This window comes from Panicum virgatum, chromosome 6K (genome assembly GCF_016808335.1).
Source record: "Panicum virgatum strain AP13 chromosome 6K, P.virgatum_v5, whole genome shotgun sequence".
NCBI classification, from domain to species: domain Eukaryota; kingdom Viridiplantae; phylum Streptophyta; class Magnoliopsida; order Poales; family Poaceae; genus Panicum; species Panicum virgatum.
In genome coordinates, this window is record NC_053141.1 from 39,979,351 (window position 1) to 40,123,529 (window position 144,179).

Consider the following 144,179-nt stretch of genomic DNA (forward strand, 5'->3'; position numbering starts at 1 on the left):
TCCGCCTGATGAACGGCTCCATCTGCAGGACATCCAAGCCAATCATGCACGTGCGGGTCTCCATGTTACTATTTAGCTGGCTACTTGCATGATTGATTAAGCAGCCGCCGCCGGCGAGCGGACGGACCTGGCGGAGGAGCGGGTCGCGGCGGCCGCCGACCTCGTAGAGGAAGCCGACCACGGCGGCCTTGCCCTCGGCGCTCTCGTGCACCATGTGCAGCTCCAGGTCGTAGCGGCGGCCGTCGACGGTGTGCTCGGTGGGCGAGTGCCAGTGCAGCTGCTTCAGCCGGTACGCCGTGCCGTTGATCACCAGGTCGCCGGCGTCGCCCTCGAACCTCACCTGCGACGGCGACCAGCAGCGTCAGAGAAGCCTAGTACAGTGGAGTGGTACCTGCTGCTGTTTCCTACTAGTAGTAATAAATGGACGGGGGAGTTTATGCTAATTAAAGGGGAGGGCGACCGTTAATGCTCCCGGCGGCGCGCGGCCGGCTGCTAGCCGCCTGCCTGCTGCGCGCTAACCGCCGGCGGCGGCGTCACGTCGCGTACCATGATGTCGTGGCCGCGGTTGACGATGGAGGCCTCGGCGGGGCGGTAGCCGTGGTCGAGGTAGCCGAGGGCGCGCACCAGCGAGACGCGCTCGTGGGCAAGGTCGATGGGCGACTGCATCCGCCCCGCGCCGCACGCCGCCCACTCCGGCTTGATCTCGCCCCAGTGCTCCGGCCCGTGCGCGTCGCCGCCGGCGTAGCTGAACTCCTCCTCGTGCTCCGTCTCCTCCTGTGCCCTGGCTGCCGGCGCGGCGGCGACAAGCAGGAGGGCGGCGGCGGCGAGGAGCGCGGCCGCCGCGAGGCCGAGGTGGCGAGCTGCTACTGGACGCATGGTTGGTGCGCCGCGCGGTGTCGGTCTCCTTTGCGAGCGCGGGCGGCGGGCGGCTAGTCTCTGTTCGGTCGTTGAGCTGATTTGGGAAGAGGGGGGGCGGAATGGTGGGGTATTTATACAGCGGGGGGTCGGAGGGCGTGCGAGAGGCAGGCTGGAACGCGTCAAACCTGCCACCGGCGGCGGCGACCGGAGCAGGTGCGCACGCCGCCGGCGGAAGCAAAAGTATATGTGAAAGTGATCGGGTGCTCTAATCGAGGGATGGGGTGAATTAGGCACTCTAAAAACTTAGACATATAGCTCCAACTAGTTTGCACAAAACTTAAACTAAAACATGCTATCTAGATGTGCAAATAGGTTGTTCTAGTGTGAAAACTCTATCCCAAAAGAGTTTAGCAACCTATATTCTTTTCTATCAAGAAACTATTCTATAAAAATAAAGGCACACAAAATGCTAGTATGAAATGCGGAAGCTTAAAGAGTGGGATAGGAGATAACAAACTCTTGACGCGTGTGTTTATCCCGTGGTTCGGTTAGCCACAAAGGCACACCTACATCCACGTTGTTGTAGCACTCACTAAGAGTATTGCTACTCGGCCACCAAGTCTCTTCCGTGAACACAATCACGGTCACCTTGGCCCCGGGTTCCACTAAGGAGCTTCTCCACAAATGATGGGGTCTCCACGTCCCCCGCACAAAGATGTCGTCGCCGCTCCACACCAAATCGGAGGGTCGATGACGTTGCCGGCGAACTTCACGCTCCAAGGTGCCGGCGCACCAAGCTCTTGTTTTGGTTCGCTAAAGAACCACAGCACAAAGGTTTGAAGCCTTGCAATCTCACTCACTAAGAGCTAATCCTATACACAACACTCTCAAAGTGTGCTAAAGGCTAAGGATATGATCTTGATGCTTTTGTATGGCTTGGAGATGTTCTTGGGTGTGTGTGGGATGTCCAGCAACTCCAGCAAACTTCAAATGGCCGGGGTGAGGCGTATATATAGGCCACCAAGTCTTGTAGCCGTTGCTCCAACGGTTAGCTGAAAATCTGCGTACCACCAGAAGAACCGATGCCTCTGGCAGGGGTAGCGTCGGTTCTTCCGGTCACTCATAAACCGAAGTAGCCGTTGAAGTCCTGACAGCTGACGCAGTGACCACCGGTTGAACCGATGCTTTGTTCCGATGCATCACCGGTTCATCCGGTGCTTAAGAATCTTCTCCTGACAGCTGACGTCATTACACCGATGGTATGTACCGATGCTTCACCGGTTCAACCGGTGCTGAAGAATCTTCTCCTAGGCTCTTGACATCGTCTCTGGAACATAGGACGCCCAATGCACCGATGCCCTCTTTTTGATCCGTCGGTTCAACCGGTGCCTATAGGCTGACTTGGCTTCGATTCCCTTCTGCACCAAACTTCATAGCGCCGGTTCTTCCGACAAGCGTCGGATGCACCGATGCTTAGGCATCGGTTCTTCCGGTGCTCCTGATCCGAAGAGCTTTCAGGGCGCTGCCCTGAGACCCGCGAAGGACGGTTCCCCCTCGACCCCCGTCCGCTAACCGGGTTGTATATGCCATCACACCGCGCATCTATACGATCTAGTAATGGTTTTTTTTAGGAATGAGCTAGTAAGTTGCAACTGACATGTTGTATTAGATTTGTGAAAAACTTTTAAAAATAGCATAATTGGATATGCAAATTTAGGGTGTCATTTCCATTATTTTTATAAAGGCATAGGTAAGTAATTTACAAGAAGATTAGGGGGTTAATTTTTTATAATAGGAGAGGTGGATAATTTAGATACATGTTTAGGGGATTATTTTATTATATTTTTATAATGGTAGAGGTGTGTGATTTATTAGGAAAGATAACAGATCCAATGACTATTATGAGTAGAGTTGTCGGATTGATGGCCGGATGTTTCTGATTTTTGTGAGAATTTATTTATTTTTTTAAGATGTCACTTAGGATGCTTGGTAGCTTCACGTGGAGGCTTAAAAGGAGCCTCCAATTAGTAATAGTAAGATATTGATAAATCGCCCTGTTCAAGACAGTTGGCTGGAGCAGCCGCGCTGGGGCTGGCTTTTTTACCACCCGAACAAGCTGGCTCTCTGGAGTCTAGAAATCGAATGTTTAAAGTTTTAGGACAAATGAATTGTTATATATGCTCTAAGCAGAGGTCGAAAGAAGAGGCGAGTTTTGTCTACCAGAGTGAGGCGCTTGTTCGGGAGGATCATGCCTCCACAACCTATATACCCCATCCATCCTCTTTTATTGGACGTAGCTTAGCTTAAATTTGAGCCAACCGTGCAATTATTGCTGTTCACTCACGATCGACTAATAGATCAATATAATAGATCATAAGTTCATCCTATCGTACGTTTAAACTCACACATTCTTGATTCTCAACAATCTATAGTAGGGGGTGCAAATGGGTGATTTTTAGGTGCACATCTAACTCTCTTTAGTTCAATATTTTGTATTAATTTTTTAAAATAAAATATCATTTTGAATAGTATAAAATTTTGAACTAAAAAGAGATTAGAGGTGCACCTAAGAGTCACTCATTTGCATCCCTCTATAGTACTTTTTTTAAGTGCAGCTGCTTGCAAGAGGCCGGCAGAATGCGACAACCGAGTTGACAAAGCGCATCTTTTAACTCGGTTGACCAAACGGCATGCTACGGTTCTCGCGTGGATGCATGAATCTTACGGTGGCTGCATTGCTTTCGTTCGCGTATGAATACTTTTGGACGTGTCCGGTTGGAACTTGAACGTTTCTTCAGAAACCACACCTGCTACGGACGAGTACGGACGGGTGTACGCACGCACGCACGCTGCAGAAACTAACTGCTCCCACGCACGCGTCGTCACGGAGTGCGTACGATAGGACGTACCTTCTGTCTGCAGCACTGCTTTCAGACTGATCGAGTCATATTTGAAATAAAAAAAAAACAATGCTTTCAGACCATTTCGTATTTGGAATTTGGATAGATGCACGCAAGTGCAACACACTGATCGAGTCAGAGAGATGCACACGGTCTAGTGAGCTGCAGATCTGCAGCTAGCTAGCTCTATCGCCTTCGTCTCGGAAGCGATGTGATCAGAGCGCCCAATTGGGCACACGCGATCCCTGCTGGCCTGCTCCTTGAACTGATCCTTTCTTCCCCACGAGGTTCCTTGGTGTCCAGGGTTGAAGAACGCGCGCTGCTTGAACCTGTCTCAAACTCCTTGCTGCGGCTTCAGTCCTGCTAGATCATGAGGACGAGAGTACTCTATCCTACTTGTGATGAGTGAATTGTCAACCGTGCGGTGTGATCGTGCGCTTGGTCTTTGGATTGCAGGTACACGGGCGTCAAGTGTCGACGGGGAGCTGCCGTGGAGGTGCTGTGGCCGATGGACCGTGCGGTGGACGGCGGTGAAGGACAGTCGGGACCGGAGCTCGGACCGGGCGGCAGCTGTGGCGTCCACTCCTGGATCGAGAGCGCAAGCGGCGACGGAAGGCGGGTTTCTTGGTTTGCGCCACAAAACCAAGGAGGCGGACGGCGGTTGAAGACGCCAAGTCGTGGAGGGACGGGCGTCGGTCTCGGGACTGACGGAGGCGACGGGCGTCGACGGCCTCGCTGCGGGCGAGGAGGTGACGGGCGTCGGGCGGCGTCTAGGGCCGTCAGAAGGCCGAGGCGGGAACGGCGTCTAGGGCCACGGCGCGGAGGCGGGAATCTTCCCGCGCGTGAGGTTTTGGCGGTTTTCTCAAAACCGGCCACCTACCCGGGTTTCGCGGACCCTCCAAAACCGCGGACTGGATCTTCATCAAGACGGCGGCATCGCGGAGAAGACTTCGTTCCGAAGAAAGAATCTCGGCCGTCGGATGAGATCATGTACAGGGGGTGCTGCAGGCCAACCGGTCTGACCGGTCCCTGGCACCGGTCTGACCGGTCTGACCGGTCCAGCATACCGGTCTGACCGGTCCCGCGGGTATAAATATCCCTTCACTTGTGTTAGGTCAAGTGCGGCTTTTGTATTGCGTCCGTGAATTGTTCTGTTCCCCAGGCCGCCGCCCCTGCGTCTCTCTCTCCCTGTTCATCTCTTTAGGGTAGATTTGAATGTTGTTTGTGTGAGAACTCTTGTGGATTTGATTGGGAAAGGAGGCCCTAACCTCCTCGTGCCCTCTGGGCTGTTGGAATCAATCCATCTCCTCGTTTTGTGCCTTGTTTGATGAAATTTCGATTTCATTTTTGGTGCACTTGATTGCGAGGAGGTTATGAGTTCTTTGCTGTGATTCCCGTGCTTCTAACTCAGTCTTAAACCCTCTGGAATCACTGGCTGGTTCGTATTCGAGTTCTTGAGTTTTTGAGAAAACCCCAATCCCTTTTGATCTCCCCCATAATTTTCAAGATTCATTGATCTTTAGGCCAAGATCTCTTGGGGATATGTTCACGGGATAGGGGCGAAGCTATCCCCCAAGTTTCACCGATTTTCGTGGTCGTTTGCTCGAGATTCACCGTTTGAATCCAATTTCTCGGAGGTTTTCTGGGTGCTACCGGTCAGACCGGTAGGCACGACCGGTCAGACCGGTCCAGCGCACCGGTCAGACCGGTCCAGGCAGTTCAGTTCTGCAGTTTTTCGGTTTTGCTTCCGATTTGCGTCGTGGTTTCGCTCGCTCGTTCGAGGCCTGTTGTGTTGGTTTAGCTTTTCAATAGCTACTCCAAACTTTGTTCAGAACGCTTGAGGGTGTGGGCGATTTTGGGACATAGGCCGACGATTCGAATTTCGAAGAAATTTTGATCGGCTCCCATTCACCCCCCCTCTGGTCGCCGGCTTTGGTCCCACAATTGGTATCAGAGCTTGGTTGCGGTTTTCAGTACCTTAACCGGTTCGAAAACCACTCGGCGACCATGGCGAGTCTTGGTAAGATCCCGGTATTTTCCGGCGAGGACTATGCCTACTGGAAGGTTCGCATGAGAGCCTTCCTGCAGAGCATGGGAGCCGATGTCTAGGAGATTACCACGAACCAGCTTTACGAGGTGCTGACTGTTCGGACCACGCCTCTTCAGGTGACCCAGCACGAGGCTAACGCCAAGGCCGTCAATGCCTTGTTCGCTGGCGTTTCTCGTGCGGAGTTCTCACGCGTCCAGCGTTTTCAGGAAGCCCACAAAATTTGGACGTGCCTTGAGAACTACCACGAGGGTACACCTCAGGTGAAGGCCAGACTGTTCGAGACTCACCGGCGTGTGTACGAGAACTTCACACAGGAGCCGGGTGAGAGCATTGACCTGATGTTCAGTCGTTTTCAGTCGATTGTGAACAAGGTCAATGCGAACAGATCTGCTGGTGCCCTTGAGTTCACAAAGCACGAGAAGGCTCTCAAGTTGCTCTACGTACTTGACCGCTCTGTGTGGGATCTCAAGGTGAACACGATCATTGAGTCTGCAGGCTATGAGACTCTGACCGTGAACGAGCTTTTCAGCAAGCTCAAGGCCACGGAGGTGGATAACCAGACACGAGCCAAGCTCAATGGTGTCCCTCCTTCCAAGAGCGTCGCTCTTGTGACTGGCCCAGGTGGATCGAGCTCTAACGCTAACTCTGCTCTTGGCTTTTCTCTTGCCTCTTTGCCTTCTGTTTCAGATGAGCAGCTGGAGACGCTGGGCGACGACGACTTGTGCCTTCTGATCAGCAAGTTCCAGCGCATCGACCACAACAGGCAGAGGAAGAAGAACCCCGGGTGCTACAACTGCGGCGATCTGAACCACTTCATCGCCGATTGCCCCAAGAAGTCCGGCGGTGGCCAGAACAACTCAGCCGTGACCGGGGAGGACGCTTCGACAAGGAGTTGCTCAAGAAGCGCTTCCAGTACAAGGCCAAGAAGCGGGAAAAGGCCTTCCTGGCGCAGCTCAGCGACCTTGACAAGAGCTCCGACACCGACCACTCTTCTTCACTAACCTCCGACGACGACGACAAGAAGAAGAAGAAGAAGCGGGACAAGGAAGCCACCGGCTTCATCGGCCTTTGCTTGGCGGCTGGTCGGCGCAAGAGCTTCTGCACCATGGCTGGTGAAGCCAATGGTGCTCGTGCGTCTTCGGGTGGACATGCTGCACCGACGCACTCCGGCTCTTCTCCTGGATCCGAGAGCGATTCAGAGGTAAACTCCACGATCGACCTGCTTGATACAGAAGTTAGGGAGTTGTACGCCGCTCTCGACAACCAGGAGAGGCTGCTTAAGGAAGCAGCTAGAGAGCGTAGAAAGCTTCGGGCTGAGCTGGCTTGTGTTAGGGAGAAATCTAGTGAGGATGAGTGCGCTGGTTGCATATCTCACATGAACGATCTTGTTGCTCTCTGTGCCAAGCATGATGAGAACGTCGCGAACTTAGATGTTGCTAAGATTTCGCTTGCTGACGTGTCTCATGAGCTCGCGAAGGCCAAGCATGAACTAGAACTGGTTAAGGATGCTCCTATTATTAGCGATGTGCTTGAATGCGAGGAGTGTCCTATCTTTAAGTCTGATCTAGCTTCGTTGCAGTCTAAGTTTGCTACTGTTGTGTGTGAGCTAGAGGAGATGAAGTCTAGGCCAGTTTTGCTTGGTGATTGTAAGCTTTGTCCCACGCTTAGGTCGGAGCTACAGGAGAAGAACGCTTTGATCAAGTCTTTTGGAAAGACTAAGGTCATAGAGTCTAGCCCACCTATTGACTGCTCTATTTTCCCTGGTTTGATCTCTGATTTGGATAATCTTGCGGTAGAGAAAGGCAACCTGGAGAATGAGAATACCTATATTAGGGCGATTCTTAGTTGGGTTTCTGCTAGTGAGCCGCAGTTGGGCATGATGATCAAGCAGTTCAAGCGTGGTGATGGGTTTGGGGTCGGTTACACATACACGAAGTCAGACTTTGACAGGGTGTATGGTAAGATCGGCAAGGCTGCTGGAAACACTGGTAGCACGAGCACGCAGCCTTCGCTTGTTGACCCCGCGGATGGTGTGCTTAAAGAACCACCGAAAGCACCTCCGCAGAAGCAGGTTTGGGTTCCAAAGCCCAGTGAGCTGAGGAATTCCCTCGACACGCTCCCTGCTGCCACAGCCCAGGTTGCCCAGAAGAAGAGGGCTGCTCCTCCCCGTCCGCAGGCTAGGCCTCCACCTCCCAAGCGTGAGGTGAGGTACCACTGCGAGTTTTGTGACAGGGAAGGTCACCTGGAGGAGTTTTGCTTCAGGAGGAAGCGGGCTGTGAGGAGAGAGCAGGAGAGACGGAACGCGGACATGTACTCTGCTCGGGTGCATGGTCCTTCTCGGCGTGGTGATAGGCGAGATGCTAGGGCGCGCCGTGTAGGTGGAGGTCAGGGAGACGGTGGTGGTTACCGTGCTCTAGCAGGTGGTCGCTTTGCCGGCCGTGCTCCTGGTCGTTTTCAGTACGGCTATGGACCACGAGACCGAGGCTTTGGAGGAGGTTTTGAGGCTCCACGCTTTCCTCGCGGTGGTGTTCGTCAGTCACGCGGTAGACGGGACAGGGGATACGCTTTGCCTGACTTTGCTTACCCTTCTGTAGAGCAAATGGCTCGTCACTGGTTTGCTTCTCACTTTGCTAACCCCAGTGTCGAGACGTTTGCTCCTCCTTTGTCTCGATGGTGATGCAGGTTGGAGGCCTGGAGAACAAGTACTCCATGGATCTTGGTCTTATGCAGGTTTGATCAAGACTTGATGGTTCTCCAAGACTGATGGATAGCTCATGGTGGCTGTTGTATCCTATGTACATTTGAGTTTGTCTTTTGAGTTCTTTGTACATTTTCTGCGTGTGAGATGTTGTAGATTCTACATCTCTACTTGTTTTGCTTGCTAGGTCTGTGCTTGTGCTTTGGGGGACTAGCCACTCTGTATACTAGTTTTTGTGATTTTCATTTTGTCTTGACTCTTGCTAGCTTAGGGTGTGAGCTTTGTCCAGTTCCCTTATGCTTGTGAAGCTTTTGCTCATTAGTTCTGGTTGCTAGCTCAAGTATCTTCTTCATATAGTCTTGCTGTCTTGGTTCTTGTTGTTGACTGCCTTTAGATTATTCTAGGGAAATCTTCTGTCTTGATATGTTCTAGAGTGTCTTTTGGTATACCCGTGCATGTAGCTTGATTAACACCTAATCGTTTGCATGAGTTTTGCTCTGGATCTTTGGTGTTTGCTATTTTTTGTGTCCTAGCTTTTCTTGTGCTAGGTATCACTTGTTGAGGGGGAGCTCTACCTCAGGTGCCGATGATGATCCGGAGTTACTGCGCCGGCTGCAGGCTCTAGCCCCTTCTGCTTCGACTACCTCAGCTCAGGAGGACGATCTAGTACCACTACTTCCACTTCGATCGTTCACCTCTACAAGAACCTGTTCGAGCAGAAGGTGGATCCGCTGAGGACGCAGGGGAGGTGACCTCGAGCTTGCTATGCTCTAGGTCCAGCGGGATCTTCATCGAGGTATGTGAGCGTTCGGCTTGTACGTTTTCCTCTCAGGATGGACTTGTGGTTTTCTGATTGTTGCCTTTTCCTTGGTACTCAGTTGGATCCATTTGGTCAAGTCCTGTGTGTATTTGAGCCGTTGTATTTGCTGAGTGCTTCGTTTGCCTAGCTTTTGGCTTGTCTTTGTCTTTCTCTTTGTTTTAGCTTGGTTAGTTGCATTGTGCATATGCATTGTACATGTCTGCATTTTGCATTGTCTCACTTGCACTAGCATTCTTGTATACATTGCTATGATCTTCTAGTGCCTGCTAGTGTGAGTTGATAAATTTGATCATGTATAGTTTGCTCCATTGTGTATATGACATCATCAGAGTTAAGCTATTTTGATTTGAAAATCTGAAAACATGATCACCCTGTCTTGGCTACTAGCATGTTAGGGCGTGTTGATATGCTTTGCTATCTTATTCATGCTAGTGTGGCTTTTCGTTCAGCAATTCATACTTGAAATGATCTAAATCTGATAAAATTACTTGAACTGTTCTTGAAATAAATTGAAAAGATCCAAGTGGGATTGCTTGTCGCACTGATCGAGCTTTCGGGACGGCTCACTTTGCACTTGTGAGAACCCGGGCAAGGCTGTGCATGACTGAAATGAGGGCTTTAAGCTTCTGATTGTCTTTGACATAGGCTTGGCCTCGTTGCTAAGTAAAGCATGACAAGCTTTCAACCCCTGGCATTAAGAATTGCTTGATATGAAATTGATTGAAAAATGAATGTTAACAACTTGTTTTTGGCTGAGTTTGGATCACCTGTATGAGTATGATTAGCACTGCTTTCCATTCCCTACTTGCTAGTGCTAGATCATGGGTGATGTTTTTATTTCTCCTAAACTGAACTTGTCTAGCTCTAGACTGATTTGATATACCTCGTTGAGCTAGATGCAGGTCTTGTTTATGGATGCACACGTGCTTGTGACTAGATGTTGCTCATATCATTGTATCCCTGAATGCTTACACTTACACCTCCTGCATTGCATTCATTGCATAGCATCTGTTCAGGGGGAGTCTCAGCTTCAGGGGGAGCTTTAGGTCTATTTAGGCTTGATGTGTGCATATGCCAACAAGGGGGAGAATTTTGAGAGAAGTGATCGAACAAGGGGGAGACTTGTTTGATTTTTGAAATACTTGTTGTGCACAGGGCTTTGAGAGTGCATCATGTTGGGAGAGTTGTACTTGTGAGAGGGAAAAGCTTTGCTTGGGGGAGTTTCTGCTTTTTTCTTGGCTCCTGGTTTTCCTAGCTTTCCCTCTGCTTCTTGCATGACTGCGTCGAGCGTTACCTCTGTCTTTGAGGAGTCATGTTTTGGCTTTTGATTGATTGCGTCGAGCCGTTGCCCTTGTCTTAATGGATCGATCTTTGCTTGGCTAAGTGACTGTTTCTACTTTTCTGAGCTTTGTGTCACTTGCTTGAGTTCATCACCTTTTTGCTTCTTTTTTTATCACTTCTCTGGTTTCAGGTGGTGTGTTGACAATGCACTCATCAAGGGGGAGATTGAGGAACGAGAGTACTCTATCCTGCTTATGATGAGTGAATTGTCAACCGTGCGGTGTGATCGTGCGCTTGGTCTTTGGATTGCAGGTACACGGGCTTCAAGTGTCGACGGGGAGCTGCCGTGGAGGTGCTGTGGCCGATGGACCGTGCGGTGGATGGCGGTGAAGGGCAGCCGTGGAGATATACTCTAAGCAGAGGTCGAAAGAAGAGGCGAGTTTTGTCTACCAGAGTGAGGCGCTTGTTCGGGAGGATCATGCCTCCACAACCTATATACTCCATCCATCCTCTTTTATTGGACGTAGCTTAGCTTAAATTTGAGCCAACCAGCATCATATAAAACATAACTGAGGAATATATGCACTCTACATTTGTGCAATTATTGCTGTTCACTCACGATCGACTAATAGATCAATATAATAGATCATAAGTTCATCCTATCGTACGTTTAAACTCACACATTCTTGATTCTCAACAATCTATAGTAGAGGGTGCAAATGGGTGATTTTTAGGTGCACATCTAACTCTCTTTAGTTCAATATTTTGTATTAATTTTTTAAAATAAAATATCATTTTGAATAGTATAAAATTTTGAACTAAAAAGAGGTTATAGGTACACCTAAGAGTCACCCATTTGCACCCCTATGTAAGTACTTCTTTTAAGTGCAGCTGCTTGCAAGAGGCCGGGAGAATGCGACAACCGAGTTGACAAAGCGCATCTTTTAACTCGGTTGACCAAACGGCATGCTACGGTTCTCGCGTGGATGCATGAATCTTACGGTGGCTGCATTGCTTTCGTTCGCGTATGAATACTTTTGGGCGTGTCAGGTTGGAACTTGAACGTTTCTTCAGAAACCACACCTGCTACGGACGAGTACGGACGGGTGTACGCACGCACGCACGCTGCAGAAACTAACTGCTCCCACGCACGCACGCTGCAGAAACTAACTGCTCCCACGCACGCGTCGTCACGGAGTGCGTACGATAGGACGTACCTTCTGTCTGCAGCACTGCTTTCAGACTGATCGAGTCATATTTGAAATAAAAAAAAAACAATGCTTTCAGACCATTTCGTATTTGGAATTTGGATAGATGCACGCAAGTGCAACACACTGATCGAGTCAGAGAGATGCACACGGTCTAGTGAGCTGCAGATCTGCAGCTAGCTAGCTCTATCGCCTTCGTCTCGGAAGCGATGTGATCAGAGCGCCCAATTGGGCACACGCGATCCCTGCTGGCCTGCTCCTTGAACTGATCCTTTCTTCCCCACGAGGTTCCTTGGTGTCCAGGGTTGAAGAACGCGCGCTGCTTGAACCTGTCTCAAACTCCTTGCTGCGGCTTCAGTCCTGCTAGATCATGAGGACGAGAGTACTCTATCCTACTTGTGATGAGTGAATTGTCAACCGTGCGGTGTGATCGTGCGCTTGGTCTTTGGATTGCAGGTACACGGGCGTCAAGTGTCGACGGGGAGCTGCCGTGGAGGTGCTGTGGCCGATGGACCGTGCGGTGGACGGCGGTGAAGGACAGTCGGGACCGGAGCTCGGACCGGGCGGCAGCTGTGGCGTCCACTCCTGGATCGAGGGCGCAAGCGGCGACGGAAGGCGGGTTTCTTGGTTTGCGCCACAAAACCAAGGAGGCGGACGGCGGTTGAAGACGCCAAGTCGTGGAGGGACGGGCGTCGGTCTCGGGACTGACGGAGGCGACGGGCGTCGACGGCCTCGCTGCGGGCGAGGAGGTGACGGGCGTCGGGCGGCGTCTAGGGCCGTCAGAAGGCCGAGGCGGGAACGGCGTCTAGGGCCACGGCGCGGAGGCGGGAATCTTCCCGCGCGTGAGGTTTTGGCGGTTTTCTCAAAACCGGCCACCTACCCGGGTTTCGCGGACCCTCCAAAACCGCGGACTGGATCTTCATCAAGACGGCGGCATCGCGGAGAAGACTTCGTTCCGAAGAAAGAACCTCGGCCGTCGGATGAGATCATGTACAGGGGGTGCTGCAGGCCAACCGGTCTGACCGGTCCCTGGCACCGGTCTGACCGGTCTGACCGGTCTCGCGGGTATAAATATCCCTTCACTTGTGTTAGGTCAAGTGCGGCTTTTGTATTGCGTCCGTGAATTGTTCTGTTCCCCAGGCCGCCGCCCCTGCGTCTCTCTCCCTGTTCATCTCTTTAGGGTAGATTTGAATGTTGTTTGTGTGAGAACTCTTGTGGATTTGATTGGGAAAGGAGGCCCTAACCTCCTCGTGCCCTCTGGGCTGTTGGAATCAATCCATCTCCTCGTTTTGTGCCTTGTTTGATGAAATTTCGATTTCGTTTTTGGTGCACTTGATTGCGAGGAGGTTATGAGTTCTTTGCTGTGATTCCCGTGCTTCTAACTCAGTCTTAAACCCTCTGGAATCACTGGCTGGTTCGTATTCGAGTTCTTGAGTTTTTGAGAAAACCCCAATCCATTTTGATCTCCCCCATAATTTTCAAGATTTGTTGATCTTTAGGCCAAGATCTCTTGGGGATATGTTCACGGGATAGGGGCGAAGCTATCCCCCAAGTTTCACCGATTTTCGTGGTCGTTTGCTCGAGATTCACCGTTTGAATCCAATTTCTCGGAGGTTTTCTGGGTGCTACCGGTCAGACCGGTAGGCACGACCGGTCAGACCGGTCCAGCGCACCGGTCAGACCGGTCCAGGCAGTTCAGTTCTGCAGTTTTTCGGTTTTGCTTCCGATTTGCGTCGTGGTTTCGCTCGCTCGTTCGAGGCCTGTTGTGTTGGTTTAACTTTTCAATAGCTACTCCAAACTTTGGTCAGAACGCTTGAGAGTTTGGGCGATTTAGGACATAGACCGACGATTCGAATTTCGAAGGAATTTTGATCGGCTCCCATTCACCCTCCACCCTCTGGTCGCCGGCTTCGGTCCCGCAGATCACCAGCACGCAACATGGAGGAGTTCACGGTGACCTCTTCCCGTTTCTCGAATTAACGGAAGGTTAGGACAAGACGACGAACCCTAGCTCTTTTGGCTGGACACACCTGCAGCCGCCTGCCTAAAAAATTCCAATGGCGGAATGGCTGCTCTTGCTCGCTCACTGGCCAGTTTGTTGGTTTCGTGTCACGAGCTGGGTTAGGTACCTGCAGCCGGTCTTCGTTCTGGCACGAAACGGAGAGGAACGCGCGGCCGAGCATCATGTTTGCTTTAGGAAAGAGGCACGGCCATTCGGGGGTAGTATATCATCAGTTGCCGGGTCAGCAACAGGATTGTTTACCTTTTTGTGAGCAGGATCGGAGCAGGAGGTCCCAGTTTTTTTATGTAGGACTGCATCTGATCTCCATATGCTGCTGCAGCTACTGCTTGGTCTACCCATTTCTTTTTTATGTAGGTGGCGCCTTTGCTGCTTGGTCTTTTCAAATGTTCCCGTTCGCGCAAGCAGCCATTTTCAGTGTGGCAGGGCAGCACGTATTCAATGGTATGTTGGGTCTGAACCAGCTAAAAGTATCCTCAAAACTCAAAAGAATCAGATAAATTTTTTGTATGAAACAGGAGAGGTAATCTTCTGCTGGTTATACATTCAGATGCATTCCTCCTAGCTCTCCTCGAGCTGTCGAGCATTTGAACCAGCTCACGTTTCCCAGAGCCCTGCTGAGGCCATCAACCAGCCGATAGCGACAGAGGAAACTGATGAAGGATTACTCCCTCCGTCCTACGTACGCAAGGCATCCAAGTACTCAAACCTTATCTCGAAATATAAGATATTTTTAGATAAATTTGGACACTTATTCATTTAATCTTCTTGAGGTTGCCAGAATTGGTTCGACTGATCGGAGGATTAGTTAAAGTGTTATCCACAATGCCACAATGGTATCAAAATAATCAGGCAAAACACACAACTCGCCACGCTATAAAACCTAGGATAAACATAACCTAAAACCGATAGGATACAATATATTTTAAGATGAAGAAGTAGGGCGCAATGCAAGCAAGGATAACCTAAAGTGCCTCTGGAAGTGTGACGTGCTACAAGCTTGTGATGAATCACAGCTTCTTTTCTCCTTTGCACATCACTGTAGCACACTATTTTTTCCCTTAAATTTCAACCATATGATCTCAGCTAGTGTAAGCGACGGATCAGCAAACACAATTGTCAGAAATACAGTCCAGATCACGATTAATTTAGTACCACAGTTCAAGCTTCCATAAGTACATCATGATCAGAAAACAATTCAAATGGGCCTGATGTCAGCAGACACAGTACATCAATAAACAAAAGAAATGCCAAAGTTGACCTGGAAATAAAGAGTTGTGGACTTCTTTTATGTGAGCCCTTTTCTGGTTTCTCCCATTATTGTAGAAAGAGTAAAATGCACGAACGGTACTCAAACTTGGCTCGTAGTGTCATCCAGATTCCTAAAGTTCTAAATGCACAATCAGATCCAAAAAAGTTACTAATTGTATCACGTGAAGTCTAAATTACTATTTTTAAGTTATAAAGCTGAACTGATGCAGAACTTACATGTGAGGCCAAATTTTATTTTTGAATTTTTACGCTCAACTCTTATAGTTTCAGAAAAATTTCTAAAATTTTATTTCAAATCTTTATGTCCAAATATTTTTCCAATGTTTCCTCCAAATGTATTCTTTTTTTCAATTTTTTCATATTAGTTTTTTTCCTGCAAAATTTTTATACAAATATTTTGTATTTGAATAAATTTGTACAAGTAAATTTTGTTATAATTATTTTGCATGTATATATTTTGTATATAATTTTGTATTTGTACAAATTATATAACTTTCAATTTAGCTTAAGCTACTGTGATTTGGACCTCACGTGTTACTATTAACAAGTTTAAGGATCTAAATATGTATTTTAAAAGTTTGGGAAATATATGATACTCTTGTAAATATCCCTTGCCTCTAGTCCAATTACGTTGCAACAAAATATCAGAATTTAGAAGAAAGCTCTTGAGAACTGAGAATCCGTAGCTAGCAGCTAATGAAAGACAAACATCTTACTATTTTACTAGTGGGGATGTACGTGAACATGCACATATTTAATTTTCCCTCAATCAAGCAACAATATCATTTATTTTCCTTTCAAAAATAATACACATCTTTTCTTTTCCTTTTATAAAATAATGATGTCAATTATTATCCTTCTAAAATAAATAATGGCATGAATTATGGGTGAATGCATGTGAAAAAAGTAAAGTGTGTGCCCAAAGAAAGTAATAAACGGGTACAAGGGGTGGGTAGATAAAAGTGATTGGTGTAAAAAGTATTAGTATTTTAGTAGAAATATTTTTCTTCTATAAAAAAATGGATCTCCATCCCCTTTCATCGAACCTCTAAACCTGACAAGTGAAACTTTTGTGAGGAGTATGGTGGACCAAATCTTGGTGAGAAAGAGTTTCATATCTTCAAACTTTTATAGTATAGACTAACATCTTACTATTACTAATTGGATGCTCCTTTTGAAACATCTACGTGAAACCACCTAGGATTCTAGGTGGACACCCTAGAAAAAGAGACTAGAAATTCACTAGAAAATCAATATATTTTACATCAATAAATATGGTAATAATCATCTATACCATTATGTAGAATTAGCTTAAATAACCCCCCATTTCGATATAGAAAAAAATCAGATCCAATCTAATTTAGATATTGTATCTATATTTTGATTACCCACCTCTGCCATTACAAGAAAATTAGATCCAGCCTAATTTAGATCTTTCAAAAATTTAAGTCTATAAAATAGTACCGGTCACATCTACCCTAACTATCCTTCTTAATCTCTTTTCCATAATTAAATCAGAGAGTCTACCCCAAAGGGCTAATCAGATGTACGTATACTTTTGGAGAAAATTGCCTATTTGACACTGGAAAAAATGGAGTTTACCTATTTGACACCAAAAAATAAAATCTTGTCTATATGTCCCAACCTGAGTTTTTTCTTTGCCTATTTGACACTACCGTTTTGTTCTGTTAGCAATACCGTTAGTCTGGTAACTGACATGCGGGCCCAACCTTGCTACAGAGGGGCAAGCCACGGGTTTTGAGTGCAGAGGGCGGTGGTGGCGCGTACTTGCCAGCCAGCGGGGTCTCCGACGACGATGATGGCATGGTGAGGTTCAGGGCGAGCCAACGTCGTGTGGGCGGCTGCGACGGTGAAGGCGGCAGCGGAGGCGGCGAGCTCAGCGTGGGCGCAACTTGGAGGCACAGGGCAGGCGCAGGTCACCGGTGAGGGCGCGCTCCGACGAACGGGGAGCCAAGGCGAGGGGCTGGGAAGGTCTGATACAACGCGAGGGTTCTCCAGCCGCGAATAATTGGATGGAGGAGCTCCGGCCTCGGCAGATTTGGCCGGTGATGCCCGCGACTGCACAGCAATGGCGGGCGACGCGCATGACGCTCCCGAGGAGACGAGGCGGGCGTGCTGGCGAAGGCGTGCACTGAAATTGAGCGCGGCTCGACGCAGAGCAGAGCAGCAGCACTGCGAGAGGGGTGGCGAGCTCGGCGTTTGGGCGATAGCTTTCTTCTTCCTTCTCACGCCTGGGTTGCGTCGCTGTGGGCCTGGCCATCGCCGTACGGGGCCTCCATTGCCTGAGCTTGGGGCCGTCCGCGCCGGCTGCGCGCTAGGCTAGTGGCTGCGCCGCGCTGGCTGCTTCGCGGCCACGCTGCGCCACGCTGCGCAGCGCAGGGAGGGGTCGACGGGAGCTGGGCTGGTAGTGGTGCTCGGCACCACCATGGATGCCGGCGAGCTACTGGAGAGGGAGGGATAGGCGCTAGAGAGAAGAGGAGGGAGAGCTGTGCTGCCTGGGGAGATGCTCGGCGTGGCGAGGCGGAACCGTCGGTGGAGGTGCGAGGGGCAGCCGGCAAACCATGGATTGGGGAGAGGAGGAAAGCGGAACAAGACGATGAGTGGGGCCCATGTGTCAAACTAACGATGCTTTCTAACAGAACATGACGGCAATGTCAAATAGGCAAAGAAAACTCACGTTAGAGACATATAGGCAAGATTTTATTTTTTGGTGTTAAATAGGCAAACTCTATTTTTTCTAGTGTCAAATAGTCAATTTTCTCATACTTTGTCTATGAATAAAGAGAGCTACCGTCCTTTCCAAAATAAAATTTGATACTTTTTGTGATGAGTACCATGCCGTGGTATTAACCTAGATGACTGGCACCAAGATAGAGCAAGGCTTACCACTAATCTTGATTGTGATGTGTACAAGTTAAAGTATATTTACTCGCAAAAGAGTTAAATTTATTCAAATTCTATGTATTATGATGAATAAATAAAAACTCTATTTGCCTAATCCCTTCATTCCAAACTATAAATTAAATTGATAAAGTTTATAGAAAATCCATAAATATCTACAATATTCAACTAGATTCACTTGACATACTAAAATATGTCACGGTCTATATTTTCCATAAACTTGTCAAAACTAGATAATTTTTCTTTAGGACAAAGATAAAATAAACTATAATTTAAAATGAAGAGTGTTAACTAGAAATATATACCTATAAATTAGGCTATGATAATACGAAAACGAAACGAAATGAAATGAACACCTGTTTCCATTGTGAATTTGTACAGCTGCACTTGAAGTGCAGGTCTGAAACTCTGAATACACGGCCTAGTGATCTCTGCTGGTTGGACAATATCGCAATATGTGACAACCAGCTTGGTTCAGCAAATCAGCATCTTTTGTCATGGTCGCACGCAGATAAAACCATGAAAGCCCTGCAGAGATCTTACGCGCACACAGTATGTAGAGCTCTTTCATGCTGTGTTTTCTGTATGCTTTTTCTGTATCTGAAAAAATTTTGGACATCTTTTTACTATATACTACCGTTTTTTAGTTGCTCTGATGACGATACCTGAATAGCAAACTATATCCCATATTCCATGACAGCTCTACAAAAATAAAATATCCTTGGCCACCCGTTGATCTATTATAAGCTTGCAGTCTCACTACAGCAAAGAATCTCTAGTTTCAATCTGATAAAGATGAAGGTGTGATGTTCTCAATTGGATCCATATGAAGCAAGACCTGTATGCAATTGCGATCCACAGCATCATACAACCTAAGATGGTTTGGGATAGCTCATAGCTCACTTATAAACACACATCCTCAATTCTCCATTTTAAACTTTTATGCACGTCTTCATCAATCAGCATGCATCACATTTTGTTGGCTGATAGGGGAGCTAAACTAGGCGTTGAAAATCTAATGCAAATATCTGCCAGGTACTTCGTCAATGACAAGGAGTGATTTAGTATGACGAGTTTGTAAGCACACGCGTTTATTAGTATTAGCAGGGGGTAAGTCAACTTCGACCCTTCACACCTGAGTTGGGTCCATAAACACTTCCAAGTTCCAACATATGTCTGACCCCTACAGTACTAGAATCCCAAACGGTCAGTTTTGTTGTATGCTGAGTTGTGGACATTGGAGAGCAAAAAAAAAAAAGACAGTACGTACAGTGCTAGTACTGAAACTCTGAAAATCAATTGTGTGCTGCAGAGAGGAGAGATAAATGCGCAAAGCTTGGGTGTCCAGCAACATTTTTTCTGAAGTTGGCCCATTGGGTGCTAGAACCGATTTTTTTCCTCTGGAGTGGGCGTGGTGGGTGTGCCTGAGGAAGAAGGCCCATTGGGTGCCTCTGGTGGGGCTCCAATAACTTGCCGTGCCGTCAGGCTCGATGACTATGGTTTTTTTTTTGAAAAAAAAAGTTTGCACGGCCCGGGTGCACTCGACACCCCATGCCAAGCCAGCCCAGCAGCGTCTTCGTCACACGAGCAGCGGGCCCTCCGATACAAGGGAATTTTCAGGTATTTTTATAAATGTTTTTAATAATAATAGTTACTCTTTCCGGTCACAGTTAAGTGACATTTTCGAGCTGCTCAAGTCAACCGTTTGAAACTTTGACAACTACCTCTGTACCTCGTATTTGAATAAGCCTACAAGCAACGGTACACTTTTATGAAACTAGTTTCGAGTTAAATCTATTTGTATCACTTTCAAATATTTAAACTCAATTCATAAAAAAAAATATTTTCACTAAGAAATTGAAATAATTCAGTTCGGACAACTCCAGAAGGTCAACAATCTTTTTGGAGTTGTGGAGAAAAAGTAATGGCTATTGGCTAGTAGGAGGAATAACCGAATAATAATAAAAGACCGGCAGACATGTCAAAAGCCAGCACTTGTCACAGCACAAAAATCTCCTTTTGGAGCCCTGCGCGAATAACAGTGAGAACGCGTTGCAGAATAGGAGGTTGTTCAGCTGATCAAATAAATAGTATTCGGCTGGTAGAATAAATAGTATTATGTGAGAGAAAATAAACCGAGATAAGCTGAAACAAACTAAAATTTGGTCAGCCAAACAGCCTCCAGGTCAAGCCGTCAAGGTAAGAATCTAGAGGTGCAGGTGCAGCTATCCTAGGATTGATGGCTCGAGCTAGCTCTCTACTGTGGCTGTGCGACAGCACCTGGGATTTGACACATCCTATTAACTTCGATCCTGTGGCGCATCATCTGACCCTAACCCCTGAACTAATGACGTGTTTTGCGGTTTCCCGGATGGCCCCGACCGGCATGGGGTCGTCGCTCCAGGACGGCGTCGTCGGTCCGGCGATTTGTCGCTGGATGGACCACCCGTTCTACAGATTAACGCTAGCAGAATGACGGACGACGTGGACCGGCGACTCTCGAACCAAACAGCGCATAATTGAGTCGACAATTTTGTTTGGCACAGGTCCTTGCAGTGTGCATCATATCATTGTTTCATATTTACTTCTGTCCAGTAAAATCTTAGGAGCAACCCCTCAAAAAAAAATAGTTTACACCCTCTAACTATCAGTCTATCGCAAAAATCTAATTTTTCAACTTTCAACTAACTAGATAGCAGAGGTCATCCAAGTGTCGAAATCGGACAAATTTGACACTTTGGGCGGTTTCTAAGGTGGTTTTCTATTTTATAAAAAATAAAAATATTCAAATTTAAACTAAAAAGATACATAAGTAATTCATTTTGGGTAAAAATTACAAAATGAGTATCAAAAGTTTTCTAAAAATGTATCCTATCTATTTGTACTATACTTATCAGTTATTCGGACCCAATTTTTCATGTTAATAGTATTTGGTTGCTTGAAGTTATGCCTATTTTTTAATAAATAAAATTTAAATAGAGCAATAATAGATAGGTTGCGTTTTTAGAAAAAAAAATAGTTTCTTGTTTCATATTTTCCTAATTTAAAATGGATTAGTTTACATTTTTTAGCTCTATTTAGGATCTTGTATTTTTTTAAAAAAATACAAAACCACATTTGAAACCATCCTAAGGGACAAATCTACTCGGTTTCAACAGTTGGAGAGTCTCTTTTATCTGGTTTTGTTGTTGAAAGTTGAAAATCGAACTTTTGCTAGTTCACGTGTGTAAACCGGTAAACTGAACTTTTCATTAAAAAAACCTTGGGGACATCAACAAACGTCCCTCAAAATGTTATGCACCTTTTACAGTTATTTATCAATCGAAGTAATAATAATAGTAAAAGTTTGTACAATTTTATATTATATATTTTTTCTCATGGATTCTTGTCAGACAAAACACGGTTTTCACACGTCACATTTTAATGCCGATGCGAATTGTGAACACACCTGGTGCCCAAAAATATGCAAGAAACAGGTGTCCCTGCACAGAAAGAGTTCTTTCGGCCTTGTCGGTTAATTCTATGGATGGCAGCGGATCGGGTTCGAGGTGGATATCCGCGGGTTTTGGATTTGCAGGTTTCGGGTTCGGTTTTTGGTTTTCGCCTGCGGATTTGCGGATTCGGGTACCGGAAAAATTTCGGGTTTGAGGCGGATCCATAAATATACCCGCGGAGCTCCATCAGGCCCCCAAAATTTTGAGCCCAATAGCAGCCCATCTTAGAACCCTAACTACATAACGCTGCATCCTGAGTTCATCACCCCCTCCGACCCTCCCACAGCAGCACCCCTCGGCCCCTTCCTCCCCCCCCCCCCCCCCCCGCCGCACCCATCGTATCTCCCTGCGCCCTGCTCCCGCCCTCCTCCTGCAGCCTGCCCACTCCTCCCAGCTCCTGCACGGGCACGGCACGAGCGGCGCTGGCCTCAGGCCGTTCAGTCATCGTCCGCGAGACCGTGAGTCGGCAAGTGCAACCTTGACCTCCAATCCGCCTGCACCAGCACGGCCAGACGCCCAGGCCACGATCTTGTAAAAAATTTCGGGTTTCGGGTTATCCGTTGGGTTTTGGTTTTGGGCATGAATTTGTACCCAAATCAGAGTTCGGGTCGGGTTCGGATTTCGGTTTTGGGTGCCCAGACATTCCACCCGAACCGAACCCGACCCGTTGTCATCCTTAGTTAATCCCCTCCACAGGAGGATTAAGGGGGATTAGAAGGAATTGAGTGGGATTTTAACTTGTGGTGGATTTAATCCCTCCTAACCCCCTCTAATCCTCTTCAACTCTCTTGCAACCGAACAAAGCCTTCAGTGAAGCATACACTCACCACGATGTGTGTAGGTCGCCGGAACACTGACACTTGTGGATCATCACCCCGTCGACCAAGTCCCGCGACCGACCGGGGCAGTGCCCACAACGTGCAGGCCGCGATCAGGGACGATGCGGCCAAATGAGTAAGTTCAGGTCCTGTGAGGTTTAGTGTATGTGTGATAAGCCCGTTCGTTCTGGAACGGGACTGTAGCTTGAAAGGTAGCTTTAGCTAGCAGCTAGGTTCCGTTTCGAGATCGAACGAACCACTTCGTTCTACAAGTGTAATGTCACCAACAGATGGATGTATCTCCGATGATTCTTCATGCATGTTCCGATCAATAATGATCTAGCTTCACTCGCTTTCCAGTTCTTCGTCCTATATACCGTACCGGTGCCAAATTATTCTACGTGCAATGAAAAGGCCGATAGATCCGCAAAAATTGGTAAAGTTAGAGCCGCTGTACTGCCGACCGACACATGCGGCGGCTTTGTTGCTTTGCTTGACTAAGGTAATCAGCTACTGTACATGGATTTATTTTTTCACGTCACCTTCACCAGTACCATCATTCACCAGGGCAGCAGGGGCGTAGAAAATGCATGAGCTAGCCCAGAGACTCGATCGATCGAGTAAAACTTGTTTAATTTTTCTTTTTGCTTCAACTCAATTCAAATAACCGAGAAAACTAGTCTTTTATCCGATCGAATTTTTTTTCGAAAGACCTTTATCCGATCGAATTACGATGAGTTTTACCGCATGCTCTAGCAGGCCCTTTCTCTCACCGGGCCCGGAGCTGGAAACTTCACCGGAGCTAGCTCTAGCTAGGCGGCGGTCTCGCTCCGTCGTCCAATCTCTGGCCGGCCGGTCCGGCAGACCGCCGTCAGGTACGGTCACCCCCACAGCAATTTGCTCGCAGCAGAGCAGGGTCGCAACCCGCCGCGCGCTTGGTTCCAATAAGCTGCCAGTGCCCCGAGCTCTCGCTCGCGCGATCGGTGGATCATGCGTGGACGTACGCGTACCGGTGGCGCACACGCAGCGGCGAGCCGATAGACGGAGGAGGCGGCCGGCCGGCAGAGGAACGGAGCGTGCTTGCGCTCCGGCACGGATCGCGCGGTGGGCTCCGGGCCATTTACGGACGTGCCCGCGGGCAGGACGGACAGGCCAACCGACCGGCGTCCTCGGCGGCCGTTGACCATGCTCAGGCCTTTGGTGGCAGCTCCCAGGCAGCAACAAGCGCTACCGGCTTTGCTGCTCGATCTAGGACTAGGACCCCTCTCCATCTCCGTCCGTAGCTGGGGCTCATGTGGTCCGTCTGAGTTATGCACCAAAGTACCAAATAATCATGCACCAAAGACAAGTTTAAGAGATTGATAGCAGGGGGTTTATTTTGGAGTATGTATGCATTTGTTCTTGCCTGTTTGGACTAGTCTCATAGATGTACTTGCCAGATCGAGAACAGCTATATTAATTACTAGATCTATAAATATATAGGAGTACTCCTATATTAAATTCATTAAGTAAAATAAAGATGATGCAATTGAGTCACATTATTATCTTTACATATTCTTAAGCATTTGACGAGGTACAAGGCAATTCTGTATATAATCCTTAAACAAGAAAATGAAAAAGGAACAAATTACACCAACTCTTCTAGCAATTTAGGGATTCAAGGGTGTAGATTACTAACTGCATAAGTTGCAGTTGTACGTCAAGAATTCTATTTTTATTAAGAATGGAATAGAAATTATGACACTGATGGACTGATCACTGATGGTCATTTACTAGCTGGAATGGCGAGGCGGCAAACAGATGGTTTTAATTTTGTCCTACGACGACTTGGCTAAATTGAAAAGGCAAAGAAATTTCATCAGAAAAAAAAAAGAAATTTGTGATGGGACCATCCACGATGGAATTTGACGTCTCAAGCTTCATATGCATACAGGCATTGTCTGTTTCTTTGGACAGAAATTAATACGGTAGGCCTTAGATTCATATGAAAAAAAAACGAGACAGAGAGAAACCACAAGGTTAGAATTTAATTTGGAAAATACTCCATCACGAATACTTGATGTACAGATCGAAAGATGCACCACAGTATGTAAAACATAGCTTTCATGGCCATTGTTTTTTATGTATGAATACATTTATTATGTATAATTTAAACCCTAGCACAGTTTTGATATTATGGAACCATTTCAGGACAAGTTCTAGTCATATAATATTCATGTCTCCCTATCTATATATTATAAAATATAGTTAAGTTCTAAGTGTTCCGCCCAAAGTTCGTCCAAAATATCATGTATTTAGGACTGAAAGAAGTAGCATATACAAGAAAAGGGAAAATATAACCAGCTAGTAGTATCAACAAAACAAATCAAAGTAAAAGAAAAAGATAGGTACCATTCCTTTAATCTTAATTTTATACTGAAACATAAATTTCAAGATCATGTAAACTCAATTTTCGAACGGAAGAATGCAAGAGGACAAAATTCAGCATAAATTATATCTGTATTTTTTTTCATCACTACTCATTTAGTTATTTTTTTTCCAATTTTCTGTCTTGCAAATGAAACCGAACCTGACCATTAAATTCATCATATATGGCTGTAACTCCTGCATTTGACAACTTTCAAGAGCTGATTAAAACATCTTTGCATGATTCCAAAAAGAAGAAACTTTGTTTACGCGGTTTTTTCCTATTTCTCCATCTTGAATTGCCCCTGAGAGCGAAATGTAGTGACGACTCTTGTCTCTTACCATTGATTTCGTGACTCGAGAGTGAAGCTGAAGCCCTCTCACATGTTCTGTTTGCAACAGTATCTGAACAAGAACAATTATAATAGTAGATCCAAACTAGCTAGCTTGTACCTCAGGTCGGCCCGGAAGGACGTTTCATGGTGCACACTAGAGGCAAAATGTTTTGTTTTATTTCTACAGTGTTTCTGCATAAGTTTCATGATGCTAAAAAGGTGCAATAATAATGATAGGACAAGTAAACCCCTCCCTTCTAAAAACAATAGGTAAAGGTAAAATACATTAGAACTGACTTTTCTTCTTCTTTTCTTCAAAAAAAAGCCTTGTAATGCTCGCCAAAATATTTTCCGACGAACTATTTGCAAGCCACATCGTGCCAAGATCAACAATAATGCTCTATATATCGAGAAATCGCGTGAGAGACCTAGCTAGCTACTGCATGATGGAACAGAAAATTTCTTAGTTTTTTTTTTCCGTCTAGGTGCAGGGAACTCTAGCTAGCTAGCTAATGATGCCGCCGTCCGCACTAGAACGACGTATTAAGGATCCGTTCATCCGAACCTGTCACTGATTGGCTGATGCATGACGTACGAAATGGAATACCAGCTGGTTAACTTGTTGGGGCTGAGACGACCGGCGGCAGTCTTTTGATAAGGAGGCAGTACGTGTAGCAAATTTATTCCAAAAATGAACTTTTTCAGGGAATATACCAAAATTCGTACTAATACTACTTTAAATTTAAAACACACGGATGCAGTCTGTATTCATTAGCAGATCAGATAGGATGATACAGTGAAATAACTGTACCGTGGACGTGATTTCATAGGTCAAGAAAATGGGGTTATATATATTCAATGAAAAACGATCAAATGTTTGGTCCTATCATATATCCCAACAAAAGAACCCTTCATGGAGATATTTGGGCTGGCTGGACAGTCGGCAATTCTTGAAAGGTCCTGAGGTGTCAGAGAACAGATTCCGTGTCTGTGTGAGACATTATATTGACACATCATTTTCCGGAAAACAAAAGACAGGGATGGTTTATCTCTAACACATGCTACTTTGTGAAGAAGCCAGAAAAAAGAGGAGCAAGACTCCCCGCAAAATGGAAGAGAAATGAAGAGGTTGATGCAAGGGAACACGAGCACTGTGGCTTGTCAAGTCCAGAGAGGCCACCTAGCACACCCGGCAATCACCTATAAATAGGACCCTCACCTTTAATTAGCACCGTGTGGTAACAACACAATCTTCCTTTCATACACATAAGCCTCTGTAGAGAGGCCAGAGACAAGCTAGCTCTAGCTAGCTGCTAGCTTTGCAGCGCCACGACCACTACTCTTTCTCCACCAGCTCCCCGATCCCCTTGACCGACCTCGCTCTGCACACTGTTCAAGATCAGCTAGCTTCGTTCCCATCCAGTCAGATCATCAAGGTCTTGATAGATCGCAGCCCTGAATGGACTTCGACATGCTGAATTCCCACCCGGAGGCGCAGCTGGAGCTGATGAACGCAATGCTCCAGCTGGAGCAGCTCACGTCGTTCCCTGACCACCACGGCGCCATGATGATGGTGCCCTCGACGACGCCCCACCACGTCGCCATGATGATGGTGCCCTCGACGCCCCCGTCGCCGCCGTGCATGCAGCAGCAGCAAGCTCACCACCACTTCTCCTCCTCGGTGCCTCACCACATGTCCGCGGGCGGCGCCAACGGCCGCGCCACCTACCACGACCACCACCAGTACTCCTCCGCCGTCACTTCCCACGCGTCGTGCAACGGCAGCGCCCGCTCGGAGTACGCGGCGCAGGACTACCCTGCCGCCGCCGCAGCCGGCGGCAACGGCGGAGACGGCGCCACCGCCGTGGGGTCGTCGGCGATGCGGGAGATGATCTTCCGCGTGGCGGCGCTGCAGCCGGTGAACATCGACCCGGAGATGGTGCGGCCCCCGAAGCGGCGCAACGTGCGCATCTCCACCGACCCGCAGAGCGTGGCGGCGCGGATGCGGCGGGAGCGCATCAGCGAGCGCATCCGCATCCTGCAGCGGCTCGTCCCGGGCGGCACCAAGATGGACACCGCATCCATGCTGGACGAGGCCATCCACTACGTCAAGTTCCTCAAGACGCAGGTGCAGTCCCTCGAGCGCGCCGCCGCCGCCAGCGGCCGCCGCCCGGCGGCACCGGCGGTGGACGACGGCGGCGACGCGATCTACCCCGGCCGCATCAGCGGCCAGTGGTAGATCTCGACCGATCGTTGGCTCGCGCGCGGCCACCCCCTCCGGCAGTCATGCACGACCATGTTGTGCTCGATCATTCATCGCCGTCGGACCTGGAGCTTTGCACGTACGCACGCACTGCGACGAACACGCGCGCGTCGGCAGCACGTGTGTGTACGATCATATGTTGTGTAAAAATTAAGATGCACTTTGGCTAGACGCCCTACATTTTTACTAGTAGTACCTAGCTAGAGATGTTTTTTTACTGCCATTTGCATGCTTGCGACTATACTCTCGCAGCACATGCACACATGTAATAGCTTGTACATTGCACGCATCTCATGTTGTGAACGTGTTAATTTCCATTCGTCGCCACACACTCTATTTTCCATCATCACTTGACCTTGCTAGCTTCCTTTCCTTTGAGAATTAACCGTTTCACTAGAGGCGGATAAAAATGTGTTTTTAGAAACGGGTGCGGTATCCGCCCTTGTATTGCTTCTCGCAACTAGAATTATTATTTTGTAGGAGCGGGTTACGCCCGCCCCTGAAAATCCAGATGGGTCATGCCCTAACCCTTCCTTAGCTTGGAAATCTATTTTGACTAAGTCAACCCCTCTCCTTGCGTTGGAATGGATTGCTTTTTGACCCACCTCTGAAAATAAAAACAGGATGTTTCTACAAATTATTGTTTACATTGTTTCATGATTTCTTCATCATCGCGTATCTCCATAGTCTATACTGCCATCATCTTAATTATGAGTGTTTTACCGCCTGCAAAAAGCTTTGCCAGCTGTTAAAAACACAAAGGAAAAAACCCAGTCAAATCAAAGATGCTATACATGGAACCCTACGTACCCCGGCTACCCTGCTATCATCATACTCATAGCTGGGCAGGTGAGAAGAGATCGAGGACGCGAGCGATCCAACTTTCCGCGCACAGGGCGTGCTTGCACGGCGACGAGCAATGCAAGAACTGTTCCGCGCTGCCCGCACGCACGAAACGAGAAACCTGGCCGCGCCTCGGCGCGCGCGGCCGCGCCCCGGCCGGCCCGCTTCCTCGTCACCCCGTACGCCCGCGCACAGGGCCCGGCGCTGTGCGCGCACAGCCGCGGCCCGGCCGTGGGGACGGCGGGGGCGCGCGCCGCCCCGAAGCGGGGCGGCCTGGGCATCGCTTTCCGACGGCGAGGCGATTCCGGCCGGTGCGCGACCGTCTCTGGCGCCGGCCATCGCCATGTGCGGTGTCAGGCTGATGTTAATGCCTCGGCAGTTGGTGTCTGACTGACTGATGACTGCCCGTCAGGCGTCAGTCCGTATCCTAGCCCGTTCCGTCCAAGACGAGGGTACCTGGTAACGAGGTGATAGTCTACAGGTGTGTCTGCTTGGACTGGACTCCGGTTCATTTCGGGTCGAAGTTGTTCATGAAGTCACATTTCTTTTTGGTTCAATTGAAATGCACGATCCGTTTCAAAAATAAAAAAGTGCGCGGTCCATTCTTTAACTTACCATCACCACGGTGTTATGTACATCCATCCATAATTCCATATATATAAATTCTAAAAATGAATATTCCGGCCTGAACATTTTTAAAGGATCAGAAACCTTGTTATATTTACACAAAATAATATTTAGGACTATAACGGCAACATCAAATATATTTAACTAACAACATGAAGACCAAAGGACGCGTCATTGCAAACTTGACTAAGGCACTGTTTGAGCACGCGGTGGCTTCTCCAAACACTCCTTCCTTCATGGAGAAGCTCTGCTTGTTAGCCTAGAATGTAGAAAGTTGGATTCTCTGATAAGTGAAATTGTTCTATTCGCCATTCAACTTCTTAGCCATCAACTTAAATGGGATTTCCGAGGGAAAAGGGTGGATGAAGGTGTGTGATGGTGAGCTCGGCGCTGATCATCAAGGAGGGGTAGCCCGTAGCCGTGGATCTGCAGGATAGAGCAGCACTGGTCGGTGTAGAGGTGAGGGGTGATAACAACCACCACGGAGGGGAGGGACAATTGTGGAGGTTGGCGCATTATGGTGAGGGGTGGCATGGGGCGGAAGAGCAGCGGTAGGCGTAGAGGTGAGGGGCGGCAGCGGCCATCTTCAGAAGGTGTAAGGATCGGATGAGAAGGCAAGGCTGGTGTGGGGTGGATGGGGCTGGTGGGGGAAAGCTCAGAAAGCTGACCTAGGGAGGTTTTGGTCTTATAGTGTAAACCAAGCTTTTGAAGTTTATGTTTTGGAGGGATTCCTCCATTTGGAAAGCTCACGGCTTTCGGAGTTTCCTAGGGAAGCAAAAGTTGCTAAAAAAAATCCCCTCAAACAAGACTTTTAAGTTATGAACCTCATGCTAGGGATGTAGGCGGCCGGTGACACCATTGGTGAGGGTTAGCTAGCTAGTTTATTTATATCACGTTTTTCTAGCTTTAAAATCTAAGTTAGTTCCTTTTAATGATTTCTAGGTCTTTTTTGAAGCGTGACCCTTCCCCTTTCCCCTTGCTACAGTAGGGAGCTGAGGTGGAAGGCGATTTTCTTGCCCCCGGACTAGATTCGCCCGCTTTCCCCTCCTCTCCGGCGACCTCGTCGCCGCCGGAGAGGGAGGGGAAGCCGAATCGTTCGGTGGTGTAGATAGTTTAGGTCTAGACTAGGTTCTAAGTTCTATCATTTTTGGGTGGCATTAGTTCGATGCACGCCGTTGCTTTTGTTCCTCTGCGGCGGCGTCGGGGTTGGTGGTGATGGCGGAGCTGGCGTGTGGGTCGGCAAGTCCGGAGATACCTTTTCCGGCGGTGCTCCAGGAAAGCTTCGGTTGCCAGTGAAGCAAGCGACGACGTCTCCATCTGTGGCGGCGACGGCGTCGAGATCTGCTTCATGGCGGTGCCTTTTGTCTCTACTGCTCTGGGTGGACCAGGCGGCGGGCTGTGTCTACCTGTGCTGCTTCTTCGACGGCGGATGGGAAGACGGTGGATCTAGGCTCATCTTCGGCATGGCGGATGGCGCCATCGTCTTCCTCCCCTACTTCGTCGGCGACGGTACTAGGTCTGTTTTTCTTCGTCCTTGCGAAAGGGTGGAGATCCCTTGCATCCCTAGGGATGTGCCCTCTGTCTGCTTCGCTGCTTTGGTCAGCGTCGCGGGACTTCGCGTCTGGTCAGCGGCGGCGGTGTCGGCGGTGGCGGACTGCGCTTCCTCTTCCTCTCTCTGCGTGTCAGCGGCCGATATTCTTTCAGCGTCTACGATGCGTCCTGGTCTGGCCAGGCGTTGGCTCATGCGGCGTTTCCATGCTGTGGAGTCGCTCGTGGAGGAGGAAGGTGGATTCATCTTGGCCGGGGTGCTTGTCGCCGGCGGCCAGAAGCTTTGGAGTCAGGAGCTCCAATGGGGGTGCTGTGCTATAATTTTCAGTTCGTCCAGGGTGTTTTATGTAAAATTTCAGGGATGTACTGTGCTTCCTTTTTAACATAACCCCTTTCGCAAAAAAAATGATTTCTAGGTCACTCCAATAACCTAAGAGGAAAAGTAGACTTGAATCCCTATTGGTCGATAGAGTCCTTTCCCGTGACAAAAATGCATACTATATATATCTTGAAATTGTGTAGACATGTGTGCTTGATACCTTCAATTCCCATATACTACTATATATAAGAGAAGCTGGATCATGTTACTCTCACTTATGTTTCTTACGACCTTTAGATCCAGTCACCATCTCCATCGCCATGATATATTCATTGCAGCTGAATAGCGCTTCTAAAGTTGACGGGTGTGGCATACCGTTGTATTCCGATCCATTTGATGTCAAAGTCACCATAATTAGCATGGACATGTGGTCCAAACCCATGCTGACGATTTGTCACATATAGGCATGTTAGGGAGATTTAGGCTTTAACAACAGTTCGCATTTAATCCATTCGCAAAAAAGTACAGTTAACCCAGCTTAATTAGGGACAAACGGACAAGTTTAAGGCATGCATGTTTGGATATCTCACTACAAGATTCGTCGTCACTTTTGTCCAGAGTTTCAACCGAAAATGGCGACGGTGGCTAGTAGCTATTTTATCACTGAACATTGTAAGGCCAGTCTCAGTGAAAGTTTCATGGACACAGTTATCTAGACCGAGAACTGGGTAACTGTGTCAGATAAGTTTCATGGTGATGAAACTCTCCTCACATTTCATGAAACTCTAGCCTTCTCTCTCCTTGCTATGTCAACAAAAGTGATGGTATTTAATGTCATGAAATTCTCCATAAAACTCCCATTGAGACTGGTCTTAAGGTCGCGCTGATGTCTGGTCGGCAATTGCTCGACACTGATTCGTAAATGCTCTCGGTAAAGCTTTTAGGTAGGCAACCTTCGGCCATTAGAGCCAAAAGTTACGCTAAGCATGTGTCCCCATCGCCCACTGCACGTAACTTTTGGAAATCTAGTTCGTTGGGCTGGACCAGCAAATTGGACATCATTTAGAATACGACTTTTTCTAAACGAAATTAGAATAGGATTTTAGCTACGCATTAAAAAAACTATTTAGCTACGCATGCGAAATCCAAATACTCTGACAAGCGCTACATGCGCTACGGCAATCATCAAGGATTAACTGATGGATTAGTAATCACGACCGTCAATCAAGATGAACAGTGACATCTGGACAGATACCCGCCATACGACGCCTACGCATCCTCTCGCACTATTCATGCAAGTGCCGCACACGTTCACGATTCCAATCCCCGTTCTCTGTCAGACCCCCCCCCCCCCCCCCCCCCCCGGCCGGGACGTGCACGTCGATCGTCAGCCGATCAGGAACCTGCTTCTGAACCGTCGAGTGGCTCCGGCACATGCAAGTACAGGTGAAAAATAGAGACGTTGGCATCATATCTGATGATCCGAGCTAGAGCGACGGCGACGACGGCGGCGGCCAATGCTCGTCGTGGAGCCGCGCGCGATGATGCCGCGAGAAGACCGGGGGGCGCGCGAGGCGATGGTCCGCCACCACAAAGATCCAAGCCCTTGTACATGTGCCGCCCCCGTCGCAGCCATGTGCGGGGAACTCGCTAGCTCCGCCGTGGCCTGCCCCGAGCGTCCCGGCCCGCTCGACAGGTCGACCTGTCGCGAGACCGACGTGCTCAGTTCGGTACGTCCACCCCCGCAAGGCCGTCGTCGTCGACGACGAATCTCGTCTGGTATCTTCCACCGAGCGATCGAGCTCTCCTGGGATTTCACCGGCGAAGAGGAGAAATCTTTTCGGCTGCCTGTCGGCAGCCACAGTTCGGAGCTCGTCAGCGTCGCCCTGCCGTCGCCTCAGCCGATACGTGCCCTCAGGCAGTCAGGCTTCAGGACAGGAAGTCAGGAACACGGGAAGGAAAAAAAAAACGCGTGCTCTGAACCTGCTGCGTCCGGTCTGCCACCACAGTGCACGGGATATGCGATGCGAGACTTGACATCCCCATCAGTGAGAAAGCTTGGGGAGATCGTCGGATCGGGCCTCGCTGTCCCGCGGGGTGCGCGCGCTCACCACGGCCGCCGGCGTCCCGGCCGGCGAACAGGTCGCGGGGAATAAAGGGCACGTGTCGCGCGGCGGCGGCGGCGTGGGGTTGCTCCGCTACGGCCCCACACGGCAGGATTTGGTGTGGCTTAGCTCCGGCGGATTCAGAGCGCCCAGGTGCACCCCTCCCGGCGCCGACAAAGACCGCGGGCTGGCCGATGCCACCGGGTCGGCATCGTCACGCCACGCGCGCGGGCGGCGGGCGCCCAGCAGCCGTCCAGCTCCGCCGGGCCCCCGATCCTACCAAAACCTCTCCCTCTCCAACAAAGCTGGCACCTTCCAGTTCCACGTTCCATCGACCGGCCCAAGATAAGCTAGCTTTGATTGGGTTCCTCATTGCTCCATCATTGGGCGCTCATCGCTTTTCTCCTTTCTTCGGCGACGTTGTTTTCCGCCATGGATTCGGTTCCGGCCAGCACAGACATGCTCCGGGATCCTTGGTGCGCAGTGCGGCCGGAAAGGGAAATTGTTGGCCACGGTGCATGCATGAAGTTATGAAGCTAGCCAGCTCAGCTAGCCTCCTTCCCTTCCTTCCTCGAGTGCCTGCACAGGCCGTCGACCACGATGCATCAGCATGACCCTGTGCGTGCTGCCAACATGTTATTAGCATCGCGTGTGGGGAGCCCACACTGACCAGTGTTTTTGTTCCGCGTACAGGTGTATGAGCGTGGATATCCACTTGGCCGGCCGGGATGGGGTGTGGTGGCGCGCGCGGACTGGACTGGAGAGGACGACGACCCGGAACCTGCTGAAATCGCACGCCGGCCCCTGCGTGTGTTGATCTCCCGTGACAGGAAGCCCTGTTAACCAGATCGGGACTCAACCCTGCCCAGGGCATGCCGGCCTCGGGCTCGGCCTACGCCTATCCAGCAGCCCGCGACGTGGACGCGACGCCAGACGCTTGCCGGCGATCGAGCTCGCTCGATCTGCGCAACCAGGAGAGCCATCGCGTCAGATTGCGGGGCCCTGCCGGCCTCCAGACATGGACAGCGGCTGTCCCTGACGGGACCCCCTGCTGCTCACCGAACAGCACGCGCGCGCTCCACGACCCGGCCGATCGCTCGCCAACCCAGAACGGCCGGCCGGATCCGAGACCGGTCCGGCGAGCCGCCCGGCAAGCGCGCGCGCGCGCGATCGAGCCAGCGACGGCGACGGCGAGACGAGGGATCGGTGGCCACACCGAACACATGCTTGGGGGAGCGCGGAGCCCCACGTGTACGTAGAGCCAAAACCGCGGCGAGATACGCACAGGGTTGAAACCACCCGCGGGAGAGAAGGAGGGTAACGTGACGACGTCGCGTCGGAACGTGCCCGGCCGGCGGGCGGCGCCATCCCCGTGCACAGGGCCCGGCCGAGCGACACCGGAGCGAGAGATACGGGCGCGGGGGAGGGGTATCGATGGAGGAAGGCACCAAAGCTTCCTGTCCCCTCGCGTTATCGCCGGCCTTGGAGCGCGGCGGGCGCGCGACGCGAGGCCGACCCCGGGGCGATCGCTGGCCGGACACGCGCGCGGCGCGGGTGACGGGACCGGGTACCGAACCAGGCCGGCCGCGCGCACGCGGTGACTTGTACGCCGAGGTAGCTGTGTACACGTTACGCTCTGGCCGCGGAACACTTCTGACACCTCTCGCTGCTTGTGGACGGCGAGTGAGCCGGCAGGGGGGGCGGAGGCGTGCCGACGGCCACATGGGATGGCGCCGGGCGTTGGGGCGGCGAGCCAGTTCGTAGGGCGGCGGCCGGCAGGGCGGGCCCGCCCCAGATGACGATCGGAGGGATGGCGACGCGGGTCAGGGCGGTTGGACGGGACGGGAGGCGCTCTCTTCCGCGGGTCGTGATCAGGTCGTTGGATGGGGACTGAATGGGAAGGGAACGTGGTCGCGTGGCCGACGGTTAGTTGCTGCAGGCCACCAACGGTATGGTGTACCGACCATTAGGGTACTGTGGTTTCTGGCTCTTGACCCTTCCTTCATGTCCGTGTGCACCCATGGTTTCGACTGCCTCTGGCCACGCACCAATTGGTGGACTGTTGCTTTTCGTTATTTTCTTATAAAAAACCAATTGGTGCATATTAATTGTAGGAATCCTTTCAGAGAGATCTTTTTTTTTCTTTGTTTTTACAACGACGCGACGATTTTCTCGTGGTGTTCATGCTCCAGAGACCAAATGCAGATGAGCGCATTTTAGCCAGGCCAAGTGTTTCTCCCGGCAGGTTGTGCGTGTTACAATACAAGCTGCAGGCTGCAGCTCGTGAAGACGTGAAGGGATGTCGTATGTGCGGCTAGTAATTCCCCGCTGTGTTAGCTTGCTGGATTTAAAAAATAACATAAAAAATGTTGGTACGAAATGGGCCGAAGTCTTTAGAGGCAGTAGTAAGGGGCCCATCCTCAGTCGCAAGCTCTTTAGAAGAAGCGGCTCGGCCTGCGGAGGGGATTCACGGGTGTGATTATATATCACTGGATGTGATAGTTTTGAAACCGTCACCTGAAGCGCGTACATGGATAGAATATTGGGCCCTAATTAAGCCCATTTACGGTTGACTGTTTTGCCACAATGCCACTTAAAAAAAGATTCTTTCCCTGTAGAAGAGAACAGAGATGACGTGACCCACATGCATGCAAATTTGAAACTAAAAAAAGCTATAAGTACGAAATCGAGAATCCAAATTTAATTTGAATTGCACCATTATCTTTTTTATAATAAGATCTTCAAAACAAGACAACACTTGTCTATGTTTGCACAATATAATTTAAAAAATATTTTTTAATACTCAATAACAAATATTTTAACAAAAAGAACAATGATTATTTTCTATGAACAAAAATATTAACAAAAATATTTTAACACATAACGAGCAAATAATAATGTAGAATGAATAAAATATTACGCATTACGAACATTTTATTGTATAGGATAAATAATGAAAAAATGTATATCGCGAACAAATGAGCGAACATCATGGAACAGTTTAATCTACAAAGTGAATAAATAATTTGGTGTTGCGAACAAATTGATTACACAGAGATAAATAATTTTATTTTAAGACAAATACATATACATCGTAAAACTTATTTTTTATAAGCATATTTACACGTGCTAAACAAGTTATCATATAGATAAAAAATTATTTCACACACAAATTTAAGAGTTCACAATACAAATAAGTTAGTCTACATTCAGCATCAATTATAAGTATATTTAAAATAAAGAAAGAAAATAGAGAATAAAAAGAATAAATGAGAAGCATAGGAAGATAGGTTAAATATTACCCTCAGGCCCAAAAAACAAATCACTCTATAGGTTAAATACTACCCTCAGTCCAAAAAAAAACAAATCAGTCTAGGATTCAAAATTGTCCCAAAAGCAAGTCATCTTACCCAATTTAGAAATTGCATTTACATGCAAGAATCAATTAGTGCTAAATATGAGTATGTAACAAACGGGGCAAACATTATTCATTTACCTTCTTGTTAGTTTGTCCTAGAATTCATAGAATGGCTTATTTTTTGAGGACCGAGTGAGTAGTGAAGAAATATTTAATGGAGCATTAGAAATAAAAGGACAAAGAAAATTAGTAAATAATAAGAGAAGAAAAGCCACGAGACTTTGCATGCATGCGGAAGGAAATAAATAATAATGAAATTAAGAGAGAATAAGATACAACCCCTTGCATGCATGTGGAAGGAAACAAATAAATAGCCTGCAGCCCAGGATGTGTATACTCCGGAAAACGGAAGAAAAGTCGGCCTGGCCACTATAGAAACAGGCCAACGGCCCAACACACTCATAGCCTGCGGGCCAGAATGTACTATACTCCGGAAAAGGGGAAAGTCGGCCTGTCCATGCCAAACTAAGTCCAATCATACAGCCAAACGGCCATGCTGCCCACGGCCCACGGCCCACGGCACGAACAAATCACACAACGCCAAAGCGCCATGTTGCCTGCGCCGGGAGCCGGAATCATCTCGTCGGCCGCCGGCGCCGCCTCCGCCCCTTCCACTTCCCCCGTGCCGCGGACGTTCTCGTAGCCCCTGCCGGGACCGCAGCCTCCTCCACGACTACGACTTTTCCGATCGGTCATCCGGTTCCTGCTGGTCGGGGCGTTTAGGGAGGCGCCGGCGCCGCTGGGAGAGCGGCGGCCGCAGCAGGAGAAGGGACACCGCTGGCGTCACCGTCGGTCGCGTGAAACGGATATGTTGGCTGGCAATGCCTGATGACTGGTGCTGATTTGCTGTAAAAGAAAAGTGCTGCTGATTGATTGGTGCTAATTTGATATAAGAGAAAAATACAGTTGTTGATTGCCAGCAGAAGTGGTAGTCGCCAATCGGAGAGCAAAGGCTGCCATACCTCGGGACCTCCTCCGACTACGAGTCTGAGGATTCAAGGGATAGGAAAAAGAGCAATTAAATGGATCAAAAAGTCGCAGAGAGAACATCCAGGAAGACGAGCAAAAGGCCGGGTGTGGGTCGAGGAGGGAGAGCAAGAACTGAAGAAGTTACCAGGTTCCGAAAATCCGAATGGCGTCAAGGCACAGCCAATGCAAAGACCGGCAACGTGGCTTTGCATGGCTTTGAGGCAAGCAAACTCATCTGTTTGTTCGGAAAAGAAGTCGTTCACCGCACTTCATTCTGACTGTATTTGTCACTACACTGACAGAGCTTGTTTTGCAAGATGCACAATCGTCGTCATAAGCGGCTTCGATCGCGTTGCGGCACAATGGCAAAACCTGCTACGCGACTGTTTGGCTTGAATTCAACCTGAGCAAGATTTGCAGCATCTGGCACAATTAGTGGCGGATCTAGAAAAAATATTAGAAGGAACTTATTCACTTTATCTTCTATACGTATAGTTATTTCTTTTAAAATTCAATGGCTACAAATTTATAGGAGTTTCATGTTTGTAGCACAGGTAGGAAGGGCTCGAGCCGCGGCTGACCTCATACTAGATCCGCCCCTGGGCACAATGGCGAGTGCCAAAACCGGCCCGAAGCTGAACAACAGAGGAGGTGGAGGTCAGTCAGAGAACGCAAAAGCGTCGTCAGGCAAGCGTCACAAACTCGCCCTTCGATCGATCCGTCCAGAATGCCGAGAGGCCGTAGATCTCGCGTATGCTGGCTTCCACGTGGGCATGTTTAGTTTTGTGGGCCCAACAGGAGATTTTGAGGGTTTTCCGAATAGCCACCCTCTCTTGACACTGCAACCGTAACGTTGGACAGACCCTGATGATCTCCTAAGGCGAGTTCCAACGGCTCCCCCTATACCTCCCCCACCGAACGTAGGGGTGCTTTGGGGAGAGTTGGCGATCCAACGGTTCCCTCCAAAGCTCCCCTTATATACGGGGGGAGTTGAAACTCCCCCTATATATATAGTGAGTTCCAACTCTTTCTATATTCTAATCACACCGTTTCTTCGCGATATTAATCCTGTTTGAGCCCCGTAACATGATGATAATACGTATTATGACAGTACAAATACTGTATGATTTTTTAAATTCAAAAACAATAAATAAATAGTTAGTTAATAAGTGATAGTATATAGAGGAAATAGATATGGGGGAATGGTTGGAGAGAAAGAGTTATAAGGGGAGGAATTTTTTGGAGGAAGGTAGTAAAATATAGTAAATAGTACGTTTGGGGAGAGTTGGAGAGGGGGAATGGTTGGAGATAGCCAGTCGGCTGCATAGAAAAAGGTAATAGTGATCAATCAAAGGCCGGAAGAAACCTCTAGAGGTGTGTTTTATTATTAATGTGGATGCCGGCTTTGATGAAATAAAGGGATCAGAGAGCTCTGCTGCCGTCATTAGGGACTCCTCGGGTGGCTGTATCACTGCATCTCACAGCTTTGTACCATATACAGTAAATGCGGCGTTAGCCGAAGCATATGCGCTGAAGGATGGTCTTCTATTGGCACAACAAATTGGTTGTCGTCGAGTTAAAATTCAGTCAGACTGCATTGAGATCGTTAATACAATGCAGGATGGAGGTTTCTCTACCAGGGCTGCAGTGGCAATCTATGATGAATGCGTCCAAATATTGCAAAGAATTTGCAGCAATCTCGATTAGTCACTGTAATAGAAGTTATAATTCAGTGACCCATGAATTAGCTAGGCAAGCTTTGTTAGAAAAATCTCTCATGTTTGGGTAGATGACCCCCCTTCATTTATCCTTCAGCTACTTGTAAACGATGTATTCGTCTTTGTGAATCAATAAAGCTTGTTGAAAGTAAAAAAAAAGACTATGGCATAGGTATCTCTACGATAATTGGATTCTCAAATTATTTTAGACCCTACCCAAAGAAACGTCCCCGCTCCTCTCTACTATAATTGGATTCTCAAATTATTTTAGACCCACCCAAAGAAACGTCCCCCGCTGAGAGGCTCAACCTTTGTGCACCCACAAAATCTCTAACTACGATTCCTGCAACAAAAGAGAGCACCACGTCGTGCCACGTCATCAACAAAAATCATGGCCGTCGATCCGGCGACCAACGGCCGGCGGTTGGCCGAGACCCTCCTCCCTGCGGCTCGCTACTCGCGGCCGCTGGCCGAGGCCACCCCCCGCCGGCTCCTCGCAGCGCCGGCCTGAGCTTCCTCGCGCCCGCAGAGAAAGGGCCAGCGGCCGGGCGCAGCCTCCGGCCGGAGATAAACAGGAGAGAGATGGGGAACGCGGCTGGCCGCGGCGAGGCCGAGGGCCGCCGCTCGAGACCCGCCGCGCACGCCGCGGTGGAGGGAGCAGGAAGACAGACCCCGTTGGCGAGATGGCCCACCGCCGCCTGCTCATCCTCGCTGCGCGCCTGGAGCTCGATTCCACGGCGAGCTCTCGATTTCGCGCCTGCTCGCCTCGGGCCGCTGCCGCTGCAGCCTCTGCTCGCCTCGCCTCGGACCCACACGCGGCCTCGTTGAGGAAGCAGAGCGAGAGAGCCGCCCGTGGATCCACGGCCCCTGCTTGATTCGGGCGCGGCAGAGAAAGAGAGAGTCGCCCATGGATCCACGACGCCAAGCAAAGCAGAGAGAGGGAGGAGCTCTGTGCGGGATTGGCCGCCACCTTCTCGATCCACGCACGGGACGCGAGTGGCGCGGGAGCAGGGGAGCCGCGGCCGGCGCCGACAGTAGGGGAGGCGAGCCAGCGGAAAGTGCGGCGCGGGACTAGGGGACAAGGGACGAGGAGGAGGAGGAGCTTCGCCTCTGGCGACGGAGATCGAGAGAGAGAGAGAGCTGGAGGCGCCGGCGGTGGGGAAAAGAAGAAAATAGAGAGAGAAAAAAAGGAAAAAAAAGTGAAGGAAAAAATTCATGGCAAAAAGAGAAAAAAAAGAAGAAAGAAAAAGAATGCAGGACATAGAAAAAAAAGAAAAAAAGATGAGGAGATACGAGCTCGTAGTTCGAATAGTTGAATAAAATATAACGAAAAGCCATCCGCGCTCGGGCCATTCCTGGCCCTAGAGCACGCCATGTCGCCCCAAAAAAGAATCCGCCGTCCGATCGGACCATCCAACGACCATGAAAACGACGTCCGCCACCGCCGCCACCCAAGCCTCGCCGCGGACGCCCCCTGCTGTGACCCCGTCGTGTTCCGACCACCGCGCTCCGCTCCGCCCGCCCGCCACACAGGGTATGGGGGTGGAGGGAGCAGGGGAGCCCAATCCCACCGGCGAGATGGCCCACTACCGCCTCTCCATCCCCGGCCTCGCGGTCCCTGCCGCCGCGGCCGAGCCAAGCTTCGCGAGTCCAACCCGATCCGCCTTGTCACCGACCACCCGCGGCCTCTGCGCAGGTGTCGAAGATCCGCACGCCGGCCGCCGGCCCGAGCTCTGGCCGCCTGGTCGCGGCTCGCTGGCGCCGGATATGACCGGCGCAACTCCATCTCCGCCCCTTCCACTACCAGGGGGAGAGAGAGTGGTAGAGAGAGAAAGAGAAAGAATGGGTAGGAACCAAGTGAGGGGAGGGGTGCAGGGCACCACGGCGCTGCGCCAGCCCTCGCCCGCGCCGCCCACCACCGCACGCCCCGCGAGCCGGCCGCCGCCGCGTGCCCCATAGCCCGCGGGCAGGCCGCCGCCACTCCACGCGCCGGCCGGTCTGTACTTAAATGATAGCGACACGATAATAGAATGCCAAAAATATACCACGACACCTATATGAAAATAACAAAGCGACATAACAAAGCGACAGAAACTACTAGATACATTAACTATTGTTTGCATCAGCTAGGGTACTACGTCACGAGATACAAGTCCCACACGGCAAAGCCGCGGGCCTTTCTAGTTGTACGCAGAAACCTCTCTTCATTAAAATCAAGGACTCATAAAACAACTAGCTCAGATCCAGGGGCTGTGAGAGAAAGTTTGTCACAAACATCTTACACCCTCACCTCCCCCACGCCCTGCCCCTCCCGCGGTTCCCTGTTACGAACGCTACAAACGCTGTGACTTCGAGTCCCAACCTCGACGACAAAAAGAAAAAGGGCTCTTGCGCTTTTACCCCTATCTTCTACCTACGAAAGCTGTGCGATTCCACGGACGGGACCCGATCCACGTCGCCCGTTAACCCGCCAGCCGTTGGATCTGGCCATGGAGCAATATCGGGCGTCGGATTGGGTACAACTTAACGGGCCGAGCGGATCGGGTCCGGCTTAATGGGCTGGCTGGATCGGGCGCCCCACCCGAGCCCTGCCCCCCACGCGCCGCCGCCGCCGCCCCGTCGTCGCCATGGAGGGCCTATGCCGCCGTCCGCCCGCTGCTGAGCGGCAGATCCGCCACCGTGCTCCACCGCCTCGCTCGCCGCCGCGTCCTCACCGGATCCGGCCCCGGCGCCGCCGGATCCGGCGCCTGCGGAGCCGCCGCCCGCGGGAGGGGAGGGGAGCCGCCGCCGGCGCCAGAGAGAGACTGGGAGAGGGAGGGGCCGGCGGCGCTCGGGGAGAGGGAAGGCCGGCGCCTCGTCCTCGCTGCCTCGCTCTCGCTGCCACCGCTGCCGCGGCCGGGAAGAGAGAGAGAGGGAGAGAGAGAGAGAGGCGCACGGCACCACCGTCCTCCACCGCGTTGCTTCTTCCCTCTGCCACCACGCCCACGCTACCGTTCCGCGCTCCACCCAGAGCCGCCCAGCTCTCGCCGTCGCCACGCCTCTACCACCCACTGCTGCCACTCCCCACACGCCACCGCTTCCAATCCACCAGCACCACTGCCGAAATCCTGCCGCCGCGCGCTCTGCTCCCGCCTTGCCTTACCCCAATCCGTCACATGCGCGCTGCTCCATTTCTTCCCTTCACGACGAATGCACGCCGGCACCGCAGCACTGTCGCTAGCGCACCTCCCTCAGCTCTGCTTGCTCCCCTGCTTCCTCCCACTCGCCTGCTTCCTCTCCCTCTGCTGTTTATCGGAAAAGAATGAATGGGGAAGGAGAACGCACGCACAGCAGCATCCCAATCCTGAGCACACGCTGGCCACCTCACCCAGCCCAATAAGAGCAAGCCACGGTACCACTTTTCTCCTTCTTTTGTGCGTGAACGTGGTTCTTGAAGAATAAAGAGAGAAAGGCAGGCAGTCCACCGATTGGTGTTTGCGCCTACGGAAACTTGTTTGCGCCTACGGAAACTTGGCTGACTGCAACCTTGACCCACTCATCAGCTATGGGAAGAAGTGCTACGTGCACCTCGCAAGTGCACACGGAGGAGAATGAAACCATTTTCCATGTATCAGAAAATTCCCAAAAAATTTCTAAATAAACTAGGTACACTCTAGATCCTATCCATGCATTTCCACCACCACGCGGACCGCCGTCGCGCGCCCCGCGGGCGGAGCTCGTCATCGCGTGCACGAGCTCCGCCATGGCCTCCACCGCCCCGCGCACGAGCTCCGTCTGGCCGGCGAGCGGCGCAGCCGGCGGGGCGCCGTCACACCATGACCTCCGCGGTCCGCCCTCGAGCCACCGCCCTCGCCACGGTCCGCCCTCGCGCGGGCCTCCGCCGCCGCCGCCGCCCAACCCAGCCCCGCGGAGGAGGAACCGCTGCTCTTGACCCGGGCACATCGAGGTCGGGCTCGCGCAGATCGAGGCTCATCCGCCCGGCCGCCGCCGCTCCTCGACGCCGGCCCCCTCTCCTTCCCTCCCGCGGCCGCGCCGGCCTCCGCTGCAGCCCAGAGAAGGCCAATGCCGCCATGCCTCGGTCTGGCCGAGGAGGAAGGAGCGAGGAGGGAGGGGGCGAAGCGGCCCTGCTCGCCCTGGAGGAGGCGGCGGAGGGCACAGGGAGGGGGAGGGGGCGGCCGAGGGAGCTGGGGAGGGGGACAGCGCGGCGGAGGGGGAGGGGGCGCTGGAGATCGAGAGGGCATAGGGAGGGGGAGATAAAGAAGAGAGAAAAAACTAGAGGAAAATAGGAAAAGGAAAAGGAAAAGAGAGAAAGAGAAAAGAGAAAATGAAAAAAATAGAAAAAAGGGAAAATAGGAAAAAACTGTAACAATCACAAAAAACAATGCGAAGATAACGAATTGACATATTCGTCCCACCTACGTTGCAATACTGAAATAAACAAAAAATGCATCAAACTACGCACATTCTTATTCCACGTATTAAATAAACTTACACCAACTAAAATACGTTCCAGTCGTTACTACTACAATAGCAACACTATACGTATCATATTTTCGAAAAAAACATGTCTACTAATCGCAATATATTTTCGAAAATACATTAAGTATCGGACTAATTATGCTCCGCCCTCCCTAATAAACTATCTTACCTCTTTTTTCACCACAAAAAAACATCAACAAAATAATATACAAAGTTTCATATAATACAAATAAAAGTTAAAAATTAGGTCACGCGCCGATCTGGCTGACGGGCCACTGCGGGGGAGGAGGAGCCGCCACATCGCGCTACCGCGGAGGCGGAGTCCTCCGCCGGATGTCGCACCGCTGACGGGGTGTCAGCCCACCCCCGCGCGGCTGGCCGCCGGGGCCGGACGCACCCGCCTAGCCACCCTGCGCTGCCACCGGAGCCGGACGCGCCGCCGCGAGCCGGGACCAATCCATCAAGCGCAGCATCCGGGACCACCCGCGCCCTCTAGGCCTTGCCACCGCATCAGGCATCACCCATGTGGGGAGAGAGAGAGCTCTCGAGAGTGAGAGAGAGAGAGTGTTGCGATGGGATAGGGAAAGGAGATGAGGAGAGGAAGAGATAAGATACGACTGGCTGTGACCTTTCCGATTTTTTTAAGCATTGCAGTAAAAAGGATCTGACCAGCTGCAGCTGCAGTTCACCATCGTGGTGAAAAAAAAATGGACAGCATGTGCAGCACAGTATTTAGCTTGTTTCTTTCCGCTGAGTGAAATGTTATGTAGGGGCTGAACAAATTTGTACATGTAATAAAAAAAATATAGGTTCATTATTATGATATTGATATCGTCTACAATATATAATTTAAACTAATCATATTTTACATAAATTATTCTGATCATATTTTTTATAATATTTTATCTATGAATGTGACTACTCTAATTTTGTTTTCAATCTATATAATTCCTTCTTAGGATTCTAGACGAGATCTAAGGCCAGCAAAGCAGGCCACGTAGCGGGCAACCCCTGTCCATTGGATGGGATGACGGCTTAGATAGTGCAAACCCTTGTTTTAAAAAAAAAGAAAGCACTCGAACTTTAATCAAATCAACTCGCACTCCGAAGACTATTTCATATTAACATTTTTAAAAAAGAACCTCAATCTGTACCAAAATGAATCCAGCATCCAAGCCTCCTCTTAGAAAATTTTCCGAAATTTCCCCTACATTTATCAAAATTAACCCACACTCCATTCTCTCTCAGTCCTTTTTGTTCTATAATAACCTCATAGTTTTATAGAATATAAGCTCAATATGTTGGATCAATTATATCATATAGGATCTGTTGAATCTCGAACTTGAACACCGAAACAACTTCAAATAAAAATGTATCGAATATAAAGATGATTAAAATTTCTAAAACTATAACCTCACTACATAACAAAATTGGCGGACAACCCCTGGCCATTGGCGGGATGATGACTTAGATCGTGCAAGCCCCTGTATTTTGAAAAAAGAAAGGACTCGAACTTTAGTCAAATCAGCTTGCACTTCGAAGACTATTTCATATTAACATTTAAAAAAAACTCAATCTTTACCAAAATGAATCCAGCATCCAAGCCTCCTCTCCGAAATTTTTCCAAAATTCCCCCCATATTTACCAAAATTAACCCACTTTCTATTCCCTCTTAGTTTATAGGCTCAATATGTTGGATCAATTATATCATATAGGATCTATTGAACCTAGAACTCGAACACCGAAACAACTTCAAATTAAAATGTACCGAATATAAAAGTTGATTAAAATATCTAAAATTATAATTTCACTACATAACAGAATTTGAAATTCAAAGCTCTTTTATAATTCACTTGCATAAAATTTTACATTAGAACAGAATATACACTTATAATTAGAACACCAAAATATCATCATATTAAAAAAACGTTGCAAACGAAAGCTGCGGAATATTTCTAAATCTAAAACTTTTTAGTGGACAAAGCTTTCAGATATATATAAAACTACAACATGTTATTCTAGCAGGGAAATAGCAAAGGCAACAATAACTTGGGAATAAAACAAACTATACGGATTTCTAAATCTAAAACTTTTTAATGGAGACAGCTTTCAGATATATATATATATATATATATATATATATATATATATATATATATATATATATATATATATATATATATATACAACATGTTATTCTAGCAGGAAAATAGCAAAGGCAACAATAACTTGGGAATAAAACAAACTATACGGAGATAATGAATTGACATATTCTTGCCAACTATATAGAAATCGTTAACAAAATGGTGTATCAAGCTAAGTACGCTCTTATTCCATGAATGAAATAAAGCGATTTACCCACCTTACGATCCTTTAAAAAATCTATTCGCCTACACAAAAATAGTACCCGCATATGAAATAATAGTCCATCAAATATAGTAATGTAGTGTAAAACACAGGCACAATTAACGAACCCATGCTGCAACAAGTTTACCAAACCTAACCTTTTGCACATAACTCAGTTTATAAATTAAAATAATATACTTGCTCTACCACATCTTTGTTACATGCTCCCACTGGGGAATAATTTGGTCACCCAAAGTTGAATACTAGGAGCTATTGCATACAATATATAATCAGTTGCACGATACTGGAATGACCACTTCATCTAATGTTGGCTTTTTCAGACAAGTAAACAGTACTTATATCAAAATTCTACTCAAAATAATTGTCAATTAGGTAAATCTATTAAATAAAATGGTCCCATATTGGTCTTGCGCGGCAAGGCCGCGTGCATTTTCTAGTTTTATGTTAAAATTGTGATTTTGCTCCTATTTTTTTTACCTTGTGACTTTACTCTTGTGATTTCGAAACCAAGCACTAGTTTGCCCCTAGTCCGTCATCCTCCCCTAACGGTGTTGTATTTTGTACAAAAGGTCAGAAATGCCCATGTGATTTTGCCCCTGTTTGTTATGCCTATTTGTGATTTTACACCTAATTTGGAATTGGATTTTTTTATTATATGTTGACAAACAATTGATTTAATTTGGTCACAAATATTAAATTGGCACAACTAGTAGTTATTTTAGCCTAGAATTAATAATATTGAACAATGTTTAAAATTTTGGCAGCACCTTTGCAATATTTTGCTAGCATCATGACAACAATATGAAGCACATATAAACCACATGAAAAAAAATCATGGAGAACCGATAACATTTCAAAGTATCCCGTACAACATTTGCTCTTCCATGTTCGATTCGAGAGATCCGGTGTCCATGAGGTGTCCTGACTCCTGAGTGTCGTGTGCCAGGGGTGGGGCTCTCCACGCGCACCCCTACAGCTACATAGCCAGACGGCCTGAGGAAGAAGATGACCAGCGGCCGTGTAGTGCCGGGACCTACGGACGTCGGGACGTGCAGGCGGACGCTGCCGGTGAGCCGCGGCAAGGCGCCGCCGGTGGCGGCCGACGCGCGCACGGCCTCCCGCGGGCGGGCGCCGCGGCCGCACGCAGGAGCCGCTGCCGGGAGCTGCAGCCGCACCCACGAGGAACCTCCGCGCGAAGGCAATGTTCTCGCGGCAATACGGCTCCTCGTGCCGACCTACCCCTCAGAACACCTAGGTGTATAAGGCGCACGGCGAGACGACACCATAGACATCCCAAAATATACCCATGACAGCAAAATTTAGTAGTATATACACATCTTTGTTGAGCTGTTGTAGCATACATTCTTCCCTTTCCAGTTGCTCCTGCCATCCTTTCTATTCTCCCATGCAGCAAGCTACATAAAGAATGAGCAACAAATCAATCAGCAAGACCAATAATCAAAATAATTAAGTGAAAGCTAGACAAAATTAGCAACATAAATGCATGAGAATGACAATATAACTAAATATCATTAGTTCAATACATCAGTCCACAAACTTAGAGTTTAGTGGGCATGATTAATAGGTCCTAGTTCAATACATCAGTCCACAAAGAGTAAGCAAAAGAGGCACAGATCACAAAGCCACTAACATATAACAATATGACTTGATTTTAAATGGCAGAGTAGAGCCACACACTAGTATTTAAGCAAGCAGTAGAGGGCTAGAGGCAAAAAGCAGAGCAAGCAGCAGAGCCAGCACTAGCAGCAAAGCAAGTAGCAGAGCCAGCACTAGCAGCAAAGCAAGCAGCAGAGCCAGCGCGAGCAGCAGAGCAAGCAAGAGCAGCGAAGTAGAGGGGAGGGGACGGGGAGACTGCAGATAAATTAACTGGCCATTGTAGTCTTGCGAAGGGCCGCACGAGGCCACGGACCAGCTGTCGTCGACCAGCAGAAGAGGTACAGAGGAGCCCGGGCCGCACGGCGGCGTAGAGGAGTCGGGGCCGCCGACTAGCAGATGTGGCGCAGAGGAGGCAGGGCTGCACGGGGCAGTGGCCTCGCGGATAGGCGGAGATGCGCGGCGGCGCAGGGGTCGCCGTCGCCCAAGATTCGCCCAGGCGCCGTGAGTTCTTCCGCCTCCCTCAGTCCCTCTCGTTCTTCCCTCTCTCTTTCTATTCTTTCTCGATTTTGCAGGGTTTGGGTGGTTTTGCCACTCGATTTCGTGCCTGCACCCTTGATTTCCCGCTCGCGCCGTCGATTTCCTGCGCGATACCCCATCTATGGCGCCCGCTCGTGCTCTGGGATGCCCAGACGACACCTTGCGACGCCCAGGAGGACGCCTCGTGCCTAAGGCGGATGCCATAGGCATCCTGGCAAGACGAGGGGGACGCCTACCACCACGAGCACGCCATGTCGCCTAGGCGACGTCTTAAGAACCATGCTTGAAGGCACCTTACCTGTGCTCGCAACCTGGAGCAGCGGCTTCCCCTCCCCTTCGAACCTTCTGCGCCGCCACGGAAGACCGCCGCCTAACCGCGACGAGCAGAGTGACCCGAACGACGAGGAATAGGGATGTCAATTTTACCCGCGAGTACCCGACCCGACGGGTGAGGGTATGGGTATGAAATTTTACCCGCGGGTACGAGTACGCGTACATAATTTTATTCGCGGAAAAACACGGCTAAGAATTTTTACCTGCGGTTACCCAACGATTACCCGAAATACAATTATTATAATCTAGTGAACTCATGTATTCTCAAATTTTATATTTTATTTTCTTGTGATTGTATGAACTAGAAGATATGAAAGTGACATTGACATTTTGCTTATTGTTTGTAGTGAAGTTTATGTATCATTGTTGCATTTTTTAGATGAAATACTTCATACTTAGCTAGAATTGAATACATTTATTTACATACAACTATAAAATATATGCTGAAGGTAAGAAAAAAGGTGTAGGATGAACCGTTTAGCTTTGTATTAGCTTGTATGAGCGATAAATTCAAAATGTGTTAATCTATATGACCAAATGACATGTTATTTATACTATCATCAATATACCCGATGGGTACCCGAAACCCGACCCGTACCCTGTGGGTACGGGTATAAAATTCTACCCGCAAGACTTCGCGGGTACGAGTATGTCTTAGAGTTTCGGGTATTATCACAGATGGGTATTTACTTTATCCATACCTTATCCGACTCGTTGCCATCCCTAACGAGGAACGGTGCGTGAGGATTGGGATGAAGAGATAAGGATAAGGGGCACTATGGTCAGGTGGCCTTTGGTTTTCTATTTTCGAATCTTTTTAATCATTTATAATCCAAGTCCATCTGACGGACGTCAAAACCAAGGGCAAACGGGCCATTCGTTTTAAAATATCAGGGGTAAAAATACAAAGTTAAAAAATAGAGGGGTAAAATCACAATTGGCATATGAACAAGGGCAAGAACGCAATTTTCCACGAAGAAAAAGAAAAACACCGTAAGTGCCTCTTTCCACCGAAAAAAATAAAATATGGCCCTCCTCTACCCTCCCCGTCCTGTGGTTAGGGTTCACTGCCGCCACGCCGCCGGATCCTCCTCTCCCCATGCCGCCAGACAGCCGGGCGCTGGCCGACATGGAGCCGACTGCAGGGATGAGGGACCCTGTGTTGGCCATGCCGGCGTAGATGCGCGAGGCGGCTACCAAGCGTCGCCTCAGCCCTCAGGACGCCGGGGACCCACCGTTGCATCCGGATGCCAGCGACCCAACATCGTAGCCGATCTTCACCGACTAGATCCTAGGTGAGATCTTCCTCCGCTTCGACTCGGCGGCCGACCTCGCACGCGCGTCCATTTTTACTCATTCAATCGCGAGGCCGGGGAACACAACGCCTGAGGTGAGCAGCTGCAAAAACCGTTTGTGCTCAGTCAATCCCGAGGCCATATGTGTGGATTAGGTAATGATTTTCCTTTGATTAAGTGATTAACATTACTGGCTTGTTGCTTAGGCACGCCGCTGGCGATGGCCTGGTCCCGGCCATCGGTTCACCTGCTGCTGCATAGGAGATTTATCTGAAACTTGCCGAATTACAGGAGACAGACCTTGGCCGGCCAATTGTGACTAATTCCCAGTTTTCTTGGTAACTAATCACTTTGTCATTGTTTATTTTTCTACTCACCCTATGAGCAGATTGTAATTTTTGTTTTATTATTCAATTACATCTGTCGGTTGCTTGAGCATCCATTCACATCCATCCCAACACTGGCTGCGGTGAGCAACCATAAATTTACTGACCTCCTTGTGATTACGTATGAGGATGTGGGAGTTTGGAAGTACTCATGTCATCTTTTTTTTAGTATCAAGTACTCATATCATCTGAATGCCAGTTATTACAACAGGCTGCATTGCTTTTTAGTCGGATCATACTATATCTATGCCCTAGGATCACACTATATCTATATATACCTGGATCATGTTCTACCGTAGACCAATGTCATAATTTATTTATTCTAGGATTTTTTTTGCCGACAATACATTTTAAATTTTATATGTCATAGATCATAGTAAAAAATTGATATCTTTCTTTTTCTGATCTCTTAACTTAGATTCATGTTATGAGACTTCAATATATTCACTGTACAGAATTCTCGTAAATCATATACACTATTTCATGCTACATGTCAAGACATTACTGACGGTCAAATATGCTTTTGAGTGACTGATTTTGACTTTGTGCAGATGAGCAATATGCCCTTTCTTGCTTGCAGAATGAGCTGTTATCCTGTTAATGAGTTGTTATGTGCTGAAGTCGACTATATGCAAATAATGATATGCCCTTTCTTTCTTTTTGAATAATGATATGCCCTTTCTTTCTTTTTGTCACATGGTTTTTAGTATTACTGATTAGTCCATCTTATTTGGTCCAGTGGCTCTTGTAGGATATTATTTCGTCATTAATCTTGTAACAAAAAGAAGCAGCAGCAGCCTTTTCTGTTTAGAGCAACTTGATGTAGGCATCCTTAGTCTGACCAATGTCAAAATTGTGATAAATTTCCTTTTTTATTCCTTCAGCTCTATGACCCCTTTTCGGTGGGTCAAGTTGGATGGTGTCAAAATTGTAAATGAATGGCTTGAGGACAACTTGTATTGGACTAAGGTGCTTTAGACGGGTGAGGTGGTGCTGACCCTAAACACTTGGAAGAGCCAGAGGACGGCATCTCGCAAGGTCGCGGGGCATCAAAGGAGGACAAGGTGCAACAAGACTGAACTGAAAGGTGAGAGGATTTCATTTCCACTATCGACTTCCTTACACTCTCCGATTGTTTGTGGACTGCATTTCCTGATTAATTATGCTGCGAGAGGACTGCATTCCTGATTATTTGTGGCATTTCAAACTTTTTGATGCTGATTTTGTGTCATGTAGCTGTTGTCTCAGATGTGAAATGTGACTACCCAAAGGAGAAGAAGCTTTAGCGAGAGGAACCAAAAGGTTAGAGGATTTCACTTCCCTGATTGGTCCAGAGGAGGAGGTAGTTGCCAAGTTTTGGAGGGAGACAACAAAGAGGACGAACTGGAGGGTGAGGAAGTTGAAATTTGCTGAAATTTATTTTTGCACTCTAATTCAAAATGTACTGTTAGGTATTGTTCCTAAGCAGTCATTGTTATGTCTTCAATGCACAGCTGATTCTTCTGATGCAACCACTGGGTCTGTAGCTGTGTTGGTTTAGAGATGCAATGATCCTAACATGGACGAAATGGTGCTTGTCATGGAGGAACAGTTCACAAAGCCCCACAAAGGTTCAAGACGTTCCCAAACACTGTCATTTCCATACTGCCTCTATCTTACATGCTCGATTAAGTTTATTTGATACAACTTTTGCATAGTCAAAGGCCTGGAAAGAATTGAGGACCTTGTGGTGCGGAGGGTGTACAGGTTTGATGCCTAACCATCCCTCCACGGCAAGGTCTCTGTTGGGGAATTCTTTTTTTTTTGTTTGCCCTATATTAACCTTTGCAAAAAATATATATTTTTGTGCAATCTCTTGTAGTATTGCCGTGGTGGTTGTTGAATTAGCGCCGTGTGAGCCGTAAAGTAATGTTTGTTTCTATTTTCAAAATCAATACCATTGCATCGTTCCTTGGTAGAAACTGGTGCTAGATATCTATTTTTTAAAATAAAATACCTGCTGATAATACATATTTTTTCTTTGGTACGTTAATTAGCATTTTGTGTAAAAGGTGCAATTGCTTGTGTACATGAGAGGTTGGTTCCTTCATGTGCGTATAAGTTTGTGGTAGAGCGTGTGATTGGATAACTTGTTAGTGTTTTAAATGACATGTTGGAATCTTCTTTTCTGCAATTATGGAGTGCAAAAATAATGCAAAAAATTTCTAGCTTATTTGGCTGCTATTGAGTGTAATAGACACTATAGTCTGGAGATAAGAGATGGGCACCAAAATTAACTAGGTGGCGTGATCTGTAAAATTGCAGGGATGTTGATGAAGCAGAAGTTGCAGCATGCTTGGAGGAGATTCAGGAGAAACAGAGAGATTCAGTAGAAACAGATATAGAAGTTGCAACATGAAGCCTAACAGTTCGTGAGTTTATTTTTTTTAATTTTTTTCTTTTGTTTTTAAGCAATTTTTTTTTTGTTCACACATGCGAGTACAACTTGATCGCTGCTTGGTGGCATCGACCGCCCATGAGCTCAGTAGGAAGGCCGGCAGCCGCAAAAGCTCAAGAATTGAGTAGTTTTGAGTGGAGCGAAATAAACTTGTGCATGAACATTCATGCTTCGCCAATGTCATGTCAAAGACTCGAGTATTTTTTTCAAGTTTTGTGTCAAGAGTTGTGTCAAGAGTCTTGTCGTGAGTCTTGCCTTGTCCATGGGCTGATTTTGCTAGATGAATTGTCTCTTTGGAACAGTTCGCTACGATATACTCTCTCTGTTCCAAAATGTAGGTCGTTTTGGATTTTTTAGATTCATAGTTTTTGCTATGCATTTAGATATAATATATGTCTAGATACGTAGCAAATTATATAAATCTAAAAAAATCAAAACGACCTACATTTTGGAATGGAACGGAACGGAGGGAGTAGAAAACATGGGACCACTAAAAAAACTATAAAAAACATGGGCTAATGCGGCCCTAGGCTTATCTCTGCCACTGTCTATATATCATGGCTAGTATGGATTCTAATTTGAAGACGAATTAACCATCGTATAAATATATGATACAACGTCTGATCATAAGAAGAATTAGTGCACGTACATCGGTACATGATGCGATCGACAAGATGACCGTGCAACCATACGTACTCCAACTCCATGTGCAACACACAAACACATTTACTAGTAACAAATATAAAAAATTCAAGACTGGTACATATATTCTTTTTTTGTCAACGAATTGAAGTTTAGTTGCATGATAGCTTGTTGGTTGTCCGCCCTTCCTCCGTGCCAGCGAACCTTTTCCAGAACCAATGGTGTCCCCATAGCTCTCCGACCTGCTCCATTGGCTTCCCCTTGGTCTCCGGCAGCAGCAGGTACACAAAGGTGGTCATGATCACCAGCCAGGCCGCGAAGAAGAAGAAGATGCCGGACTTCATGCGGCACAGCATGGCCAGGAACAACTGTGCCACGAACGTCGTGAGGAGAAAGTTGACGGCCACCGCGATGCTCTGCCCAGCAGACCTCACCTCCAGTGGGAAGATTTCGCTCGGCACCAGCCACCCCAGCGGGCCCCAAGACAGCGCGAACGCGGCCACGTAGGCCGCTATGAGGACGATGAGCACGAGCGCGACGGCCTTGCTCACCTGCCCTTGGTCACCGAGCTGCGTGGCCATGATGGCCCCGATCATGAGCTGGCACACCAGCATCTGAGCACCGCCGACGAAGAAGAGCGTCCGCCGCCCGGCCCTGTCGACGAGAGACATGGAGACGGCCGTGGACACCAAGCCGATGCTGCCAGTCACCACCACCGACAGCAGAGACGCGCTCTCCCCCAAGCCAATGGTGCGCAGCAGCACCGGGGCGTAGAACGAAATCGCGTTGATACCTGTCACCTGCTGGAAGAAGGGTATCATGACGGCCATCACGAGCTGGGGGCGGTACCGCCGCTGGAACAGGATCAGTTGCAGGCCGCGGCCTGCCTTGGCCTGCTGGGTGGCGGCGACAATGTCGGCCATCTCGTCGCTGACGTCGTCGACGCCGCGGATCCTCTTCAGCAGGGCCCTGGCGTGTTCCTGGTCCTTGCCTTGCTGCACTAGGCTGTTGGGCGTCTCCGGCAGGAAGAGCGCACCGAGGGCGAGGAATCCGCCTGGCACGGCAGCAAGCGCCAGGGACACCCGCCAACCCCACCCTCCCTTGATCTTTTCGGCGCCGAAGTTGATGAGGTGCGCGGTAACGGCCCCGATGCTGACGCAGAGCTGGAAGCCGTTGCTGAAGGCACCTCGGTACACGGGAGGGGCCATTTCCGACAGGTAGAGCGGTACCGCCTGCGTTTTCACTCAAAACAAAGTCAAACCCCGCGACTCAGAGTCAGACAGAGAACTCCGGGCACGACAAAGTTTATTTTGCGGCACATGCCCTTGCACAGGCAACCGTTGGATGTACTTCAATATATCAAGTGTCTGATCTATTACTCTTTAATGATGGTATCTGGATTGATAATTTTTTTTAACTACGGCTAATATCAAGTGTCTGATCTTGCCTGGACTGAGTATCTCATTCAGTAGCGTTTTAGTATATTCACTTTTCAGCAACGAATAAATTAGCTTCTGTTTTCATTCAGCAACGAATAAAATAGAGCTTCTATTTTCAGTTAAAAAAAACAATTGCTCCTCTGTTAAAAAAATAAATGACTGGCCACTGTTTTTAGAGAGAACATGAATGATTGGGCACTGTTGCTTCAACCAAAGTTGACATTGCAGGCTCTTTATAATTGATCATGAAACATTTACATTCCAAGGCTATCATTATCTCCCTCGGATGATATTTCTCTTCCTTTCAAGTTCAAGAGATTCCCAGTAAGGTTAAGTTTTGCCATGGCCATAAATAAATCCCAGGCACAAACCATCCCTAATGTTGGGATCTACATGAATTTATTATGCCTTGTTATGCATGAGTGTTTTTCAGATAATATACATGGTTATATACAATTGGTGTGTTATCTAAAAATGTCGTTGTTTGGTTATTTTCATGTGAATCCTAGAATAAAGCCGTTGTGTTAGCACGGTCACTATATAATTGTGTAAAATTTGAACTATGCAAAAATAATTTTTGTTGTTGTTTCATGAGCATTATACTAGTTCGTACAAATAGACAACATTGTAGAACTGGCATTAGTGATGGTATGGTAAGGGAGGCATCGTGTGAGGGAGAGGCTAATCCGTGTGCTGGTACTTATGTCCAAAATAAGTGATAAATAAATCTTGTGAGTTGTGGCCACTCCATAGCCCTTCGGGCCATGTTAATTTTTTTCTTATATTTGTTAGAAGGTAAATGATATTTTTTTAAAAAATTTTAAAATTGATTTTCAGAGGTGGTTGACTTAAGAGAACCGCCTCTGAAAATTAGGGCAGTTGACTTAAGAGAACTACCTCCGAAAATATATTTTTAAAAGCGAACTTAAAACCGACTTTGAAAATCACTTATTTTAACAATCGGTGGTATTGTATCGGTTGTTTAAATCGCCTTTGAAATTCAATTTTAACGGCCTCTAAATATCTTTTTTGTACTAGAGTACATCACTCTGTCCAAAAAAAATTATACAAAAGAATTATTGTAAATATAGTAATAAGATGGCGCGTAAGTGCATGGTTGAAGAATTGGATGTTGGAAGAGGTTAAAACAACCATTTGTTGGCTAACCCCTCCTTGCTTAAAACATCTGGATAAGCAAAGGCCAAACCGTTAACCGGGCCAACCCATCCCAGCTTGGCTGTCAATACTGTGAGATACAGGCCATATGGTATTGGACGAGGCAAGCGGGCAAAGCGGGTGCTGGGCCGTGGCAACAGGCCGAGCGGGCGGTTGGGCTGAAAGGCCAGTGGATGGATTGAAGAAGCAAAAAGTTTATTTTTGGTCTCTCAACTTTCGTGAAAATCTACTTTATATCCCTTGACTCTAAAACCGGACAAAACAGGTCACTCAACGTGCGAAACCGTTCATATTACGCCCCTCGGTCGTTTCGGACGGTGGTTTTGCTATAGTAATTATGGGTTTGCTGCAATAACTGTTGTTTTGTTTTTCCATTTTTTATTTATTTTGGCTGGATATTAGAAAAATCATAATAAGTCATAAAAAAATCATAAAATAAAAAGGCCAATTTTGTTGGAGACCATATTATATATTTACTCTGTAAATGTATTCATGTGGACTCCAAAAAAATTGAATTTTATATTTTATAATTTTTATATGATTTTTTAAAGATTCATCCAAATAAATAAAATAGAAAAAAGAAAACCTTCATAGCAAAAAATTTGTACTAAAGCATACTATATTATATGTTCACTGTGTAGATCGACTAATGTGGAGTCCAACAAAATTTAATTTTTCATTTTATCATTTTTCTTGTGATTTACTATAATTTTTTTAAGGATCCAGCCAAAATAAATAAAAAAATGGGGAAAACAAACCCACATTGACTGTAGCAAACCCATGGTTACTGTAGCAACCACCGAGGGGAGTAGTATGAACGGTTTTGAAAGTTGAGGGACACGAAGTAGACTTTCATAAAATTTGAGGGACCAAAAATAGACTTTTTCCTTTAAAGAATGAAATGCTCTCTCAAAGTATGGATATAATTTTGATTTTGCATTATATTAATTAGCTATTCTCTTAAGCGAAAAACTACAACAGAGATGCTCTAAATTTAGGCCCTGTTTATAGAATAGGACTAACACTTGTTGACTAATAATGTTTAGCAAAGATCAAAAGATAAACTAATTGTTGTTAATTAATCTATAATCATTGACTAGTTCCATTGTTAATTAGCCTACTAATCTACAAATTAGTGGGATTTAACAAAAAGTAGGTCTCATAGATCCAAAAAGGTCTTAGTCCTATCTAAAAAATTTGAACCATGGAGAACTGCATAAAACATATTAGTAAATTTTACACTTCACTGACAATACAAGAGAGAGAGGAAGAAGAATCCAACCTAAACTTTCCCAAATTTACAGGTCAAAATAAACAATATACGTGCATATATTTATAGGAGTGAGTGTACACTCGTGTCTATCAGTTTCTATATCCATACTAAGTCTAAAAAAGAATTGTAAGTCGCATCTGGCGTGCTATTTGGTTCATTCCACAATAACGCAAATGTGAATGAAATGAGTTGAAATCGCCTCTCTTGAGGTAACGTCCACATGTTTAGTTTATTTACGTTTGCATAAACAACCTGACAACCAAACAGCTCGAAGGAGGTTTTCCTGAGGGCTGCTGGGGGTCACACGGGTGACCCCAGCAGACTTGTCACCCACTATAGATTTTATGTTGTTGGGCCTATTTTGTTTTGGAATAATTTTTTAACTGTTATAGCAATACAAAAAATTTGTTCCGGATTTTTTTTTGTTCCGGAATAAAAATAGTTATTGAGTCTTGTGCGATGATTTGACTGTCAGTTGCCCGAGCAACTTCTAACATTTGCCATTTTCCCCCGCCCCCTTATTATTATGGAACTTGAACAGAAAATTAAACCGACAGATTAAGATTAGCGTTGTAACCTGGTTCCCAAAGCCGAGCCCGACACCAAGGAGCACGCGTCCGAAAATCACCATGTACACATCAACTGCCGCTCCTCCGATCGCCCCGCCAGCGAGAAACGCGGCCCCGGCGATGATCATGGATGGGCGGCGGCCGCACCTGGAGGTGACCCAGGACGCGAGCAAAGTGGTGATGAGGCCGGCGACATACAGCGAGGATGTGAAGGCGGTGAGAAGCTGGCTGTCGAACTTGCAGTAGTTGCTGACGCTTGAACCCTTCATCTGCCGATACACCTTAGGGAAGAACTTCCTCAAGAACGGGTCCATCGACGTCACGCCACCTGCACGCCACGCCACAGCTCGATCAGTCTGATGCAAATATTCTCCATGTCGTTCAAGCGAGGTGTACGCGCGCACCGGAGATTCCAATATCGTAACCGAAGATGACTCCGCCCATGCCAGCGGTGATGCAGGAGAGGACGACAAAGGTGGTGACACGCCCGCCGTAGCGCCGGAACTCCTGGCCGTCGGAGTCGACGACGGTGCTCGCCGCCATGGCTTCCAAGAGGGTAGCAATCCGAGAGAGTACTAGAAAGTGGGGGAATCAGTAGCTTGCTAGTGCCATGTGTAGCTAGGCTATACATGGCGTAGAATAGCGTGGAGAGATCAGAAGCACACACCAAATCTGGGTCGTCAATAATGCAAACGCATGGTTGACTGACCTGAGCCGACTGTCCTACCACTGGCTCCGCGCTCACCATAGAAAAAACATCAACTCTACGGTCCAGACGTACAGCATGTCACCGTGGTCCGGAAGCGACTGATCGAGAGAGGTTCAGATCAACGACAACCAAACAAATAATTTTTCTTCCGGTTCCCATGCCTGGACCAAACAAGATACGTAAATCAAAGATTTCCTTTCCGTTGCTGCCGGGAACCATTCCATTTACCTTACGTTGCTTGATGCGTAGAACCAAACACCATCACTAAATATTGATCACAGACGTCTTACAGCTGAGTCGTCTTGAACGTCAATCAATGGGTGATGGTGATATGCCGGCATTATTGTCCGGTCAAGTTGCCATAGGTACCCATTATCCTTACCCAAATCCATACCCATTGTATTTGGGTAGGGTATGGGTTACCCATCTCAACTTGCATATGGATAGAGTATATATAGATAATACCCGTTTTACCCACGTACCCGTTAGTTAGTTCTTTTTTATTCTCTTATGTTCCGTAGCTCCGCTCTTGACGTGGGGCCCACGTGTATGTGTAGCTACACTATTTTGCACAGAGTAGCTGCCGGTTATACTTAGTCATCTCTAACAAATTTCAGTCAATTTTGATAAAATTTTATAGTGTGAACGCGAGGTTTTATTTCCAGGGCCCCGTTCTTGACGTGGGGCCCACGTGTAGGTCGCTTTGCATAGAGTAGCTGCCGATCATACCAAGTTGTTTCCAACAAATTTCAGTTAATTTTGATAAAATTTTATAGTGTGAATGCGAGATTTTATTTTCAGGGTCCGACTCTTGATGTGGGGTTCACGTGTAGGTCTTGCCACACTGTTTTGCACAGAGTAGCTGCAGATCATATTGAGTCGTCTCCAATAAATTTCAGTCAATTTTGATAAAATTTTATAGTTTGAACGTGAGGTTTTATTTTTAGGGTCCAGCTTTTGAGGTGGGATCCATTTCAACCAATAGACCTATTGCCCACCCATTGAATTATCCATCCGTTAGGTAATTATCCACTCATTTGGATATGGGTTAATTGGGGATGGGTAATTTGTGGGTATGGGCGTGGATAATCCACTCCACTCTCTCCCCAACGGCAACGTGACCTGAGATGGCAAGCGTTCCAAACCATTCTTACAGGGATATATGTTGCACACACCACACTCACACGCGTTAATGTTAGTCTCAACACCGTGGGATATCGATGAAAATATCTTTACTAGAGATACGTGGTCTAGCGGTCTCGTCTCGGACCATGATGAAAAATCTTCGTCTTAAGGTAGTGGACAATGGACTAGTGATTCAAATGGTCGAGCAGTGGGCACGCTAGGAAACTGGTGGTAAGATGCAGACATTGGTAGGTCAAGTCTTGCTGACATCCTGTCTAGACCGTCGTTTCTCCGTATCCATACAAGTCCGCATCAAGTATCTACCAAGAAACATATTCCAAATCAAAGATCGGTGAATTTTTCTGCACGCTGATGTCATCGAGTCGAAATCAGGATGACTCATTATATATAATACGTCGCTATTATTGAATATATGGAGAATAGCCCCTGATTACGACAACCGTAGAAATTCTAGCGAATCTCGTAATATATTGAAATTATCGCTCTGTGTTCTATTTTACATATATTAATGAAATGGCCAGCTGATTGTACAGTGTTGGAGGCAAAGCATTGGTATATTGAAGCCTATATACTTATGGTAGAGCATAGCACCTATGGAATTAGTGCCAACTTTCAACTTTTTCTGTACTCGTATTCTTCTAGATCAACTATCTTGATCATTATCAATCTCCAATACAAAACGATAGTTTAAATAAATACTAAACACAACTATGAGACAGAAAACATTAGGGACAGAAAGAAAAAAATTTCAAATAACCCCATAGAACACCAATAGATATAGATTACATGTTTAGAAAAAAATAAATATTATTCCAGAGTTTTAATTGAAAATAACTTAGTTATGCATTTTACAGATATATCAAACCGGACTAAAACTATTTTGGAAATAGAAAACCACGTTTGCAAACAAAATATTGGACCATTTTTTTTTCTGTCAATCAATAGTTGAAAGCCGTCTTGTTCTGATTACCATGGTTGAAAGTTAAACATGGCCCATGAAAGCTAAACTACCAATCTTCTAGGAAAAGTGGCCAGACTAAGGACAAGACTTGGACAGGGAAATGAAGTTATGACTCAGTAGTTCTGGTGCGTACTAGTATAAACTCAGGAGCAGGCTGCAAGGTTGGTTGTAGTGATCTTCCTTTGCACCGCGCTTATTGATTAGATTCTTCTCAGACATGAAGGCCATGTCTTCCTCCCTGCTGTGTGCCATCTTCACTAGTGTCCTTTGCTTTGCAACCATTGCTGCTGGCGGTGACGATCAATTTCTCTTCTCAGGATTTGCTGGAGCTAACATCACTCTTGATGGCGTAGCCACCATCACACCAGATGGCCTAGTCGACCTAACCAACGCTCATGAGAGGTTGATAGGTCACATGTTCTACCCGACTGCTTTGCACTTCCGCAAGTCTCCCAATTCCATAGTGCAATCCTTTTCTGTATCTTTTGCATTTGGCATCCACCCAAACTACCGACCCAGCCAAGGCTTTGCCTTTTTCATTGCGAAAAGCATGAATTTCTCATCCGCCATTGATCTACAGTACTTTGGCATCTTCAACACCATGAACCAAGGCAACTTAAGCAACCACATATTTGCTATTGAGATTGACACCCTCTTAAACAGTGAGTTAAGAGACATTGATGCCAACCATATTGGAATAGACATCAACAGTGTCATTTCAAACGAGTCCCACACAGCTGGTTTCTATGATGACAATAATGGTCTCTTCAACCCCTTGAATCTCACTACTGGTGAAGCAATGCTTGTTTGGATCGATTACAGTGAGGAAACTTCACAAATTAATGTGTCGATGTCTTCACTTTATATGTCCAAACCAGGAAGGCCACTTATCTCAACCATCTACAACCTCTCGACAGTGATCACCGAGGTTGCATACCTTGGCTTCGCATCTGGAGCTGGCAAGGATAACACCCGACACTACATACTTGGGTGGAGCTTTGGTATGAATAGACCAGCACCAATTATTGACATAAGAAAGCTGCCAAAGCTGCCTCGTGTTGGCCCAAAGCCTCAACCAAAGGTCCTTGTGGTTGTTTTACCGATTGCAACAGGAACTTTGGTTTTCACTGTGGGGCTCACGGTTTTTCTACTTGTACGAAGAAACAAGAAGTATGCTGAGCTACGAGAAGATTGGGAGACGGAGTTTGGGCCTCACCGGTTCTCCTACAAAGATCTGTATTATTCTACAGGAGGATTCAAGACTAAGAATCTCTTGGGAGTTGGTGGATTTGGAAGAGTGTACAAAGGTATGCTTCCAAAATCTAATGTTGAAATAGCAGTAAAGAGGGTATCACATGAGTCAAAACAAGGCATGAAGGAATTTGTTGCAGAAATTGTTAGTATTGGCCGCCTTCAACATCGTAATATTGCGCATTTACTTGGTTATTGTCGACGGAAAGGCGAACTCTTTTTGGTTTATGAGTACATGCCAAATGGAAGTCTGGACAAGTACTTGCATAGTCAAGACAACAAGCCCACACTCAGTTGGCCCCATAGGTTTCAGATAATCAAAGGAATTGCATCTGGGCTACTATACCTGCATGAGGAGTGGGAGAAGGTTGTTATCCACAGAGATATTAAGGCAAGTAACATACTGCTTGATAATGAAATGAATGCGCGGCTAGGTGACTTTGGTCTTGCTAGATTATATGACCATGGCCTTGTTGATTCTTCAACCACCCATGTGGTTGGCACCATAGGGTACTTGGCTCCTGAGCTAGCATGCACTAGAAAGGCAACCCCGCTTACAGATGTATTTTCCTTTGGTATATTCATTCTTGAGGTCGTTTGTGGACGGAGGCCGATAAGGCAAAATGCACAAGAAAAACAAGTCATGCTGGTTGATTGGGTGCTTGAGCATTGGCACAACAGAACCATCACTGACACAGTGGATGCTGCACTACATGGTGACTACAATGTTAGTGAGGCTTGCTTAGCGCTGAAGCTAGGATTGTTATGCTCGCACCCGTTTGTGGATCGAAGACCTACTATGAGACAAGTAGTGAAATATCTTGAGGGAGATGCTGAATCACCTGAGCTAACGCCCACACATATGAACTTTGAGATGCTCGCCATGATGCAAAATGAAGGATTTGATCCATATATCATGTCATATCCTTCATCAATGACAAGCCATGGCTCAGTATCAGACATCTCAACTACTGGAACTGGAAGATGAATACGTGCCAAGCTACTGATGAGAGAGTCCTCATATACCTGTTCTACCTCATGTGTATAGTAGGTAAAGTCCCATATTTTCTGGTGCGAAACATGGTGTCAATTTATTATGTAATGTAAACAGCTAGCTAGGAGTATAGGGAAGGACTACTCTGTGGCGGCCATATATAGAATACCTATTGTGTATATATGGCTACCTAGGTTTACCACAATGAATGTACTTATTTACGATATTGTGAATACAAATATATTTACGATGCATGAGTTTTATGTGTGTTTTGCTATATATAGGACAATTCTATTCAACACGCCAGCCAAACTCAGCATCCCAAATCTTACTCACGCAGTAGTAAAAGTTGGAGGTATAGACAATAAATTCATGAGCCAGCCAACTAATCCCTGCTAAACCCGTATAACTTTCATCTGCACATGTACATTGTCCAAACCGTAAATATTAGGGATTACAAACTGAAAGCATCCCCAAAACCACAAAATATTCAAAGTTGTAGCACCAAGACCACTTCAATCTTCATGATCAAACAAATGATTAGCCTTCTTGATGGGGTCAACTGGATTGTGACACAGTTAATAACCAGAGGAGACGAATGATGCCAAGATTGCAGGATTTGGGTCTTCTGTCTGAAGCTACATCGGCAATTCCAAGTCCCATAAGATGAAGATTGATGCAAAGGGGCATGCGTTGTTTGTTGCAGGCAAAGCGCTTCGTAGCCTCCGGTCTAAACTCAACACTTAGTATGTGCAAAAAGGGAGGACACCCTTCGAAAAATACTTCATCATGCACCACGTCTGGGATGAGTTTATCGAGAAGATGACTACTGAAGAAGCGAAGGACAAGGGCGAGAAGTTCTCGGATCTTGTAAAGAAGAACGAGCTCAAGCACCACCTAGGCATGACAGGGTACGCCAGTAAGAGGAATAGGTGATGTCGGGAAGAAGCGAGGCAACTACGGCCGGACAGCAGAATCCGTTACAAGTCCTCGATGAGAGGGCATGTGACTTCTACTCCCGCTGGCCGAAGAAGTCAAAGTAGGGCAAGACCAAGTACAATGAGCCGCAAAGCAAGGAGGTTCGAACCTCATAGGGACCACGACATGCTGGTTGAGGTGCTAAGAAACCCTAAGCAGCGCAGCCACGTCTGAGGCAAGTCCTTGAGGCATAGCTGGAAGAACGTGGATTCATGGCAATCCGACACAAACACTTACCACACAAGGTAGATGTAACATCCCGTAATTTTTACGGAATATTAAATTCTCCAAAAATGTGAGTTTTCAAAAAAAATTTGTGTGGAAGTGATAATAGCTAGAATAATCTAAGAATGTCTTCTTTTCTCTCTCAAAATTCCTAGAAAATAAAAGATAATAAATATAAGGGCCCTAATGCTAGTGTGATCCATTTGGAGTTATTTGATTCTTATTGAATCTACCTTGTTTGAAAATTGTTTGTTGGATCTTATTCAATTGTTTTGAGCTTGTTTGATTGAGTTGAGTGGAGTTGAATTTGATTAAGCCAATCAAATTCAAACTCAAATGCTAACCTCTAACTCAGTTTGGGCTCTAACCCACCTAACCACCCTAACTGACCCGCTAACACCCAGCCCAACCATCCAACACAGCCCAGCTTCAAGCCCACCTAGCCTAAAACCAACCCAACCCACCAAGGACCCCTTTCTCACTCCGACCTGCTCTCTCGCCTGGCCCAACCCACTCGCCTTTCCTTGCACGGCCCGTTAACCCTGCACCGGCCCGATCCGCGGCCCAACCCGCGCTCGCGCGCGCTCACGCGCACGGACGCGCCGAGCAGCCCGCTCCGCCCCACCGGCCTGCTTCGCCAGCTCGGCCCGCTGCCAGCACCTCACCCCCTTATCCCCTCTTGTAGCGAAAATGGCCTCTCATGCCATATTTCAATATAATGTTTTGGTGATTGATATAGACAACACAACACTTGGACTAATATGATTGTTAAGATGACCATTCTCAGTCTTTTAGGTTCAAGTGATGACAAATAGAAGATAGGCGCAGCTAGGCCCGAAGGGCCGCCCCTACGGTTAAACCGACGCTGAGAAAATTACATACGTCGGTGCATTGACTTGGAGCACACCAGGAAGTTTAGTATCACCGGTTGAACCGACGTTAGGAAAGTTGAATACATCAGTGCAATGGACTCAGAAGCTGAGGCAAAGTCTATACACCGGATTAACCGACGTTTGGGTTTTGGTGAACGTCGGTGCAGTTGTCCAGAGGGTTTGTTTTTCAGAGTTCACAGGACAACTATACTCACCGGTTGAACCGACGTTAGGAAAGTTGAATACATTGGTGCAATGGACCCAGAAGCTGAGGCAAAGTCTATACACCGGATTAACCGACGTTTGGGTTTTGGTGAACGTCAGTGCAGTTGTCCAGAGGGTTTGTTTTTCAGAGTTCACAGGACAACTACACTCACCGGTTAAACCGACGCAGCATCGGTTGATTGCCCGTACACGTAACGGCTAGTTTTTGAGACGGGCAGTTTAGTATCACCGGTTGAACCAACGATGGCTTTGGAGGTGCGTCGGATTAACTGGCGTTAAGTGTTTTTCTGGCAGCTTTTCTCCAACGGCTATATTTGCTTGGGCTGCCTATATATACCCCCAAGGCTGGGTCATTTGTGGTTGCTGGAGACTAAGGAAGCATACTACACTTGAAGAACAACTCCAACCACCATAGAGCTTCATTGTACATCATATAGGCTTGAGCACACTTGTGAGAGTGCTTAGTGCTTGTAATAGGGACTAGTTCTTGCGAGAGCTCCCTTGAGAGAAGTCTTGCTGCGGCAAGCATCTTGTGTATTCGTCGTGTGACCCTCCGATTTGGTGTGGAGAGGCAACGACACTTTGTGCGGGGAAGGAGACCCCTCTTGGTGAGAAGCTCCAATAGTGAAGACGGTGCTGTTGGTGACGCTTCGAGAGAGACGGTGGTGGTGGCCTTGTCTTGGTGACTTGGGGTCACTTAGCCTTTGCTTGCTGGGAGCCTTGGTGGTGAACGCAAGACGGTGATCAAGCGAAGATACTCGGTATCACACTTGTTCGTGTTGGACAAGTGGCCGTGGACGTATGGAGGGACTTGGTGTCCTAACCGAACCACGTTAAATCGTGTGTCTTGGTGTCTTCACGGGAGTTTGCATATTTTCTCCCTTACCTCTTTACTTACCATATTACGTTTCCGTATTTACTCTATCTTGCGTACCTTTACTTTCCTAGTTAGTTTGATTAGGATTGACTATAGGTTGCAAGTCTTTTAGGGGTAAGTTGAGAGTAGCATAGATAAACCTTAGTCATAACTAGCATGTGTAGGACGTGTTAGGTTTATCTCATGCCAATAGATTGAGCCCTAGGATAGAAAGCGATTAGCGACCCTATTCACCCCCTCCTCCTCTAGGGTCGGACACCCTGGTGATCCTTACACCTCTCTTGTGTCACCACCAGCCCGACCCCACGTTGCAGCTTTCCCCTTCCTCCCGACCTGCCTCTGCTCTGACGCCGTCGCCCTGCTCTGCTCCACCTGCCCGCGCCCTCACGCCGCGCGCGCCTCGCTGTCCTTGCTCCGCGACAAGGCAGGGAAACGGCCCCGCTCTCACACCGCGACACCCGCCACGAAGCGCGCTGCCCTGTCCCCCTCGCTTGCGCGCCAAGCTTCCGTCGCAGAGACCCCCGATGCGCGCCACGTTGCCGTGCACCACGGCCGTCCCATTGCAACCCTCGACATCCGGGCCCGCTGCCAAGCCTCGCGCTGTGCCCATATAAACCCCACGGCCGACGCCTCACTAACCCTAGAGCCCTCAGGGTACTTTTCCCCTTCTGCCGCCATAGTCAGAGGAGGAGCAGAGGAGAGGAGAAGAAGAAGGAGAGGGGAAGAAGAGCCGCGGGGAGGAGGAGGACCGCCGCCGCCGGGAGCTTCGTCGAGCCGGCAACCCGATTGACTACACCGATGATCCTGCGCTACCTACACAGCGTCGAATCGCCACGGCCTCACCTCGCTGCTGCGTCGCCGTGTTCTCCTCTCGAGCCACTAGGTAGGAGCCACTGCCATTCGCCCCTTGTCGACCCCCTTTTACTGTCCGGCCTCTGCACCGATGAGCCACACCTAGAGCAGCCCTAGGAGCCTCCCTGCCTCTTTGTGTGCCTTGATCGTGCAGGAGCCCGACGTGACCGCCGCCGTGAACCCGTAGTTTTCCATCTTGCCTTCGCTGGCCGAGCGCCGCCGGCCGTGACAAAGCTTCCTGCGTGCGCGCTGCCGTAGCTCGCGCTGAGCTCTTGCCCGCCACGGCCCTGGCTTCCCAGGTGCCCGTGTGCGCGTGTCTCTGACCACGCTTGAGCCTTGCCCCTGCCCCGCCACACCGCCGTCGCCACGGTCGTTCCACGACATCGCGGAGTGGCGCTCCACGGACTTCTGCACGTGCACGTCCTCGCACCGGCCACAAGGCCGAGCCTTGGGGCCGAATCAAACCCGCTGCCGCGGGCCTGGGTTGCCAGTGCCCCACGCGCGAGAACCGTTCCCGCAGACCCGCCATCGTCCGCGCACGGCCTGCCTCGCCGCGGCTGCATCGCGTCGCGATGCGTGCGCGCGCACGCCAAGCCCTGGATGACACACGCGCGCGCACCCGTGCTCACACACCCGCCTAGCCTCGCGGAGCACACCTCCAGCCTGACCTCGCCGCCGCCGTCGTGGCCACGTCATGCGTGCGCCGTGCATGGACCCGTGCACTGGCGCTCGCGGCCGGGCCTTTGCCCATCCTCGCGCGCGTATGCCAACCCCCTTGCCTTCCCACACTGAGCGCTGCCGCCGTGCCTGTGCACGCGTGCACTGCCGCTTGGCCGAGCCCGCACGTGGGTGGCCCGGATCCGATCAAGTCCGCCACCTTGGCCTTGTGTAAGGATCACCGGGGTGTCCGACCCTAGAGGGGGAGGGGGTGAATAGGGTCTCTAATCGGTTTCTATCCTAGGGCTCAATCTATTTGCATGAGATAAACCTAACATGTCCTACACATGCTAGTTATGACTAAGGTTTATCTATGCTACTCTCTACTTACCCCTAAAAGACTTGCAACCTATAGCCAATCCTAATCAAACTAACTAGGAAAGTAAAGGCACGCAAGAAAGAGTAAATGCGGAAACATAATACGGTAAGTAAAGAGGTGAGGGAGAGAATAAGCAAACTCCCGTGAAGACACCAAGACACACGATTTAACGTGGTTCGGTTAGGACACCAAGTCCCTCCCTACGTCCACGGCCACTTGTCCAACAAGAACAAGTGTGATGCCAAGTCTCTTCGCTTGATCACCGTCTTGCGTTCGCCACCAAAGCTTCCGGCAAGCAAAGGCTAAGTGGCGCCAAGTCACCAAGACAAGGCCACCGCCACCGTCTCTCTCAAAGCGTCACCACCGGCACCGTCTTCACTATTGGAGCTTCTCACCAAGAGGGGTCTCCTTCCCCGCACAAAGTGTCGTTGCCTCTCCACACCAAGTCGGAGGGCCACACGACGAGTACACAAGATGCTTGCCGTAGCAAGGCTTTCACTTAAGCTTACTCTCTCAAGAGCTAAGCCTAACTAAGCACTAAGCACTCTCACAAGTGTGCTTAAGCCTATATGATGTACAATGAAGCTCTATGGTGGTTGGAGATGTTCTTCAAGTGTAGTAGACTTCTCTATCTCTTCAGCAACTCCAGCACACACCAAATGAGGCGTGGAGTGGGATATATAGCCCAACCCCTCAAACTAGCCATTGTAGGAAAGCTGACAGAAAAAGCTCGTAACGCCGGTTAATCCGACGCTCCTCTAATAGCCATCGTCGGTTCAACCGGTGAATGTAATTTGCCCACTTGAGAAACTAGCCGTTAGTTGTACGGGCAATTAACCGATGTACCGTCGGTTTAACCGGTGAATGTAACTGTCCCATAATTCCTGAAAAACTAACTCTCTGGATAATTACACCGACGTTCACTTTGCCTTCATCGCCGGTTTAACCGGTGCCTGTAAAACTCCTACTGCTTCTTCGGCCTCCAAGTCCATTACACCGGTGAGTGTAAAACACCCAACGCCGGTTAATCTGGTGCCAAACCCTAGCTCGTAGCTTCTGTGTTCATTGCACCGATGAGTGCAATTTGCTCATCATCGGTTTAACCGGTGATAGCAAATTGTCTTTGTTTTAATCTTTTCGACTTGGATTTCTTCACGGTCTCTTCAATTCTTGTCCTTCGGGCCTAGCTACGCCTATCTTCTCTTTGTCATCACTTGAACCTAAAAGCCTAAGAATGGTCATCTTTAACAATCATATTAGTCCAAGTGTTGTGTTGTCTATATCAATCACCAAAACATTATATTGAAATATGGCATGAGAGGCCATTTTCGCTACACCTTGCCTTGCCCGAGCCGAAGGTGGAGGAAGATCGTGCCGCCGCCGTTGCCGCCTAGAAGCTCTGCCGGCGTGCCCCGCCTCCCTGGCGCCGCCACGCTGCCGCACCACGGCGTTGCCATGGCCACGCCACCTGGCTACTATCGAGCCCCACCGTCCCCGGCCGCCATGCCTTGACCCCGTTCTTGACCTCACTAGCGAGCCGTGTCGCGAACACCATCCTGAGCCATCGCCCCTCCTTGTCTCGCCTTTGCCTTGCCTTGTCCTTGGTGGAGTTCTGCCACCAGTCGCCACCGCCGTCGCTCGGAGACCCCACCGCCGCTCGCCGCCGTTCCGCCCAGGACAAAGGAGTCAAGCTTGTGCCGCCGCCGACCTGCCCTGCTCCGCCTCGGCGTGGGAAGACCGCCATACACGCTAGGCCACACGAGCACAAAGCACACTAGATCGCGCGAGCCACACTGGATCTGGATGTCTATGACAAGTGGGGCCACCCTGTCAGCGAAGGAGAGAAGAAACCGCTCGCAGGCCCGGTTCTTCAGTGGAAGAAGGAAGGAGAAGAAAAAAAGAAGAGAAAAGAGAAGAGGAAAGTAGGTTGCCGGCCCAGTCCACAAGCCAAGCCGAGTCGGCCTGCGAAGCCAGCATGCGAGCCACCCACCGAGCCGGCTTGCTAAGGCGATCCCCCAAGCTAGCCCGTCTAACCGACCTGAGCCGAGCCGTGTGTTTTGGGCCGAGCCGACCGGCCCAATCCTTCCTTTGAGCCCAGAAACCCCTTTTAACCTTTTTCCCTTTTCTTTTCCTTTTAACCTTACACGCCGGGCCCACATGTCATTCTCCGCTGTGAGACTGACTTGAGGACCCCACCGACCGTGGACCCCGCTGATTTGGCCGCTGACCCGTTGACCGTTGACTTGGTCAACATTTGACCAAGTCAACACTGACGTCATGATGACATCAGCATCTGCTAACCCCGTGCTGACGTCATGCTGACGTCAGTAGGACATGTGGCACTCTCAGGTGCTGCCACATGTCAGCCTGTGTGTTCTTCTTTTTTTCCAAAAACCTTTTAGTAATTCCAGAAATTTTTTTAAGCTTCTGAAATTCATAATAAATCAACCGGAGCTCCAAAAATTATGAAACCAGTTTCATAATTCTTCTAAAATCATGATCTACGCGTTAGAGTAGGTTTTGTTGTGAGTTGGATCTTATTTGGGTAGTTTTGTGCATTTTTGCACTTTGGCCCCTATAGTAACTCGTAATTACGAATATGTCCTGCTGCTGAAGAGAAGACCGACGACCAGGACTACCAGGAGGCCCAAGAGTTCTACGAGGAGACCTCAGGTTCACGCCCATCTATGACTGAATACCTATTTGGCATTGCTTGCTAGAATTGCTATTGCATTACTTGTGTGTATGTGAGATAAGCCTGTATAGCCTACTTATACCGTATTCCTTGCATCCCTATACCTTGATTGATTCTTGGATGCTTTGGCTACTATGAGAGTGTTTGGGTATAGGATTTCATGATATGATAGTCTTGGCATGCCTGAGACTCACTTTGTGAGGAGCTAGAGATAGGGCTTTTAGCGGGGGCAAGCTACTAGCCAGAAATGTGTATTGGGCTCATTCTGGGGAGAACCTGTGGCGGGTGCGGGAAGAGAAGGAGGGGCTTACCTGTTATGGGTGCCCAAGGAGAGGCGATACCTATTATGGGTGCCTTTGGCGGACCACTTCGAAGGACTGCGATGAGTGTTTGCCCCGGCTCTTATGGACATATACGGTAACTATGACTTGTGAGACTTTGTGAGCGTGCACACCACTTATCCACTATGAGGGTGGACCCGGTCCGAGCTAGCTATGCGCGTCACCAGACCTGTTAGGGATAGGGTTGTGCGGAGGAGGCCCGATGCGGGAGGACCATGGGCCTCATACAACTCCGGAGGGCAAGGGGTGAGCCACACAACTCTAGGGCGACCTCTTGCGAGGGGATGCATCCCAACCTGGAGGGACAGGATGGTGCCGTAGTGGTTAGTCTTGCTCTTCGGAGTGCTTCGGTAGGCCGGTGCCTCGGAGACAGTTGGAGTAGCTTGCCGATTGGATTCGGGGCGAGTGGATACAGGTGTACAACCCCTGCAGGGTGAAAACTATACGTATAACTGCGTACTCTGTCATGTATATTCCTACTCTTCTGTTACTTCATCTAGAGTAGTAAACCCAGCTTTCTACCTCCCTCTAGTCCAATTCCCCCTGTGGAGTCAGCTGAGGTGCAGGGAGAGAGTTCCAGCACCGACCTGGGATGGGTGAGATATATGACTATGGATATATGTGGATATATGTACTTGTGCTTGCATAGGAAACCTCAGTCTATCCTTGGCTACTTTTCATACTTTTGCATCCACTTAAAGCTTGCATATGGATAGTGACGTGAACCTATTCCATCTTTGGGGATAGTTTGGCAAGATGCAGGATCCGATCAGTAGTTCGACGCCAACACCGACGGATGGTACGACTGAAGCTTAGAAGCCCGTGCTACGCTCAAGTGCTACCTGTGGAGATGAAGTTCGAGATGAAGGATGGCCTGAAGACTAGTTACCGCTACCGTTTTCTGTTTGTTCCAGTTTAGCCCAAGAGGCTTGTAATAAATTATTCGTACTGCAGATCTTCTAGATTTTGTAATAATTAAATCCATGTTTGAACCTCTTTTAAGTGAGTATGAACTGATTTACTGCCTGAAATGAGTTCTGTATGTGATAGCTACTGATCCAGGGACTATCACAACGATACAGGGATTCGGGTTGTTCGTTCGAAAACCCGGGTCGTTTCAGTAGAGGGACAAGGCAGGCCTTAGACAGGAAAATTATGATGAAGCCATGAAGGAAATGATCAACAAGTCGATACAATGCATTCACGAGCACCGATCCCAAGCTGGTAGAGCTACGGGCGTAGGTGCTTCACTAGGCTGGTGTGCCGTTGTGGATACGGTACCCATAGGTACTTCACCAAGCAGACAATGGGCTCAATCTTGGCCCACTATCTGACAAAAGAAGGCACGGAAGCAAGGCAATGATGACTTCGAATAGAACTAGGATAGAACCTAGCCTGATACTGTATAGAAAGAATCGGCCGAGTAGTACTTGAACGCCCTTCTTTGTATCCGACTAGAAATAGAACAACCCCTCGGATCCTTCCTCTATATAAAAGGTGGCCGAGGTGCACCTCTTGTAAACACATAACACACACCAATCAATCAAAAATAGGCTAATGCCTAACTAGACGTAAGATTATTACTCGATCAAGGATTGAGGGCCCGAACCAATATATCGCCTGTCAGCTGCGCTAACCACCGAGTTTCAGAGTTCTTCGAAGCCCAAACACAATTGTCCCGGGTAACCCTGTGGCAGGCTATCGGTCGTAAAACACCAACAACCGCTACAGCCACAGGATGAATCTGGAGTACAAGGGTCATCGGTTGGCGGAGTCCGTAGGTACTCGTTCGACAACATCATTACTCCAACATGCCCTCTCTTGATTCCCTACAGCAAGAGGTCGAGGAAGGAGGAACTAGCCCAAGGAATTGCATTCCCTCCGGAAAGTGGTGCCATGTACAACAACAAGCCGATCCCGCCCGACTATGCCTTGGTGGACGTGAGTTGGACCCGCAATGACTTTGAGGACGAAGAGACCGACATTCCAAGTGAACTTGGGGAAAGGGACATCCGAGCTATTCTCGGCGCTATAGTCCTATGGAACAAGGAAGACATCATCTTGGAGTTACATCGGTTGGCGGAGTCCGTAGGTACCCGTTCGACGACGTCATTACTCCAACAACATGCCCTCTCTTGATTCCCTACAGCAAGAGGTCGAGGAAGGAGGAACTAGCCCAGGGAATTGCATTCCCTCCGGAAAGTGGTGCCATGTACAACAAGCCGATCCCGCCCGACTATGCCTTGGTGGACGTGAGTTGGACCCGCAATGACTTTGAGGACGAAGAGACCGACATTCCAAGTGAACTTGGGGAAAGGGACATCCGAGCTATTCTCGGCGCTATAGTCCTATGGAACAAGGAAGACATCATCTTGGAGTTACATCGGTTGGCGGAGTCCGTAGGTACCCGTTCGACGACATCATTACTCCAACAACATGCCCTCTCTTGATTCCCTACAGCAAGAGGTCGAGGAAGGAGGAACTAGCCCAGGGAATTGCATTCCCTCCGGAAAGTGGTGCCATGTACAACAACAAGCCGATCCCACCCGACTATGCCTTGGTGGACGTGAGTTGGACCCGCAACGACTTTGAGGACGAAGAGACCGACATTCCAAGTGAACTTGGGGAAAGGGACATCCGAGCTATTCTCGGCGCTATAGTCCTATGGAACAAGGAAGACATCATCTTGGAGTTGATGATGCCTCGGTCACACAGCCCTTGGTGCCCTCGACGACTCCCCCAGATGATGACTGAAGGGAATTGTGACACCTAAGAGGGGGGGGGGGGGTTAGACAACTTAATAAACTACTTCTAATTATGGCCTCTAACTTCACCTAGTCAAAACCTATTGCAATAAAGTAAACTATATATATGTGCAACTACGTTTTTCTAGGTGTGTTGCTATCTCTATGGCAAAAGAGTTTTGCACCCTAGGTTCCAATCCTATCAACTAGCCTATCAACTAAGCTAGGAAAGTAAAGCACATAACCAAGGTAATACAAATATAAATGCGGAAGGTAAAGGGCGATAGAGATGCAAACTCCAATCGATGACTCCGGCACTTTTTATCGAGGTATCGAGAAGCACGCAAGCTCCCCCTAATCCTCGTTGGAGCCCCTCGTAGGGGCCAAGCTCCCGGTCGGATAACTCCGTGGATAGACTCGGGCCTTCCCCATGCGCAAGTGGGTCTCCGACGTGCCCTCAGGCAAGCCTCTCCCGGATGCTCGCCGCCGTCTTCACTATCAAGCTTCCGGCTGAAATGCCGTGGGCCTTGTTCCTTTTGGTACACGGTGGCGTCCACACCACAAACGCTGTTTGTGTGGTCTCACAAGACTACAAGCCCCGCCGAGTACAACTCTTAGAGATTCACAAATCTCAGTAAACACTAAGCCTAAGCCTAGAGCAAGTGCATAAGCGGTGGTCTAACTAACCTAAGCACTTCGCAAAGCACCTATGCTAATCACCAAGTATATCACTAAGCACTATGGACGTGGAGAGCACTCAAATAGTGTACAAGCACCCTAAATATGATTCCAAACTCTCACACTTCTATTTTAGTCGGTTGGATGGGGTATATATAGCCTCAGGCCGTGTTTGGTTCCATAAAACAAAATTCCAAAATTTTTTTCCGGCACATGCATGGAGACTTAAATCTAGACGAAATAAAAAACGCATTGCGACTGCTGCCTGTAAATCGCGAGACGAATCTAATGAACCTAATTAGGCCGTAATCGGACGCTAAATTGCTACAGTAATGCTACAGTAAACAACCTCTAATGCCGAACTAATTAGACTCATTAGATTCGTCTCGCGATTTACAGACGAGTTCTGTAATTATTTTTGTGATTAGTTTTTGTTTAGTACTTCAAATATAGAAAGATGTCTTTTCAAAAACTTTACAGAACGCAACCAAACACGGCCTCAAATGAGAATATCGACGTTGGGGGTGAATCCAGCCGTTGGGGCATGCACCGGATGCTCTGCAGGTAGCACCAGATGCGTCAGGTGCTTTTCTCGACCGTTGGATCGCCTCCTGACCGTTGCTGCTGACTAGCCATTAGGATTTGTCCTTATTGCTTCGGACGCACGGCTATGGGCATCGGACGGATCGATCCCAGCGTCCGCTGCCTATCCAGAGAGTACTAAATATAGCAAACTTTCCATGCACATCGAAATCACATTGAAGTATTAAATATACTAAATGACTCATGCATGAAGTACTAAATGTAGGTAAATAAAAAAACTAATTGTATAGTTTTGATGTACGTTGCGAGACGAATCTTTTGAGCCTAGTTAGGTCATGGTAGGACAATATTTACCACAAACAAACGAAAAGTGCTACAGTGCATTTTTCAGCGCTACAGTGTTTTTTCATGGGGACTAACACACAGCCCGTGGGAAAATGCTCTGGACGCGTCAGCTGCATGTGCATCGGGCGCACGGTTGGTTCTTCCGACTGTTGGCGCTTCACCGGACGTAGTCGAACTCAACCACCGGACACGTTAGGTGCTTTTGTCGACGTCACGCCAGAAGCTCTGACAACATTGGACGCACACCAGGTCACCAGCGGACGTGGCAGGTGCGCATCGGACGCGACAGCTGCCTACGTTCGATGCCCCGAAGCCCATTTCTTGACTTATTTCTCTATGTTGTTTACTTCGGGCTCGGTTCCATCTTTATGCCTTGAACTATGCTTGATCTTGAGATCTTCTCTTGAGTTTGTAAGGTCTTTCTTGAGGTGTTGATCATCGGATCATCACATCACCTTTGTCCAAGTCATGTCTTGCATCCTGTGAGACTACAAAATAAACACTCGCAAACACATTAGTCCATTTAGTCATGTTGGTCATCAAACACCAAAATCCAAACTAAAATGGGCCGAGGTCCATTTTCCTTACAACGACGACGACAGAGGCGATGATGACAACGACAATGCTAGCCCAGGCAGCAGAAGTCCTCGACACAACCCACCTCCCGACATGAGCAACCCATAGGAAGGCTAGGTGCATCATCACTAGGCAACAGAACAACGGCTCCTAGTGGTCCAAAGAAGGGAAAAGGGCAATGTCCTCCCACGCTGAAGAAGGCTATAGAAGGAGAGGAGGCTAGAATGGCAGCCACCCAATTAGTAGAAGAGTACCCATACTCAATGAGGATCGATAGGTATGTATATATGCTAATGGTAACCAAACATAGTTAAACATATTATGTATGCATAGATACTTATTCTCTTATACACTCAACGTAGATATCAAGTTTGTCCAAGTTGTTGACAATATTAGTTTTCATACAGCACATACAAGGACTACTTTAACACTATTAGTTTTCATACAACGCTTTACTACAAGGACTACTTGAAAGATCCCGACTACTACGATTGCCAAAGATCCGACAAGTGCAAGAAGTATATGGCGACCACATAAATTTGAAACGACATTTCTCATTACATAGCAAGACTTGTGTGTGCTACTACATCGTGAATGCTCTCGATATGTTCTAATGATTATGTGTTACATGTATCATGCATGTAGTGCGCAAAAACAACCTGAGGGCTCAGTCGTTGTGTCTGGATTCTACACTTGTGAGTACCTTAGGGCTTGCGTCAAATACAGTGATAGCTCAAGAAATAAAAAAAGATGGTGGCGAGATTCCATGGTGGACGAGAGGTTCACTCAAACAATAGCCAACATTTGTAAGTGCGTCACGGACGATTGCACATCTCTTGGGGGACGTTCTTCGATGCCGACAGCGAGATGGGGATGGCACAACATTACGACAGGCTACGCAACTGGAGGACCATGCTAGACATGAACGACTATAAGTTGCCGGACATCTAGGTGCCCTTACCTTGACGTGTAATGTTCTTTTGTGGATTTAGTATCGAAGATGACATTGTATTGTAATATGAACTAAGTGTTGGAGACCGTGAAATGACAAGGATGACATATGAATGAATGTAATATATGTTTATCTTCGATACACATATTCTCTGCTTAGTATGTGTTTTAATTTGACAGAATTCAGTTTCAAACCGAAATTCAAATCTAAGGCGGTCTGCTAACAACAACTGCCACGGTTAATACATTAACCGAGGAGGTTGCCTTTATAAAACCACCCTGACGGTTTGCCCAACCGCCTGGGTTAAGGCCACAATTAAGGCGGTTGGCTTGCCCGCCTCGGTTAAGCTAATAAAATGACTGTTGCGGTTAAGATTTTCTGTACTAGTATGTAACAATTAATGTATGCAAGATGTTATTATCCTATATACCATATTAACTATGTAGCCATTTGAAAATATAACCAAATTAAACATATATTCTACAATATATGGCAAGCGGATAAATAGTCATATCGAATGAAAGGTATTAATTAATCCAATATTCATGAGTTTATATGCATATATTAAAATGATTAAATATAATTTAAAAAGATTATATTTCGTACATCCTATACTCAAGTTCAAGATATATTTCAACGTTTGAACAAGTTCCAAATATGTTTCACCAAATTACTTCACCTGACAAACATGCAAGCTAGCTAGAAGCACTAGTAGAGAAACGACTTTCGGTACGCACATTTACTCTCGGTTCGGTTAAAATCCAAGAATAAAGGGAGCATTATTGCCAACACGGGCATCGAAGACCCTTTTGTCCCAGTTTGTAATATGAACCGGGACTAAGAACCATCATTTAGTCTCGGTTTCGTGTTATCAACCCCGGACTAAAGGATCTCCAACCTTTAGTCCGTGTTGATAATACGAACCAGGACTAAATAGTGGTCTTTTAGTCCCAGTTGGTGTTACCAACCCGTACTAAAGGTCTTCCACATAGAATTAAAGGCCCCCTATAGGTCAATTCAATAGGAGTGCGCCTAGGACTTTGTCACATGTGCGCCTAGGCAAGTGTTCTTGGGTTCAAATCTCACACACTGCAAGAGTGGTCTCTAAGATTTTTTTTTTCGAAGATGGAATCTAGTCCCGGTTTGCATGACCCTCCCGGATTGGTAGTCCGGTTTCCCAGAACTAGGAGTAGGACTAGAAGGGGTCAGGAACCATTCTCCACTAGTGAATAATCCTCAGGTTCATCCGCGTACGCGACAGCTACAAAAAGGATAGCAGAAGACGCGCGTGACCCAGCGGATCCGCGTGAGCGTAGAGATTGAAACTTGTCGCCCCTCAGGAGTGGTGGAACCAGAACAAATCTGAGGACCGATGGGGTGCGTTTGCCTTGTAGCTGCAAATATGTTGAAAAACTGACATCTGTCGCTGTTTTTTTATTTCGTTTGTGGGTGCGGCCTCACCCACTATATTGCATATAGCTCCGCCCCTGCCCCTGAGTGCGCACGGGTTTCATCAGGTGTCAACACCTAGGAGGCCTGGGTAACCATGAGCAGCATGTTTGTTCCTGATGAAACTTTTTTCCTCACTCACCTCATAAATTCCTCACCAAGTAAACAGATTTACTGATGTGTCATGTTATTTAATGAGAATGAAATCTCTGGCCTAACTGACGGGGGTCCATGGCACGCCCAACCAGAGTAGCACCTACTGTTAGCCTCAGCCCAAAGAGCGTACACAGAGGCCAAAAAGAATCAAAGCAGCAACGCAGGCTGCTATAGCCTCACAACACAGGCGTACAGCCATTTTTTTTTTTCGAAAGGGAAGATATTATATATTAGATTGGATCACAGTACAACCCCCTTTTACAACCAAGACCTCAGCAAAGAAAGAAAATACAGAAAGGACCCTAAGATCCCTGTTCATCTTCCTCCTCTGCTTCGGTCCGGCTAACAGACCAAGCAAAGCCAGGGCTCCTTCTCCACCGCCGGGAGACCTCAAACATTGATAAAGCCGCAAGAACCACCACCTCGGAGCTGTCACACCCTGAAATTTTTGAATTCCAGGATGTGATTAAAATTAAAAATAAAATAATAATTTTCTCATAATTTTAAAATTTTGTCAACATTTATTTTCGTTACAGGGAATTTAGTATAAAGAAAATAATCGTTTGCCTTTTAAATTAAATGAGGTTGTTTGTTGGTTATGCATTCATGCTGTCCTTGCATAGTTTTATTGTTTGTTGTTCAGTTTGAATTTGAATTCTTTGAATTTGAATTTAATCTGAATTTGTTTGAATCTATTTGAAAAATAAAAAAATTCCTTCTTCTCTTCCTTTTCAGCCCACTCCCTCTGCCGGCCCGTTTTCTTTTTCTTTTCCCCCGCGGCCCAACCGCCGGCCTAGCCTCCCTTTACCGCGGCCCGTTTCTCTTTCTCCCGGCCCATCTCCGCGCACGGCCCGCTCCATCGCTCCCCTCTCTTGCTGCCACCGACAGGCGGGCCCCACCTATCGGGGTCGCCCCCTTCCTCGAGCCGAACTCAGGTCCGAGCCCGAGTCTTGTGGCCGCACGCCGCGTCGCCCGGTCGCGACCCGCACGTCGAGGCCGACCTCATCCGCCCTATAAATAGTAGCCGCCTCCGCCCCTCCGTGCCCCAAATCCGTGGCCGCCGCTCCACCCTCACAAACCCTAGCCCCAGCGCCGCCACCATTAGAGCTGAATCGAGCTTGGAGTCGCTCGCTGCGCCGCCGTTCCGCAGCCGCCTCGTCGAGTTCAACCACCCCCGGAGTTTCTCCTTGCGGTGAGGAGCCTCGTCGGCCCCTTCTTTCCCTTCCTCCCTCTCTGTGCCGCGTAATCTAACTCGCCGTCATCGCAACGCCGCTTCGCACCGCCGCACGCCCAGTCCTGGCCCTAACTCGGCCGCCCGAGCCCATAATCGAGTTCGCAGTCGCGCGCTCTACTTCCTAGTACAAACCGCACTCGAAATCGAGCCTGGAAACGCGATATCGTGTAACTCCGGTAAGCTGCCGCCGCCTCCGCTCGCCGCCGGAGCCCAGCGCCGCCGCCGATCCGCCCAATCCACCTAAGCCGCCGGATCTGGATCCAACGGATCCGATCCGATCTAAACCAGAGCCACCTGATTCCGATCTAACGGCCCAGATCATATCTGACCCGAGTCAACACCGGTCAGCCGTGCCTTTTTGCAAAAGAGCCCCTAGGCTTTTAGGAAATCGAACCTCCGTCCACCGCAGTTCAAAACTATTTCTGTTTTAGTCTGAATCTTTACATAAAACACCCTGAGCTTTTCTAAAATCGAACCCGCCGTCCTTAGCCTGAAGATTTGCATGCTAGCCCCTAAAGTTTATGTTTAATTATGTTTAGGCCCTCTGGTTTCATCAAATCTAGCCCCTGGAAGTTCTGTTTCTTCGCAAATAAGTCCCTAGAATCCTATTTTAGCCATAACTTCTTTGTTTTAGCTCTATTTTCATTGATTCTTGCGCTCACGTGATCGTTGTGACGTGTGCAAGAGATTTATCACCTTGTTATCCTCTGGGAGCACACTTTGTTGTGTCTTACGAATCTTTTCTGTTAGTCCTTAACCTTTTAGTTAATCGCGACTAGATCCCTGAAGCACCGTTTATCCCATAGAATCGCCGTTTTAGCTCCGTTTTTCGCGTTTCTTGCGCTCACATAACCATAGCAGCGAGCCCTATCTTTTAGTGCGTTCTTTTAAAGCCTTTCTTTGTTTTGGTGTATTGTTCTTAGATGTATCTTTTTGATAGTTTTGTATGGTTGCTCATTGATCGCCTCGAGTAGAAGGATCGCCATTCAAAGATTGAAGATCAAGAATTGCAAGTGAGCAAAAGCTGATGAGCAGTGAAGAGCAGTAAGAGTAGCTTTTCGTTGGAGAAAGGCAAGTGACCCTAACCATATTTCTATCTATGCTTATTTACAAGAGTATTATGATTTAATTAGAACATGGAGAACCACCCAAGAAAACAGTACAACCACAATACTATATGGCTCTGGTCTTGGCTGATTAATTAGAGACTCTAGCTTGTGACAATCTTACCGAAAGGGCAAGAGGGGATGCATCGATGGGGTATAGCTCGGTCCTCTTGGGGTAATTGGTATTGTTTAATAGTCCTTTGGCAAGGTACCACCTCATTAGGACAGTGTTATGACCGCTTTGGCTTGAAACCTTAGCGGATTGTCAAATGTTAGGGAATCTTTGTAAAGGCCTCGTAGCGTCCCTATGCAATCACACCTCGGAAGTGTGGTATTGTGCCTAGCTAGCACATTGCGTGGTTGGGTTCAAAGTTCTTCGGAACTTTTACGCGAATTATGGTGAAAGTGTACAACCTCTGCAGAGTTAAAACTAATCGGTTAGCCATGCTCACGGTCAAGAGCGGATTGGACCCTCACATGATTAATAAACTTAAAGATGGAATTAAATCATTTTCTGGTTATTTCTTGTGGCCTTGCTGAGTACCAACCATAAGTGTACTCACCCTTGCTTACTGCTGCTCAGAAGGAGAAGGTGTGAGAAGTATTTTGAAGATGATGCTGAGTTCTAGGCATGCGCAACCCCCAGTCGATTGCCTATGAAATTTGGAGCCTTCGTTTCTAGGATAAGCTATATAACTCTGATAATCTTCTATTTGTTGTAATTCTCTTTTATGTGATACTGTTACTGATTATTCACTTATGATGTCTCTATATGTATGAAACGTGATCCTGGCATACATATAGCTATGCATTCGGTTTTGTCATTAAAACCGGGTGTGACAGAAATGATATCAGAGCTGTATCGACTGTAGGATGTAAGCCTAGAAAGCAATGGCCGTGTTCTAAGGTTTCTTTTGATATCAAATCCATTCATACTTATTCCTTGACCCCCTCCATTGAATATTCTCACTCCTTAGCTTTTTCTTCTCTCAATCCGCTTTGATAACTCATCTTTCTCGTCTGATCCCTTCTCATTTGCACCTTATTATTTCGCAAATGTTAGACCCTCAATTCTGGTAGGTCTAATTTCCCCTTCTGGATCACTCCTTGATTTTAATCCTCCTTGATGTATGATTATACAATTTCCATCCTTGAATTTCTTTTAACTTATCTTTCTTGAGCCTATTTTCTTTTAATTTGTTTACAATGTGCTCAGTTTTCACATTGTGCCTCTTCTTTCCAAAATAATAATAATAATAACAATACTGCTCTGGAATCATCCCTTGATTTTTGATTCCAAAGTATCTTTCCTGATTCAAGAAAATTAGATGATCCATGCACATATCCTAATGCCCGTCCAAGTCATCTGAAGGTTGGAGCTATTAGTTCATCATGAAGAGTCAAGTCGAAGCGATTGGACAATGGTACCACGTGTCCACTTTCCTGCTCAAGTTGGATGAAGGATTCAAAGCACCACCAAAGAACCAAACCCGAACAAGGTTATGACACCCTCTATACCACCACAATCGCGAAGGTGAATTCAACACTGGACAAGTTGAAGGAGGCATGCGTCATTAATGACGAAGCTGGAAGATATAATCAAGCTTAGGAGTACCCCTTCTAATTCTATTAACAACGTTTAGCATCGTTCTTTGACTATGTTGACTGGTGGAATTCGGTGTTTGCATGATGATGTTTGTCTTTATGACCTTGTTTGATTCGCTTCTTTGTAATGATTGTTGGTGTATTGTGGGTCTTCTACCTACAATGACATCAATTGCCTAGATGGGTTCTTCTCTTATATCTTCCCTCCTTGATATCCTTTATCTTTCTACCTAATCCTTTAGAGGATGTCAAGAAGGAAGTTCAAGGCAACACTAACAGCAATAGTAGAAACCTCCAAGCATCTACAATGATCAACAAATACAAGAAGCTGAAGATGGTGAGTCCCAACAGAAATCGAGAAGATAGGGCCAATAAAGAAGACCTCAACATTTCAGCACAAATTCAAGGAGCACAAGTGATGGGTTCAATCAGGGTCAACATCCAACAACATGTCACAAAGCAAGCCTCATTTCCTAGGAGCCACAACCCTGATAAGTATAATAATCAAGTCCCAACTGGTCTGCCAGTGTTCGATAAAGAGGAGCTGTTAGCTATGCAAGCTCGTGTCTTACAAGGAAGGTTGCAGCCTAATATAGCATCACCTCAAAGCATGGAGTTGACCAAAGCAAAGATTCCTACCGGTCCAGTGAAGAGGCAAGTTGCTGAAGCATGGAACCGCCAAAGAAATAAGAGAAGTCGTGGAACACCAGAGCTAGAAAGGGAAAGACAACATAAAGATATTAAGACTCCAGGAATATGTCAATGTTGTGAGCATTATGGTCGTCCATGTCTCTAGGAAGGAGATAGCTTAATGACAGTTGAAGCAAGACAATGTTACCATTCAGCAATCAATAGGAAGTTATCCACCCAAGATCCAATCCTAGAAGGAGAACCACCCAAGAAAACCGTACAACCACAATACTATATGGCTCTAGTCTTGGCTGATTAATTAGAGACTCTAGCTTGTGACAATCTTACCGAAAGGGCAAGAGGGGATGCATCGACGGGGTATAGCTCGGTCCTCTTGGGGCAATTGGTTTTGTTTAATGGTCCTTTGACAAGGTACCACCTCATTAGGGCAGTGTTATGACCGCTTTGACTTGAAACCTTAGCGGATTGTCATAGGTTAGGGAATCTTTGTAAAGGCCTCGTAGCCTCCCTATGCAATCACACCTCGGAAGTGTGGTATTGTGCCTAGCTAGCACATTGCGTGGTTGGGTTCAAAGTTCTTCGGAACTTTTACGCGAATTGTAGTGAAAGTGTACAACCTCTGCAGAGTTAAAACTAACCGGTTAGCCGTGCTCACGGTCAAGAGCGGCTTGGTCCCTCACATGATTAATAAACTTAAAGATGGATATAAATCACATTCTGGTTATTTCTTTTAGCCTTGCTGAGTACCAACCATAAGTGTACTCACCCTTGCTTACTGCTGCTCAGAAGGAGGTGTATAAAGATTTTGAAGATAATGCTGAGTTCTAGGCGTACGCAACCCCCAGTTGATTGCCTGTGAAGTTTGAAGCCTTCGTTTCCAGGATAAGCTGTATAACTCTGATAGTCTTTTAATTGTTTTATTTTCTCTTTTACGTGATACTGTTATTGATTATTCACTTATAATGCCTCTTTATGTATGGAACTTGATCCTGGCATACATATAGTTATGCATTCTGTTTTGTTCTTAAAATCGGGTGTGACATGAGCTCCAACCAAGATGGATTTCAGGCACTGAAAGACCTTCGGCAATCTCATCGATAGCAGAACAAAGAACCCGCCAGCGCTAGCACTCCTACGAGGAAGCACCAGCCCAGCAACACCTCCGACGCCGGCGCTAGGAGCATCGACGCGGAACAAGACGCTCACTGGGGAGCACAGAAAGACCGACCCTTTCGCAAAAAGATCGACCAAAAGAGACCTCAACCGAACACCGAAGGAGATGCTGCCACCATCGCCAGCGGAGAAACGTTGATGAATAAAAACTTCACCGGCGAAGTCACCGTCGACGCAGCAGGCGCCGCCTCCGGGGAAGAAACCGAACTCACCATGCAGATCGATCACCATGGGAGCAGTTATTTGGAGACCTAGAAGAGCTACACTAACCTAGGCCTACGGCTGTACAGCAGCCGGCTAATCCTGCTTCCCCTCCCTCTCCGGCGCCGACGAGGCCGCCGGAGAGGAGGGGGAAGCGGAGGATTCGACGACGGAGCCGAGAATCGCCTGTCCGCCGCTGCAGGTTACTGTAGCAAGGGGAAAGGATAAGGACCAGAAGGAAGGTTCAGGAGGTTGTTCAGGGCCATAGGTGTACAGCCATCTGACTCAACTTTTAATCAACTTTTAATTGCGGTACCTACAACCTGTATGAAAGGACATGCAAGGGTAGACTTTACTCGAACGCGAGACCGAGCAGCTGCTTAGGCTTTTCGTCAGCCGGAGCACTTGTCTCACCTGCAAGACACACTGACCACGTGCGAGCAGGGTTTTTTTTACCGATCGGTCTGACCAAACTACCGTCCTCCGGTTCCGGTAAATCGGACCGGTTTGATTGGTTATCGGAAAAAATCGGTCAAATTCAAATTTCAAACAAAAAACGGCAGTTCAACCGGTTTCCACCGGTTAGCCGATCGGTTAGACCGGTAAACCGGTCCGGTTTGAGTGGTAACCGGCCAAATTCAAAATTTTTTATTTAAATTCAAATGTCCGCAAAGTATACTAAATGAATGTTTGTATAATATGTTTTAGGCTAAATGAACCCTCCAACCCTCTTTTTTACTACTTTTACATTAATACAATATATAACATGTTTTACATTGTATTTGTATACTTTTGTATGCATGTTTTTTTGGTTAATTTTAAATGCTCGCAAAGTATACTAAATGAACGAATATTTGAAAAAATTTGACACTATTAGATTCATCGCAACTTGAAGTATTTTTAGGAATTTTTTGATAATTTTTCATTTTTTAAATTCAAATTTGAATTTTGAATTTGACCAGTTTGAAACCGGCCGGAACCGGAACCGGTCCGGACCGGTTTGACCGGTAACTGCGGTTTCTGGACCGGTTCCGGTCGGGATTTAAAACCCTGCGTGCGAGACCAATAACTTTTTGCTTTTTGCTATCTGATCCTACATGGCCTGACGAGGCTAACATCAATGTGGAGCGTTGGGGAAGCCCTCTGCTTCTGTTTGATGCACTCGTCAGAGAAGGCGGAGCAACGTTCGCGACGGGGAGTTTGGGCGGATGGGAGTACTTCACACCGTAGGGAAAGAAGTGGTCTGCAGCCTGAGGCCTAGATTACGTGAGGCCAGGGTTGGTACATGTTTCGATTTTCCATTCGAGTAGCATTGAAAATTTTCACTCATAATCAAAACCAGAATGACTTATTCTATGATCCAGGGTTCAGTGTGTTGGAATTGATCTCTTGGCCCAATCCAACGATTGGGCCAAACCCTTGATGCGCCCTGATCGGGGACGTCCAGCCCGTTATGGCTGGTGGGCCCCCGTCGCCAGCGCTATAAAGAAGAGGAGTGGGGCCCCGGGCATGGCACCCATGGTTCACCGCCGCCACATCCCACTGCCACAGTCCCTACCGATCTAGGGTTAGCGCGAGCAACGGGAAGCTCCGCCGCCGCCACCACGACGTTCTCCTCCATCACTCCCGTCATTGGTCAGTGCCGGTGGAGGCCTGAAGGGCGTCGGGATCTGCGCCGTCCACCGCTGCCGCCGGATCCGCTCACCACCGACCCAGACTTCCTCGCCGCCGTCGACTACATGGCGAACCAGAGTTCCTCCTCCAATGCGTTGCCGCCGGCCGATGGTTTGCACTTCTCTGCATGCCCCTCTCCCTCGTTATTTGTACTAGATTAGGTATGAACAATTTGTATCTCTACTGTATCTCTACTCAGAATGTTACCCCAATACCCAATTTGTACATCTAGTTTGATCCTACTCAGAAACCATGAACAAATGAATCTAACAATGGTATCAGACGCCCGATCTAGTTGTAGATCGGGTCCTTTGGGGTCAGTGCACTCAGATCCGTGCTCAGAATGGCGAAGAATCGAAGAAAGAAATCATGAATCGATCTCGAATCGTCCAGAAAATCAAGAAACCCTAACCATAGACCGAAAAACTGATCACCGGGAGGAGGGGGAGACCTACCTCCTAGCCCGGCCGCCGCCGCATGACAGCGCGCGATCCAGAAATGGCCGCTGCTGCTCATCGGCGCATGGCCCAGAAACGGCCAAAGCTCGCCATTGTGTCGTCGCGCACGGGATCTCGGCCTTAAGAACTGGTAGGGGAGCCACCCGCGGCCACCTCGATGGCCGCATGTTCACCATCGGGCGAGCGCGCGCGTCGGTGAGGGAGCCACAGCAGCGCTGCCATCGCCCCTGGTGCCGGCCACCGCCGACACCGTCGCCACTGGTCGCGAGAGATGCAGAAGGGGAAGAGAAGAATGAGGCTAGGGTTTCGGGGTGACCGCCGGCGCCGGTTTTGATCCGGCGAGAAGGCCGGGCAGCCGTCGGATCAGATTCGACGGTTTGCATCGCCGGCCGGTGCTCGGGCCAGATGAGGCCCAGGCGGGGGCGCCGCCACGCACGTGGGCCGCTTTTCGGCCTCGGGCCTAATAAACAGAGGAGAATCAGATTTTCCTTTTTCTTTTTCAGAAGCCATTTTGAATATGTTTTTGATGAATATGTTTAGAATTTATTTTCTGTAAATTGATGCACCAATGTGTATTAATTTTAGAGTAGAAAACCACATAATTGTGCTTCTGAATATTTAGAATTTTACATGTTTTCGCTCCAAGAATTATTTTTTGTCTCTATATTAATTTGAACCAATGAGATAATTGATATAGAGGCATATGGAATTTAATTTCTCAGAATTTTTTGTAATTTATGATATTGTAATTTCTGACCAAAGTTGATATTGCAATATTATAATGTTGTCCAGAATTTTTCATGCATTATTTCTTTTTCTGTCCAACGGTAATTTAAATTTAATGCACAAATACTCGTATGTTTTAATTTTGACCAAAGTTAAATTGATACATGCATTGATTGTTGTCCCCACAAATTTTGAATTCGAATTTCAGGCTCTACTGCTATCATGAGTCTTGTGAATAGAATCCCAGAATTAGATGGCACCAACTATGGGAAATTGTACCAGAAACTAGAGATTGCGCTGGCGATGGGCAATATAGATTTGGCCGTCACAACGCCAACACCAATAGAATCAGTAAAGCCCGTGAAGGGAGAGAATGAAGAAGCCACTGCTTGGCTCTTCGTGAAAAGAACTATGACACTGCTTGGACCAGATTTGACATTGAGCGGGCTCAGTGAAGAGCTTCAAACCGCAAGTGCCTCATGATCATCAAAGGTTCCATTCCAGATGCAATCAGAATGTCAATCACTGATTGCCCCATGGCCTCAGAATACTTAGCCAAAGTGAAGAGTCAGTTTACTGGTTCCTCCAAGGCTTCTGCTGCCACTCTTGCTGAGCAGCTTATGACTAAGAAATACACTAGTGGTCCCGGTGGCATCCGAGATCACATCTTACAGATGAGCCACATGGCCAACAAGCTCAAAACAATGGGCATCTCTTTGCCAGAATCGTTTCTTGTTCAGCTGATCTTCAAGTCTCTACCAAAGGAGTTTGCGACTTTTCATGTCAACAACAACACATTTTCAGAAAATTGGGACATTGAGAAGCTGATTGGCATGTGCATTCAAGAAAAAGATCGCCTTCAGCACGCCAATGGTGGCGAGCTTGTTTTTGCAATACATCAAAAGAAAAAGAATTATCAGAACAGGAGACCTTTCCTATCAAGCAAGCATCAGAAGGAGAGTGACCCTTCCAAACCACCTTAGCGCAATGTCCAGAAAAACTGGGAGAATTTCCCAGTTGAAAGAGATCAGTGCATTGAGTGCAAAGGAAGAGGGCACTACAAGAGGGATTGTCCCAAGTTTCTGAAAAAACTGCTAGAAGAAGGTGAGGACACCATTACCTTTGTAGATGAATCTCTGTATTAAAGTTATGATAAATCCACTTGGTGAATTGATTCTGGTGCAACTGTGCATGTTGCTAATTCCTTACAAGGGGCAAGTATGAGGAGAAGCCTGCCAAGCGGCAGAAGAAGAATTAAAGTTGCAAACGGACTAGAAGCAGAAGTCGAAGCCATCGGAGAATTTCATTTACAGTTAAATAGTGGCTTTGTACTTTGTCTTAGAGATGTTCTCTATGTACCGTCTTTGCAAAGAAACTTAATAAGTGTATCGAGATTAGATGATTACTCGATTGATTGCCATTTTGGAGATGGCAAGTGTGAGATATTATTTGATAAAGAATGTGTTGGTCTTGCCTTCCGACAAGACAAGTTATACTTGCTTTCATTAATTGAGAATGTTAATGTTGCTTGTTTTGAGAATGAGAATGCCTCCTCATACTAGAATGTTACTAAGAAACGCAAACGAATTGATGCAATCTCGTCGAAATTATAGCATTGTCGTTTAGGCCATATTTCGAGGGGGAGAATAGAGCGCTTAATGAAAGCATCAATTCTTCCTCCATTAGAATTTTTAGATTTAGACCAATGTATCGATTGCATTAAAGGAAAGTACATTAAGAACATAAAGAAATGTGCCAAACGAAGTGTGGGAATTTTAGAAATAATTCACACAGATATATGTGGACCATTCCCTATCACTACTATGGATGGCTATGATTCCTTCATAACGTTCACAGACGATTACTCGCATTATGGCTATATTTATCCAATTAAAGAGCGATCAGAAGTATTGGACAAATTCAAGATATTTAAAGCAGAAGTAGAAAACCAACATGATTTAAAGATTAAGATAGTCAGATCCGACCGTGGGGGAGAGTACTACGGTCGGCACACCCCATATGGGCAAGTTTCTGGACCTTTTGCGAGGTTCTTACAGGAAAATGGCATAGTTGCCCAGTATTCTACACCGGGCGAGCCTCAGCAGAACGGAGTGGCTGAAAGAAGGAATCGTACCCTGATGGATATGGTGAGAAGCATGATGAGCTACTCCACGCTACCGATTAATTTGTGGATGGAGGCGTTAAAAACCGCCATCTACAATCTTAATCGCGTGCCAAGTAAATCAGTGCCGAAAATACCGTATGAATTATGCACAGGAAGAGAACTCTCGCTTAATCATTTTCACATGTGGGGCTGTCCAGCTGAGGCCAAAGTATTTAATCCAAATATTGGGAAGATAGATCCCAAAACAGTTAGTTGCCATTTTATTGGCTATCCAGAAAAAACGAAAGGGTATCGCTTCTACTGCCCTAACATACACACGAAGTTTGTGGAAACAAGACACGCTGCGTTCTTAGAAGATCAGATGATCAGGGGGAGCACGATAGCCAGAAAAATTGATCTTGAAGAGAAGCAGGTATTTGTTCCCACTCCAATGACTCAAGAGCCATACTTCTCGTTGCCTGTGGTCGCAGCACCAATAGAGCAGGAAACAACAGTGCCAACACCTGTTGTCAGTTCTCCCGATGTGGCAGAAAATGAAAATGAGGAGCCCGTTCCTCATGATCAAATAGAACCCGCTGCCATGGATGAGGGGGAGCCGCAGCAGCCTCCTATGCAAGAAATACCAGTCCCAGTGGCCCTGGGTAGGCTACAAAGAATTAGAAAATGAGCTATTTCTGACGACTACGAAGTCTATAATAGCGAAGAAATGCAAAATGAGGGTGATCCCACCTCTTTTGAAGAAGCCATAAAAAGCGCAAATTCGTCCAAATGGTTTGCAGCCATGGAAGATGAAATAAAATTAATGAGTACCAATAAAGTTTGGGACTTAGAAGAAATTCTTAGAGGAGCCAAAACAGTAGGTTCAAGTGGGTCTACAAAACGAAATGTGACTCCAAAGTGAACATAGAAAGATATAAGACGCGGCTCGTGGCAAAAGGCTTCACGCAAAGAGAAGGAATTGACTACAATGAAACCATTTCTCCGGTCTCATGTAAAGATTTCTTCAGAATAATAATGGCCTTAGTGGTACATTATGATTTAAAATTGCATCAGATTGATATAAAGACGGCATTTCTAAATGGGGATCTATACGAAGACGTCTACATGGCACAGCCGAAAGGTTTTGTCGTGGAAGGCAAAGAAAATTTGAGGTGTCGCCTGAAGAAATCGATTTATGGCTTAAAGCAAGCTTCAAGGCATTGGTATTTGAAATTTGATGAAACAATCAGAAAGTTTGGATTTAAAGAAAATGAAGAGGACAACTGCATTTATGCGAAGTTTAAGAATGGAAAATATATTTTTCTCGTCTTGTATGTGGATGACATTCTGCTAGCTAGCAGTGATGTTAATCTACTACTAGAGACAAAGAAATTTTTGTCCTCGAATTTTGACATGAAAAATCTTGGTGAAGCTTCATTCGTTTTAGGAATTGAGATTCACCGAGATAAAAGAAGTGGAGTTTAAGGATTATCGCAGAAGGCATACTTAGAAAAGGTATTAAATAAATACGGTATGCATGCGAGCAAGCCCACACCTGTTCCAATAGTCAAGGGCGACAGTTTCGGAAAACATCAGTGTCCTAAGAACCAGTACGAGCTCGAACAAATGAAGGCAGTGCCTTATGTTTTAGCTGTCGGAAGCTTACAGTATGCACAAGTGTGCACACGCCCTGACTTAAGTTTTGTTATCGAAGTACTTGGCATATACCAAAGTAATCCAGACATAGAGCACTGAAAAATGGTAAAGAAAGCTTTGCACTATGTGAAGGGCAGTACCGGCCTCATGCTAACATACAGAAAATCAAACACTTTAGAAATAGAAGGTTATTCAGATTCAGACTTTGCAGGAGATGTAGATGATAGAAAATCCATATCTGGATACATCTTCACCCTTGCAAAAGGAGCAATATCGTGGAAATGCTCCAAACAGTCAGTTACAGGATCCTACACGATGTATGCTGAATTTGTTGCATGTTACGAGGCCTCCGGGCAGGTCACATGGCTAAAGAAATTTGTACCCGGATTGAAAGTGGTAGACAACATAGAAAGACCACTAAAATTATACTGCGATAATGAGTCTGCAGTGTTTTATGCTCGTAACAACAAGTCGTGTGGTGCTGCCAAACACATCGACATCAAGTTCTATGTTGTTAAGGAGCGAGTCCAGGATCAAACAATTTGTCTAGAACATATCAGAACGAACCAGATGTTAGCGGATCCGCTTACAAATGGCCTACCACCCAATGTGTTCAAAGAACACTTAGCCGGCATGGGTTTAAGGAAAAACCTATGAATCCCGGACAAAGAGGGCCCAAGAATAAGATTCCGTTTCAGACCAGAAAGGTGATCGTGGTTGTTAATCTGACAGTAATAATTGTCATGATGAGGCACGCCCTATACACTGATCTGCGATGAGATGGACCAAACTCAGATAAAGAACAAAAATAAGAATATTGAGAGATCAAGGAGGAGAATGTTGGAATTGATCTCTTGGCCCAATCCAACGATTGGGCCAAACCCTTGATGCGCCCTGATCGGGGGCGTCCAGCCCGTTATGGCTAGTGGGCCCCGTCGCCAGCGCTATAAAGAAGAGGAGTGGGGCCCGGGACGCGGCACCCAAGTTTCACCGCCGCCACATCCCACTCCCACAGTCCCTACCGATCTAGGGTTAGCGCGAGGCCGACGGGAAGCTCTGCCGCCGCCACCATGACGTTCTCCTCCGTCACTCCCGTCGTCGGTCAGTGCCGGTGGAGGCCTGAAGGGCGCCGGGATCTGCGCCGTCCACCGCCGCCGCCGGATCCGCTCACCACCGACCTAGACTTCCTCGCCGCCGTCGACTACATGGCGAACCAGAGTTCCTCCTCCACTGCGCCGCCGCCGGTGATGGTCTGCACTTCTCTGCATGCTCCCTTCTCTCGTTATTTGTACTAGATTAGGTATGAACAACTTGTATCTCTACTGTATCTCTACTCAGAATGTTACCCCAATACTCGATTTGTACGTCTAGTTTGATCCTACTCAGAAACCATGAACAAATGAATCTAACACAGTGACAATGATGTATAGCACAAATAATGTACGCCTGTAGTTGCAACAAAAGACACGGCAGTCCCCGGTCCTCGAAAGTCATACGTCTGTTGATCCGTGCTTGATACTTTATGGACAAGGAGTCGGTAAATACAAATATTTGTGGACTCAAACGAAACGTGAAGAGACCGCTAACGTAAATATCAAGCTCTCGTGATCGAGATATTGACATAGAAGGACTCAGGGTGTGTTTAGTTCATTTTGCATTTTGTATTTTTGTGTTTTTAAAAGCGAATTTTTAATATTTGAAGTATTAAATGTATACTAATTACAAAACTAATTACAGATCTCGTCTGTAAACTACGAGACAAATCTAATGAACCTAATTAGAGGATCATTAGAGTATGTTTACTGTAGCATTACTATAGCAATTTAGTGTCTAATCACGTCCTAATTAGACTCATTAGATTCGTCTCGCCTCGCGATTTACAGTCCATTTTTGTAATACGATTTATTTTTTGACTACATTTAGTACACCATACAAACGATTTACAAAAATTTTGCGTTTTGCGTTTACAGGATTTAAACACGGCCTCAGTGAAAGGATGCGGATATAGCACAAGTAATTAATTACTGGACATGACGGGTAGCAGTCCTGGCTCTCGATAGTCATAAGTCCGTGCACCGTGCTTGACTATATGGACAAGGAATCGGTAAATACAAATATTTGTGGATTGGACTCCAAATGAAACGTGAAGGGAACGGCAGCGTAAATATCAAGCTCTCATGATATTGACATAAACTTTATAGCATCTTTACGAAGTTTTGGCCATTCGAGCTTGCCGGGAGCTGAGGCAAAGCCAGTCTAAGATAGCCGATTAGTGGCTAAGCTAGTTTTTCCAGTCGACCCATGGGTTCATATTAAGGGCATGTTGACACATATGACGAGTTACTATTTGTGGCTCAACAAATTAGCCAAAGTTAGTTAAGATTGGCTACCAAGTTATATTAGCTCACATCTAACTGAGTACATAGCTAAAAATTAACCCACTTATTATTTAGCCCTTCTGTTTTTTTAATTCTAGCATTTTTGTTTTAGATGTATTAGAGCTAATTTTAGCTAGCTACTAATTCTAGCCCGTATGCTTTAGATGTATTAGACCTAATTTTAGTTAGCTAGTAATTATATATCCAAATAGACCCCAAGTACGTCACAAAGGAAATGATCTAATCAAAACTTGTGCAGATACCATGTAGCATAGATGTTGACACATTGCACTCAGGCTTGCTCATCGCATTCAGTCATGGTGAAGGAAAACCGCTGTAACCCTGTAACCTTTTGCGTGAGAAGAATCTTAATCAACAACCAGATCTCCATCAATAGTTCTACTGCTTCTCGATGAATGACCCACAAATGCTTCATTTCTACTCGATGGCCCACAAATGTTTCATTCTTCGATATAGATTTTTTTCAAAAGAACCCACCAGAAGTCACAAGTCATGTAATACCAACCGGGACGAAAGCCTGGTTTTTTAGTCCTGGTTGATGTTACCAACGGGGACTAACGGTCTTCCACCTTGGACTGGTTCCCTACGAGTCAATTCGAAAGGAGAGCGCCTGTAACTTTGTCACATGTGGTGTACAACTATAAGTTAAGGAATCCACATGCGAGGCAAAGGGTCTTCGGTTTGAATCTCACACACAGCAAGAGAGGTCCCTAGGATTTCATTTATGTTTTCGTCTAAAGACAGGCTTTAGTCCTGATTGTGTGCCGGATTCCTGGTCCCGATATTGACAGAAACTTTATAGGATCTATGAATGAAACGTGAAGGGGAAGTTAACATAAATATCAAGCGTTAATGATATTGACAGAAACTTTATAGGATCTATGTTCAGCTTTGGCGCTATTATATGGAGCTTGCCTGGAAAACAGGGACCTGTGACGGTGACTATATGGCTGAGACAATAAGTTTTAAGTCAGGCGTTTAAAACGCTACACTTACAAAGGGAGCAGGTTGCCTTCAAGGAAGCATCTTCTGGTGTTGCTACAATATATATGAGGATGCAAGCGAGATACTTGGACTAGCTAGTGATACTTAGAAAAGTCTATATATAGGTGCAACACAAAAACTATATATTTAGAAAAAGAAATGATATTTATATAATTTTAAATGGATGGAGTAATAAATTGCATTGACTATATATATGTGGTTGCTGGAACATGAAGAAACTCCATTTTCTGAAGAAAAAGAAAAAAAACTCTTCTTGGGTCGTACTCTTCTCTTTCCAGTGTATATAGTTTATGCGCACCAAATGCGGAACCTACCAGATTTCGTCAGAATGACTGGATCTAGCCATCCTATAAGATGCTCCATTAACAGCATAGGGACATGCAAGGTTGGGCACAGCACACTCATTACATATGTGTCTGTGTGTTCATGGTGACGCAGGGATTTAGGTCGTCTTTCGCAAGGCTCTAGCTCTCTGGATATTTTTAGCTCAAGACAAGAATATATGGTCTACGAGACACACATCAAAACCTTATTATAATACAATATATATACAATCACTGTCACATTTATAAATGTTATTTACTTTAAGTTTTATTAGGCAGATAATTTGCTTGGTAGGATTAGTGCTGTCAGGCAATTATTTTGATTTGGAAACAGTTTCTTTAGAAAACATAACGTCTTAAAGATTGTATGGAAAAAACCGAACAACACAAGCTTTTATCAAAAAAAAAAAACTAACAACACAAGCACGTATGGAACAAACCCACCAGCAACACATGATTTTGAGTTCTCAATTTTTTGAGCTTTTCAAGTTAACTTGAGGGAGAAAATATCCAAACCAGATTTGTAGTAATCGACGATATTTAAAAAATTTTAGTTCAAACTTTTTTTTAATTTGGATTCATTAGTGTCCAAAATATTCATTACAATATTTGTTAAGTGTGAATACAAAAGAATTATATCAGCATCTTGGTCACAAGTGGTTTTGAGGTGAAATGATAAGAAAGCAATGTGATTGTATTTGATTTCGCGTCAAATCACGTGACTTGTGACACACTGCTATTGCGGGCTTCTCCTGGGGTTAAATGTTTTCTTTCTTTTTGTTTGGCCTGATGGCAAATTTTGTAAAACGGTTTCTAGAGCCAGCTAAATTTCGGTTCACCTCAAGAAATCGATCTTAGAGGCAGCTCAGTTTTGTACGCCTCTACAAATCTATCTCTAAAGGCGGTTGGATAGCCGCCTCTAAGACACAGTAGAGGCACGCGAAGAACTCACAACTACAAACTTATTTTATCGGACTCTAAAAATGTTATGTTTTTTCCTTCCAAAAGAGTGCCTACGCCTAACATTCACAGCCTATGCATGCTTTTGGAGAGGGCCGCATATTGAAAACCACGTGGCACAGGATACTTTGACTGTGATGTCGTGTTGCGTACAATTAATCAATCTTGCTTGATCTTTCTTATAAATCCATGCTCACAGCAGCCATGCATATATCTACAAACAACCACGGTGCATTTCTTACCGAGTCATAAGAATACATCTTCCTTCTTTGATCGAGTTACAAGCTACCGTCATGCTCGACGTGTGGAACACACCTTTCATCGTGTGCCTTCTCCTCTCCCTCAGCTCTAGCCTTGTAGCCACCAATGAGTCTCAAGTACAATTTTCCTACTCAGGGTTTGGAGGTGCTAACCTCTCCCTCGACGGAGTTGCTGCTGTAAGACCAGATGGGCTCCTTCAACTGACAAACAGCACCGATGTTAAAGGTTATGCATTCTACCCAACTCCTCTGCATTTTCGCAAGTCACCCAATAGCATGGTGCAGTCCTTCTCAGTCTCCTTGGTGTTTGGTATCCAATCTGACTTCACCGATGTAAGCGTCGATGGAATGACTTTCTTTGTTGCTCCCAGCAAGAACTTTTCCAGTGCCTTTGCAAATCACTTCCTTGGCCTCTTCAATGACCAGACCGATGGCAACACTAACAACCACATCTTTGCTGTTGAGCTAGACACTTTCCAAAACAGTGAGCTCAAAGATATCGACAATAACCATGTTGGTTTTGACATCAACAGTTTGATCTCAATAGAAGCCAAATCTGCTGGATTCTATGATAACCAGACTGATAAATTCAAAAATATGACACTGAGTAGTGGCGAGCCAATGCAATTATGGATCGACTACGATTCAGATACCATGCAAATTAAGGCAACCTTAGCTCCCCTGAACGTAACAAGCAGACCTGTAAAACCATTGCTTGTTTCCACCTTTAACCTCTCTAGTGTGCTTATGGAACCATCATACATCGGCTTCTCAGGTGCCACTGGACCACTCAATACACTATACTATGTTCTTGGCTGGAGCTTTGGTATGAACAGTCCTGCTCCTGCAATCAACATCACCAATTTGCCAAAGCTCCCTCAAGGCCATCGGAAGGGTCGGTCAACAGTGTTGGAGATCGTCCTTCCAATTGCCACTGGGTTTTTTGTCCTGACAGTAGGTACAACCATAGTAATTCTCTTAAGAAGGCAATTAAGGTATGCTGAGCTGCGGGAAGATTGGGAGGCAGAATTTGGACCACATAGATTCTCATACAGAGATTTGTATGAAGCTACTGATGGATTCAAGAACAAGAATCTCCTGGGCACCGGAGGATTCGGCAAAGTTTACAAAGGTGTTCTGCCAAAGTCAAAATTCGATGTAGCTGTGAAGAAGGTGTCCCATGAGTCAAGACAAGGAATGAAGGAGTTCATCACTGAGGTTGTTACTATTGGTCGCCTTCGACACCGCAATCTTGTTCAGCTCCTTGGCTACTGTCGGCGTAAAGATGAACTCATTCTTGTATATGATTATATGGAAAATGGTAGCCTTGATACATATCTGTATTCTGAGAATGGAAAGCCCGTGCTAGATTGGACCCAAAGGTTTTCTATCATTAAAGGAATTGCTACTGGCTTATTTTATCTACATGAGAAGTGGGAGAAAGTTGTTATTCACAGAGATATTAAGGCAAGCAATGTGCTTCTTGATAGCGAAATGAATGGAAGACTGGGTGATTTTGGCTTAGCAAGGTTATATGATCATGGTACTGATTTACAAACCACGCATGTGGTTGGAACCATGGGCTACCTTGCCCCCGAGCTGTTACGTTCCGGAAAGTCATCTCCTCTAACTGATGTGTTTGCCTTTGGTGCATTCCTTCTTGAGGTAACTTGTGGGCAAAGACCAATCAAGCATGCTACAGAAGACATGCATTTTTTGCTAGTCGACTGGGTACTTGAGCACTGGCACCGTGGTTCGCTCATGCAAACAGTGGATGGAAAACTCCAAGGTAGCTACAACGAGGAGGAGGTCAACTTGGTGCTCAAACTAGCCCTCTTGTGTTTACATCCGTTATCTACAGCAAGGCCTAGCATGAGACAAGTGATGGAGTATCTTGATGGTGAGATGCCACTACCAGACATAGCACCAACACGTCTAAGCACCAGCATGCTATCCATGATGCAACACAACGGATTCACTTCATCAATCCTCTCCTATCCTGATCTAACGACCAGTGTCGGCACATTCTCTGGTTTATCAGGCGGAAGATGAAGATGATTATGTTCCATATATGTTTGTGTATGTACACCTCAAGTAAAGATAGTCATGACTACTTATAGTACAAAATATACTACTCCCTCCGTTCCAAATTATAAGACATCCTAAGAATCTTGGAGAGTCAAAACAATCTCAAGTTTGACCAAGATTATAGAGAGAAATATAAAAATTTATGATATCAAATTGATGTACTATGAAAATATAACTAATAAAAAATCTAATAGTACTTAGTTTATATAATAAATGTCATTATTCTATTATATAAATTTGATAAAACATAAAAAACTTTGACTCTACAAGATTGTTGAAATGTCTAATAATTTGGAACGGAGGGAGTAGTCGGTAGTGTAACTTATTTGACGAACAAACACCACACGCATTATTCTGCTATCCTCATATAGGATTAATGTCCGGTCGCTTTTTATTTCATGAGTTATTAGTCGTTTTGTTGTATAAATTTTATCCAATAGTTATATATGGTGTGATTCTTGTAATTGTAATAATGTTGTATAATTCCTCTTTCTGGAGGATGAAGCCGAATATCTTTCTATTGTCTATAAAAATATATATATAACGATATAAACGGTGAAATAATTTATGTGTGCTTGAGTGGGCAGTGGAGAAACGTATAAGATTGTGAGGAATTACAAACAAATATTAGAGTATACGGGAAGACCCGTGGGACATGTCCACACTATCCCAGGACTATCTGTTGGCGCAAATTTAGGGCCAACACACGAATGCGCTAGATCGCGCAGCGAGCGACGGCACAAATGCAGTGCCGATGCTCAGGGCGGTCAGACCGGTCAGGGTGACCGGTCAGACCGGTTCGCCGGCGAAGAATGACGAAATCCGACGAACGCTCGCCCGGGAGGGACCCCGTCAGGGTAGGCGCACGTATGGTTGTTCTAGGATCGGCAGGCCACCTAGAATGCCTTCAGACGTCGTGGAGACGAAAGAAGAATAACAGAAAAGGGTTGGAAGAAGCTAGGGTTTGGAGATAAAAGTAAAGGCAATAAACATAAAGAAAAGTAATGTATTGATGTGTTTTTGATCGATTGGATCCCCTCAATCGGCCGTGGCCCTAATATTTATAGAGAGGGATTGTCTTATCCCATTAGGAGTTGAAACCCTAATTAATTCCGTGTCAAAATACAACTCCTAACTCAGACTGGGCTGCCTGAACCGGTCTGACCACCCTGACCTGGTCTGACCGGTCTGGGTCTGGGTCTGGGTCAGATCTTCCCGAAGTCATAATTCTCTCATCCGAACTCCAAATTGAACGTTCTATATATTAATCGTGATCTACTTGACGAGAGCTATCCAATGGTGAAGTCTATTTTGCATTTTGAATAAGTTGACCAGACCGGTTTAGGGAAGCGGTCTGACCGGTTCCATCAGTTGTGTCAATTTTGGTCGTCAACATTATCCAAGGCTGGCCTCATTTGCCTTGAGCACAGATGTTTCAGTAAAAGTGATCATGAATGCTTAGAACCTTGATGACATTTTCTTCCTCCCGCTTTCACAGCAGGCGTCAGAAGAGTTCTAACACCTTCAGACTCGCCTCCAGAATCTGCCATATGATGATAGTACCATGGATCATTGGACACCAGTACGGGGGAGTAGGTACACCACACGCCGTTTTTACCGTTATATCTTCAATGAGGTAGATGCACTTCCCATCTTCAAGATAGTTTGGAAATCAAGTTTCACACCAAGAATCAAGTTCTTTGCATTGCTTGTACTGGTGGATCGTCTGAACACAAAATTGATGCTACGTCGGCGGCATTTGAACATACAAGGCACCGTAAAATGTGTCACGTGTAACACACTACTACATAAAAGAACTACCATGGAGGTTTTCTAGGATTTACCATGGCGGCTGTTTTTGAAACCGCCACAGAGCTAACGCCACAGTTAATAGGTCATTTACCATGGCGGTTTCTAGATGGCCGCCATGGTAAATCAAAAAACAAAATAAAAAACAAAAAAGCCCAGATCCGGCCTCCAGCGCCTGGATCCGCCGCCACCTCGCCGGATTTGGCCGCCAACACCTGGATCCGTCGCCACCTCGCCGAATCTCGCCGCCAGCACCTGGATCCGCCGCCACCTCGCCGGATCTCTCCGCCGGAGCCTAGATCCGCTGCCACCTCGCCGGATCTGGCCGTCGGCACCTGGTACTACTGCTACCTCGCCGGATCTAGCTGACGGTGCCTGGATCCACTGCCACATCGCCAGATTTGGCCGCCAGCGCCTAGATCTGCGGAGAAGAGCGCCGCTGCGCGCCGCAAGTGGAGGAGCTGGCCAATGCGCCGCCTCGCACAGTCGCTCACCTGAATCCATGAGCACGGCATCGGATCGAGGCTGTCGGCGGTGGATCCGTCGGTGGTGACCTCGGCCGTTGTTGTTGGACGCCTCCTCGCACGTCCTTGGCCGCACGCCCTTTGCTGCGCCCGCGCCAATTCCTCCACCCCACCGTGCGACTTGCCCTTGCAGAGGAATGAGGGAGATAGTGGGAGAGGGAGAGTGAGGGAGATAGTTGGAGAGGGAGAGAGTTTTATCTGCTGCCGTTCTTTGCCGAGAGTTTTATTTTGCCGAGACCCCGACACTCAGCATTGCCGAGTGCCTAGGTTTGCCGACGGCCAACACTCAGCAACGAGGCGCCTTTGCTGAGTGCCTGAGACTCGGCAAAGCCTCCATTGCTGAGCGTCGACCTTTGTCGAGCGCGGCACTCGGCGAAGAGGGGCTTTGCCAAGTGCCCAAAAATTGACACTCGGCAAAGCTCCTAGCACTCGGCAGCGATGCCGGATCCAGTAGTGAGAAGACTAAAATTCAATCCTCTTCTTCGCTCCTGCTCCAACAGGGGCGGAGGCAGCTAGATTCCTGGGTATTCCCAGGAATACCCAACAAATTTGTCAATGTCTTGTACACATATCTGCTGCATACATGTATATATATTATACTGCATAAAAGAAATGCCTTCTTAGTAAATCAGCAGCTCAGTGCCTCATCCTAGTGCCGACACACTCTCCGCTTTGTAGGAGAACAAGTTTAGATGCTCATGACTGTTAGCATGTTGGTTAGCTAGTTACCTATTATATTGGCTCACTACTACAGAAATGCTAATTTGTCCCGGTTGGGAAACCCTTGTTGTCCCGGTTTCCCAACCGGGAACGCCAGGCCGGGACAAAAGGGGGGGTCCTTTTGTCCCGGGTCTGGCAACCGGGACAAAAGGCTACCTTTTGTCCCGGGTCTGGCAACCGGGACAAAAGGTCCCTTTTTTTTCCTGTTTTGCTTTTCTCAATTCTTTTTCTATTTCAATTATACTTTTGCATTTCAATTAAACTTATATATTGGAATTCAGTGTATGATCTCCACTAATATATATATATAGTTACTTATATAATATTTGTCCTAGATAGTTTTCATATATAAATTAATTCACTTATATATATATACACATATCTATACATGTGAATTCATTTACATATGAAAATATCTAGGACCAATATTATATATATATATACACACATATATATTATTAGAATGCTTATATATATAATACATACATACTCATAAATAGAAATTTAATACATACACACACATATATTTACATAGGTATATTCGTTCTTAATTACATATATACGCGTATATTATCATATTTGCTGTGATTGTCAATATTAGATAGTCCATCATAGTAGAATTTGCCTTTTGGATCGAGGACTTGCTCAACAATAAATCCGGACAATTGTTCTTGAATCGCCATAATCTTTTCCTCCGGTATGAGTTTATTGCGCATCTCCTCGACCTATGGAAAAAGGGGATAATTAATTTCGACTAATTAAAATACGAGTTCAAATATTAACAAGTTTTTTACTTACTTCCTCCTCCCAATCTGTTCAGGCCCTTGGAGGACCTACCAGACCATGGATGTTCTCGCATACATAGTATGCGCATAAATTAGTGCCTTGTTTCTGCCTCATACACTTTAAGAGATAAGAAATTATCAGGTATTTACATGAATATATAATAAAACTAATGAATCGTGCAACGAATCATCCAAGTGCGTACCACAAAATCTGTCTTGATCTTCAATTCCTTGTCAAATTTGCCTGAATGATTTTTAGCGAATTGTTTCCAAATCCTGTGAATGATTATAACAATTATAGTCAAGTAACAAAGTGATTCAAATTATCGGTCATCGACGGAGTAGTGGTAGAACTACTTTTTCATCATGTTAAGAAGATTTTCGTATTGTTCTGGATTTCTCCTCAATGAGTCCATAACCATGAGTAGGCTCTTCTCGGGAATTATGACAATTAGGACCCAGTGTTCACTGCAAGATTATACAGAGGCAGTTCTTGGTAGTTAAGGTTTAAACAATTCGATTACAGAATAGAAAGAGTTAGACGGAAGGAATCACTCACGCAAAGTTGTAAGGAAACAATATCATTTGCTTGTTGTAATGAACGCTTATGTACTTGAACAAGTTTTGGTATAGCTCATCGGAAGTGTCGCGTAGAATCCTCCAATTACAAGTAATTGGGTCGATGAAGCCGAGGTGAGAGTATCCCTTTCTCCTACAAGTTTGTATCTCCATTCTACATGATACCGAATAAATCAAGGGATCAGTATGTTGAGATCATGCAAAACAATATGTAACGAGAGTAAAATACTTACAGAACCCACAAGCCGACCATAGAGATGTCGAGGTCCTCCTGATGGAATAGTTGGTAAATTTCTTCCCAGATTATCCATATAATGGCCTCCCCCGTAAGAAATCGTCATCTTTAATCTTTGCGCCCTGCATGAAGATGCAATCGGCCATCACACACATGTAGTGCTGGTGCAGCTTATACATTTGCGTTGGAAGCACGGACACTACTTCAGGGGGTACAAGAGATTTGCCCAGCTCATATGTCCATTTGACGACCACATCGGCCTTTGGAATATCTTCTCCCCCTGCAATCGGAGCCGCCGTCAGGTTTGATTCTTTCAAAAATGTAACAAAGTCTTGTTGTTGCGTCGTCTGTCCCACTAAGAGAGGCTCTATTGATTGTTTCTTTTGGGCTCCGAGCTGTGGAACGTCGGACGATGACGACTTTGATTGTCTCTTCTTTTTCTCAGTAGTTTTGATAATTTTGCGTTCGTAGTCTGAAAGGGGATATCTCGGAATGAATTTTCTCTTATTTATTTCGCACATTCCCTTAAAAAATTTCAAATCTATCGGATTTATCACTTTCTCGGGCTCCGGCTTTGGCTTCGGCTTGAAGTGCTCTTTAACTCTTTCTTGAGTTATCCGATCACATTCTTCAAGGCTCATGTCCTAGGGTTTAATAGGAGCCTCCTTGGTTTTCTTCTCCTTTTCCTTCTTCTTTGGAGGCTCCTTAGGCGGTGCAACTACCTTCTGTGCCGGCGGCTGTTTCTGCTTCTTTGCCGGCGGCAGAGGGGGTGACCATGGAGGCGATGGTGACGCTTGAGTGTTCATCGGCGCATGAGATGATGGTGATGGAGAATGTACCGGTGAATCTTGCCGAGATAGTGCTGCCCTTGGGGAGTTTTGCGGAGATGCCGGCCTTGGAGAGGCATGATGAGATGCCGGTCTTGGTGTTTGATCATCCGACTTTAGGACAATGTAGCGCTTATCCCATAGGATGTAGCCATGAATGGCTTCTGCTAGTGTCCTCTCCCCATCGCCTCCAGGAATATCAAGCTCGAGCGTCTCCCAACCCTGGCACACCTGCTCCACGCCAACTCTTGTGTTTCCTGGCGGAATTTGCTGCCTGTGATACACGTCGCCTGGTTGGGTTGGCATGGCGGTACCGTACGCAACAGTGAACATTAAGTTCTTAATGGCAGTCTGCAGGTCACAAGGTGTCCGCTGGGTGATCTCATCCACTGGAAATCGCTGCGGGGCCGTCGCTTCAACTGCGGCCTGGATCCCCGTTGGCTCGACGACGGTGACGTCTGTGGAAGCACAGCTGCTTTTCCGTTGAGATAGATGATCGGCTGCGACATTAGGCTCTGGAGGCACCGTTTGCGCTTGCTGTTGCTGGCTCATTGCTATGGCCACTTGGCCTTGAATCTCTTCCTCCAGTCTTTGATCGTGTGACATGAGCCTTTCCTCTACCCTTCGCAAGTGCTCCCGCTCATCATTCTTTCTTCTTTGCCGACTTCTAAATGATTCAATGTAATCCCTGAACCCATACTTCCACGGAACCACGCCTTTGCCTCTTGTGTGGCCCGGATGCTCTGGATTCCCAAGGGTGTAAGTCAGCTCGTCCCTCTCTCTATCCGGCTAGAATGTTCCCTCGGCCGCTGCTTATATGGCCTCCTGTAGTCTCTGAGCTGCTCGCTGGATGTTTGGCCCATAGATGCAGTCACCAGTCAATGGGTCCAAGCATCCCCCTTGACCATAAAACTAGGTCCTTGACCTTTCAGGCCAATTCATGGTCGCAGGTTGGATGCCTCTGTCAAGTAGATCCTGCTCCATCTTCTCCCATTTGGGTATTGCAAGCTTATAGCCTCCTTGGCCTAGAGTGTGATGGTACACTTTCTTCGAGGTGTTGTCTTTGGCCTTCTGCACCTTCTGAAGCCCAAGCTCTGAAGACTTGTATTCCACAAATGCATCCCAGTGACCCCGGAGCTTTTCGAGCTCGCCGGTAAATACGGGTGTGGTCTCGGTCTTGATATATTTCTTCGTCAAAGTTTTCTTGAATGATTGCAGCTATTCGGCCATCTTACTCAGGGTCCAGCGCTTGCATATCTCTTCGGATTCAGCTGGAACCGTGAAGTTTTTCTTAAGCTCCCGCCAGCACCATTCTTTTTCTCTTTCGGGTACCGCATCCTGTTCCTCGCTTGGATTGGAAGCTTTCCAGAGCCTGAAGCTGATCGGGATGTGGTCCCTGACAATACATCCGGATTGTCTTATGAATTTTTTGGCGGCAGCTTCTGGAGCGATCGGTTCGCCATCTGGACCAACTTCCGTTATAATGAACCGCCCTTCCAGTTTTTTTGTCGGGCCTCGCTTCGTCTTTTTCTGCTGCGATGATGATCCAGACGGCTATAAAAAAAACATTCATAGTATTCATATAGATTCAGATGAAAATTTGATTTTCACTACAAATAAGTATAGTTGTGATATGTACATTAGCACTTTGTTCACCAGCAGCGTCATCCTGAATAGATGGTGGCTCAATTCCATCACCGGACATATTCAAATATATGTTAGTATTGCTGCCATCATCAGCTTGTTCAGGGACATCTCCTTGATCTTCGGCAATCATATTCAACAGGAATGTTCGTCTTCCACGTCTGTGTGTCGCGGGTCCATCATAACTAAAATATGAATACAAATAAAACCCTTAAAAAAATTCTCTAAATAATTCACATCAATATTGACTAAGTAATTCCAAGTATGTCACTAAGTAATTCAATAAAATATTCTCTAAGTAATTCCCATATTATGACTATACTGAATAGATCTAGTCACAAGGATTCCAAAAAGTCCTTATTTGCCCCGATCGAGAAGGAGACTATGTTTGGATCGGACTTCATTTAGCTGGACGTTTCTTTGGATCATCGTACGTTTAGATAGACGAGTATTGGATGGGACGACAACGTTTACATGGACGAGGATTGGATCGGCGTACGTTTAGATGGGCGAGGATCAAATCGGCGTACATTTAGATGGACGAGGATCAAATCGGTGTATGTTTAGCTGGACGAGGATTGGATCGGCGTACGTACACACATACACACGTATACATACACATTCATATATTTACAAATTAAATATAATTTCACTATACATTAACTCATTAAACAAATTAACACCTAATTTACATCAAATTAAATACCATAATTTACAATTTAAGAAATTCACACAAAAAAATTAACAAATTAAACAAATTAAATTTACTAAAATTCATTATCAACTAATTTCATACTACATCAAATTAAATACCCTAATTTACCATTTACAAATTAACACATTAAACAAATTTCATATCCTAAAATTTGTAAATTAACACATTAAAAAAATTAACACCTAATTTACATCAAATTTTGGTTTTAATTTGCATAAAATTCACTAAAATTTGGTTATAAATCACTAAAATTTTAGCCTAATTCACAAAAAATGTAGGGTTTGCAGGCGGGGTGGCGGCGGCCCATAGCCGGCGTGCTCACGTACGGCGGCGAGGTTGCGGCGGCGCACATGCGCGGCGACGGCTGGGCTCGGCGGCGGCACACGGGCGAGGCGGAGGTCGGGGACGATGAGGCCGCGCAGCGCGTCGATCCTCTGGGCGCGGCGCTTAGGGAGGCGGTCCTCTGGGCGGGGAAGTCCTCCGGGTGAAGCCACCACCCCGGACAAAAGGTCCTTTTGTCCCGGGTCATGGCTCCACCCGGGACAAAAGGTATTTTTGGGCAGGCCGGGAAAATTCCTAGCCCGCGGCCCACCTTTAGTCCCGGGTGGATCTACCACCCGGGACAAAAAGCGGCCCGTTTTCCCTCATTCCCGCCAAATCTTATGTTTGTTTTTATTTCTTTTTACTTCTCTTTTAAAATAGGCTTTCATTTGTTAATTCAGTTAATAAATTTTGATCCCAAAAATGATGGAACAAAATTTCTTATCTCTATATAAATTTGATACACGCAACAAAAATAATTAATTTTCATTCAAGTGATTGGGTCAACGAAATATCTAACTTTTTTGAAATCATATTTGTTGTTTTGACCATGCAAAAATATATTAGGTGAACAAATTTTTTCAAACTATTGCTTTTCGACAGAAAGTGGATTATATCACGATATTAACGTTTAAAAAGTGAATTTTACATAAAATTAAGTAATTTTATGATATTAATGAGTAGTGTGTGAGTTTGAGAGATAGTGTGTGTAAGTGAGAGAGTATAGTGTGTTAATGTGAATGTAATTTCATGAAATAAATAAAATTAGTTCAGTAATCCATTATTGAATGAAAATTATAATTGAGTCTGGTAATTAAGTGAAAAATATAAAAAATGATATATATAACACATAAAGTATAATTGTACAGTACATATATAATAAAAATATTCAAATTGCGATTATGTTTTTATGCAATAATATAAAATCATTCAAGTACATGAAGGATTAGCAGTAACATACTTTTTCTTCACAAATGTCCCTTGATTATGATCACGGTGCAAGTATGGAGCATCATCATTGACTAGCAGGATGAATGGATCAGCATTTACTTCGAAAGGTGGAATAGCAACAAAATTATTATATTCTTCTGACAAGTCTGTCTTATCCTCCACTCCAACGATACTTCTCTTTCCTAATAGAACTATGTGTCGCTTAGGCTCATCCTTTTGCTTGTTTATCCTCTTCTTTGGCTTGCTGGACATGTCCTTAATGTAGAAAACCTGAACAACATCCTGGGCTAGGACAAATGGCTCGTCTCTATTCCCAAGATTGTTGAGATCAACTATTGTCATCCCATACTCATCTTTTGTTACCCCTCCTCCAGATAGCTTAACCCATTGGCAACGAAATAGAGGCACCTTGAAATTGGGACCGTAATCCAGCTCCCATATCTCTTCAATGTAGCCGTAATATGTGTCCTTTTTTTCCTTTATTGTCCGTGGCATCCATACGAACACCGTTGTTTTGGTTGGTACTCTTTTTATCTTGGGATATCGTATAAAATGTGTTTCCATTTATCTCGTACCCTTGGTATGTTAAGATATTCCAAGATGGTCCCCTAGCCAATAAAAACTGTTGTTCACTTATATCCATGTTATGCATTAGATGCTTCCGCAACCAGCTGCAGAAAGTGTTCATGTGCTCACGTGTAATCCATGCCTCAGACTTTTCCGGGAAATTGGAGAGTAGAATTTTCTTGTGTTCCTCGATATATGGGTCAACCAAGGATGATTGTTGAAGAACCATATAATGCGCTTTCTTGAATGAGAAATCATCTGTGTAGGCATAAGATTTCTTTCCTAATGTACCCTTTCCAGTTAGTCTCCCCTCTTATCGCGATTCAGGGACTCCAATCGGTTTAAGGTCATCAATAAAGTGAACACAGAAGTCAATGACCTCCTCAGTTCCGTAGGCACTGGCGATGCTTCCTTCTGGATGAGCTCGATTACGAACACATTTCTTGAGTACCCCCATGAACCTTTCGAATGAGAACATGTTGTGTAGAAATACTGGTCCGAGGATATCAATCTCTTTCACAAGGTGCACTAGAAGATGGTGGAAATATTAGCTCAATGCCAACAAGACATTGCACCACATCGTTTTGCAGCTTTATCAAATTCTCTGGGTCAATTATCTTCTGAGAAACTGCGTTGAGGAAGGCACATAGCTTCACGATGGTTAACCGGACGTTATCTGGCAGAATACCCCGCAGCACAACCGGAAGAAGTTCGGTCATAAGCACATGGCAGTCATGGGACTTGAGATTTGTAAATTTCTTCTCTGGCAAATTTAAGATTCCTTTTATATTGGATGAGTATCCAGATGGAACCTTTATACTACTCAAGCAGTCAAACATGGTTTCTTTCTCTTCCTTGCTAAGAGTATAGCTAGCAGGACTTAAGTATTGTCGTCCATTATCTCGCTGTTGTGGATGTAAGGCATTTCGTTCTTCCATACGTTGCAATTCTTGACGTGCTTCTACTGTATCTTTTGTCTTTCCGTACACTCCCAAGAATGCTATCAGGTTGACGCAAAAATTCTCCATGAGGTGCATCACATCAATTGCATGACGAACATCTAAGACTTCCCAATATGGTAGCTCCCAAAATATAGATTTCTTCTTCCGCATGGGCGCCATTCCGTTTTCGTTCAGAACAGGTTGGCTACCAGATCCCTTTCCAAAAATAACCTCTAGATCTTTTACCATGTTGAAGACGTCTTTACCACTACGGTGCATCGGTTTTGTTCGGTGGTCCGCTTGTCCTTTGAAATGATTGCCCTTCTTTCGTACCGCATGCCTGATGGGAAGAAACCGACGATGACCCATGTATACAACCTTCTTACAGTGAGTCAACCATATATTATCGGTATCATCTAAACAGTGTGTGCATGCTTTATATCCTTTGTTCGAATGTCCTGACTAGTTACTAAGAGCAGACAGTCATTAATCGTTACGAACAGCAATGCTCGTAGGTTGGAGTTTTCCTGTTTGTATTCATCCCACATTCGTACACCTTCATCGCCCCAGAGCAATAAGAGTTCTACGACTAATGGTCTTAGGTACACATCAATGTCATTTCCAGGCTGCTTTGGACCCGGGATAAGCACTGGCATCATGATGAACTTTTGTTTCATGCAGAGCCATGGTGGAAGATTGTACATACAAAGAATCACAGGCCAAGTGCTATGACCACTGCTCATCTCACCAAAAGGATTTATGCCAACCGTACTCAAACCGAACCTTATGTTTCTCGCATCCAAATTAAATTCAGGGTACGTTCTATCTATTTTTCTCCACTGCGACCCATCAGCGGGGTGTCTCAACATCGAGTCTTTCTTGCGTTCCTCTTTGTGCCATCGCATCAACTTAGCAGGCGCTTCAAACGTGGTATTATAGGCGAATACCACATGACCTTCGCAGGAACTCTCTTCCAGGGAGGCTCCCCCTCGACATCTCCAGGATCATCTTTTATAATCTTGTAACGCAATGCACTGCATATGGAAAATGCATCCAAATTCTCGTACTCGCCTCGGTAGATGATGCAGTCATTAGGGCATGCATGTATCTTTTGCACTTTCAATCCTAAAGGGCAAACAAGTTGTTTGGCTTCATACGTTGTGGTAGGCAATTTGTTGCCCTTAGGAAGTATTTTTTTTAACAAGTTTGAGTAATTCACCAAATCCCTTGTCGGATACACCATTTGTCGCCTTCCATTGTAGCAACTCCAAGGTGGTGCCAAGTTTCATCAATCCATTTTGACAATCTAGGTACAACAACTTACGGTGGTTCTCTAACAACTTCTTGAACTTCAACCTCTCCGTTTCACTCTCATAGTCTGCCTGTACATTGTGCAATGCCTGCTCCAGATCGTCGCTGGGATCATTTTCTGCAACATCTACTTCGGGCTCTTCCATGGTAATATCGTCATCGAATGCACCGATTCCAGCATTCCCGGGAAAGTGGTCGTCAAAATCTTCTTCTTCATTATCTTCCATGGTGACCCCCTGTTCTCCGTGCTTCGTCCAACAAACATACTTCTCCATGAAACCATTTGCGAAAATGTGGCTATGTAGGATTCTTGAATATGAGTAATCCTTGTTATTGTTGCAATGAACACACTGACAGCACATAAAACCATTCTGCTTGTTTGCCTCAGCCACAGACAAAAAATAATGCAGGCCATCAATGAATTCTTTCGAACATCGGTCAGCATTGTACATCCATTACCGGTCCATCTGCATTTTAAATAAATCGATTTGAATTCTTTACACGTATCGAATAAATAAAATATATCAAACCTAAATTAAACTAAATGTAACATAACATGAATAATTAAAAGATCTGCAATATCCATCATACATCTTGATTAATTAAAACGAGTATTTAATCCATTTCAGAACTTAACAAAGGAGTACTATATATGAAACCTAAAAATTCGGACAACAACACATATGTTTTCAACCGTCCTTGCGTTGGAACGCAGAATGCTCTAACATATTTCTTACTGGTGCAGAAGAAGATGGCGGAGCTGAAACCTCCGAGTTTGGTGGTGACGAACCGTAATGCCGCAATAAATCCTCAAGATCAAACGGAGGTTCCTCGCCCCTTGCCATGCATTCTCTATATTTTTTTTTCCAAATAACGGAGTGCTGCCCTATGAAAAGCACTAGGTTTTTTGGACCGACGACCTACTCGAATTGTGTCATTCTCTCCAGAAAGACAACGATCACCCCCACCGGCGCCACTCCCTCCAGCTGCTGAAGCCATATTTTACTGAAAAATACCTTTATTTTCCACAAAATTATAAATTCTTACCATTACAATGCAAATATTATTTACTATTACAATTACAATGATCAGATTAATAACTCTTGCAAATAACAATGAAATCATATAAAAAAGACGAAATGTATCATTAATTGAAAGAAATATCTAATTAATTGAAAGAAATCTCTATAACTTTTAATTACTTTGACACCCTTCAGTTCTAGGAGTACACTCTTCTCAATATCCAGAAACCCTCTAGAAGAAAAAAAAACCTTTATTTCTGAAAATATATATGTCAGTAACCTCAACCCTGCGGTGATGACACTGCCTTTCGGGGGGACACGGTGCGGTACAATGATGTCACCAATCGGCCGGTTGCAGCACCAACATTTACGATTAATAGCCAAAGCACTTGGCACAGGCAGCGTGCTCGTTGATATGCTCTCAGTACAACAACGGCCATGCTGACTGCGTTAAATGTTGTCTTCTTATCAATCGGAAGTGCTGGTGATGCGACCAACCGATTCGCGACGTCCTTATAGCGCATCGTGCATCCCCGAAAGGTAGTGCCATCACCGTTGGATGGAGATTAATGGCGTATACTTGTTTCGAAATAAAGATTTTTTTTAGCTTCTAGATGGTTTCAATGTGAGCCTGAATAAATACGTCACTAGAGTGTCAAAATAATCCATTCATAATAAAAAAATTCTAATATACTCATTTCATTAATTCATTCATGAATACAAAAATCAACTATCCGCAATATGGTCATATATACAAGTACATCACATGAAGTGTCTACACTCATTCTAAAAATTTCTACTATCCACATACTCATCTAAATCTAAAAGAAAATCACACCTACATATGCAATCTAAATGTCCAAGAAATGAGCTAGCTACACATTTTTTCTATTTCTAAAGCATGAAATGAGCTATACAAGCCAAGGAAGAAGAGAAAAACAAGCCCCAAACCTTTAGCTCCGATGGATGGAAGGGGAATCAAAGATCTTCACAAATGTGGTGAAGAAATGAGTAAGAACTCCTCTCCCGAGCCAAGAACAGCAAGAACAAGTGAGCTAAATGGCTCGGGCTGGGGGAGAGGGAAGGGGATAAGGGGGCCAAAAAGGTTTGTCCCGGTTGGTGCCTCCAACCGGGACAAAAGGCCCCTGTCCCCCCCCCCCCCCGCTGGCCCCGCTAGCCGTTGGACCCGGGAGAAAAGCCACCTATTGTCCCGGGCCCAAAGGCTGCCGGGACAAATGGCCTGGAACAAAGGCATGTTCTGTAGTAGTGGCTTAAACTATGTACTCCTATTACAAGAGCGTGATCTGCTGCTTCTCATGATAATCCAACCCATAGCCTCTCGTACATTTATGTACACATCCTTTAGATGAATAAAACTATATCTTATTAGCATTTGCTTCCACATGGTAACGGACAAAACAAATTCTTTGATACCTCCTTCCACTGTTTTTCCTTTGTTTGATGATCATAGTGTCCCAAACTTCATCCTCCAACTCTAGATCTTCCACGCACAATACCAATCTATCACCGATCGACGTCCCTACTCATGTCCATGTGACTCTGTATCAGATATGGATTAATCCAAATTTCATCAACGGTACGTGTGCATTATTCGGATTCACATTTGAATTCATTCGCTTGGAAAAGTAGGAATACCCAACTCTAAAATCCTGGCTCCGCCACTGTGCTCCAATCTTGCAGCAACTTCAAGCAAACATCAATCCATTACATCTCTCATCTACTTAGAAACTCGATGTTCGGATCATTTGTTGCCTATCAGCACTCCAGATCTCTCCATACTGACCAAGATGCCCCCCGCAAGAACTCCATAGCGACGCCCCAGCAGGAGAGCAACATCAAGATGCCGTTGTTGTCCGAACCAAGAAATCAGTTCCTCGATTTTCACCTAGTGCAATCCTTGGAGAGGTTCTCACAGCAACGCCCCCAAGAAGGAGAACGATGCACCATAGCACCATTATTGCCGGCAATGGTCGAAGACCTAGCAATATTTTCATTTGACAAACCGGAGCCACCTTGGCTGTGGAGCTCCCAAAGATCGTGAAGAAGAGGAATAGCGCTGCCAATAGTAAACTTAGTATTATATAAACTTGCAGTGGGGAGGTTTTGGACCCGCAGGCACTACCGGAAACGGTATAGTTGCCGTGTGCAGCAACTTTGCCATGTGCTCAAAATCGGGCACACGGCAAAGGCCCTTTTTGACGTGTGCTGCCATAGAGGCACTCGGCAAAGTTGCTACACACGGCAAATAGTTACTTTGCCGTGTGCTAGCTAAGGCACTCGGCAAAGTAGAACATTTGCTGTGTGCTTTTTGTGTTTGCCGTGTGCATAGTGTTTAGCACACGGCAAAGTATTTCAAAACAAAATGATTTCACACTCCCAACTTTTTTCGGTATACACGTATTGTATATGGTACTTTATGCTAACATCTGGTATTTTTTTAGTCTCTTTTCTACATTTAGTCATTTCATTTCATTAAACACATTTGTTGGAATTAAGTCCAATTTGAACAGCAAACAATTTGAATAAAGGAGTAAAATCCATCAAAAAATCATATTCGTATTATTGAGTCCAATCTGAGGCCGTATTTATGAAATGGGAGCAGTGGCGGAGCTAGCAATCAATTCAAGAGGGAGCCGATCACTACAGTACACTGTACATATTACCTATTGTCCAGTATTTACGCCTGTTCTAAATAAAAGTTATACAAACTAGAAAATAGATGATTTATTGGGGAAGCAACTCTTGAGGTTTATCCTTTAAAAAGCAAGGAAAAGGAAGCAAATCTGAACTATATTAGGCAGCAGACAAAATTGATGATAAATAAATTTGTACAATATGGACTAGCACTGCTGTTGTGCAGTAGTATTAATATCAAAATAAAGCAAATGATGTATTTGATGAAAGTCAAAATACATGAAAAATATACATGCATACGTTAAACAACTTGCTACTACGTAGATCCTTTAAAACTTATCCATGACAAGGGGGGCCGGAGCCCACCTTGGCCCCCATGAGGCTCCGCCAGTGAATGGGAAGCAATATCGAACATCTTTTTCTCGAACTATGACCGGGAATATGAGGCCAAATCATTTTAAAATTTTATAAATAACATACGAAGTTTAAAAATCATAAAATTTGTCATGATATCATAATTTCATGTACTGAGTCTATGGTAAAAAATTGAGAAGGTTTCGCACAAGTTTGACGTATGCTCCTTACAGATCGAAACATATCCTCAGAAGATCCATAGAGAAGAGAATAAATTGTTCAGATTTCAAGTCAAAGTAACAGTCAAATTGTGGTTTGACTACAAAACATTTTGTGTATGCAATAGAGAGCATAGACTTATCAATGTAAAATTTTGGTAATTTTTTGAAATCATTTGATAATTTTAATGTATTAAGTGTTATTATAGAACTTTAATTGATATAAATTAAATTTGAGGTACAACCACATAAAATAAAAGAATTATATGAGTAAAAATATCAAATATATATTGTTAAAGAAATTTGACAAGATATTGTTGAGGTAAGTGATATGAATTTACAAGAATACATGTTGAAAAGAAGGAGAAGAAGGGAAAAAATGAAAAAAAAATGTTTGCCGAGTGTTTTATAAAGCACTCGGCAAAAAAATTGTTTGCCGAGTGTTTTTTCTAGGCACTCAGCAAACCCTGCCATGTCATCGATTCAAGCCATGCCAAGATGCTCTCCTATTGGTACTCTCCCCACCCATCGGATAAGACCCCACCCTCCCCGTCCTCTCTCTCCCTCCATCCTCCTCTTGAAAAAATGCCGCGGCCTCCTTCTCCAGTCGCGCCGCCGGTCCCGGCCCTTCTCCAGCCTCACCCTTCCCTCCTTCTCCTGCCGCCAGTGGCTGCCCTCCTCCTTCTCCAGTTGCGCCGCCGGTCCCTGCCCTCCCCTCCTTCTCCAGCCACGGGCGCGGCCGCCGGTACCGGCCCCCTCCCCTCCTTTTCCGGCCGCCGGTGCCCGGTCCATCCCCTCCTCCTGACACGGCCGCGGTGGCCATCCCCGGCCCCCTCCCCGCCAGATCGAGCTCCTCTCCCTCGCCACCGGATCGAGCTCCTCTCCCTCATGCCTCTCTTGACGGCGCTCGATCCGGGAGGCATGGCTGCACGGTGGCCGCGGCCCGCACAATCTGCGCGGGGGGCGGCAAGGCGCGCGGCGTTCCCAGCGAGGGGGCCCGCGGCCGGCCCGCGCAGCGGCCACGTCTAGGGGCGCGCGGCCGGCCCGCCCAGCAGCCACGGCGAGGGGGCGCGCGGCCAGCCCGCGCAGCAGCCGCGACAACAAGCGTGGCGGCAGTGGTGGCGGCGGTCAAGGGGAGGTGGCAGCGTGAAGCGTCCCCTCATAAGAGAAGACTTAAAAGTGATACAATATCAATCCCAGGAGGCTGATAACACTTTTATTACATCAGATGGTACATCACCGTACAACTCTACGCGAAAGTGGGCAGTGAAGCGCCACTATGGCGAGGATAACAACTAACACCCACACAACGATATTAACTACGAAAAGGGGGTCATCAGAGTCTTGCGCCATACGGAACTTCCTGCGGGTGACCCTATTCACAGGCAAGGTTGGGTGCAGGACGGAACCTCTACTCAACGTCTTCGGGAACGAAGTCTGGATCTTCCTCTGTAAAAATTAAGAATGGGATGAGTACAAACGTACTCAGCAAGTCCAACCACACCCACAGAGGGGGTATATACAGAATATAATGCATAGGATAAATCAAGGATAAGGTGAGGGTTTTATTTGCGGAAAGCAAATTTTGATGCAGGGGTTCATTTAAAAGAAAGGATTTTCAAAACAAGTTTTCTTGTACCAAGTAACACGTAGTGTTGATCCACACAGGATCCAAGTTTTAAGTTGCTACCGGACTCCTCATCCGCCGTAGCACATGGCACAACTGCCGGACACTTTTCCCAAAACAACTCACGCCAACCCATCCAATCCCAGAAGAAACACTAGTTATGTGACCACACCGTAACTCGCCCAGTACCGTGGGCACGGCTATTCGAATAGATTTTAACTCTGCAGAGGTGTGCAACTTTACCCACAAGCGGGGTACCACAGCTCGATCACCGTAGTGTCGGTGCAGATCCCAACAAAGCCATTACCCACCTTAGCTAGACCTGACTAGCCATCACGGTATCCACCAAGAGGTCATTGACCTATCACAGAGGTTGTAACCGGGGCATAAGTCACACAGAGCTAATCCCTTCTCCTTGATCACCCGTTGCTCTCAGCTCTCCTGATGGCTATCAGACTAACTAGTGGGGTTTATGCTAAGCCGTTGCCCATTCAACGGTCGAGTGGTTTGCACGATAGTGGAGTTAAGTGAGATGATACACCAACTCAGTCCTTAATTGTGACAAGATGGATATCTCCCTTCCTTGCTCTGCCACACAGGCACGAGCACACCGCTCGGCAATTCACACAGAAGTGTCATCCATCTCGTCTAATGTCATCTTTCGAAATTCCACATTTTTCCCTTCCCACACACTCACACATTTTTCCTTTTGTAAACAAGTTGTATTGTGTTTAAGGTCATAAGCGTTCTAGCAGTGATTAACGTCCAAACAAATCACATTCAGACATTAATCTAGGTGGTCAAGGAATGATTATAACAAATCAAGGGGGTGGCTATCCAACCATGTTTTAGCAGCAAAACAACATGCAGTTTTGAAATAGGCCAATAGGTTGTGTTTTTAAAAACTAGGACAAAATATGCATCAAAGGATGGGATTGAACTTGCCGTCTTCAAAGCCTTCCGGGAAGTCCTGACCGAGGCACTGTCCTTCGGGTTCGGGGTCGCAGAACTGGTCCTCGTTCGCTTGCTTGCAGTACTGCTCGCCGATGGGTTCTCCCTCGTTCACACCGTGATCTATGACGCATACAAACAAACACATAATCAAGAAAAAGAAATAAAAGTTTTGTCGTTGAGCTCGAATCGGAAACAATTACGATATGAAGATAGGAGTAATATTTCTGGATGGTTTCCTAATGGCATGGCCAAAACTATAATAGGAATGGCGTGGTAAAGTTTCAGGTCGATCGGAGATTGTTTGGCGCATGAAATGATAGGTTACAGAGAGGTTTAGGGGTTAAACAAGGAGTCAGGGACCTGTTTGTAAATAGTGAAAGGACCTGATTAGAATTCTGGGGAATGTTTGGGTTATTCTGGAAAAGGGTAGAGTTTTATTTATAAATAAGTTTATATAGTGGAGGGTTTATTTGTAAATATAATAAAGGAAAGGGCTTAATTTGCAAAAGGCCAAAGGGTGGAAGGGTTCTTAAACAAATAGAATAAAGGGGAGGGGGTTTTGGGCATATTTGCCATCATCTCTTTCCTCCCGACCGAAGAACAGGGGAGGGAGGGGCGGCTCGCCGGCGGCGGCCTGGGCCGGCGGCTCGGGGCGCGAGGGCGGCTCTGGAGTGAGGGAAAAGAGAGAGGGAGGAGAGAGGATCCGATCCCGGCCGTGGCTTGTGCCGGGGTGGTCCGAGGCGGCCCGGCCACGAGGGTGGGCGGCGGTGAGCGGCGGCGGCCGTGGTGGCGCCGCTGCGGAGCTCGGTGGCGGCCAAGGGGAAGGGGGAAAGTGAGAGGGGGCCAAGAGGGTCCTATCCCTACCTTGGCTCGAACTGGGGCGTGGCGAGAAGATGGGGCGATGAGGGCGGGCGACGGCGGCCACGGCGGCTCTGGGTGGCGGCGCAGCAAGGCCGGAGAGGAGGGACACAAGGCAAAGGGTTTGCCGAGTGCCCGATAAAGGACTATTTGCCAACCGATCTATGCCGTGTGCTGTTTGCCGTGTGTTACACATGGCAAATACTTTGCCATGTATATCTAGGCCTTTGCCGTGTGCCTTCCCGTGTGCCTTGACACACGGCAAACATCTTGTGTCCCGTAGTGCCGTACGGCCGCCATAAGTCCACCAGTAGCGCTGCTGTGTGGCTGATAATTATATACTAAGTACTACTGCAGGAACTGGCGGCCAGTTTCATTCCACAGCATCACTCACTACTATAGCATCGTTTGTTAGCAGTAGATCACACGCAGGGAGCTAGCAAAGTAGCAATGGCTATGCTGCTTCCGTGGCTCGCATGGCTTATCGTCTCCCTCCTCACCATCTACGTTGTCCACTTCCTTATCCACTACTCGCGCCGCAGCCTCCCTCCAGGTCCCCGCCCGCTGCCGCTCATCGGTAGCCTGCACCTTGTGGGCAACCAGCCTCACCGAGCGGAGGTGTCCCAGAGGCTGCACGGCCGTAGCGCCGGCGAGCCCCGGAAGAACGACTTCCTCGACGTGCTGCTCGACGATGGCAAGGCCGCTCAGGTGGATCGGGACACTCTTCTAGCACTGTCTACGGTAACTGGTTGTATAAGCGTATGTATAATTAACATTCAGCATGCAACTCTCACGAGTTTATTATTTGTGTTTCAGGACTTGTTTGCCGCTGGAATGAACAATCACTACCGGAAAATCCAAATTTGCCGTGTGTTTCATTGTTTACCGTGTGCTTTCTATCGGTCACACGGCAAAACCATGCTTTGCCGTGTGTCTTTTCTTTGGCATACGACAAAATCAACAATCTGCCGTACGTGTGTCAAAAATAAGCACACGGCAAAGCATAGATTTGCCGTGTGTTTTTTTGACACACAGCAAAACAATAAATTTTTTTCTCCTTCGAACTCAAAACTTTTTCTACTCCCTACACAAGACTTGTGGTACTTGATATTAAAATTTGGTACAATTTTGTGTTTGTTTGCTATATTTAAGTAAATAATTTCATTTCAAGCAATTTTTTGAATTAAGTCAAATTTGAACCGCAAGTGAATCAAAATCTAGAATAAAATGAGTGAAAAATGATATTCATGCTATTTAACTCAGTTTGAGACCATACCCATCAAATGAAAAAAATCGAACATATTGTCCATGAAACATAACCACGACCGTGTGTCTGAATTATTTAAAAATTCTAAAAAAAATAAATGAAGTCTAAAAATCAAGAGATTTGTCGTGATGTGATGGTATCACACGTGGATGCTGTGATAAAAAGTTGAGAAGATTTGACACACTTTATCATGATGATGTTTACAAAATTGAAGCACCTCACAAGAAGTATATGTGTGATTGTATATGAGAGAGTTAGTGGATGTATTTTTTCAATACAAACCTTTTTATATGATCTCATATGCAAAAAAAAAAAGTTTATACCAAAGTCATACAGCTCGATCAAATCTAAAACTTTGTAGTTGTCCACCGGCCGGAGCGCCCCAGGCATGCGCGCGCGGCAGTCAGCGCGGGCCGCCCCTCTCCAAGTCGTCGGCCACTTCGGACCCACGCTCCGGCGGCGGCGGCCGCGCCTCCGGCCGTACGCAAAGGCCGGCACTGGGTCTGCGTCCGTGTCCCACGCATGGTGGGCCTAGGCCTGCGTAGTGGGGCCCGGTGTGGTGGGCACCAGCAGCGGGGCACGATTTTTTTTTATATTTTACAAAAAAAATTTGCCGTGGGTGAGAGGTGCACACGGCAAACTTTTTTTCGTGTGCCCGATAAAATGCACACGATAAAAGTTGTCTTTGCCGATAGTTGTTTGTCGTGTGGCTTTTGCCGTGAGTAAGATGGGTTTTGCCTGCACACGACAAAATTCCTGTCTCCCGTAGTGAATATTTCCAACATCATGGAGTGGGCCATGTCAGAGTTGCTTCAAAACCCATTATCAATGTCTAAAGCTTGTGATGAGCTTTCACGAGTTATCGGGTCAAGAAGAAATATTGAAGAATCTGAAATTGGCCAGTTGACCTATCTTCAGGCAGTGATAAAAGAGACATTTCGTCTACATCCTCCAGCCCCACTTTTGTTACCACGCCAAGCCTAACGAAGATCATGGACTACACAGTACCTAAAGGTGCCCGAGTGCTCGTAAACGTATGAGCGATGGGTCAAGACGAAGATATTTGGTCCGAACCCGAGAAGTTTATGCCAGAGAGATTTTTGGACAGAGCAGCTGATATACGAGGTGGAGACTTGAGCTTATTCCATTTGGTTCTGGCCGTCGTATATGCCCTGGGATGACACTGGCTATTCGCATGGTGCATTCAATTCTTGCATCATTGTTGAATCAGTACAGATGGAGTCTTCCCGTTGAGGTGCAAAGAAATGGGATTGATATGTCGGAGAAGTTTGGTGTGAATGTAACCAAGGTCGTGCCACTCTGTGCTATAGCCATGCCAATTTGATGCGCGCTCACTCCACCAGAATAAAGCCTTATGCATGTGTAAACAATGTGTTATGCATAATCAATGTTGTGACAGTAATATAATGTTTCTTTGTATGATTTTAAGAATATACGAATTATTTAGAATAATAAGTGAACTTTTCACATGAACAAAAGCAACAAACACCTGCCAGTTCTCCCTTTCTCTCTCGCTCACTGCCAAAGATCATGTTTCCATATCATCACACTCCGTGGCTCTTGTTTTCTCCAGCACTGATGCACTTGTTACTCTTGGAGGTGAAGCCTCCTAGATGATTATAAGTTGTCCGTGAGCTACCAAGATTGTGATGGGCTGCGAAAAGTTTGCGAAGACTATGATCTTGCCTCCGGAAGGAAAAAGGATCACCCTAGCGATTGGAGGAAAGTGGTTGAAAGAGACCGGCCGGTTTGGTGGAGTGAGTGCTGAGACTCGCCTTCTAGAAGCTCCCTCAATGGAGACGTAGAGCTCTAGCTTTAGCCTGAACTTCGGTAAAACAAATCATTGCATCTCTCTTTGCATTTACTTTACTTCACCAGTTCAATTCTAGTTTTATTTGTGCTTCCGCTTCAATCTACTCATGGATTTGCTAAAAAAACATCTACAGAGGCATATCTTCAGTTAGTTTGTGCTAGAACCTTATATGGGGCAAATTTACAGCTTTGTGCATTCTCTGTGGAAAACAGGTCTGACCTGTTTTTAACCAGGTCAGGCCGGGTTGGCCCTGACAGATTGTTTAGAAACTGTCATTTGCCAAAAAAAAAGTCTATTTCACAAACTAAGGTATATATGGATGGAACAATACGGTATGGTTCTATTTCCACTTTAGAAGAGTCCAAAGATTTATTTGATACTTTACATGACACAGATTGGAAACATACAGCGGTATGATTTCTAGGTCGAATACTGAAGCTGAATACAAGTTCATGTCAAATGCAACAGTTGAAGCCATGTGGGTTCAGACATTGTTGAATGAGTTGCAAATTCTAATTCAAAAGGCTGCTAAGTATAACCTTGGTACAACATACTTATCAGGACCATCCCGAGGCACGTGCAGGCGGCGGTGCGGATGTACAGGGCCCCCATTTGCTAGGGGCCCCCAAATTAGCCTAACTATTACAGAATACTTACATGCCCAGGTTAATTAATCAGCCCTAAACTGCATCATGCCGGCCATTCGTTGCTCGATGTTTCGTTTCCCAATCTGCCGATCGGCTCTCGCGTCGCGTGAGCTGTGGCGCCGGCGACGCACCTTCCCTTGCGGCCCTGCGGCCCTATGCTGTTCAGCTCCATCTGCTCCCAAGTCTAAAGTCCAAACGTAGCGTGCTGGCAAGCAAGTACAGGACGGCAGCGCCAATCACCAACGCCCAGCCCTGTGCGCTGCAACCCTGTTCGGCCATGTTGGCTCTTGCTGTCTCGCAGGTTCAACTTTCAAGCATCAAAGCCATCTCATGCATTTTCTTTTCTTTCATGCTTTTTGTTTGGTTACTGAATACTGATTAGTGCACCATTTACTTTGTTAATGTAATGTTCAAATTTCAATGGACACTAAAAAAACGTTGCTTTTTTAAGTGAAGATTATGCATGCATATGATTCTTTTTCAAGTAAAAATTATCAGCATATTCGGGCAATGGTACAGTTCTTGTTCTATATTATGTTGCTGTAAACTTATAGTATGAATGGTCATTGTTTTATTTTTAGCACTTATAAGTTTAGGAACTAGGATTTTGCACAGGGCCTCAAAATTCTCCGGGACGGCCCTATACTTATCTGCAAATCTGGTCTTTCGTGCTAGAAAAAAAAATATAGAGGTTGATTTCCATTTTGTTCGAGCAAGAGTAACGCAAATTAAAGCTTTGCGCGTGCTCATATTATGGAAGGAAGTTGTTAACAATTACAACAGAAGGGCGTGTTACAACAGAAGGGCGTGTTACATACAGATTTGCATAGTTTCATCAAACCCGCAGACACCGAATTGGCGGTTAGCCGACTACTCGCGATATCAAGCTTCCTAGATGCTTAGCGCAGGCCTCCACCCGCTCCTCGGTTCTAAACTTGATGACAGATAGGAGCGCGTTGACGTCAGTTGCGGCTCCGCGGAAGCATCGAGCGTTCCTCTCCTTCCAAGTTTCCCTGGCGTTGAGGGGCAGACAGCGAATCTGCGCCCTTACGCCAGTCGCCCGTCCATTGCGACCTCCATGTGTGCCACCATTCGATGAGCACGCCTGAGGCTGTTGGCGCGCCTTGATTTAGCGCCGCCGCGGCTTGGAACCAGATTTGCCTGGTGATGGAGCAGGCGACTATTATGTGATCCATCGTCTCTGGTTCCTGGTCACAGAGATGGCAAGTGTCGTGGGCGTCCAGGTCGTGCCTGCACCGCCGATCCGCCGTCGGAGGGCTAGCCAGAGGAAGATCTTGACCCACGTCAGTGCCCAGATTTCCCAGACTAGCACACAGCCTAGTATCGAGTGTGAACCTTGGTGGAGAGCGAGGTAGGCCGACCTGACGGAGAACTTGCCATCTGATTTCCACCGCCATATGAGTTGATCCGGTTGCTCCGTTAGTGCGATGTCGCGGATGGCCCTCCACACCCGTAGGTACTCTGCTGCCGCCGGGATAGAGAGCCCGCCCCCGATCGTGCGCACCCATGCCGTGCTTTGCAGCGCCTGCGCCACCGTCAGGGACGTCTGAGCGCGCCGGGAGACAAAGTGTAGTAGCGTTGGAGCGAGGCCTTATTTGGCAATGCTAGAATTCTAGCACGCACACATCCCGAAAAAAGAATCTCGCATGCATGAAGCACTAAATGAAGTCTATTTGCAAAATTTTTTTAGGGATGAGTGTAACTTTTCGCGACGAATCTAATGACGATAATTAATCGATAATTAGCTATAGTAATGCTACAGTAACCATCCTCTAATCGCACGGTCAAAGACCTCATTAAATTCTTCAGAGTCACTAGCACGGGGTTCTGAAATTGGTTTTGTAAACTGACTTTGTTTGACACCATAATTAATAGTCAAAATTTGTTACTATTCACTTGTGCAGGTTTTCCAAGCCACCATGCACTTGCCCCTGCAATCCCCATCTTTACTGGCCCACAGGAACTTTCGGCAAATGGCTTCGATCTCTTGCTTGGCCCAAGGGGGTAAGCCGTCCGCGATCATGCTGTAAATGGGGATGGACGCTAGCACTGACTTGATCCAAACTAATCTTCCGCTTCTAGCCATCAGAGCTCCGTGGAAGGCGGGCATGCATCGAGCAACAGCTTCGACTGTTCTGCGGATGTGAACTTTGGGCACTCTGGAGGTGCTCAGCGGCAGCCCCAAATAGCGAATAGGGAAGGGGCTGATTTGGCACCCGAAGACTTGCTGAATGGGCTCGAGCATGTCCTCAGCTCCATAGATATTTGTGATGGTCGGGTCGCGAATTGCCGACCGTGTAATTTTTCCTTTCTTGTATCTCTTTCTAGGTTGTGTTTCCGCTCTCGGAAACCAACCTGTTTGTTGTCGCTGTATTTTATTTCTCTTCCTCTTAATGAAAAACGTACTTAGGCACGGTCGCGAAAAAAAAATTGTGATGGAACACTTGGCCATATTGGTATGAAGCCCTGCAGCATCGGCGAATATTTGTAGAATGCCCTTGACGGCCTCGGCGTCCGTTATGCTCGGGTGGATGAAGAGGATTACATCATCGGCGTAGATGCTGTAGTGAAACAGCACGCCCTGGCAGCCCATACTATGCAATGCAAGACACCCTGCTCCGTGCCTTGCGAAAGAGGGCTGTTAATACTTCCATGCCAATGATGAACAATAGGGGGATAAAGAGTCTCCCTGTCGGACCCCTCGACGGTGCTTGATTTGGTTGCCTGGCACCCCATTCAGCAGGATTCTGGAGGTGGCGGTAGACAGCAGGGTGGAGATCCATCGCCAAGGCATCAAGGATGAATGCCCAATCAATGGTGTCAAATGCTTTAGCTATGTCAAGCTTCAAGAGAATCTTTGGGATCTTTTTCGTCCTCAGGAGAACGGCGGCCCTTTGTATGTACTTGAAGTTGTCGTGAATCGTCCTACCCCGAATGAATGCATTCTGATTGGGTGCGATGATATCATTCATCCTTGGCGCCAGCCGGATAGCAAGGATTTTGGAGATTAACTTGGCGAGGCTATGAATCATCGTGATGGGCCTGTAATTGGCCGGCTCGATAGCGTCGGCGCTCTTTGGCAGAAGCACAATCAACGCGTTGTTCAGTAGCCCGAACGCCCTACCATCCCCGAACAAGACTGCGTTGATGGCGTTCAGGATGTCCCCTTTGATGGCTGCCCAGGATGCCCTACAGAAGGCGCCTGTGAAGCCGTCGGGTCCCGGCGCACGGTCGGACGGCATGTCCCTGATCGCCGCCCAAACCTCCTCCTCAGTCACCGATTGCTCCAATTCTGTTAGGTCATGTGGATCGATTCCGAGCGCCGGGAAGTCCATGGCGCTGTCCGGTTCCTCCCGTGCCGAACACGTGGAGAAAATGGTTGTGCAGCGCATCGGCCATGGAGTCGTGATCGGTGACGACCGTGTCCTGGACCCTGAGTCGCGTGATCGCGTTGCGCCGCTTCCTCCCCCTCGCCAGCAAGTGAAAAAACTTGGTATTGGCGTCTCCTTCTGCGAGGTGCCTGATTCGGGCTTGTTGCCTGGCCATGGTGCGGTCAATAGATGAGAGTCCAAGACATTTGAGTTTCATCTCTGCCCGAAGTGTCCGCTCTGGCGGCGTCAGAATTCGTTCGTCTGATAATTGATCCAGTTTCAGGATGATTACACGCGCCATGAGAAGCTGCTCTCGGATGGCACCGATTCTGCGAGCGGCCCAGCTTCTTAGCTCGCGGGTAAGATTCTTGAACATACCATCCAACCGCAGGATAGGATTGGGGGTGTCTGACCGGCAGACCCAGCCCCGCAGCACTATGTCGTCGTAGTCATCTAGCCTGGGCCAAAAGATTTCGAAGTGAAATCTTGGCTTTGGCGCGAGGAGGGCGTTTGTCTGCAAGATGATCGGGCAATGGTCAGAGGCATCGGTAGCCATTGCCTGGAGATGGCAGTTAGGGAATCGGCATTCCCAGTCCAAAGAGGCTAATGCTCGATCCAATCTGACGAGGGTCGGTTGATCGCGCTCATTGCTCCAAGTGTAGCGGCGGCCTTGAAGGTGGATGTCAAGGAGCTGCAGATCCGCAATGGTGTCACGGAAGTGCCGCATGGTTCGCCTATTGATCCTGCTGTTGTTTTTGTCGGCCTCGTTGAGCAGCAGGTTGAAATCCCAATCACTACCCACGGGCCCGGGCACTGGTCCCTGATTGCTTCAAGCTCTTCAAGGAACAGGCTCTTTTCTCCCTCCTCTTGTGGCCCGTAGATAGTAATTAGCCACCAAGGGTCTGTCATGATACCCACGGAGACCTTCACTGTAACGGAGTAACAGCCGATGAGGGGTTCGTGGATGGAGGCGTCCGGCATCCGTGCGGCGACAATGATGCCTCCCCTGGTGTTGGCAGCAGGCACGTAGGAGACAATATCTTAACTTAGGAAAGTTGTGATTGAGGACGTGCATTAAATATAGAACATTGGGATCTTTCTGTTATTGTAACTATACACGAGATCACATGGATTGATCTGCTGTCGTGGGTTAGTTGCCTATTCGGTTGTTGTAATGTTGGTTAGTCGACAACAGATTGATCAGGTCGATCTCTTCTTTGTAAGCCACGGTGACGGCATTTTGTCATCAACTATATAGCACAGGTGTGTCCCTCAAAAAGGGGTTCAACGCTGCCAAAAAAGTTTTACAAGGCCATCTTCATTTTCCAGACCACCACTTACAAAGTAGGCTTATTTATTCATCTTTCTAAGATTTTTAATGCCCAGGCCACCCTTCCTTTTAGGTATGGCAATCTTGTCCCATTTCAAAAGATGATAAGTCTTCCCCCCATCCCCACCCCTCCTTGCTAAAAGAATTTTTTTCTTGTCTTGCCCATTCTCTATGCCATGGCATAGGTTGAAATTCTGCTCATGTGTCCACAAGAGTAGACATGCCACCAATAGACAATTCACTCCCCTGCCAACCAATTAGTGAAAGTGATCGGGTGCTCTAGCCTAAGAGGGGGAGGGGGTGAATTAGGCACTAATAAAAACTTAGACCTATGGCTCCAACTAGTTTGCACAAAGCTTAAACTAAAACACGCTATCTAGATGTGCAACTAGGTTGTTCTAGTGTGAAACCCATATCCCAAAAGAGTTTAGCAACCTATAGTCTTTCCTATCAAGAAACTATTCTATGAAAGTAAAGGCACATAAATTGCTAGTATGAAATGCGGAAGCTTAAAGAGAGGGACAGGAGATAGCAAACTCTTGATGCGGGTGTTTATCCCGTGGTTCGGTTAGCCACAAAGGCACACCTACATCCACGTTGTTGTAGCACTCACTAAGAGTATTGCTACTCGGCCACCAAGTCTCTTCCGTGAACACAATCACGGTCACCTTGGCCCCGGGTTCCACTAAGGAGATTCTCCACAAAGGATGGGGGGTCTCCACGTCCCCCGCACAAAGTGTCGTCGCCGCTCCACACCAAGTCGGAGGGTCGATGACGTTGCCGGCGAGCTTCACGCTCCAAGGTGCCGGCGCACCAAGCTCTTGTTTTGGGTTCACTAGAGAACCACAGCACAAAGGCTCAAGGCCTTGCAATCACACTCACTAAGAGCTAATCTAGCACTCACACTTTACAAAGCTAGTGCTATAAGCTAAGGATATGATCTATGAGCTCTTGTATGGCTTGGAGATGTTCTTGGATGTGTATGAGGTGTCTTGGGACTCCAGCAAGCTTCAAATGGCCGGGGTGAGGCGTATATATAGGCCACCAAGTCTTGTAGCCGTTGCTCCAACGGTTAGCTGAAAATCTGCGTACCACCGGAAGAACCGATGCCTCTTGGCGGGGTAGCGTCGGTTCATCCGGTCACTCATAACACGAAGTAGCCGTTGGACTCCTGTCGGCTGACGCAGAGACCACCGGTTGAACCGATGCTTTGCACCGATGCCTCACCGGTTCAACCGGTGCTGAAGGAATCTTCTCCTGGACGCTGACGTCATTACACCGGTGGTATGCACCGATGCCCCGTCGGTTGAACCGGTGCTGAAGAAACTTCTCCTGGGCACTTGACATCGTCTCTGGTACAAAGAACGGCCAATACACCGATGCCCTTTCTTGGACCGTCGGTTCAACCGGTGCCTGTAGGCTGACTTGGCTTCGATTTCCTCCTACACCAAACATCGTAGCGTCGGTTCTTCCGACAAGCGTCGGATGCACCGGTGCCCCTGGCGTCGGTTCTTCCGGTGCTCCTGATCCGAAGGGGCTGCCCTTCGGGCCTTGCTACGCCTATTTTCTCTTTCTCTTTGTCATCACTTGAACCTAAAAGCCTGAGAATGATCATCTTAACAATCATATTAGTCCAAGTGTTGTGTTGTCATTCGATCACCAAAATCACTCGAAATGGCATAAATGGTGCCATGTTCGTTACAATTAGCCTTTTCAAGAGTTTTTCATCCAGATATACCCTGTCAGCCATATCCAACCTTGAGGCTACGACAGGGACTCCAAGGTATTTTCTGTTAAGAGCTCTAGAATACTCTTCCCCTTCGAGTGTCTCTAAAATATAAGCATTGCCAGGAACACATCTGTTTACTCTGAATGGTCCCTCCCACGTTGGCGACCATTTGCCGAATTTTGAACTCTTTATTCCTATCGGTAGTATCAACTTCCAAACCAATTCCCCTTACTCAAAGGTTTTGGCTTTTACCTTTTTATCATACCATCGGCTAACTCTGGCTTTATTCGCCTCAATATTTATAAGAGCCTTCAGCCGATGGCCAGCCAAATCCTCTAATTCATCTTTCATCAGAGCAGAATATTCATCAGCCATCAATTGATTCTGAAACGTGACACGCCGTGAATCAAGTTTCAACTCCCATGGAAGAACAGCTTCATGTCCGTATACCAAATGATATGGAGACACTTTTGTAGCACCATGACAAGCCATTCTGTATGCCCATAAAGCTTCATGAAGCACAGTATGCCACTTTCTAGGATATTCATCAATCTTTCTCTTGATCAATTTGATGACCCCTTTATTAGATGCTTCTGCCTGACCGTTAGCTTGGGCATAATATGGAGAAGAATTCAGCAATTTAATCTCCATTTCAGTAGCAAATTCCTCAAATTCATTTAACGTAAATATAGTACCCTGATCGGTCGTAATGGTCTGTGGAATACCAAACCGATAGATAATATGTTCTTTGACGAATTCAATCATCTCTTTCGATGTAAAATTTTTCAGAGGAATTGCTTCAACCCACTTGGTGAAATAATCAGTAGCCACCAAGATAAACTTATGATTTTTACTGGATGGAGGATATATCTAGCCGATCAAATCAATTCCCCATCCTCTAAACGGCCACGGCTTGATTATGGGATTCATGGCTGACACAGGAACTCTTTGCACGCTCCCAAACTTCTGACATTCTTGGCAACCTCTGTAATACGTGAAGCAATCTTCCAGCATCGTCGGCCAAAAATATCCGTTCCTCCTGATCACCCATTTCATCTTATATGCCGATTGATGGGATTCACAGACACCTTCGTGAATTTCACCCATTAACACATTTGCTTCTTCTTTATCAATGTATTTGAGCAAAACACCATCAATTGTCCGATAATATAAATCTTCCTCCAACAATACATACTTGATTGCCTGGAATCTAATTTTTCTGTTCACTTTTTTGGATGGATCTTTCAGATAATCAATAATCTCTTTCCTCCAATCATCGGCTGTTAACTCCAAGGCCATTATTCCTTCCATCGGCCGATATCCTAAAGCGTGCTGAGCCAGCCGATTTGCATCACTGTTATGAAATTTGGGAACATGATCGATGGTTACCTTCTTGAATTCTTTCAGCAGTCGGAGACATTCTTCATGATATAATTGTAAAATATCATCTTTGCATTCATACTCCCCAACTAACTGATTGATCACCAGCATAGAATCTCCAAAAATCTCAACAGTATCGGCTTTGATTTCTCGAAGTAATTGAATCCCCTTGAGAATAGCACGGTACTCAGCTTGATTATTAGTTGCAGAGGCTTCAATCGGAAATGAGAACTCAAAATTTGCCCCCCGAGGGGAAATCAGCACCACACTAATTCCAGAATCGTTACCACACGAAGATCCATCAAAGAATAAAGTCCAAAGAACAAGATCTACCATGCTTAGCTCTGGTCCATAATGTTGCACAACAAAATCGGCTACGGCTTGACCCTTAACTGCTTTAGCCGATTCATATCTCAAATCAAATTCTGATAATGCCAAAATCCACTTCCATATTCTCCATTTTAAAATCGGCAATAAGAGCATATATCTAATAACATCATCTTTGCTCACAACAATACATTCAGCCGACAATAAATAATGTCTAAGCTTGGTACAGGAGAAGTATAAGCAAAGACACAATCTCTCGACAGGAGAATACCTGGTTTCAGCATCCAGCAACCTTCTGCTCACAAAATAGACAGCTCTTTCTTTTCCTTCAAATTCTTGAATAAGGGCCGATCCGATAGCACGCTCATCAGCCGATAAATATAATTTAAACGGTTTGTGCTTTTGGGGAGGAACCAACACCGGAGGATTTACCAGATAATGTTTGATTTCATCCAATGCCTTCTGATGTTCCTCTCTCCATACAAATTCCTGATCGGCCTTCAACTTCAGTAAAGAAGTGAACGGCTGAATTTTTCCCGACAGATTAGATATAAATCTTCGAATAAAATTAATCTTGCCGATCAATGACTGAAGTTCAACCTTCGTCGTAGGGGCTTCAACTTTGTCGATGGCTGATATAGTCTTCTGACTAATTTCAATCCCTCGCTCATGTACCATAAAACCCAATAATTGGCCAGCTAATACACCAAAAGCACACTTGTTTGGATTCATCTTTAAACCATGCCTTCTGGTGCATTCCAAAGCTCTACGCAGATCGGTCAAATGTTCTTGGTGCCTCTTTGACTTCACAACCATGTCATCAATGTATATCTCCACAATTTTGCCGATGAGTTCATGAAAGATATAATTCATGGCTCTCTGGTACGTAGCACCGGCATTTTTTAGTCCAAAGGTCATGACTACCCACTCGAATAAACCGAGATGTCCCGGACATCTGAAAGCAGTTTTGTGGATGTCTTCTTCCGCCATAAAGATTTGGTTGTACCCAGCATTACTATCCATAAAACTGATCACCTTGTGCCCAGCAACAGCATCTACCAATATATCAGCTATCGACATGGGGTAATCATCCATTGGCGTAGCCTTGTTGAGATCCCTGAAATCAATGCATACCCGCAACTTGCCATTTTTCTTGTAAACAGGAACCACGTTAGAAATCCATTCGGCATAGCGACACTGCCGAATAAAATTAGCTTCAATTAACCGTGTAATCTCGGCCTTTATATCTGGCAAAATCATAGGATTACATCGCCTCGCTCCTTGTTGATATGGCCGATATCCCGGTTTTATAGGCAAACGGTGTTCCACAATAGATCTATCCAAGTCAGGCATATCATAATATTCCCAAGCAAAGCAATTTTTGTACTCTCTTAATAAACTTTTCAGTTCCTGCTTGTATTCGGGATCCAAGTTGGCACTAATAAACGTCGGCCTCGGTCTATCACCATCTCTGATATCAATTTTCTCTAGTAAATCGGCCGACGTAAACCCGTACCCCAACTTCCCTTCTTCCTCTAGGAACTCATCCATCAGGAACTTTCTGAAGAACCGACTGCTTGGATTGGTGTAGAATTGTCACTGGCCGATTCATCATCGGCCTTAGCCTTAACACGCCAAACTTGTGATTTGACTCCTTTCTTGTTCACAGTTTGTTCTTGTTCTTCCTCAATGATCTCCAGCTGGCGTAACCTCTGAACACGTCGCTTCTGAGACCTGGTCAAACCCCCTGGGCACCATTGAGATTGATCCGTGCGATCAGGCTCGCGTTCTGGATCTCTCCACATCGGCTGATCATCTTGCACTCTGTCATCGGCCACCTGTTCTAGCCAATCGTGTGCAGGTATTCTTCTTCCAGCAGGATCCCGTAGCATGGTCCTGCCCCCCAGCCGATCATGTACCGATACCTTTTTTCCTAGCTGATCATGCATAGGAGTGCGCTCACGTCGATAGGGTTCATGACATGGTTTTTCATATGATCGGCTGCCTTGACCATTGCACTCAGGACAATCATACGCTGATGGCAATGTCAACCCTTCTTCCCAGCAGTAGACAAAGAAAGGACACCTCCAATGATCTTGCTCGCATCGTTCCTCTTCTTCTCTATGTTGCCGCCTTTCACGATCACGCTGAAACTTGTTCAATAGCATCTAAGACATGACACGTCTACGTGGTGTCGATGAATGTCCAACATCCTTCATCGGACCCTTTCCTTTGATCTCATCGGCCGCTATCTGCGCTTTAGGATCAACAGCCCCAGATCTCTTGGCCGATGATGATGTCAAAATCTTGGCTTGAGGAGAACCCTCATCTCTGGCCACATCAATCATGTTTGTGGCAAAAGGATGCCCGTCAATCTTCATCATCTTCTTGGGAGCCTCAAATTTCAATCTCCCTTGTTCGAAAGCCATCTAAATCTGATGTCGGAAGACCTTGCACTCATTTGTGTCATGCGACGTGGCGTTGTGCCACTTGCAGTACTTCATATTCTTGAGCTCGTCCTCCAATGAAATCTTGTGATATGGCTTCAACTTGATCAACCCTTCCGACAATAACAAGTCAAAGATCTTGTCGGCTTTAGTGATGTCAAACCCATACGACTCAGGCTCTTTCTTTCCAAACGGACACATCATCGGCTTCTTTCTATTCTGTATCCACTCAGCCGTTGCGACCATTTCTTGCTCCTCTTCAGACTCATCATTATCAGAAGATTCCACATAGTTGATCTTCTTCTGAAAAGGCTTTTTGGACTCGTAGGATCGAGTCTCTCCTGTCATCCGACTCGCGATCTGGCTAATACTTTCAAACTCCTGCGATGCATATTTATCTTTAATGTGCGGCAAGAGCCCATTGAATGCTGCATCGGCCAACTGCTGATCGGACAAAACCAAACTGTAGCAACGGTTCTTGACATCTCTGAACCTTTGAATGAAAGAAGCAATTGATTCATTGTTTCTTTGTCTTAAGCTAGTCAAATCGGTCAACTTTAACTTAGTAATCCTAGAGAAAAAGAACTGATGAAATTGTTTCTCTAGATCGGCCCAATATAATATGGAGTTTGCCGGCAAAGTGGGGAACCAAGCAAAGGCTGATCCAGACAAAGACAAGGAGAACAAACGGACTCTGAGTGCATCATGGTTGTCCGCTTCTCCCAACTGTAGAAGGAACCTATTAACATGTTCCATCGTAGAAACTTCTCTCTGCCCTAAGAACTTTGTGAAGTCAGCCATCTTGTACTTGTGTGGGAGAGGAATCTGATCATAAGCCGGAGGATAGGGAGTCTTGTACATAACGGATTGTCGCTTTGGCCTCAAACCAAACTGCTCCCTCATCACTTCAGCTATCTTTGTGCTCCAATCAACTTGCGGCTCAACTATTGGCATTTGCTGAAGGGAAACCGTGCTCGCTGCATTGGTCATCATAGCAAGTTGTTGAGCTACATGGTTCATCGGCTGTCCAGCCGATTGCATCTGACGTGTTTCCTGTGCTATCCGATTGGGTGTTTGCTGAGTCATCGTCGGTTGTGAAACCAATGGACTTGCCGACTGTTGCCCAATAGCATCCATATATGGTACACTGACACACCGTATCTATCCAGTTGTTTGATTATGGAATACCCAGTTGACTACCCTCTGATGCGGAGATTGCGACAATAACACTTCTGAAGGAGACTGGGGTTGGAGCAAGATAGCAAGACGCTGCTGTGGGGTCATCGGCGATGGCGCCGATGTATTAGCTTGCGCAGCCATCTGTGTACTCCATGTGCCTTGCGCATTCGACTGCATTGCCGATGCGTCCTGCTGTGCACTCATCGGCTGGGTAGCCGATGGATCAGGTTGAGAGGTCATCAGCTGAGAAACCGATGTTTTAAACTGCATCTTGGGTGGCGTAGAAAAGAAATCTGGATGCATGCCAAACCCAGTAGCCGGATTCCATCCCTTAGGAAAAACGAATGCAGACCCATCTTGCACAGATGTAGCAATAGGTGGTGTAGTCGAGTAGATAGGATCTGTTGTAACTGCTGACGCCATAGTAGCAACATGTGGTGGGGTTTGACTGTTGCTTGTCCCTGCCTGGCTATTTGGAGCCGACAGAGCTGCTGCCATAGACACATCCAAGGGAGTATATTGCATCTGATCTGGTTGTATGTAGCAAGGATCCATGCAACCTGGAAACGTGCCTTCAGCAAAAGTCTTGACCACCGCATTATGAACTGTATTGCCCATGACTGTTGCACTCTTGATGAAAGCTTGTGCTACAGCTTGGCCAACTGCATCCATCATCTTATTCTCATGTTGAGCCTCTGTCAATGGCTGGAAAGTTGGAAGATCAAACTTCTTGATCACTTCGCCAGATCTGTTGATGCTGTACGACTTGAGGTATTCACGTTTGAATTTCTCCACCAGCTCTTCATATTCATTCTTTTGTTCTTCTCTGAGCTTATCTTCAGGAACAGGAATCTGGTTCTCTTCACTGACCGCAGATTTATCAGTAATGTCCACCATGTTGAAGCTTTTGATCCCACCAGGCGTGCCAAAAGATGTGTTGACGCAAAAATCAACACACTGGAATCCGAGGGCAAGTGTTCGCCAAGTCACAGAAAGTCAACCAAGCGTGCCAGTCAATTTGACCAGAAATTAACAAGGGAGAAAACAAAGTCAAATTTGAGAGCGTATCGGCTGGGATTCCGAGTATCTCTCAGGTAGGCATATCGGCAAGGTTTGCCGATACTGAATGCAACAAAAAGATATTGAATGCAAGCGTATAATAACGAGCGCGTCGGCAAGATCAGCCGATGCACTAAACGACAAAATCAGCTCTGAGCAGCCGATCGCGTATGTATAACAAGATCTAAGCTACGAATGTGTAACTCAGATGATGCGAGCTAAAAACAGATCTAAACCGGCTCTTGAGATAACAAAAGTATTACTTCAAAACCTAAACCCGATCCAATATGTTTTTAGATGTGATAATGGCCAAAAAGCATAGGAAAACCTACAAATCTAGCCGATATTGATAAATTGTGAATAAATCTAGACGAGACGACAGCGATGCGTCCGGAAGTCAAAGCCTAGATGAACTCGATAACTTTTGAATAGATTTGAACGAAGCCACAGTGATGCACCCGGTAGCTAAAGCTCAAATATACTCGGTAAAACGAAAACTCACCAGCAAATCAAGTCGCTCGAATGGGAGGCGTCCTTGATCGACATGAAAGAACTCGTCAAAAAAGAAAAGAAAAGGCGAAGTCACCGAAAAAGTACAAATGAATTGTAAAGTTGTGTTGTATTGGTTGTGTATCAAATTTTTCCGGTTCCTTACAACTCATATTTATAACCTAGTGCTACCGAGTCCTAGCCGATTACGGCAAACATTACTTGACTCTAAAGAAAAGACTTACTACAAATAAATTATTTTAAATATTACAACCGAATCATCAAGATTTTCGTAGAGTTCGGATCCTCTTCTCCTTCCTTGACTTCATCGGCAACTCTCCATCGGTCGACTACCAGAACGGGTGGATCAGCATCTTCACAGCATATTCCTCTAGTTCATCGGACGAACTCACATCGGCCGATTCCAATCCTGTATATCTTTTGGTTTCTTTCAAATCGGTCACCTTCCCTTCATAAAAATCATCTTCCTTAACACGTGTCAAAAAACGGTGTCAACGGCTTACTAAGGTGAGGGCAAGCCTGGCAAATGGATTGGAGCATGTTCTCGTCCCTATCGTAAATAGTATAACTGAAATAAACTTGTAACTCCTGAAGGAGGGGGAGTTTCATGAGTGCTTCAACTAAACCTTCACCTGATTCGTAATTACTGTAATGATCATCAATGTGGAGGCACTTCAAAGAGTGCTCTACAAGAAACAGAATTCAAAATAGTAAACAAATTAAGAAAATAATAATAATTTGATTTCCATTCAAGAGTGGTAGTGAGATAAAATGAGATACAGGAGACAAAAAGTACTTTGAGCCAAAAACTGAAAAGGTTATTAACCATCTCGTGTAGTGTTTCTCTCATATGCAAACAAAAAAAAGTCAAAAGAGACCATGTAAATTGTAACATTATTACAATATATATGTTTCCATTTTAATGTCTAGCCACAAAGGAACAAATAAATATGAGGATAATCGATAGCATTTTGTTGTGAAACATATAATGAAAACACCTACAGTCGGCAATTTTTTTCCAACATAAGTGTGGAAAGTAATTGCCATATTTGCAGTGAAAGCATCTTTATAGTCGCCACTTTTTTATGAAAATAATTTATGGAAATAAAAGCCATATTTGTTAAGATCAACCTTATGTTTGAACCCGGACACAAATGTTTTGTAAGATAGGCAAAATTCTTCGTGGTAACAGTATGAAACCAAAAAATGAATATAAACAGCATAATATACTATATCTGGCTTCGAAGGTGAGGAAGAAAGAAATCCCAGGGTTCTTTTATTTCAAAAAATCATGTGGGTGCTAGAAAAAATTAGATTGTAGCTATAATAAGCACTTGAAAAGCTCAAAGCAAAAATTAATATCGGTATACAAATTCTAAATAACTGCTACTATGGCACTTATTATTAAAAAAAGCTCTACAAATTGGACTTTAATGCACATTTTTTAAGAAGTCAACATGTGAGGGGAGTGCCCGAGGGGGGATTGCCGGTGGTGTCTTGGGCGGCAGCTAGGGTTAGCCACGGGCAGCGGCGAGTGGCGTGGAGGCGGCGGCGCGGCTAGGGTAGGTAGAGGCGCGACGGAGCAGGGGAGTGGGGAATAGAGGAGACAACGATGCTTCCTCCTTGGGCCCTTGACGGCCCATTTTCTCCACTAGGGGATAAGGCCCATTTTCTCCACTAGGGGATAAGGCCCATTTTGGACGTATGACACAACAGGTGACGATGGTGTCCACCTAAATAACTTTGCACTAAAGCCGGCGAGGTCAGGGATGGAAGGAGCCAAGCGCCTTTTACATGGTTAGGTCATGAATGCTGAGATACAAAGTAAGAAGGCGAGAAAAGAACAGAAACCAACACCATCCATACAAGTTGAATACACATCAAGAACTCTATATATGATTAAGTAGAATCTCTCTACATAAATATGATGTACTTTAGGCTAGACATCCCGTATTTGTAAAAGAGGTTCTGCACACTAAAGTTCCTAGCTAATAGAACAAAATCTATAAATTGTCATCTCCTCTCCTTCTATAAATCTATATAGCCCAAGAGTTACGGAGACACTCTTGCTGTTGAAAGTAATCCTATTTTTGACCGAGTTCGCCTAGCTAGTAGATGCAAAATGAGGAGAAACGATCATTCCAACCTTTTTCAGTTTGCTAATGTGCAATAAATTAATACAAATAAACTGCGTCAAAGAGAGGTTCAGATCGGTAGTCATAGTACCTTTCCACAAGATTGAGCAGATCTTCATCGTCGCAGACTCCTTTGAAGGCTTCACACTGTCCCGCGGCGCGATCCACGGCGACGAGCCGACGAGCTTCATGGCCATCTCCACACTGCCGCGACGCCAACGCCAGTGCTTGTCGAGGTTGTTCTCCATGCCGACGCGGCGCCAAAGAGAGGGTTCCTCAAGCGCGACGCTGCGCCACGGCTTGCACGCGAACTCGGCGCCCAGCATGACCTCACGTGGCCCCAGCCTGAGGAAGATGTCCAGAACGATGTCCCGGCCGGGGCAGCGAAGCCCAGTCCCTCGCCTCCGCAGCCGGCAGGGATCCTGGCGCCAGCGGGGGAGGTGGAGGTGCCTTCCCGCCGTCGCGGTGGCTGGAGGGGGACGACGACGACGACATCGGTTATACAGCACGGCGAGGGTAAAGGGGACTGGCGGCTTTAATTTATCATGAGCACGAGTTGCAGTGCATGTGGGCCGCTCGGTTGAGGAAATGGAAGGTGGCCCAGTGCGTGCGACTGCTAGGGATTTGATTTGATAGAAAAGATATATATACTTCATCAAGAATATAATTGATATAGTTTGCCCAAAAGTATAGAGGCTATTATTTTCCTGATCTGGAAGGCAAGGTGCTGATTTGGTTTTGCACCAGAGCCGTTGTTCGATCACCTAGTTTATTTTGTAGATGGGCCATAGTCGAAGCTCCTTTCCTAGACGTCGCGAAACCTGCTAATATGGCATTATTGGCACAATACATGGTCCATCATCCTCAAATAACGTTGTTTTTCAAAGGTGCCCAAATATAATTTAAGAGATGATAAGACTAACTACATACATTATATATTATGACATAAATCACTACCGGAAACCCGATGTTTGCCGAGTGCTGAAGGCTTTGCCGAGTGCAAGATATCGAGCACTCGGCAAAGTTACAATTTGCCGAGTGCTTACCAAAAGCCACTCGGCAAAAATTCAACACTCGGCAAAGATTGGCTTTGCCGAGTGCCTGATTACAGACACTCGGCAAACCCACCTTTGCTGAGTGCCACGCGGGCAGCACTCGGCACACAGCCTCACGTGTGCGCCGCAAACTCCCGCCGCGCCCGTTACCCGTCACGGCCATTATTGTTTTGCCGAGTGCCCGCAAGGGGACACTCGACAAACACCTCTTTGCCGAGTGCCACGCATAGGGCACTTGGCAAAGACTATCACGTGCGCCGGTACACCTTTGCGAAGACCGTTACCGTTATAGTTTGCCGAGTGCCAGGTTGCGGCACTCGGCAAAGATTTGTTAATGCCGAGTGCAATTATCGTGGCACTCGGCATTCAGACTCTTTGCCGAGTGTCCTCTTTGCTCTCGGCGAAATAACAAAAACAATTTCTCCAACACAGTCCAAACTTTTTTCTTAGCTACTATACTATACAAAACACTGCATATTAGAATTTGGTACATTTTTTGTTATGTTTACTATATTTAGTTCATTTATTTGATTGCAGGATATTTTGGGGATAATACAATTTTGAACTGCAAAATATAGTATAAATGTACTATAATGAATGGAAAAATGATTTTTATGTTATTTAGTCAAATTTGAGACATTTTCAAACAATTGAATGGGAAAGTTGAACATCTTGATCCTGAAACGAGACAAAGTGTGCTATGGAAAAATTGGTTTTTAATTTATAAAATTCAAAAGTAAACAGAAATTCTTGAAATTTGTCATGACATCATGGCTTCATACAGGGAGTCTATGGTAAAAATTTGAAATGGTTTTGAAAAATTTGTCATGTATGTAGTTTACGAAACGAGGCATCTCCGAAGATGTTTCATAGAACTCAGAAGGATTCTTTGAGATATCGAGTCAGAGTGATGTTCGAGTTGGAGTTTTACTTGTAATTTTTTTTTGTAGTCATAAGATATGAAGAATTGTGTAATGTTAAATTTTGGCGATTTTTTGAATTCATTTGACAATTTTTAATTTTTTCCGAACTATAGTATTAAAATTGAATTTGAAGTAAAAGTGCATGAAATAATGACATTTTTTTGTTGTAGCATGCTAATTTTTTTGTATATGCAATAGACTGCATAAATTGGTTCATGTTAAATTTTGGTTATTTTTCAAATTTGTTTTGTAATTTTTTTTTGAGATGTAAAGAATTAGTTCATATAAATTGAAATATAGCTAATAATAGTGATTGAAATAATGAAAAATAGTTTCGGTAAAGCATGAGTAAGTTTTGTTGTTTGAAATGGGCAATGAAATTTTCCATTATTTGAAGAAATTTGTGAAATTTGAAATTGTATTCAAATAAATTTCTGAAAACAAATTCAGAGTGGCCACTTTGCCGAGTGTCCAGTCAGGCCACTCGGCAAAAGTTTAGTATGCCGAGTGTCCTGTCAGGACACTTGGCAAAAGCTGACTTTGTCGAGTGCCCCGATCTTGCACTCGGCAAAATTTCTGTTTGCCGAGTGCCAAATCGGGGCACTCGGCAAAGTCAGCGACACTTAGTGTTCCGCAGCGCCTGCACACGCGTGCGCACACACACACACACAACACATGCACGGCCGCCGCATCCCACCCCCGCCGCTGCCGCCCGCGCTGCACCCCGCCCCCGCCACCACACCGCACCCCGCCCCCGCTGCCGCACCGCGCCCCCGCTACGGCCGCCGCATCGCGCCCCCGAACCTGCTGCCGCACCCCGCCCCCGCCACATCCCGGCCCTGCTGCCGCGCTCGCGCCGCTTACCCGCCCCCGCCCCGGAGGCCGTGCCCGACGACGACGCCTCGTCCACGTCCTCGCCTCGGAAGCCGCGCGGGCTCCCGACGCCGGCTCCCCGCCCCAGCAGCGGCGTCCCAGGGGCCCGACTCGTCCCCGACGCCGTCTACCAGCCCCGGCACCGCCTCCGCACCTCGAGCGCCACCAGCGCCGCCTCCCCACCCCTGGAGGCCGCACCCGTGGCCCGGCTCGCGGCTCCCGACGCCGGCTCCCCGCCCCGGCAGCGGCGTCCCCGGGATTTGTGTATGTGACTGTTAATTGCATTTTTTGTTTGATATATCTTTCACCTTAGGATTTGTGTCTTGGGAAGACAGTGCTCAAATGGCAGAACTAGGGATGGAAATATGGCCAAAATGTACATAATAAATTTGTGTTTTTTGTATAAAAAAAGAACTTTGTTTTGTCATAGTTAAATAGTGAGAGATCAGCTGTAGGCATGTGTCTTCTTCAAATAAAATGAGATTTGTTTTGTTAACATGATCAATAAATCATTGCCATATCTCTGCGCAGTATGAATATTGACTCACTAAAATCCTTGAAAACAGAAAGTGCAGTATGATGAGACTGATTTCCAAATAATTCGTTACACTTATTAGCCCTCACATGCATGCATGAGCCTTAAGAGGTGGATATTATGTCAACAGAGAAAGTCATGTTCAATGGGCCCTCAATGCATTAGTAGTTTCCGCTGATGATTTTGCTTTCTTGCTAGTCATGATGCTTAACCTTTTATTTGTTCTGACTGCACAAAATATAGGCTGGTAGCGGCGTCCGCCTGCGACGTGCTCGACGAGAAGCTTGAACTGCGAGTCCACGCCAAGCCGGCCACGCCTACACCGCCGACCCATTGTAAGCACCGCCACCGTCTTTGCATATCTAGCACCGCCACCGTCTTTGCACCGCCACCGCCTCGTAGTTCATGTAACCTAGTTAGGCGTCTCCCGTTTGGAAGAGATAAAATTGAGATATGCGGATCTTGATAAAATTGAGATATGCGGATCTTTGCATATCTATAATTGTATCTCTTTCGAATTGTCCATGTTATTTGGACAGCCTGAGGATGCGTAGATATGGATAGTTACCATGATCAACTCCCATCCGAGACAGGGTCTCGGCATCACCTTCCCATTGTTCTCTGGATACACAATCTCCCTTTCGGGACGTGTATCTAGAGAACAGCGGGGAGGTGCTGCTGAAATTTCGTCTCGGATGGTAGTGGACCATGAAAACTAATAGTATGTACGCATCATCGGGTGGGATTAGGACCTACCTTCACCTATTAGAATGTAGGGACAACACGTAGTTGCATTTGATTTTTATTCTCACTCCGGTCTAGAGGATGGATGACCGTCATTGGATGTACACGGGCCGTCCAAGTCAGGCTACCATGACCGATGAATGGATTCGAAAGACCAATGATTTTTTGGAAGCCGCGTGGAGTCAGGCTGAAGGATCGAGTTTCTTGTGGTGTCCGTGCAACAGATGTGGAAATAAGAAACGGAAAACGAAGAAGGTTATGGGCCAACATCTTTGCAAGTATGGATTTACGCCGGACTATACCCGTTGGATCTTTCATGGTGAAGGCCACCGTATGAGGGACGAGGTCGTGAGGCAACGCATCGATGATTGTGATGTTGATGGTGGGGTTGGAGACATGTTAAATGACTATCATGAAGCACATTTCGGTGAAGGACCGTAGGAGGAGGAGCCAGAGGCATCCGCAAAGGCGTATTTCGAGATGTTGGAGGCTGCACAGAAACCACTTCACGGTCATACAAAGGTTTCTCAGCTGGACGGCATCGGACGGCTAATGGCCTTGAAGTCTCAGTTTAGCCTGAGCCGAGACGCCTTCGACAGTCTGTTGACCGTGTTTGGAAGCATGCTTCCAAAAAATCACATTATGCCAAAGTCAATGTATCAGGCACAGAAAATTCTCGGTGCACTTAAGATGCCATATGAGCAGATACATTCTTGTCCAAATGGGTGTATCTTATTTAGGAAGGAGGATGAGAAAGATGCTTACTGTCCAAAATATAAAGCCTCTAGGTTCCTCGAAGTGGACTCTAGTGATGGTCAGCCTAAGAAGCAGCTCACGATTCCTGTGAAAATCCTATGCTCCCTTCCTTTCATTCCGAGGATCCAACGACTATTCATGACCGAGGAATCCGCGCAACAGATGACCTGGCACAAGAAAAGTGTTCGATACAACCCTGACAAGATGGTGCATCCATCCGATGGTGAGTCATGGAAGAATTTTGATAGGATTCATCATGACAAGGCTAATGAAGCTCGTAATGTACGTATTGCGCTAGCAACTGATGGGTTCAATCCTTATGGGATGGTGGCCACCTCGTACTCATGCTGGCCTGTGTTTGTTATCCCTCTGAATCTCCCTCCAGGGGTCCTATTTCAACGACAGTCCATATTCGTGTCGTTGATTATTCCAGAGCACCCGGGGAATAAAATGAGTGTTTACATGGAGCCTCTGATTGATGATTTGGTCAAGGCATGGGACGAAGGGGTGTGGACCTATGATCGAGCAACAAAGACAAATTTTAGAATGTATGTTTGGTACCAATTCTCCCTGCATGACTTACCCGCATATGGCATATTCTGCGGCTGGTGTACTCACGGGAAGTTCCCATGTCCAACATGCAAGGTAGCTCTGCAATTCATCTGGTTGAAGAAGGGGGGTAAGTATTCGTCGTTTGACAAACATCGACAATTCCTCCCCGCTAACCATCCTTTTAGACAAGACGTTAAGAACTTCACGAAAGGTGTAAAAGTTACAGAAATTGCACTGCCGATCATGACGGGTGCTGCGATTCATGCTCAGATAGACGCTCTCCGAGTCAACGATGGCGGTGGTTTTGTTGGGTACGGTGAGGAACATGCTTGGACTCAGAAGTCTGGGCTGTGGAGGCTCCCTTATATTGATGATATTCTGCTTCCACACAACATTGATGTGATGCATACTGAAAAGAATTGGGGGGAGGCAATTTTTGGAACAGTCATGGATATTTCTGATAAGACAAAGGACAACGTAAAGGCAAGAGTGGATCTAGCAATGTTGTGCGATAGACCAAGATACGAAATGAGGACTCCTAGACCCGGGAGGAAATGGAAGAAGACACAGGCCGACTTCGTCCTCACGAGGGCCCAGAAGAAAGAAGCACTAGAGTGGATCCAAAAGTTACAATTTCCCGATGGATATGCAGCGAATCTTAGGAGGGGTGTGAACTTGACTACTATGCGAATCAATGGGCTAAAGAGTCATGACTACCATATATGGATTGAGCGACTTCTTCCGGTGATGGTTCGAGGCTACTTACCTGATAATGTATGGCTCGTGCTAGCAGAGTTGAGCAATTTTTTCTGTCAGCTTTGTGCTAAGGAGTTATCTCGGGCTGTTATTGCGGACATGGAAAAAATGGCTCCCGTGTTGCTCTGTAAGTTGGAGAAGATCTTTTCACCAGCCTTCTTCAATCCAATGCAGCATTTGCTTCTGCATCTGCCTTATGAGGCAAGAATGGGAGGGCCAATGTATGAACTGATTTTGCATATTTGTAGATATATTTATTGTTTATTTTGCATAATTTGTTAAGTACATATTGTTCATTTTTGCTGATTCGTTTACAATTATTGATTGCAGGTTATTGATTCGAAATGCCAGGCGGGGCCAGATTGGTTTCCTGAGCACCTTGTACAGGAGTAGTGGTGGAGAGCAAGAGGCTCTTAAGGGGTCCAGTGCAGCAGGGGGGGTCCAATGTCTCAGAGGGGTCTAGGAGGCGTTGGGGACGAGGGCCGGGGAGAACGAGAGGAGGTAAGATAGGTGGTGGAGGCCAGGGGAGGACGAGAAGGAGCAGGAGGGAGAGGACACCTCCAGATTTGACGACGGCGGCGGCGGCGGCGGAGGAGGAGGAGGAGGAGGAGGAGGAGCGGGAGCAGGAGGAGCAGGAGCGGGAGTAGGAGGAGCAGAGACAGGAGGAGGAGGAGGAGGACCAGGAGGGGGAGGAGAAGGCAGCAGGAGATACGAGGGCGGTGTTGTTGCGCGGACCGTCGCAACTTTCGCAGCGGCCGATACCTCTTGCGAGACGCCAGATCATTCGACCGGTACCGGACAGGTAATACTTTATGTTATGCACAATGGCATTTATTTTTCAATTCATATGTTCAAAATGACAAGACACTAATACTTTATGTTATACATTTTTACAGGTATTGGATGCTCGTGCAGGCGGGTGCCCACAAAAGGAAGCCCAACGGCATCCTGGGAACCCTATGCATGGAGCTCTTCCCTGGGCTGGTGATGCATGCCGGGAACCTGGAGCCGGCATACACGTGGGACCACTACATCGCCGTCCCAGATGCAGAAGATCGGGAAGGGAGGTCCTTCGGCAACAAGGCGAGACGAGTGGTGGGAGAATTTTGGGTAAGTCGTCGCACTATATTGGTGAATAGTTACCATATATTTGAAACTCTTTGAATATTTACTGCAATTATCGAGTCTATGCAGGATTTCTACAGGTGCGAGCCAGGATATGAGGTCATAGCGGCTCAGGTGGCTAACACAGCATGTCGCAAACTAGTGAAGGACATGCACTACGAGGCGCGTGTTCAGGCCGTAATTACTTACTGCGCCGATGTGGAAAAAAGGAAGGTCGGCAAGGATGTAGCAAGAAATATGTTCCTCACGCGGGAACAATACTTGAGGGTAAATGACGAAATCACTAATTTCTTTTGAATTTCATTTTCGGAAATGTCATCCACTTTGCTTCCATTAC

At 46.5% G+C, this 144,179-nt stretch overlaps 6 protein-coding genes, 1 long non-coding RNA gene and 1 pseudogene across 18 annotated transcripts in view; 6 read left to right on the forward strand and 2 right to left on the reverse strand.

Moving 5' to 3' along the window:
- LOC120712612 (alpha carbonic anhydrase 7-like) overlaps nt 1-978 on the reverse strand; it is a 1,930-nt gene extending 952 nt beyond the window's left edge. Inside the window, exons 1-3 of the mRNA XM_039998439.1 lie at nt 547-978; nt 128-340; nt 1-22 (exon numbers count right to left, since the gene is read on the reverse strand). The exon at nt 1-22 is cut by the window's left edge and continues 146 nt beyond it. Coding sequence (XP_039854373.1) covers nt 1-22; nt 128-340; nt 547-876 — 565 coding nt within the window. The 5' untranslated portion in view covers nt 877-978. The remainder of the gene's footprint in view (nt 23-127; nt 341-546) is intronic.
- A 25,345-nt stretch (nt 979-26,323) lies between these two features.
- Nucleotides 26,324-27,672, forward strand: LOC120639229 (transcription factor HEC2-like). Of its 2 annotated transcripts, XM_039915214.1 has the most exons (2): nt 26,324-26,655; nt 26,695-27,672. In XM_039915214.1, the coding sequence occupies exons 1-2, from the start codon at nt 26,542-26,544 to the stop codon at nt 27,319-27,321; spliced, it is 741 nt and encodes a 246-aa protein (XP_039771148.1). In that variant the 5' UTR covers nt 26,324-26,541; the 3' UTR covers nt 27,322-27,672. The 2 variants fall into 2 exon arrangements, with proteins under 2 accessions (XP_039771148.1, XP_039771149.1); XM_039915215.1 differs by having other exon boundaries at nt 26,324-27,672.
- A 21,556-nt stretch (nt 27,673-49,228) lies between these two features.
- Nucleotides 49,229-52,644, forward strand: LOC120712616. Of its 6 annotated transcripts, none has more exons than XR_005690962.1 (6): nt 49,229-49,615; nt 49,727-50,993; nt 51,143-51,296; nt 51,400-51,516; nt 51,604-51,683; nt 52,211-52,644. It is a non-coding gene; the product is annotated as an uncharacterized LOC120712616 (long non-coding RNA). The 6 variants fall into 6 exon arrangements; XR_005690963.1 differs by having other exon boundaries at nt 51,604-51,652; XR_005690960.1 differs by lacking the exon at nt 51,604-51,683 and having other exon boundaries at nt 49,238-49,615; nt 49,727-49,858; nt 50,791-50,993.
- A 270-nt stretch (nt 52,645-52,914) lies between these two features.
- On the reverse strand, nt 52,915-58,570 carry LOC120712615 (hexose carrier protein HEX6-like). Of its 6 annotated transcripts, XM_039998447.1 has the most exons (5): nt 58,380-58,558; nt 58,152-58,312; nt 57,847-58,017; nt 57,451-57,770; nt 52,915-54,217 (listed from the first exon to the last, which is right to left on the reverse strand). In XM_039998447.1, exons 3-5 carry the CDS (start codon nt 57,983-57,985, stop codon nt 53,138-53,140), a joined length of 1,539 nt encoding a protein of 512 aa, XP_039854381.1. In that variant the 5' UTR covers nt 57,986-58,017; nt 58,152-58,312; nt 58,380-58,558; the 3' UTR covers nt 52,915-53,137. The 6 variants fall into 6 exon arrangements, with proteins under 6 accessions (XP_039854381.1, XP_039854376.1, XP_039854382.1 ...); XM_039998442.1 differs by having other exon boundaries at nt 57,847-58,312; nt 58,380-58,570; XM_039998448.1 differs by having other exon boundaries at nt 57,451-57,589; nt 57,680-57,770; nt 57,847-58,508.
- Nucleotides 58,571-60,400: 1,830 nt separating this feature from the next.
- Nucleotides 60,401-62,760, forward strand: LOC120712613 (L-type lectin-domain containing receptor kinase SIT2-like). Its single transcript, XM_039998440.1, has one exon. It carries the CDS (start codon nt 60,476-60,478, stop codon nt 62,495-62,497), a length of 2,022 nt encoding a protein of 673 aa, XP_039854374.1. The 5' UTR covers nt 60,401-60,475; the 3' UTR covers nt 62,498-62,760.
- A 30,047-nt stretch (nt 62,761-92,807) lies between these two features.
- Nucleotides 92,808-98,203, forward strand: LOC120712614 (L-type lectin-domain containing receptor kinase SIT2-like). Its single transcript, XM_039998441.1, has one exon. The coding sequence runs from the start codon at nt 95,616-95,618 to the stop codon at nt 97,632-97,634; it is 2,019 nt and encodes a 672-aa protein (XP_039854375.1). The 5' UTR covers nt 92,808-95,615; the 3' UTR covers nt 97,635-98,203.
- Nucleotides 98,204-117,353: 19,150 nt separating this feature from the next.
- LOC120639230 lies at nt 117,354-119,899 on the forward strand (annotated as a pseudogene).
- Nucleotides 119,900-139,176: 19,277 nt separating this feature from the next.
- LOC120713482 (classical arabinogalactan protein 9-like) lies at nt 139,177-143,940 on the forward strand. Its single transcript, XM_039999434.1, has 4 exons — nt 139,177-139,638; nt 143,048-143,082; nt 143,614-143,827; nt 143,923-143,940. The coding sequence occupies exons 1-4, from the start codon at nt 139,177-139,179 to the stop codon at nt 143,938-143,940; spliced, it is 729 nt and encodes a 242-aa protein (XP_039855368.1).
- The last annotated feature ends 239 nt before the right edge of the window (nt 143,941-144,179 follow it).

Coding starts and splice junctions, on each gene's coding strand:
- LOC120639229 (XM_039915215.1), top strand. CDS start 26,542: ATGGACTTCGACATGCTGAATTCCCACCCGGAGGCGCAGCTGGAGCTG.
- LOC120712615 (XM_039998442.1), bottom strand. CDS start 57,985: ATGGCGGCGAGCACCGTCGTCGACTCCGACGGCCAGGAGTTCCGGCGC. Junction 57,771..57,846: donor TTACGATATTGGAATCTCCG/GTGCGCGCGTAC, acceptor CGTGGCGTGCAG/GTGGCGTGACGTCGATGGAC. Junction 54,218..57,450: donor GGCTCGGCTTTGGGAACCAG/GTTACAACGCTA, acceptor GTGAAAACGCAG/GCGGTACCGCTCTACCTGTC.
- LOC120712613 (XM_039998440.1), top strand. CDS start 60,476: ATGAAGGCCATGTCTTCCTCCCTGCTGTGTGCCATCTTCACTAGTGTC.
- LOC120712614 (XM_039998441.1), top strand. CDS start 95,616: ATGCTCGACGTGTGGAACACACCTTTCATCGTGTGCCTTCTCCTCTCC.
- LOC120713482 (XM_039999434.1), top strand. CDS start 139,177: ATGCACGGCCGCCGCATCCCACCCCCGCCGCTGCCGCCCGCGCTGCAC. Junction 139,639..143,047: donor GCGGCGTCCCCGGGATTTGT/GTATGTGACTGT, acceptor TATTGATTGCAG/GTTATTGATTCGAAATGCCA. Junction 143,083..143,613: donor TGCCAGGCGGGGCCAGATTG/GTTTCCTGAGCA, acceptor ACATTTTTACAG/GTATTGGATGCTCGTGCAGG.